We start from the raw sequence: 144,179 nt of genomic DNA on the forward strand, positions 1-144,179 counted from the left end.
AAGGCACATCCAGCGCTGCAACTCCCTGGCTGCAGCGCTGGCTGTACACCTGGTCTGCTTGGGGTGTAACGATTCCAGTGCTGGTGATGCAGCGCTGCTCATCAAGTGTGGCCAGCAAAAGTGCTTTTATTGGCCTCCAGGGTATTAGGAGGTATCCCAGAATACCTTTTCAGTCACTCTGTTCATTGTTTCGCACTCCATTGCCCTGGGCTCAGGTGACCAGCCCTTTAAATGCCCCGAGAATTTTAAAAATCCCCTTTCTGTTTGATCAGCCAGGTGTGGAGTGCAATCAATCAATCAATCAGTGACCATGCCTCCACGAGCCAAACGAGCCCCAGCATGGAGCACTGGCGAGCTGCTGGACCTCATCAGTGTTTTTGATGAGGAAGCTGCGCAGTCACAGCTGCACTTCAGCCGTAGGAATTACGATATCTATGGGCAGATATCAAAGTCCATGGTGGAAAGGGGCCATGAATGGGACGTGGTGCAGTGCAGGGTTAAAGTAAAGAAGCTGCGGAGCGCCTATTGCAAAGCCCGTGAGGGAAACCACCGCTCAGGTGCTGCCTCCACAACCTGCCGTTTTTACAAGGAGCTGGATGCGATACTTGGGAGTGACCCCACTGCCAATCCGAGGACCACGATGGACAGTTCAGAGCGGGGAGAAGAGGGGGAGAGAGAGTGGGGGGAGGAAACCGAGAGTGAGGGTACTGGGGTGGGGGGAGACACCCCGGAGTCCCAGGAGGCATGCAGCCAGGAGCTCTTCTCAAGCCAGGAGGAAGCTAGTCAGTCGCAGCAGCTGGAACTTGTTGGTGAAGAAGAAGCAGAGGAGTGGGTTCCCGGTAAGCAGCTTTTATTTTCAGGATGGAAATGTGTTGGGAGAGGGGGGGGGGTTATGCCTAGATGTGAAATAGCCCATTGATGTGGTCTATCACGTCTCGGTAATCGGCCTCTGTAATCTCTTCAAAAGTTTTAGCCAGAGCGTGGGCAATGCGCTTTCACAAGTTTATAGGGAGAGCCACTGTGGTCCTTGTCCCAGTCAGGCTAACGTGTCCGGGCCACTGTGCCATGAGGGGTGGGGGGACCATTGCTGCACACAGGCAAGCTGCATAGGGGCCAGGGCGGAATCCGCATTGCTGGAGAAGACCCTCCCGCTCTTCCCAGGTAACCCGCAGCAGTGAGATATCTGGCAGGATAAAATCCTGTGGAAAAGGTAGGGATAGTGTTCAGTGCAGGTCCCCCTCCGCAGCTCTCTGATTTCCCCAATGCACAGAAACCCCGGTGCAGCCCTGACCCAAGCAGTTGCCCTTCCGGGTGAGCCGCAGCAGCGAGATGGCTTCCAGGTGTAATGCCTGTGGCAAATGTAGGGGTAATGTTCAGTGCAGTTTCCCCCCAGCTGCTCTCTGCTTTCCCTAATGCACAGAAACCCCAGTGCAGCCCTGACTCAAGCAGTTGCCCTTCCCAGGTGAGCCGCGGCAGCAAGATGGCTTCCAGGAGTAACTTCTGTGGCAAATGTAGGGGTAGTGTTCACTGCAGTTTTCCCCCAGCTGCTCTCTGCCTTCCGCAATGCACAGAAACCCCGGTGCAGCCCTGACCCAAGCAGTTGCCCTTCCCAGGTGAGCCACAGCAGCGAGATAGCTTCATTAATCACTCATTCCCCATTACTCACCATGTCTTCGCTGCTGTGGCCTCTCTGTGCTATGTTTGCTATGTGTAAAGGATGCTACAAATGAGACTAAAAACTCCTTCACTGTGATTATAAACAATGCAGCCTCTGTAATAAATGTTTCTATTTCTGTTTTTTTTCTAAGTCTCCTTGAATAGTACCAGTAATCCACCATCCCTATCACAGACTGCTGAAAAGCTACAGAACCTGAGGAGGAAACCAAGAAAAAGCAAAGAAGATTTGGTGAAAGCAGTTATGAATCAGTCTGCCAGAGAGAGTAAGAGGCTGCAGGACTGGAGAGAAAAAAATTAGCAGTGGAGGGAAACAGAAAGCAGGAGAAAGGAATTGGCTAAGAAGAAAAGCACAAAGCAGCTGATAAGCCTCCTGGCATGCCAAACGGAGTGTATGCAGTCACCCATAGCCATGCAGGCAGAGCACTACCATGCTTCCCGCCCCCATCCCAAAGCTCTCTCCCTTGTGCCCCAATGTCAGCTCAAAACCCCCTTCTCCAGCATCTAGGTTCTTACCACCACCAGCCGCCCCCAACACCTGTACGTTCATCTACCAGCCCTGAGAACTATGACCCTTACCCTCTGCACTCAACCCCCATCACCATGCAGCATTTTCATCCTGAAGTGCAGCAGGCATTGCACAGCACTCCAGGCAGGACATATTCAAACCTCTGACTATACAGTTCACCACCCTACCCCCCCTGTCCTTTTACTTACTGTCTTTTCAATAAATGATTTCTTGGCTTTTAAAACAGTTTTTATTATTTCAGAAAGTGAAAGATACTGTACCCCAAGGAAAAAACAGGCACTGCAAATCATTGTAACCACTGCTCTTCACTCCCGTGCAAGGCACCAAACATTACTGTTGGCTTTGAGCCTCAAATTGCTCCCTTAAGGCATCCCTAATCCTTGTAGCCCTGCTCTCTGGCTGTGCAAGTTCAGCATCCAGGCGTTGAACCTCGGAGGTCTATTCCTGACTGAATGTTTCACCCTTCCCTTCACAAATATTATGGAGGGTACAGCACGCGGATATAACCGCAGGGATGCTGCTTTCCCCCAAGTCTAGCTTCCCATAAAGACATCTCCAGCATCCTTTTAAATGGCCGAAAGCACAGTCCACAGTCATTCTGCACCGGCTCAGCCTGTAGTTGAACCGGTCCTTGCTCCTGTCAAGCTTCCCTGTATACGGTTTCATGAGCCAAGGCATTAACGGGTAAGCGGGGTCTCCAAGGATCACAATGGGCATTTCGATGTCCCCTACTGTGATCTTGCGGTCTGAGAAAAAAGTCCCGGCCTGCAGCTTCCTGAACAGGCCACTGTTCCGAAAGATGCGTGCATCATGCACCTTTCTGGGCCAGCCTGTGTAAATGTCAATGAAACGCCCCCGGTGATCCACAAGCGCCTGGAGAACCATAGAGAAATACCTCTTCCGATTAACGTACTCGGATGCCAGGTGGGGTGGTGCCAGAATAGGAATATGTGTCCCATCTATCGTCCCTCCACAGTTAGGGAAACCCATTTGTGCAAAGCCATCCAGAATGTCCTGCATGTTTCCCAGAGTCACAGTTCTTCTTAGCAGGATGCGGTTAATGGCCCTGCAAACTTGCATCAATACTATTCCAACGGTCAACTTTCCCACTCCAAACTGGTTCGTCACCGCTCGCTAGCTGTCTGGAGTTGCCAGCTTCCAGATTGCAATAGCCACCCACTGCTCCACTGACAGGGCAGCTCTCAATCTCGTGTCCTAGGGCCGCAGGGTGGGGGCGAGCTCAGCACACAGTCCCATGAAAGTGGCTTTTCTCATCCTAAAGTTCTGCAGCCACTGCTCGTCATCCCAGACTTGCAGGAAGATGTGATCCCACCACTCAGTGCTTGTTTCCCGAGTCCAAAGGCGGCGTTCCACGGTGCTGAGCATGTCCGTTACTGCCACAAGCAATTTATTGTCATGCACGTCAGGCGAATCAATATCATCCTCACTGTCACTTTGGAGCTGAAGGAACAGCTCAACTGCCAAACGTGATGTGCTGGCGACATTCATCAGCAAAGTCCTCAGCAACTCGGGCTCTATTTCCCACAGAAATCGCACTGCAGACTCACAATAGCGCCAAACTGCTGGGATGTGAAGCGATGCACCACAGGGCGTTGGGACAGGAAGTGGAATGACCCGCACCCTTCCGTCCCCTTCCCACAACCCACGGAGCCAAAATGGGACGAGGTGCTCTGTGGGATAGCTGCCCACAATGCACCACTCCCAACAGCGCTGCAAATGCTGCAAATGTGGCCACACTGCGGCGCTGATAGCTGTCAGTGTGGCCACAGTGCAGCGCTGTCCCTACACAGCTGTACGAAGACAGCTGTAACTCCCAGCGCTGCACATCTCCAAGTGTAGCCATACCCTTACCCACAATCAAGCCAATAGCCCATTTAGAGGTAAGTTATCTAGAAAACTAAGGAAAAACACAGTCGAGACAGTGGGCTATATAGAAGTAAGCTATCTCCTTGAGCATAATTTATAAACTAAAACAATAATTGGCTACATGAAAATAAGTAAGCATGAATTATACAGCCAAAGCGACATCACTAAATTTGGCCTAACCTGATTGGTTGACCTGCTTCAAAACACAGCGGGCAGATGAGATTAAATGTGTAGAACCTCAGGCGTGTATGTGTGTGTGTGTCTTGGTTTAAGAAGTTATTCTCTTTGATTGGTCTGACCCGCACCCCCTGAACCAAAGAAACCTGAACTGCACCGACTATCTGCACCTGGCCAATGCAAAGATCGGTCGACTAGAAGGTAACATATTCTCAGTAGGGTAAGGTTTTAAAAGAAAAAGTCTGGTTGCATGCAAAATAAGGTAATGGAGTAAAGAAGTCTGAGTTGTTTGAGCTGTTTTGATCTCAAGTTGTACTGACACTATAGTATTAAAAAATGATAGTGTCGGGATAATTAAATCTCAGATTATATTAGTGCTGCAGTATTACAAATAGTAGTAGAAGTTTAATACTAGTGTTACATTGTTTAGAAATAGTAGAAAGTTGTTAATCAATTTATAGTATCTTTGTACTTATAATTATTAAGGGCAGGAATAAAACTAGTAAGGTTAATAGTTAATAAGTAATAATAGCTTTGCATGTACTCGTGCCTGTCATCAGTAAAAAACTGGCAATGTTAAAAACATGCTTTTATAGTGATAAGTAGCTAATGCATAACATTACCTGTACTTGTGCTTGTTTGCAATATAATTTGTCACTTATATTAATCCTTATTCAATGCTGGTCTTTAATTTTTCTTTTCCTATTCTGTCTGTGTTGCATTTATAGCCGCAAGTAATTAAAGGCCTATCTTGAGGAATAATCAGTAGTTTTAATTTCTTTATATGGACACCACTTAACCTCATTACATCTGTGTTGGGTGGTGGGAAATAGCAATCACCCAGAGCCCCATTTGGGCCTTGATGTGTGTCCCCCTCTTCCTATATCTCCGCACTAAAAAAGGCAGAAAACATAGAAATAATGTACCTGCGCAGCTAAGGAGTGGTGTGTGACTTGCAGCTTCCCTGTCAGAAAGTCATTTTTCTGCAGGGAAGCAAGTAAGTCTGTAGGGGACATGAATTCTGCACACGTGCAGAATTCCCCCAGGACTAAACACCCCAACATCTCCAAGCTCATCATCAGAAGCAAGCTCCCCCCAGAACAGGACATACTGACTCAGAATGGCACAAGCCCTGTCAGAGAAACAGATGCGAAATTGTAGATGCATCTCCACTACTACGATGATTAGGGCTAAGATTTTGTCAGATATTTTTAGTTAAAGTTGTGGACAGGTCACAGGCAATAAACAAAAATTCACAGAACCCCATGACCTATCCTTGACTTTTACTGAAAATATCCCTGACAAAATGGGGAGAGAGGAGGGACCCACCCTCGCCTGTGGCGGCGGGGCAGCTGCTGGGGTCCTCCTGCTGCCCAGTGGCTGTGAACTGTGTGGGGGCTGACAGCTCCAGTCCCACTGCCCCAGGGCTGAAGTGAAAAATGTCAGAGGTCTCTGGAAGTCATGGATTCCATGACTTCCATGACAATCATAGCCTTAATGATGATCAATACCTCCCACAATATATTTTTCAGGATCCATGGATCCTACACATGCCTGTCACAACATGAAGTGTACCTCAGTTGAGGCATTTTATGCCCCAATAATAACTATGTGAAACAAGGCAATCACTATGCTTTCAAATGTACTCACACCGAATAATGATAAGACAAAAATACCATATCACCTGTGATGAATACTTATCACAAAAGGGGCACTTCATATCTGACTTCTCAGTCCTCATCTTCAAAGAAAGCCTGAACAACACCTTAAAAAGATGAGACTGGGAGATTAAATTCATAACTTTGCTAGACATTACAAAATCATGGACTCAGTAAAGACACTGAATTTATGGGTTATTACAACAACCTGTAACCTACTAACCCTCCTTTGTCCTAGAGCTGCAGAGGTGTTAACTGCTCACTTCCCCATGAATGGTCTCTTGCAACATGAGTTAACTCCTTATGCTAAACAAGCTGTTCCACTTTGTATTTAGCTGTGACACTCTGAGTGCCTTTCCTAGATCTGAAGAGCTCTGTGTAATGGTGAAAAAGACAAGCTTTCAACAAAATAAATTGGTCCAATAAAAGATTTTACCTCACTCACCTTGTCTCTTGAACTGAAACTCATATTACAGATGTTTTGACATTTTTTAACATGAATTCTTGCTTGTGAAATGGTCAAAAATTGAAACTTGTAGTCTGATATTTTTCCTCTGCTGCATTAATTAAATACATTTAATTTAAATATTTGGGGACAGATTAATATCTGGTATAACTCCCCTGTTTTCAGTGGATTACTTCATGCATGAATTTGGCCCTTGGTGTCAAACATTTTCAGACATGTACACAATTATAATGATACAAACTTGGTTTTGAGGTACCTTTAATGATTTGCTTTTCTGATTTTTCATATACACATGAGAGATTCTTTTTACAGTGGTTCAGGAAACAAAATTTTGGGTAAAGAAAAGCAATATACATTTGCTACAGACAAGTACATAGAACAAAAAGAAAACAATGTCAAATGGCTACTTGTTTATAAATACACTTTGTTCCATCATGTCAATATTTACATATTCATTGTTCAATGTAAATATTGCTGTGCCTCACTTTGTTTACTGTGAGAAAAAGGTTTGTAGAGTTTGTCAAGACCATGATTATTTCTGGCCTGTACATATGCACACTCTTTTAGACACTGATTCATTATGAATTGATATTCTTAAGTTTTATAACCAATCCAAAAATATTTCCTTTACAAAAATGGGATGTCTTTGCTTCCTGTGCAACTCTTCCATAATGCTGGGTGGAAATGCGTATTGTCAGCAACAAAATATTGCTACTGAATTTTCAAACATTAAACTTAAATCCTCTAAACTTTTTATTACAACATTTTTATTGAGTTCTACAAACTTTTTAAATATAGGTACTATATTTAAATTACTATAATTAGTAATTACACTTTATAGTCTAATGCCTCTATTCCAACAGATCTAAGCCCTGCAAAAAGATCCAAAATTCTACAGACAGCTTGTTATGCTTATAAGAAGCACACAGGATCTTTTTCAGGGGAAGATACAACAGTTAGCATATGCATTCACACACATGCACACACCAATCTCATAGTTAACCAATCCGGAATCTGGATCAATCTAGTGGCCAGCTAGGTTGATCACAGGTATGGCGGAGCCTTGTTCTCTTGGTCGTGACATGATGCTCCAGGGAAGTCTTAGCAGGATGAACCCAAAGTTTCATGGCAAGGCACCCAGTTTATATAGTGATTTTCCTTCACTGGGATCAATGAGTTTTGCACCGTCGTGCTGTAATCAATTGTTGTTTGATGAATGCTTGTTTTCTTGAATTATTTTTCTCATCCTTTATCATCCTTTATCTTGTTCTTTCATCAAGTCTCATACTGTTTTGATCACAGCTATCTTGTCCCCATTGATAGGTGCCTGTCTCATCTTTAGAGTCGTCAATCTGTCCTCCTCTGACATTTCAATAGGGGGGTGTTGCAGCCTCCTGGTGCCTCCCCACTCCATACTTCAAGCCGGCTCTGTGTCCTGCAGCCAGTTCGCTTCTGGACCGCACCCAGGGACCAACTGTACACGCTTGCTGTCAAAAGATGGGGTACCAGCATGAATTCCTCTAAGGTTAATTACCAGCTTAGAACCTGTAGCGCTGCCACCGACCAGGAATTACAGTGTCTGGTACACTCTGGTCCCCCCAAAACCTTGCCCGGGGTCCCCCAAGACCCAGTTCCTCTGGATCTTAACAAAAGGAAAGTAAAGCCTTTCCCTCACCGTTGCCTCTCCCAGACTTCCCCTCCCTGGGTTACCCTGGAAGACCACTGTGATTCAAACTCCATGAATCTTAAAACAACGAGGAAAATTCACCTTCCCCCCTCCTTCTCTCTCCCCCTCCCAGACTCTCCCTGAGATAGAAAGTAATCCTAACACAGCGAGAAAATTAATCTCTCTCTCCCCCTTCCCTCCTTTCTCCCCACCAATCCCTGGTGGATCCAGACCCCGTCCTCTGGGGTCTCACCAGAATGAAAAAAACAATCAGGTTCTTAAACAAGACAAGCTTTTAATTAAAGAGGAAAAAACAGTAAAAATTATCTTTATAAATTTAAGATGGAATATGTTACAGGGTCTTTCAGCTATAGACACTGGGAATACCCTCCCAGCCTAAGTATACAAGTACAAATTAAAATCCTTTCAGCAAAATACAAATTTGAACTCTTTCCAGCCAAATACACATTTGAACTCCTCCCAGCCAAATACACATTTGCAAATAAAGAAAACAAACATAGGCTTAACTCGCTTTATCTACCTAGTACTCACTATTCTGAACTTATAAAAGCCTGTATCGGAGAGATTGGAGAGAAACCCGGTTGCACGTCTGGTCCCTCTGAGCCCCCAGAGTGAACAACAACCAAAAACTAACAGCACACACAAAAACTTCCCTCCCTCAAGATTTGAAAGTATCCTGTCCCCTGATTGGTTCTCTGGTCAGGTGACAGCCAGGCTCACTGAACTTAACCCTTTCCAGGCAAAAGAGACATGAAGTACTCCTGTTCTATTAACCCTTGACTATCTGTTTATGACACTTGTGCTCCACATGTTGCATTTCCTCACCCTCATGTCCTGCCCCAACACCAAATGGCGGGACTATTTACCGCCTGGTTCAGTGATGGCCTTCACACTTATCTCTTAACACCCATTCCTCATTCACACACAAAACAGAATTAATTTACACAGAACATTTTGACCAGGAACATCAAATTCCAGTGCAGAAGCCTTCATTCTAAATTATACAACATACAAACATAAAATACTACTACTACAATCTGAGGGATGGAAGGCAGGAGCCAGTCAGTAGTCACTATGAAGCATAGCATTAGGGGAAGTTAAAAATGTCACCAAGGACTCCAGCAAAACCCCTATGCTTGCAAAAAGTATCATGGAATCTTAAACATCTATATCAGTGGTTCTCAAACTTTTTTCCCCCACGGACTGCTTGAAAATTGCTGAGAGGGTCTGCAGACCACTTAATGATCTTTCCAAATGTTGTTTGTACCATTAGCTAACTACTGTAAAGCACTTTGGAGCTGGGAAAAGTTGCCTCTTTCTCTGGCTGCTGTAGCCATGTACATTCCAAATTCTCCCCACCCCCTCTTCTCACCCCACTGCCCCCTCCTACCTACCCTCTATTCCCCCCCAAGGTCACCACCTCACCTTACATGTGCATCTTCTCCAAGGTCCAGGCACCTAATTAGTGGAGCTACTCCTACGCAGCACCATTAATTAGGTGGGTGGTCCTTCATTGTCTAGTGTGCGGCCACCCAGGCGCACACCCTAGAGAGAACTATTTGCGGATCACCTGAATGGAGCTTGTGGACCACCCACAGTTTGAGAACCTCTGATGTATACAAAACATTCAGGATGTTAGTTTTTAAAGTCTTGCATATCTCATTTGCATGTGATGACTTACAAAGTGATATGGGATTATATATTCTTAATTATGTATCTGCTGTTTTCTGAAACCAGTCAGTGTGCATTGGCATGCATGATACTGATACTTATGCAGTTTTTGAAATGGAGTAGAGAGATTTATCCAACACGACCAAGTCTCCCCATTGCTGAGAAATAAGAGTGGCAGGGGAAGAGAGTGTGTAATTAGTTTTGTGGGCCAATACCATCGCTTTACTTGCAAATCAAACACTGTACAGGGGCCAGTTTCTGCAACCCTTGCTCACCTGAGCAATCTTTATTGTTTGAAAAAGGATTACTCAGGTGAGCATGGGTTGCAGGATCAGTCCCAAATAGAGGAAAAAAGGTTTTTGCTCTAATTCTATTGTTGAAGCAATATATATAATAAATTTAACATGATTTTGCTTTAAGCTTCGTGTGCATTAACATCTTGCAATGAATTTAAGATGACAGTGAATTCTTTGGGACTTAGATAACTTTACTATTCTTTTCCTTGGCACTTTCAACCAAGGAAGCAGCTCAGACAACAGGTCCTGAGCCCTTCTTTAATTTATCTGACTGCATGAGAGCTCCCTCTACTGGCTACTGTGACTGTACAACTTTACAGTCTGTACAGCAAAATGGGGGCAGAATTATTACTGGTGTTGATGTTGTAGGAACAGGATTTTATAATGTCCCATAAGAATTAATGTATGATTTGATTTCATCCTGTCAGCCACTCTTTTTAAATAGCAGAAAGGAATAACAGACCAGAACATCCTTCTGACTGATTATGGTCACCCTTTACTTTTAGGATAAGTTATAATGTCTACTATGGTTTCCTATAAGTATTACAAATTAGGCACGCTAGTTAAATATACATTTCTTTGTTTTAAGGTTTTAGTAAGTAAGAGACAGGATCCTGTACTGTATCTATGTTAAGGTTAGAAGAATGTTGAGGTCCTGAAGCCCCAATGTGAATTGTTTTAGTTATAAGATTTAGCAATGCTTGATTTACAATGTATTCTGCTGAATATACAATACTGCTATCTCTGTACCTTTGAAGGTTTCTGTAAGAGACTGTTTGTGAGAATGAGGAATGCATGCATTGGGAAAAGATAAGGTGTGAAAGCCATCACAAATGTCCAGATGGTCAAGAAAAAGTGAGACACTTGGAAAAACCAGGAGACAATCCGAAAATATCCATTGTATCCAATGCTAAACATGTTAGCAGCATTGACGACCTCAGAGGTGAGGCAGGCACCCATGAAGGCGAGACAACAAATAGAAGATAACGATGGGAAGCCTGTCAATAACCATCAAATGATAACACCATTTAAGGACTAATGATTACAGGATGACATTGCAAAATGCATGGACTCAAATGGGAATTTACAATTATAAAACTGGGGTGTTTTGCCATGGAACTGTGGGTTGAGTCCTGCAAAGCCTCAGAGCATTGGATCGCGACCTACAAGAGCCCAGCTCCATACTCGTGCTCGATCTAACTGGCCATTAGATTGACTCGGGCTACAACAGACTGGTACCTATAAACATCAACTGTCAGGAGTGTGTGTGTGTGTGTGTGTGTGTGTGTGTGTGTGTGTGTGTGTGTGTGTGTGTGTGTGTGTGTGTGTGTGTGTGTGTGTAACTAAAAAGCATATGCTAACTGTTGTATTTTCAATAAATGCTGCATATTTTCCCTTTCCTATAAAAGATCCCATGTGCTTTGTATATCATAACAATGTGGGAGAATGAATGAACCCAGTCAGAGTTTACAGGGTTGGCATTTAAAAGAAAAATAAACTTTTTGCTTGTAAATGCCTCATTTGACATGGAAACAGCCAATAAATATGGAATCCACATTTAATGAGGTTTCACAAAAGTGCAGTTAATTAGTCTTGTAACTGGAATTTAGTCAACAACTCTGTGCACACGATTGTATTATTTAATACAAATATTGCATTAGTCCCTAGAGGTCAACTAGATCATGGACCCATTTTACTAGGTGCACCACAAACACAGTAAATGAAACATCTCTTCCCTAAAGAGCTTAAGCAGCAAAGAATCATGTGGCACCTTATAGACTAACAGACATCTTGGAGCATGAGCTTTCGTGGGTGAATACCCACTTTGTCGAACCTAGTATCCAGCTCATACTTTCAGCTAGGTTGGCTCTGCAGAACAAACAAGAGCTAATTGCAGTAAAAACCTATTTTGTCATGGACATGTGATAGGGCCTTCGGTGGCCAGGCAGCCTAGCGGCTAGATCATTGGTTAGGGACTGGAGGTGTTGATTTTCAACACCTTTTCCTCATAGTTCTGGGCCACTCACACCCTTAGAGAGGGGAGATGGATCTTGCTCCCAACTGTGAGGGAGGAAGGAGGCCCGGCTCAGAATCTGTTGTCTGAACTGCTCCCTATGTAAGTCCTTTAGTTTGGGGCATGGTCCTTCTAGTCCAGTTTCCCCACAGTTGGGGCTTGGCAGGGGAAAACACTTGCTTGCTTGCTTCCAGTGACTGCATTGGCAGAAGGTTGCATCTGTGCCTTCAGATAGCCACACAGAGAGCTCCTACCTCTTCACCAGTCAGCCCCTGACTGAGCTGGGCTCTTTTCTTTTCTCCCCCTTCCAGGCCTGGCATTGGCTGCAGGTGGGGCAGGGCTAGCTGAACCCATGGGTTTTCTTTAACCTCTACTGTGCCTGTCAGCCATCTCTCTGTTCCCTCACACATAAGCAGGTACAACAGAATACAGACAAGGGACAGATCTGCAGAGTAAGAAGGTGCTAATTTTAGTCACTTTTCAGAAGAAAACTGCACTTTAAAATTCAGTTACATTAAACTTGAGTGAAACTGACTTCACCCATGCAACCTCACTTTGAGTGGGAGAAGTGTAGATTGGATGGGGAAGTGAGACTCACTCCCACATCCTGGCCAGCAGTATGATGCCACAGTGCCAGTGGACTGATGTAGCAACTATAACTCTTGGGAGCCCTTTGTGGAATACAGTGGGGCCATTAGGATTTACCTGAACACAAATCCCATGGCTCACCGCTGGCCAACACATATTGCTATACTTCCCTCTACTTGATGTCAGGTAGTGCAGAGACAGTTTTTGCAGCTGGAGGAGAAGCACAGGCTCTTAGCCCTCAGGTTCAATCCACAAAGGTAGTTAGGCACCTATGTCCTGTTTTTAAGCATCACTGCAATCCACAAAACTGCTTGGCAGCTACCTAAACCTGTAAGCACTTAAACTCACTCAGTGCCTAAGTTTTACTGCCTCCTCTGGGCATGCACACTACTGCCTCCCTCCTGCCTAAGCCCAAGAGCAATTTGAAACCAAGGAAGACAGGTGTTTGGACACCTAAGTCATGTGCAGGGGCCTGATCTGATAGGTAGCAGGTCAGGCGCCTTGGGCAAGTTCACACAAAACAGCCTGGGGCAAGGGACTCTTATTTATAACCTTTAGCCAATGGATAGGGTACTCACCAAGCATGTGGGAGACCCTCAGTTCAAGTTCTCCCTTCTTTTAAGGGGAACAAGGGATTTGAAGAGAGAATAGCTACCCCACATGTGAATGCACTAAGTCAGGGGTAAGCAACTTATGGCATGGGTGCGGAAGGTGGCACATGAGCTGATTTTCAGTGGCACTCACGCTGCCCGGGTGCTGGCCACTAGTCTGGGGGGGCTCTGCATTTTAATTTAGTTTTAAATGAAGCTTCTTAAACATTTAAAAAACCTTATTTACTTTACATACAAAAATAGTTTAGTTATATATTATAGACTTATAGAAAGAGACCTTCTAAAAATGTTTAAATGTATTACTGGCACACGAAACCTTAAATTAGAGTGAATAAATGAAGGCTTGGCATACCACTTCCAAAAGGTTGCCAACCCCTGCACTAACTACTAAGCTATAGAGTCATTCTAATTCTTTCTCTGGCCCATTTAATATTTAATTATTAAATTAAAGTGAAACAAGTTCAACAGGAGACATTGAGGGAGATTGATATCAGTCTAGTGATCAGGGCACTGCCTGAATGGTGACAAAGCTTTTGCCCTCTTAGGACAAGCAAGTACTCTATCCTTTAAGCTAGATGTTACAAAGGAGGACCTCCCTCCCTCTATATTGGGCTATTTTGTTTCAGGTCCTGCCCACAACTTAGGCAGCCAAATGCATACCTTCCCCCAGTTAATGGATTGCAAACAGAAATAAGAGCTTCCCTCCGGCCAGACTTAGGGACCTATCTCTAAGAGAGGGGCGTGGCTTAGCACCCCCCCCCCCTCAGGGCAGCATCGCCTATTGGCTAGTTTAGGCAGCCCCGTGCCTAGCATGTTGGCTTTGTGGATATTAGATAGACAAGGTAGGTGAGGTAATATCTTTTATTGGACCAACTTCTGTTGATGAGAGAGAGAGTTTCAAACTTTGTGGGTCACAATCTAAGATGCATATATTTCCCCACTCAGTGTATAGAAGCCTAGGCATCTAACTCAAGTTTTGTGGATCAGAGTGTTGTTCTTGTGATCTTCTAGGTCAGGGATGGGCAAACTTTGTGGCCTATGGGCCACATCTGTGTATGAAAATTGTTTGGTGTGCCATGAATACTTATGAAATTGGGGTTGGGGTGAGAAATTAGAAGTTCAAGGTGCAGGAGGAGGATCAGGGCTGGGGCAGGGGGTCGGGGCGCCGGGGAGAGGGGATGAGGGCTCCAGCTGTGGGTGCGGGCTGTGGGGTGGGGCCAGGAATGAGGAGTTTAGGATGCAGGAGGGTGCTCTGGGCTGGGATTGAGGGGTTCAGAGGGCAGGAGGGGGATCAGGGTTGGGGTACGAGGGGGAAGAACTCTGGCTGGGGGGTGCAGACTCTAGGGTGGGGCCAGGAATGGGGGGTTTGGAGTGCAGGAGGGGGATCAGGGCTGGAGCAGGGGGTTGGGGCCTAGGAGGGGGTCAGGGGTGCAGGGTCTGGGCGGCGCTTACTTCAAGCAGCTCCGGGTAGCAGCGACAAGTCCCTTCTTCAGCTCCTACGTGAAGGCGCAGACTAGTGGTTCTGCACACTGCCCTGACCTCAGGCTCTGCCCTACGGTTCCCATTGGCTGTGGTTTCTAGCCAATGGGAGCTTCAGGGGCAGCCCTTGGGGCAAGGGACCAGCACATGGAGCCCCCTGGCTGCCTCTATGCGTGGGAGTGGGAGGAGGGACATGCCACTGCTACTGGGAGCTGTGCAGAGCCACAGCACGTGCAGAGCAGGGCAAGCCCCCGACCCTGCATCCCAACTGAAGCGCCAGAGCGGGGCAAGTCCCAGACCCTGCTCCCGGGTGGGAGCTCAAGGGCCAGATTAAAACAGCTGATGGGTCGGACGCGGCCCACTGGTCGTAATTTGCCCACCCCTGTTCTAGGTCACTAAGAGTTAAAGACTCAGATGCTCAGTGTCACACTGCCTAAGTCCCTTTGTGGGTCAGGGCCCAAGGGGTTAAATTTAAGTGATTGTACAGCGTCTGTGCTGAGTCTCTGCTACAAGGTGAATTTTAAACATTAGGAATAAAAGTTAAAACATAAGATATTGTGTATTGCTGTAAATGCTAAATAAATAAATAAAGACCCCAAAGTTTAGTCTAACATTCAGGGCCATTCCTCCTCACTCCTCTCCCCTCTCCCTCAGCGCCTCCTGATGCCACGAAATATCTGATCTGCGGCAGGCAGTAGGTGCTGAGAGGGAATGGGAGGTGCTGATCAGTGGGGCCCTCTGGCAGGCAGGAGGCACTGAGGAGTGGGGGAGGTTCTAATAGGGGGGCGCCTCCTTGCCCCCGCACCCGCCTGCTGCTTGCCTCCCCGTTTGCCTCCTCACCCCGCTCGCCTGCCTGCCTCCCGCCTCACCACCCTGCCTGCCTCCTTACGATTTAATTGCGGCACAGGGGGCCCCCAAAGCACGGGGCCCAGGGCTGTCGCCCCGATTCGCCATGCTCAAGGGACAGCTCTGGTAACATTAATAACACAGTTAACATTTTAAGATCAGGAAAAGGTTATAATGGAAGACCATGGGATTGCTGTTTGCATGTATTTTGTTGGTTCCAAGATTTTTTTTTTATAAATTATATGTACTTCAATGTATGGTGTTTGTTTTAGGCTTTATATTGGCTGGTTTTTTAATAGTAAAATTTTTAAATAGTTAGTCAAATAGAATCATTTGAATCAACCACAATGGGCCCATATCTAAGGCTACGATTATGTCACGGAGGTCACGGAATCCGTGACTTCCATTGACCTCCATGACATTTTCTGCCCTGGGGGCTGGAGCTCCCTGCCAGCTCCCCTCCCAGCTCACAGCTCCCACCCTGGTGGAGGGACAGCAGCTGCCCAGCCAAGGGGGACAGCAGGGATACCCCCACAGCTGCCCAGCTGCAGTAGGGGGACTCCTTGCAGCTGCCCAGCCGTGGCAGGCGGAGGGGGGAACCCTGCAGCTCCCAGCCATGGCAAGTGGCGAGGCACCCCCTCAGTGCCCAGCCACCCTGGGTGTGAGGGGACCCCACAGCAACCGAGCCCTGATGGGCAGGGAGACCCCAGAGCTGCAACTTACCGCAGTGGTGGGGGACCCAGGAGCCCCAACAGCAGTGAGTGATGAATGCACCTTCACATTTTGTCAGGGATATTTTTAGTGAAAGTCAGGGAAAAGGCCATGAGCTTCCATGAATTATTGTTTATTGCCCATGACCTGTCCATGACTTTTACTAAAAATATACGTGACAAAAACTTAGCCCATACCTAATCCCTGAATCCAAGCAACTCAAATTCTGTGCTTTCTTATAATTAGGTCTAGATCCAAATTTTCTGGGCTTAAATTTCAATATGCTGTGCTGCATTTTTTTTGAAAGAAAACTCAGAAGAGGTAGGCAAAGATGTTGATGTGGAATATTTTTGGCTACAGATGTGCAAACCTGATAATTCTCAAATTAAGGACTAATTAAGATACTTGAAGCTTAAGTATATATATATACTTTATGGATGCAGCTAGAGATCCATTTTGATAGTCTGTGTGTGGATATAGCGGAGCCTTTGAAAAGTTAGGTTGTGGAAATGAAAAGCCTTGAGGATTTTCAGAAAGGCTTAGATCTGTCCAGATAGAATGTTATTGTGCATCTGACATCTAGAGTATGTAGAACAGTCTCTTCTGTGTTCCTGTGAGGTTTGGGATAAAATGTAAGAAGGTGGGTCAGTTGATTTAGATGAAAGGAAGATGATATTTTGGGTAGGAATTTTGGGTACAGTCTCAAGGTGACCTTGTCCCTAAAAAATACGGTGTATGGGGATTGAGCCTTGACAACTCCTATCTCTCTTACTTACCGGGCGGAAGTGATTGCAACTTCATTGATAGATGAAGTAGGGAACAGGGTTTGAATAGCCAGCTGGTAAGGCATTTGAGCACCAGATTTAGGTCCCATGTCGGGGAAGGATGGCATAATTCCAGATAAACATTCTATATACTGGAGAGAAAGTGTTTGGTGGTTGGATATATGAATACTGTTACTCTGTTGATCGTATGATGGAAGGCGGTAATGGCCGCGAGGTGTACTTTAATGGAACTTGTTGACAGTCCCAAGTTCTTTAACTCCAGTATGTATTCCAACACTAACGGGAGTGCTGCCAAAACTGTGGCCATTGGTTTGCTCTGACACCATAAGGAGAACCTTTTCCATTTTTGGAGGTAAATCTTACACGTGGTTGATCTCCTGCTGTTTGGTAGCATGTGTTTAACCTATTCTGAGCAAGCTAACTTGTCATGATGGAACCATGTAGGAGCCATGCCTTCAGGTGAAGTTTCTCCAGATTCAAGTGGAGAATCTGACTGTCGGCCTGTGAGAGAAGATCCGTCCAAAGCGGGAGAGTTTGTGGAGGCCATACAGCAATGTGTATCAGGTAAGGGTACCAGGTCTATCTGGGGCACGTCGGAGCTATCAGTATGAACTTGGCTTTGTCAACACATATCTTGTGTATCACCCATGAGAGCAGCAGTATCGGTTGGAATGTATAAGAGTGATGTATCTCATGTGATTAGGAAGGCATCCCCCAGTGATCAAGGTCTCAGTCCTGCTCTTGAGCAAAAAAGTAGGCATTTGTGATTTCATGATGTCGCGAATAAGTTGATGGGAGAAAAGCCCCATTGTTGGAATATGGATTGTAAGACTCTGCTGTTCAGTTCCCATTCATGGCCCTGTGAAAATTGTCTGCTCAGTGTGCCCACCATCGTGTTCTGGCAACAGGGGAGGTAAGAAGCTGAGACATTTATATTGTGGTTTATGCAGCAGTTCCACAGCCTCATGGCCTTGATGCATAAGGAGTGAGAGTGGGCTTCTCCATGTCGATGTGTACAGAACATGCAGGCGATGTTGTTGGTCATCACATGTACGGTTTCATTCTTTATCAGTGGGAGGAAGTGAAGACAGGTCTTGCGAATTGCACATAATTCTAGGAGGTTGATGTGTAATTGAGTCTCTGTAGAAGACCATCTCCCTTGGATCATATACTGATTCAGGTGGGTGCCCCAGCCACTCAACGAGGCATCTATTGTGATCATTATGGATGGTGGGTCCTGGTGAAAGCGGACTCCCAGGCATACATTCTCCCATGGGCGGTGGGTGAAGCTTTCCCTTTGCCCTGCCTCTTCTGGCTGAGGCCCCACCTCTTCCAGCCAAAGCCCTACCCCTTCATGGCCTCCAGCCATGATGGCCTGCGTATTACTATGGCTGTCGCTGTTTTTCTAGCCACCATGTCTGCCACATCAAGGCCCACTTGTAGTGCCATTTTGGCGATCAGCTGTCCTTCAGTTTATATGACTTTGCACTGTGCACTCCTCTCCTCTGAAGGTCATTAATACATTAATTCAGTTTGCCATAATTATCATAGTCATATTTGGCTAGAATCGTGCTGTAGTTTGGAACTCAGAATTATAGGCTCACGAAAGAACAGACCTTTCATCTGAAGAGGTTGAGTCTTTTACACTCTTTGTCCTGTGGAATGGATCTATACTGTGGTTGTTTGCTGCATATGTTTATAGCCTCTACTACTAGGGAGTTGGGTGGGGAGTGAGAAAAAAGGAAGACCATACCCTTGGTGGGCATGTAATAGTTCTTGTCTGCCTTCTTACATGTTGGTGGGGTAGTAGCTGGTGTTTGCCACGCAGTCTCTGCTGGATCCATGATGGCATTATTTTTGGGCAGCCCTATTTTAGAAGTTGATGATGTTTGGAGAATGTGGAGGAGTTTGTGCAGGGTTTCATGCATCTCCTTGAGTGGAATATCCTGACCCTGTGCTATCCTTTTAAACAGTTGTCCGTGGTGGGAGGTGGGGGAATTATGGCTTCATCTAGAGACGATGAAGACTTATGTGCAAGTGATGTTATGTCCTGTTTGGTGCCCTCTTCCCTCTCATTCCCTGTTTCCCCCTGGGCTTCAGAGGTCTCCAGTATGGAGGATGGTGGTAGTGATTTCATCTCTGGGTGGGGTTGAAGGTCTATTGTAATGAGCCCTTTATGCTGCCCATAGGTCCAGGATGGCCACTGCATGGGAAAGGCCATGGGTGGGCCCATCCATGGTTGCCCATACCAAAGTTGCATGTCTTGTCCATAGGAGGTCTTTGATCTTCTGGGTCCCCAGGGTAGTCTGCATTCAGTGGGTGAAGAGTGGTGTGAAGAGAAGGCACCCTCTTTCTGTTTGTCATCCTTGTTGCTAGAGAACAGTGAGGCGGTGGGTGAGGCTGGTTGAGCTGGTGTTGTATGCTCAAGGGAGCCACCAGTGCAGAAGAGTACTGAAGATACCATGAAGTCTTTTTGTTGTAGGAATTGGTGTGGTGCCATTGGTTTTGGTGCAGTCATTGTTTTAGATGGGACCGTTGATGGTGCCAATGACTTGTGGTCCGACTTGTTCAGTGCGAATGGTGCCATCTTGCCTCTGTCTGTCGGTATCATTAGTGTCGTCATCACCGGTGGTGGAGGCATAGCTACTGCTGAGGGCTTTGGTGCAGTGTCTCTCACTGATGTGGTTGGTGCCATAGAGGAGGAGGCAGTCTTAGTTATGTGCCTCGACTCCTTGACCTTCCTATGGGACTAAGCAGAGATCCTGGTGCAGACAGCGCCAGAGGTGACCAGTGCCTCAAAAGTGCTCACCCATGGACTGGACGGCACTGAGGACAGCAACCTAGCAGGAGACTGCTTCTTTTTATTTGGCTCTCTCTGCTGTGAGGTTGTAGCTCTTTTCCTCAACCTCTTAGAGGAATGAGCATTGTCTTTAGTTGAAGGCGATGTACCCAACGAGCTCCCGGTGCAAGGAGTCTGTTGCCCTGGATCAGGGGCTGGTCAGAGAGATTTTTCCATCAGAATAAGTTTTAGACAGAGGTCTTGATCATGTCTGGCCCTTGTCTTCAAATTGCTGCAGTGAGTGCACTTCTGGGGAATGTGCGACTCACTGAGGCAGCGAACACAGAGAATGACTGTCTGAGATGGGCATAGCATCGTGGCACAAGCCACGTCTTTTAAAACCTGGGGAACCAGGCATTGTTGAGTGGGGTTTAGTGGTCCCTGCTCTGAGGAAAGGTTTTTTTTATTTTTTTTATTTTTATTTATTTTTTTGTAACTGACTAAGACTAACCAAACCAACACTAATTATACTAGGAAAAAAATTAAACTATTTCTAACTATGTTTCCCTAGGTTTGTGAGAGACATTGGGACATCACCACAGAGCTCCATCTCAGGCCGAGGATGGTTGAGAAAGAACTGAGGGAGTCGGGTCATTTTCACACTTGATGAGACGTCCATGGCGCCACGAGATGACTACTGCCCATGCATGACCCAGACAGACACCGCTACTGGGATGCACTGACTCCTGAAGTGGAGCACTCACAGGGACAGCATTCATAGAAGTTACAGTTATGTTTACTGAAACCATTTTCAAAGTCTTCTATATGCACTCTAACAAATATTGCAGTCAATAATTTATTTAATATTTGCACAAATCCTTTTGTTATATAACCACAAGGAAGTTGACATGTTTATTTTGCCCTAATCAGTAAAGCTGAATTAATCTTAGGGATTTCATAAAACAGAACAAAACAGATGTCAATTTAGCCTCATCTTTTATAGTAATTATTTTCTAAGAACTAACTGCTGCTATATTCCAGAATGTAAATGGTTAGATAAGAGAACTTCAGAGAGTTTTAACATAGTCACGTTGAACAGAGGAGATTGTTTTAGAGCTAGGTTGTGAATAGGGCTTTTGTTCCTCTTTCAGAGCTGCAGTTTCTACTAAAAGAAATAGCTCATCCAATTGGCACCTCTTGGTGAAAAAAGTCATTATATACAGATGAAAGGGGTGGGAAAATCACATTTTAATAAAGGCAAGCATATCATTCTATTATTCTCAACAAAAATGTTGACGAACAATATGCAAATTATTGGAAGCAGAAGTGGGCACTTTTTAATGTACTTTTAACTGAATAATGGAAGTCTCTGTAATCCTACAGTGATAAACTTGATTTTTAAAAAAAATTAGTATGACTCATTACAGAAACATTGTTATATTCATTGCAATACTTCAGTACAACAACGAGCCTATTTTAAAATAAATTTTCATTGAAATAGAAAAATCTCTGTGTGGGAATATTTTTCATACCACTTGCCTCTCCACTTTTATGAATTTTCCAGAAAAGGTTAAATGGATATATACCCACTATATCAGTGCTCAAATTAACAACAGAAACAAAAGCACAGTAGCCAGCATGTTCTAGATCCCTCTTTGCATGCAATTAAGATCTATTTTCTGTCACTCTAGGCACTGGTAGGAAGAAATTATTCCACACTTCATTTAAAAAAAAAAAGCAGTGATATGCCAAATATTGCCTATTTGGGACTAGTCTAAAAGCTCATTCAATCCATACTCCTGATGAAGTCAAAAACTCATTTTACATGCTCTGGGTTGCTTTAAAGTGATTTAAAATGCCAGTGATGGGCCTGATCCTTGTCCACCTAAATCATGCGTTTTAGGTGGGCAAGGAATGTAGTATCAAGGGCAAAGATTACAAATTCAGAGACCAGTAGAGTGTTTTGTTTAATAAAACTAAGCATTTTTCATATTTAGGCCTTGACTGAGCCAATCTTATCCAGGTTGAAACACTTACTCTTACAAGTAGACCTATTAATGTCACTGAGACTACTTCATGTAAGTGCTCACAAAAGTGAGGAATGGTTGCACAATCAGGCCCTTATGAAATAGTGAGGAGTTTGTGTTATACTTTAGAGTACACTGAAAATTGTCAGTAGTAATTAACATAAACTGGTCTCTAGCCCCCAATACATATATCATTATTTTTCATGAACTACAAAAACTTGTGCATTTGACATAAATAAATGACATTCACATAATAGGTAACAGAGTGTTCTTTTAATCAGGGAGCCTCTTCCATTTATTGGATGCACTTGAAGTACCCATTGCTAAAAATGGAGAATCTGTATCACAGATCTCATCACAGGGCATTGTGATAAAGCAGGAGTAAGAGCTGCAGAGCTAGTCCAATCAGACTCTCTAAATTTGAGATAGGCCTGAGCTGCAAAACTGAGGTGTGATTCTAGAGTTTGAACTCTAGCCAAAATTTAGGGCTGCTCACATTTGTGGTTTTGATTTGGCCCTTTAGAGAGATAGGGACTAGGATGCAAGATCTGGGTTCAGATTCAGAAATTCACAAAAATCTATAGTATTGAGATCTGATACAGTCCTTGCTCAAGCAAGACTCCCACTGAATTTAATAGCAGCAAAGAATCCTGTGGTACCTGATAGACTAACAGACGTATTGGAGCATGAGCTTTCATGGGTGAATACCCACTTCATCGGATGCCCACGAAAGCTCATGCTCCAGTACGTCTGTTAGTCTATAAGGTGCCACAGGACTCCTTGCTTCTTTTACAGATCCAGACTAACACAGCTACCCCTCTGATACTGAATTTAATGGGAGTGTGCCGAGTAAGAGCTGCAGGGGTATGCCTCCATATAGGAATAAAGAACTTTTTTGGCAGTATTTACAAATGCACTTAAATATGCAAACAATCCTGAAGCATAACATGTTCAAAACAGTCATCTAGAGTATTCATGTATTGTTAAAAAAAAGAGATGTGTACCTCACCAGGCTACAGTAATATACAACTCTCCCAGCTTGTGATGAAAATACCCATTAATTAAACATATATAAGGGAAGGGAGCTGTGGATTGATCATCTACTTCATTTCTGCAAGCAGAGGAGGTAGACTTTGGCATTTCTGCAAGTAGAGGAGATAGATGAATCAATTAGACTTTGCCATCTAGGAAGAGTGAGTTACTGAAGACCCTCTTGGATAGTGAGGAAGCTCATCCATAGAGACTGGGCTCTGTGGGGTTTCAAGGAGCAAGAGAGCTAGGAGCCAATGCTAGTAACATTCTCTGCAATGTAGGCACATACCTTAATGTTGCTTGATGAAGTAGACTGGGTTTGTGCAGGCATGAGGTACACAATCAGAGACCACTTATTTTCAGCATCTAAATATCAGAATATTATAATTGGTTTCAGTGTTTACCAGTCCATGGTATTCTGCACTTTAGATGCCAAAAATATATATGGTCATGAACTGTCATGGGAGTGGTATTTACATACATGTATAAAAAATTAGAAAATGAACATGCAATATAAGTGAACAGCACAGGGTACAAACGTTTTCCCCAACATCTTAAAATGAACATACAATTAATTGAATGTTCTGCCACAAAGAGGCAGCCTCCACCACAGAATAATGCATACAAGCTTCCTGAGATTGGGAAACGATTGGGGACCTTTGTCTGAATGAAGACTAGCACTCACCCATCATAAAATAGGTTTCTGCAGTCTCTTGTTAACAATGTGTTGATTTCAATGGGAGTTTTGTCTGAATAAGAAGTACAGGTCTGGGTCCTATGTATGTTCAAGTGCAAATAATCCAACCATGACCTATGATGTGATTAAATAACTGTAATTTTTCTGTATCTAAAAGATTTTTCCAGCTTTAATTAAGATCAACTGCATGTCAGGGTTTTTTCCCCACTTTGAACTTCAGAGTTCAAGAAGTGGGGACCTGCATGAACACTCCTAAGCTTAATTATTAGCTTAGGTCTGGTACGCTGCCACCAGCCAGAAGTTAGTGTCTGGCACACTTTCTGTTCCCCCAAAACCTTCCCTGGGGAACCCAAGACCCAAACCCCTTGGGATAATACAAGGAGAAATTAACCATCCCCCTCCTTTTCCCCTCAGACTTTCCCCTCCCTGGGTTGCCTTGAGAAGTTTACACAGATCCAAACTCCTTGGATCTTAAAACAAAGAGGAATTAACCATCCCCCTCCTTTTCCCCCCACCAATCCCTGGTGAGTTCAGACTCAGTCCCTTGGATTTTAAAACAAGGAAAAATCAATCAGGTTCTTAAAAAGAAAGCTTTTAATTAAAGAAAGAAAAAGTAAAAATTATCTCTGTAAAATCAGGATGGAAAATGCTTTACAGGGTACTCAGATTCATATAGACTAGAGGGAACTGCCCCCCAGCCTTAGATTCAAAGCTACAGCAAACAGAGGTAAAAATCCTTCCAGCAAAAAGACACATTTACAAGTTGAGAAAACAAACATAAGACTAATCCGCCTTGCCTGGCTATTACTTACTATTTTGAAACATGAAAGACTGATTCAGAAAGATTGGGAAAGCCTGGAATGATGTCCCGTCCCTCTCAGTCCCGAGAGCGAACAACGAACCAAACAGAAAGCACAAACAAAGACTTCCCTCCACCAAGATTTGAAAGTATCTTGTCCCCCTGTTGGTCCTCTGGTTAGGTGTCAGCCAGGTTTACTGAGCTTCTTAACCCTTTACAGGTAAAAGAGACATTAACCCTTAACCATCTGTTTATGACACTGCAGTTATCCCTTTAACGCACATCCACAACAGTTTTAACTGCAGTTTAATTGCCTTCCCCATCATTAACTAGTAGTTGATTTTATTTGAATCCCCCTCCCTCCCTAAATCCTGTCAACCCCAAAACAAACAAACAAAAACTATACTATTAAATCTGACAATTTAAAGTATTCCACAGTTATTGTTTCTTTTAGGTGTTACTTGTCATTAGGGAGAAAGCCAAGGTCCTAATAAAAAGAAAGACCAATATTACATTATTAGGTAATAACACTGTACAGTTTAATCTTTTCAAACTGGGAGCTGAATTTTGCCATCACAGCATCCATAACTGGCAATGGATGCACCAAATCTACCAGCCCTACTGAGAACTAAAACAATGAAGTATAACTAAACAACTAAAACAACTAAAGCATGAAGTATATTAGTTTTAGCTTTATCCTGTAGCTAAAAAATGAAGTTCCTGGCACTTCTACCAGTTCCTCGTTTAGTTGTTGGTGGTGGGTGAGCAAGTCATTGACTCCTGAGAGCCATCACATACACTAATGGTCGATTTCTCTGCTGCTGTTTCCATAACATACTGTGTTTTTTACGGGACAGGATTGTTAGCCCTGTGCCTAACCCTCAACCTGGAGGACCACGGTGTCTGTTTTGTTTGGCCTCTCCTCCATAGACCAATTTGGCATGGATGAACCTGCCAGGAGCAAAAAGCCCCTACCAACACAGTTTCTGGAGATTGTTAGAGCATGGAAGATGTTCCGCCATGACAAGACATGGACACCAGAGGACAGAGGACTGAAAATCAACTACAATAAGACAGATATCATGACCTTTAATATTGCCCCACCATCAGCAGTATTGATAGAGGATTATATTCTCACCAATATAGAAACATCCATATACTTGGGCAGCACCAGCAGCCAGGACGGTGGATCAAGCCAAGACATCTGGAGCAGAATCAATAAAGCCAGAAACACCTTCAGAAGCATAAATACAGTGTGGAAATCATCAAAATACAACAAAATCAAACTAAAGACTTATCAGAGCTGTGTACCTTCAACACTACTTTATAGTGCAGAAGGCTGGGAAATGAGAAAGTATGACATGTCCAAACTGTCTTCATTCCATACAACCTGCCTCAGAAAAATCCTCCGTATCTTTTGGCCCAGAACAATCTCAAACCAAGATCTGTTCACACAGTGCAGCCAAGAAGATATGAGCACCATTGTTGCCAGGAGGTGTTGGAGATGTATTGGCCAGGTGTTTTGAATGGACACTGATTCCATCACCAGAATAGCAATAAGACGGACACCTGAAGGTAAGTGAAAACGAAGCCGCCCAAAAAAATATGGCGAAGAGCTGTGGAAGTCGAGCTGAAAAACCTGGGGCACTGCTGGGGAACCATTGAAAGACTTTCCAGAAATAGACAGGAGTGGAGGAGCTTCGTTGCTGCCCTGAATGCCAGAGGTGTAATGAGAACATGATGATGGTGGGGGGCGGGGAGCAAAGGAAGCACTATTTGCATAATAATGAATCATTATTTAAAAGACTTTAGGTTTTCAACAGTAAAAGCAAGACCTAGTAATAAATCTCTTCTTAAAGAGATGATCAATTTATTAAAGTTTTCAAAAACTATGAAAAGTCAATAAAATTATTATATTAATTATAAGGTTATCATAAGCTTCTGTGTCTATTTAGTCAATGCTTCTAAGGAAATTCAGAAGGAAGATGATTGTGAAGAAGTATGTTGTGACACCTCTATAACCTCCACCCTTGTAAAATTCTACTCACTTGGAGGGAGTAAGTTTATTTATTTAATTTTGTAGTAAGTTTATATATAGGTAAATCATGGTAAATGATGTGGGAGTAAAATTTTGTGCCTAGGCTGGTAAATTTTCATGACAATTTTGGAAGATTGACATGAGACTTTGCGTAATGTTAAAAGTATTTCTGTGTTGTAATCTAATCTAATCTAACCCTATACACACACATCACTTATATCAAATAAAATATATATTCATTATGGAAGAACCTGCAACATATCACTGCTTAGGAGTCACCTTGGTCAAGGTTGAAATATGCCTTCCATACAGAGCCTAGCTTTTGACACCTTTTAATTTTTTTATGGGAGTGTAGTCAAGTAGTTAGAATATGAAACTGTGCAGGCCAGATTCATTCCTGTATCAATGCAATCCGTCACAGGGAACAAAGGGAAGAAACATGTGCTCTCTTTCCACATCCCAGGGCTGCCAGAGGCCAGCTTGATCCTTGGCACAGGTTACAGCCACTCTGATGGCTGCCCTAACTTGTACCACTATTCCCATGGTCCACTGTAATACTGCACCAGCACAGAATAGCTGATGAATAAGAACAATGTGGCCATACCTCCACCTTTTCCCACTCCACCTCTTTCCTACAGAATCCTTCAGGAGTTGGGACTCAGAGCTACAGAGCCAGCTCTACATATGCCAGGAAAACCTTTCAGCTAAGGCATAGTCTTAGGGATGGGTAAGGAAGTCAAAAAGGGAGGGAACAACTTCTGGCTATAGAACACTGGAGAATGCCGCAAAAGTAGAACTCTGGGGTTCCTGACCTAACTCAGCCATTGACTGTGTGACCTCGGCAACTTCTCTGCTATTTTTAATAAGGGTGTGTTAATATATAACCGCCTTAGAGGGTTATTGTGAAGCTCAATTAACATTTGCAAAGTGCTTTGAAGTCTTTGGGAAAAGGCACTTGTAAATGCATTCAGTGACTCAGTAGATTCTATACAAACAAAAAAACAACACTCCCAACCTTCCTCCTCCAAAATGTAAACATTTAAAATATATTAAGCTCCCTTCCTCATTTCACTAAGAGGGAAATATTTACAACAAACTGGTTTTATATTATCAGAAAACTAATTCTGAACCATCACCTCAGCTTGTAACTGGTTGCAGTGTCTTCTTTACTCTACAGCATTCCCTATTTCCATCTCCTAACTAGCCACCATTATAAATTTCTGCCTTCCTGCTTTTGAACCTGATGATCATGCAGTTTCTGGCCCTGACTTATTAACCTGCACAGAGTACCTGTGAAATGGGAGGGGGAAACTGAGCTGGAATTAACTCTGTTTGCCAGTGACCAACATTTTCACTGCACCCTGTCACAGCACTATAACAGTATGAATTATTATATAATATTATGACTATTTAAAATAAACTCTTTTTGACCTAAAGTTTATCATCTGTAGTCCAAAAAAAAAAAATCCCACCTCTTACTCTTTCTGAAAGACATATCACATGCATAATCTCAAACTCCACATTCAAGAAAAATTTCTCATCTCCCACTGACTTGGTTGTCCTTCATAAGATGTCTGAAGTTAGATTTCATATGTCTCATATAAATGGTAATGCTTACAGTTGATTTACTGCATAAATTACTGGACAATAAGAACAGGAACATTTAAGTAATCAGTGTGTAAACAGTGGAGAATTAATATGATATCATCCAGACAATGAAGTAGGGAAAAATGTTTTTCAGTCACTTCCTCACTAAAAATAGATGTTTCATGAATCATAAATATACTAACATGTCAAGCAGATAACATTAGTGAGGTCAAGTGGAAAAATGACACTCATTACAAGGAACAAAACATATGATAAGAGAAAGAACTGATCCATTATAATGAGTCATGTCTATCTAACTACTATGACTCATGCCCTTTATGGACCATGAAAGGTGGAGCAAAAAGAGACTAGAAATAAGCTTTTGTGGGCTAAAACCCACTTCATCAGATGCATAGAGTGGAAAATACAGAGGCAGGTATAAATATACAGCACACAAAGCTTATGCCCAAATAAATTTGTTAGTCTCTAAGGTGCCACAAAGACTCTTTGTTGTTTTTGCTGATACAGACTAACACGGCTACCACTCTGAAACCTGATATATTATGTAAAGGCAATAGAAATTGGATGATACTCAAGGTAAAAAAGTGGGTTTAGCCTACCCTGTTCTGAATGGACAGTATGAGCATTACAAACTAACCTATAGAGGCTTTGAGCACCATTTTAATATCAGTTTTACCTACTCACCTTCAGATATCATCAACTTTCATTAGGAATATACATAGGAATGACCTTATTGAATCAAGACCGTGGTCTATTTAGAGTAGTATCTTGTCTCTGACAGTGGTTGGCAGAAGATACTTCAGAGGAAGGTGCAAGAAATTCCTCATTAGGCAGATATGGAATAATCTGCCACACATTAAAGTCCCATTCTGATCCCTAATAGCTAAAGATTAATTTAAGCCTTGAATAATGTGATTTTATAACCCTTCCAAAACTCTTTAGTTGCTACAGAAAAACAGAGTGAAAAAACAAATCTATGTCCCGTTAGCCCTGATCCGGCAAAGACTTGAACACTTGCTTATCTTTATGCAGGTGAGTAGTCTCAAGCATAAGTGCTTGCAGAATGGGGACATAGATAGTATCCAAGAATTCACTGGAAATAATATTTTAGACAATGATATATTATCCTGTGTTCTTTGATGGATCTTATTTCTTTTTGTCTAGGAGGAGAGAAATAGAGTGTTAAACTAAAGTCATGTCTACACTACAAACTACTGTGAAACTACAAACTTTGGTTCATGTAAGTTACATCAGCATAAAGTTTCTGCAATTAGTATATCACTTGTGCACATGCACACTTGGCTCCTTGCACACTCACCAGGAGTGCTTATGTCGATGCACAGCGTGGTGCATCATGGCTAGGTATCCCAGCATGCAACCCACCAGTGTCCAGCACTCTTTTGGAAAGTTTTGGCAATGAATGGTGGGGCAGAAATGAGTTGTGCAGGCGTGATTGGGAGCAAGGGGTCAACTTCCCAGCACACAACTCCCATAATGTCATCTATATCCCATCATTTCTGAGTCTTTTTTAAAAATCCCATGAAACAGCAAATCCCTCCTCGCTGTCCACCATCTCTGACAGAAGCATGGAGCCTGCACAGCTCTGCACTATTGTCATAAGCGTTGCAAGCACAAGATGCACAATCGTCTCATATTTGCAGAGCCATAAGAAAAACCGAATCAGTATGGAACATGAGTTTGTCCTGCCACAGAGGAAAAAATAAGGCTGCTACTCCTAGACACCTTTGGGAGAGGATTGCAGAGTACCTCCATGACAGTTTCATCAAGATCTCTTAGGAGGATTCCAGGGACATTGCTGTGTACATAAACAAACTGTTCTGCATGCCGCCCTCCTGCCTAACTCTACAGGGGAATGAAAAGCAGGTAACAAGCTACACCTCTTTGTACTGCTACTTCTTCAAGAACAAGTAAATTAATGAAAAGTCGACAGCTGTGTCCTGTTAAACTGGGGGTCCATTAGTACATCATTGTCACAGGAAATACAATTACATACTTAGTCGAGATTCCTTCCCCTGCATCCAGCTAACTCATGCTTCAATGCTGGGACTGAATGCACTGTGGTGGAGTCTCAAAGAGGCCCTGGTTTGCAGCATAGCTAGACCCCCTGATTGCATGTCCCCCAACCTTCTCCTCCTCACTTTTCACACCAGAGGCCTGTGATTTGGACTCCTCAGAGATATCCACGGTGGTCTGAGGGGTGATGGTGGGGTGTCTGCCAAGTATGACATGCAGCTCCTTGTAGCAGCAACAGGTCTGTGGCTCAGCATGGTTGGCTTCCCTGGTTCTGATATGCCTGATGCAGTTCATTCGCTTTCATGCAGCACTACTGCTGGTCCCCTTCTCCTGCGTCTCCCTAGCAATCTGTTAGTAGATGTCTACAATTCTGTTACTGGTCCGCACTGCCTCTTTTCCCCACAGGCCCAGGAGATCCAATATCTACTGTCTATGCCAGGCCAGAGCACGTGCAGAGTGTGTAGCCAGCATGGTCAGCTGGGCAGCTGCTAGGTGTGCTTGCCAAGCTGGACAATCAGAAAAAGGCATTTAAAAAATTCAAGGGGCTTTAAAGGGGAAGGGGGCCTTCCACTCTCTGTGACCCCTAGGCAGTGGAGTTCACAATTGTGACCAGAGTGGTCAGTATCAGGCATTGTGGGACAGCTGTTGGAGGACTGTTAGGGTTGACTGAAGTAATATAGCATCTACATTCACGCTGCATTGACCTCAGTACATTGACCATGGCTCAACACCGCTCAGAGAAGTGGTATTAGTGAGTTGCTGTAATATGGCACTTACATCAGTAAGGGACAAATTTAAGAGTAGACACATGCACAACTAGATAGATGCAAGGCAGCTTATGTTGACCTAACTTTGTAGTGCAGACCAAGCCTAAGCGCTTGATGAGTGTGACAGTTGAATAAGAATTGCTAGTTCCATATTAAAGGGAGTGCCATATTGGAGCTTTGTATGTTACTCACTGGAAGCAAAAGAAGTCTTTGTATACACAAATCATGCAGTTCCTTTAGGTTCAGGAGAGGCTTGTATCTCAGATAAGAAAATTGAAATATTTTCCTTTAAAGGTTACTCATTTAAGCAATCTCAGGACACCATGTAGCAGAGTAAAAGTTCATCTTAAAACAAAACAAAACCAGGGCAGGTCAGACTGCTGTGAGTACATGCAGTAGGTGCAGGCATAGCCTTCCAAGCTCATAAAACAATGTGCATACTAGCTTCCTTGCACTAACATTGCTAATATTAGCCAAGCCCTATTGAGATGTTTCATATGATGTTTATAGTCCAGGACCATAGAATCATAGAAATGTAGGACTGGAAGGGATCTCAATAGGTCATTTGGTCCAGCCCCGACCCCCTACACACTGAGGAAAGACCTAGTATACCTAAACCATCCCTGACAGCTGTTTGTCTAATCTATTCTTAAAAACCCCCGAAGACAGGGATTCCACAATCTCCCTTGGAAGCCTATTCCAGAGTTTAACAATCCTCGTAGTTTAGGAAGTTTTTCCTAACACCTAACCTAAATCTCCCTTGTTGCAGATTAAGCCCACTACTTCTTGTCCGATCTTCAGAAGACATGGAGAACAATTGATCATTCTCCTCTTTATATCAGCCTTTAACATATGTAAAGACTGTTATCAGGTCCCACCCCTCAGCCTTGTTTTCTCATGATTAAATATACCCAATTATTTTAACCTTTTCTGACAGATCAAGTTTTCTAAACCTTTTATCATTTTTGTAACTCTCCTCTGGAGTCTCTCTAATTTGTCCACATTTTTCCTAAAGTTTGGCATCCAGAACTGGAAACAGTACTCCAGCTGAGGCCTCACCAGTGCTGAGTGGAGCGGGACAACTAAATCCTGTGTCTTGCATATGACACTCCTGTTAATACATACCGGAATGATAGTAGCCTTTTTTGCAACTGCATCGCATGGATGAGTCATGTATGAACAATAATAAGCCAAATTCTGTCCTGATATATCTTGTGAAGTCATAAACTACAGTGAAATGTCACAGCGTGACATGGCTCATGTAGTTACTCTTTAACTTGCCCCAATTAATGGCTGTCATGGTGTTTTTCTTGCTTCCTAAAATGTGTTTAAAATGTTTGCTAAACAACAGATCAAGTCCAACCTGTTATACCTGTAGAGAAAAACAGCAAATGCTACATGCAGGGAAGCATCTATAAATGCTTATTAATTTTACTGCAAAGATTTTACATTTAAAGAATTACTTGTAATGACAACTTGCTTTCTCCTTTTCTCTTTTTTCATTGAGACAGGGGTTGCCAAATTATGAACCTAAGTTATCAATGAACATAAAGCAAATCTTGCACAGATGAGGCTATTGGTTGTTGGACCCACAAGGACTGTGCTCCAAGGATAATTGTTTGTGTGGCTTTGAAAATACCCCCTCTGTACAAGCACGCTACCTTTACCTTACAGAGTGCCTTACTAAATAGACAAACTACAGTGTCTTTCACTGTTTATCATGATTGAGTGGCAGGCAACTAGCAACAGCCAAGATGTAGATTGTGTGTTTGACCAGACAAAGATATTGGCACACTCTTGGAGACTCATGCTCCCACTGCACGACAAATGCTTCTTGGCTTGTGTACATAAACAACATGCTGATTTCAGTCAGGGCAAATGTGTGCAGTCCACAGGAAGACCAATGTTTATTACTGTGCTCTCCAAACACAAGACTGCTTCATCCAGTGAAGGGGCAGGCAATGGATATTTGGAGCTGGGGTTTACTTCAGGTAGGGTGTCAAGTATCAGAGGGTAGCCATGTTAGTCTGGATCTGTAAAAGCAGCAAAGAATCCTGTGGCACCTTATAGACTAACAGACATTTTGGAGCATGAGCTTTCGTGGGTGAATACCCACTTCCTCAGATGCATGTAATGGAAATATCCAGGGGCAGGTATATATATGTGTGCTAGCAAGCAAGCTAGAGATAACGAGGTCAGTTCAATCAGGGAGGATGAGGCCCTGTTCTAGCAGTTGAGGTGTGAAAACCAAGAGAGGAGAAACTGGTTCTGTAATTGGCAAGCCATTCACAGTCTTTGTTCAATCCTGAGCTGATGGTGTCAAATTTGCAGATGAACTGAAGCTCAGCAGTTTCTCTTTGAAGTCTGGTCCTGAAGTTTTTTTGCTGCAGGATGGCCACCTTAAGGTCTGCTATAGTGTGGCCAGGGAGGTTGAAGTGCTCTCCTACAGGTTTTTGGCAATATACAAAAACCTGTAGGAGAGCACTTCAACCTCCCTGTCCAGGACCAGACTTCAAAGAGAAACTGCTGAGCTTCAGTTCATCTGCAAATTTGACACCATCAGCTCAGGATTGAACAAAGACTGTGAATGGCTTGCCAGTTTCTCCTCTCTTGGTTTTCTTGCTTGCTAGCACACATATATATACCTGCCCCTGGATATTTCCATTACATGCATCTCAGGAAGTGGGTATTCATCCACGAAAGCTCATGCTCCAAAACGTCTGTTAGTCTATAAGGTGCCACAGGATCCTTTGCTGCTTTTTCAGGTAGGGTGACCAGCTGTCCCAATTTTTGGGTCTTTTTCTTATATAGGCTCCTATTATCCCCCATCCCCGTTCCGATTTTTCACACTTGCTGTCTGGTCACCTTAACTTCAGGCCCATCTCTATTTAAAACGCTGAAAATGAAAGAGTTCACTACCAATGGTCAGACTGCTTAGTTGCCCAAAACTCTGGTTTTCAATACAGATTCCTTAGAACTGTAGACTGAATCTCACGCAGTGTTGAGATTGATCCTTCTGAGTTCCATATAATTTAATGTGTGAAGGTCCTTTTGATGGGACCTCCTGTTTGCATCATGTACCACTTTTCAGAAGAGTCCTTAGCCAAGATTCCTCCTCCCCAACCACTGAGTGAGTAGTGTACTATGTAAGGGCTGATTGCCAGTCACTGATCCCCATATCAGATGTATTTTAGTGTGGGTGAAGTGATTCCTATATGTATACCTTGCAAATTAGTTTGGGATGAAAAGTACTGTATGTATAAATGTAAAATATTTACACTGGAACTTATTAGGAAGTCATACTGGTATATGGCAAGGGCCTGGTCTACACTTAAAATTTAGGGTGACATAGCTACAGTGCGGAAAAATCCACAACCTTGAGCATCATAGCTCGGCCAACCTAATCCCTGATGTAGACCTGGCTAGGCCAGTCGAATAACCTTGCTATTACTTGGGGAGTTTGTTTCTCTCAAGTGATGGAAAAAATGCTTCCATTATTGTAGGTTCAGTCTACACTATGGGGTTATGCCAGCAGGCAATCTATACTGCAGTTGTTATAGGTGTATAACTCCACATGTGGATGCTCTCTTTTGGAATAAAAGTGGTCTTTTTACATTAATTAACTTGGAGTTATACCTCCTGCAGTATAGATTCACACCCTGCCTTATGCTAGTATAACTTCCTGATAATTCCCCATGTAGACAAGTCCTTCACTGACTCCATTTAAGTTGGATATGTGTATCAGAGGGAAGAATGTGATCCTTCACTAGTATGGAGCAAATATCAGATCAGATCAATACAACTAATTACAAATAGGTTTATCCAAATCCTTTAAGAAACAGATTTGCATTTTATATGGATATTTTCAAAAAACTACGCTGTGTTTGACAGTATCTTCCTGAATTATTTCTAACTGAGCTGAAAGCTGTCACTGTCCTCCACCAGGTTTTTGGTTTGTAAATTTTGTATGAACATATGGAGACGTACAAACAATATATATGAAATACTGTATTAGAACAGTAAAGAGTACTTACTTTGTGGCTGTCTAAGGGTATGCAAAACAAAACAAAAAACCTGAGTTTGACACTGTTCACAACAAATCTTTTGAATGGCTTGTTCTTTTTAAGTATTTTAAAAATAAATTTGATTTTATTAGTTTACAGAGACCCAAGATTACAGCTGGCATTGTGGTTTACTGAAGAGCTACTTCTCCTGTAGCTTTGAATCCACAGTACATAGTGAATTTGAATAACAAATGCAGGCATTGTAGTAACCTAATCAGTAATACTGCCTGCCTCTGGAGGCTACTGATACCTCATAGAAAACTTTGAGCAGCATTCTGTTTAGAAACAATTCTGCTTATAGCTAATATTTTTGAACTATTTAATGTAAATATCATTATCAATGTATGGATTCTTTGACTTATGCTACACTCCATCCAAAATGCAGCAGATAAAATTATTTTCCTAACTCATCCAAGATCATCCCTGTTTTTTTAATTATTCCAGTAGCTCCATTGTATCAAATATAAACATCTTATGCTGACTTTCAAGGTGTTGTATAACTCCACCTCTTCCTCCCCACCTGATCTAGTTTTTTATTGCTTCATTCTCCAGTACACTTTGCTCCTCTTCATTTATATCTCCAACAAGCATCTCTGCACCTTTTTTTCATGTCATGTCCTATATCTGCAATGCTCTTTGTATTCCGGTCCACAGAGTCAGCAGCCTCTCCTCATTTAAATCTATCCTGAAAATTTGCTTTTTCTGTGATGCTCACAATAAACATGTCAAGAATATTTATTATCTTTTTAGTTTTGATTCATATAAAAAAGAAAAACGTATCTGAACTACCATGAGGTACTGTATATGTGCTTAACCTAAGTCACCATGTGATCATACTGCTGTGATCCCAGGCTGCAGAGCTGTTTAACTGTGGTATAGATGTTTGGGCTCAGGCTGCAGTCTGGGCTTGGGACCCTCCCTCTTTGCAGGGTTCCAGAGCTCAGTCTCCACTCCAGCCTGAGCCTGTGTGTCTGTATCACAACTTTACAGTCTCATAGCCCAAATCCGGTGAACCTGAGTCAGCTGACACGGGCCAGCAATGGATGTTTAATTGCAGTGTAGATATATCCATTGTGCTAGGTTCTATACAAACACAGGTAGACATGGTCCCTGCCTTGAAGCGCTTGCAATGTTATTGTCTTCTGTTAAGTGCCGAGCATACCTCTGAGTACTATAACACAATAATAAATATCAATTAAATATGCAGTAAAATGGATTTATAATTCCTTAGGAGCAAATCTTGTGTTCTGTGAAAATCATAAGTAAATGGGCTTTGTGCAAGAAGAGATGATAGACTCTTCCTCTGGGCTACATGTCCCTTATGCTATAAGATAGTAACTGCCTGGGGTTAGAAATAAATTGCGCTCATACACCATGAGAATTTTACACCCTCCTCTGAAACTTCTGGAGTAGATGGGGTGTTGCAATTCCTATATTCTTATGCTTCTGTAGCTTCAGACACAACCCCACACCCATCTTCCACAAACATTTTGGTCAATAGATCTTCATCGTTACAGTTCCACTAGTCACATCCCCTCCCCCTATCCACCCTGCTCCCTTCATAGACCAGTTGTATGGTAGTATAGAAGGGGGGAACAAGGTCCCTATGTAATGTATAGATGCCATTTTAGGATTGTCAGGAACAGGTTTAAAAATTCTTTCACTCTGAGTAGAAGGAAGAGAGATATGTGCTCTAAATGCAGGAACTGTCAGTATAGTAGGGCTGGGCTGGCTATCATAATTATTGAATAATGTGCAGTAGAAAACATATGCTCTCTGCTGGGAGAAAGCAAGAAAATATCAGGAAGAATCTTATGTAAAAAGCACCCTACCCTATTTTTATTTATTTTCATAGCCTTTTCGAACACTCAGTGTAGAGTCTGATTATGGGTAGTTCATTTTGGTTATTGTGACCAAGCTCCCAAAGGCTTGATGCACCCATTAATTATGGGATACTGTAATGAATCTGAATCTAGCATGGCAGACTCGTCACAGTCCCCCAATCTGTCCTGTCTGCAGCTAGGACCCCCTTGTATGGTGGAAATGTGCCAGTCCTGATGCCTTATTTGTCTTGTTACAGCTGCAGGATATGGCCCTAAGATCCTGGGTCAGATTCCCCAGTGTAAAGAGCTATCCTTGGTGCAGGACCAGAAGAGGACGGGGAAAGGTGGCTTTAAATTACCATGACATTCCACCAATCCTGGATCTGACTGCAGTTGGTCTGGTCCCTCGCATAAATTGGAGCAATCTAAAGGCAATTCTAATTTACTGGTCTCCCATGTTATCAAGGGTCCATTCCACAAATGAGGATTAGCTGAGCATGGGGATGCCACAGTCACATGGGTAGGAGTGGTGATAGTCAGTGCTATGGCATCCCTATGTTGCTAGATAATTCCCCAATGATAAGAGACTGACGCAGTGCAATCTAACAGATTTAAGTCAGCTTTTCTCAGGGGACCAGAACAAAGTAGACTTAATAGACCCAGGAATTAGGTCCCTTATCTGCAGTCCTGTTGCTTGTTTTTCATCTGTTTGTGATATCAGGACCAGTTGCTGCTGGAATGTCTGTGAAGTTACAGAGGATTATCATTTCAGGGACAGAGCAACAAGGCCAGAAAAAATAAAACTAAAACTAAATAAACATCCTGCATTAATGCGAATGTCCTTAGTCAACAGAATTAATGAAAAAGAACACAAAGCAAATACAAAAATCTCACATTTTTCCTCAATATCAGAAAATCTCACATACAGAAAAAGTATTGTAGCACATTGAAAAAAGACTGGTGAAATGAAAACAAAATCTGACTTTCAAAAAGGCCAGAACACTTGAGACCACTTTGGTCTGTGGTCTCTTTATACATAATTTATGTTGGGGGAGGAAGACAGGAGATCTGGGCACAGCTAATAATTTATCTACACTAAAATTCACTGTATCCATGGCTCTGGTATAATGCTAAAAACATGTTTAAATCCTGTTTGTGCTGCAAAAAAACAACAAACCTTTTAATTATTTTAGGGAAAGACTGTGTTGTAATCAGATCACATGATAAATTTGCATTTTATTCTAGTACATATCTTTAAAAAAAAGGAAATAAGGTCTATTGTTTAAAGCATAAGACTCTGAGTCACAAGATTTGAATTCTGTTCATAAGTGTGTGGCTTTGGGAAAGTTCTTAATCTCTCAGGGTATGTCTACCCAGCAACTTGGGTAGACATATACACACTAGTTCTGCTTGAGCTAGCGCCTAAAAATAGCAGCACAGAGTATGTATCTAGGGTCTCAGACAGGATGTACTTGAGTGGCTACACTGAGTTGCTGCCTGTACTTCCATGGTGAAGTTACTTATTTTAGTGTGCTAGCTGAAGCAGAGCTTGCATGTGGATGTCTGCCTGAGCTGGGAATTACACCTCCCAGCTGCTGTGTAGATGTACCCCCTGTGTCTTGCTTAACCATCTGTAAATTGGGAATAACACTTACAGTCTCAGAGGTGTTAGAAGGCAATTGGCAAATCATCAATGTTTGTAGAATTCTTTGAGATTCTTTGAGAAAGAATGCAGTACAGAAGTGTAAAGAAGTATTAATAAATCCATGGCAAGGGAGCAAATGATGTGTCGGTATATCGGTTTGTCTGAAGCTCTAGTGATTTATACTATCACCTAGTATAACTTATGTGGTGCTGTCCAGAGGAATTTAGGAATACTAACAACCACTGAATGGATTAGTCAAGCAATGTCCAACAAAAGGTCACTAGGGCTCGAAAGCAATGCATGATCTCATTGCTGTAGTTGTTGAAAGGGAGTGGAAGGCGAAGGGCAAAATTTATTTTTCTTCATCATGGCATATCCTAGTTTAAGTCCCAGTCCTGAAAACACTTACTACTAAGTGTAGAGAGCTATATTACCTTGAGTAGTCCCACTGATTCCAGTAAAACTACTGTCAGTAATAAAGCACATAATGAGAGTTTGCAGGACTGGGGACTTAGATAGTAAAATCTTTGAGGCAGGGACATTTGGCTTAATCTTATTCCTACTGAAGTCAGTTGCCATGCTGTTGGGAGTGGCTCATGACTGTGAATGCAATCCTCAGGGGACCCTGCCAAAAAGCAAGGCAGAAACTTCAAACTGGTTGTCTGTTCTTTCTATGATTAGACTTCACCAACCCAGTAACAGTCTTACCATGGAGTCATGGACAGTGCCCTTGGGCTTTCCAGTCTATCTTGCCAACCAGGCAAGCCGGACTGTGTGATGGACAGTCACTTTACATCACAAATCAAAACAATATTCAGGTTACTGCCAGTCCCAAAGGACCAGTCACTTTCTCCAGGTCAATTGTACTCAGATCTCAAACCAAAGACAATGCCTGGAGTCAATCCTGTAATAAACGAACTAAAAATGTATTAACAATAAGAAAATAAATAAGGAAATTATTTACAAGGTTAACACAGGAAACACACACACAAACGAGTAGTCTTAGATTTAAAAAGGTAATATAAGCTTTTATAATAAGCAGCTCTGTGTGTCCTTTAGGGCTGACCCATGCAGCATGGGGATCTCTCGCTTATGTTTAAGAATCTTTGGCCCCAGAGTCCAGACAGCATAAAGATCTCAGTTTCTCCTTGTCAGAGATTTTTATCCCCTTTAACCCAGAATCTAAGCTGATGGGATGGGTTCATGTGCAGGTCTCCCCTTCCTAGAGGGAGTAGGGAATACAATCAACAAGGTCTCTGTCCTTTAATGCTACCCAATGCCTCATTTGCCTTCTGTGGTCCACCTTGTGTGCAGAAACAGCACTTTACCTTAATTAATGTTGTTTTTCCTGTTTGGTGAGTTACACAATTATAGAGGTTTACAATGCAAAAACTCAATATAACTTTATGCCATGAGCAGGGCCGGCTCCAGGCCCCAGCGCGCCAAGTGCGTGCTTGGGGAGGTATGCTGCGGGGGGCGCTCTGCCGTTTGCCAGGAGGGCAGCAGGTGGCTCCGGTGGACCTCCCGCAGGCGTGCCTGCGGAGGGACCAGCGGACCCTCCGCAGGGACGCCTGTGGGAGGTCCACCGGAGCCGCGGGACTGGCGAGCGACAGAGCGCCCCCTGTGGCGTGCCGCAGTGCTTGGGGTGGCGAAATGGCTAGAGCCAGCCCTGACCATGAGATACAGATATTATAAGTTGGATTATTACATGCAGCACCCTACAAGCATTCCATAAAGTCTAAACTCAAAACAGATTTTTATAACACGAATATCTATTTTAACTATACTAACTAGGGCTGTCGATTAATTGCAGTTAACTCACATGATTAACTCAAAAAAATAACTGCAATAAAAAAAATCAATCATGATTAATCACATTGTTAAATAGTATACCAACTGAAATGTATTAAATATTTTTGGATGTTTTTCTACATTTTCAAATATATTGATTTCTATTACAACACATAATACAAAGTGTACAGTGCTCGCTTTATATTATTTTTTATTGTAAATATTTGCACTGTAAAAATGATAAAAGAAAGTATTTTTCAATTCACGTTATACAAGTACTGTCGTGCAATTATCGTGAAAGTGTAACTTACAAATGTATATATTTTTTTTGTTACATAACTACACTCAAAAACAAAACAATGTAAAACTTTAGAGCCTACAAATCCACTCAGTCCTACTTCTTGTTCAGCCAATCCCTAAGACAAACAAGTTTGTTTACATTTACAGGAGATACTACTGCCTGCTTCTTATTTACAATGTCACCTGAAAGTGAGAACAGGCGTTCGCATGACACTTTTGTAGCCGGCATTGCAAAGTATTTTTGTGCCAGATATGCTAAACATTCATATGGCCCTTCATGCTTCAGTCACCATTCCTGAGGATGCCTGGACCTTGGCATGAACTAGTCTGCCAGCATCACATTGATATCACAGCTCACACTAAATTCAGTAGATGCAGGATTGGGCCCATTATCTTTTTTACTTGTCTGTAAAGAAAGCATCATGCCCACTTATGGTGTTGGATAAATAAATAACAATTGCATACAAAACAAATGCTAAAATAAAGTTATTTAGGTTGTAAAGTCTAGTGATCTTAAGTTAGGAAATGCCAGATTTCTGATTGCTTGTGCATACTTAATTCTGCCTCATCATAGTCCAACCTTTGCACTGAGTCAGGCAGGAGACTTGTGAAAAAAATTGCATGTGATCATGTAGTTAAAGATTGCATAATAGTGCATATGCACAAGAAGAGCAAATTAAAGTTGCATGAGGTATTTCCTATCTTTTGAGTGCTTGACTTTGCAGCTTTAAATAACTTTCTTTTAATTTTGCATGCAATTTTATAGTTTTTATAAAAGGGGAAAATATAACAACAAATTAGGTTACATACTACTGTAACAATCTCCACCCTTCCCCTATCAGCAGCATTTGAACCATGAACCTTCAGCACAGACAGCTACTACTCAAGCTACAGGTCTGTTAGTTGGCAGCAGAAAAAGACTACCATCCCAGTGGAGGGCTGGGGGTGAACCACTGGTGTCATATACTCCATTCAGTGGGTGGTCAAGGGAAGCCCAACTCAGCCAAGTATTTCCCTTCCCTTCAACGAGATTATAGGAGACATCCTGATCCATGTGGTGTTCCCTGAATGGAGATGAGCTGGTGGGATCACATGCTAAGTCCTGGGGGTTACATGAGGGGAGCCTGGTCCAGCTGTCTCTCCTGATGGGAGCTGGAGGACATTCATGTGGTGCCTCAAGCGGAGGGGATGGAATATGATGGGATGCTGGAATCATAGGCTTGGGTTGGATTTTGAGAGCCCATTCTCCCCCCAGTTGCTGCTTCAGCAGCTTCCAGGTGTTCACAGTGTAGTGTACTGTGTAGACAGGGTAAAATATTTCTGTTATTTTAATATGCTGACAAAATGTTCTGAAACACACAAGTGACAGAAGTGAAATGACAGGTTTCAGAGCAGCATTCGTGTTAGTCTGTAGTGAACTGTAGCTCAGGAAAGCTCATGCTGAAATAAATTTGTTAGTCTCTAAGGTGCCAGAAGTGAAATGGTGATTTTCAAAAGTTTATAACTCAGCCAAACCTAAATGAAATTTCAAAGGGAAGGGAAAAGTGGGAGGGCATTTTTCTAGCTTGAGGCTTTGTTTCCCTGCTGAATTTTGCAGCCAACTGCAAACAATGGAGGTTGTTAGATTGTCTCAAAAAAAGACTGCAAGAATATTTTTAATGAAAAGTGTGAGGCAATCTAAATATAACAGTGATTACCTGCTCCTTCTATAATACAGTAAATATCAATGTAGAAAAACAAATTTTAAAGTAAAAATACCTTCAGTTTTATTTGCATTACACTAGCACTCAGTAGTCTTAGCAGACCAAGGCCCATCTAGTGAACACTCAGCTTGCAATCTTATTTAAGAAACATAAAAGTAGATGAAACAAACAACATGGAGGAGTGGGGAGGGCACGAGAACAACCGTGTAAGAATAATACCAGGGACCAGCTTTCGTTTGGCTCACAAGAAAGCTACACGGCCTGCGTCGCTCTGCTCAGCTCTGCCCGCCCTTGGTTACTGAGAACAGGTGAGCAGAAGGGAAGCAACACGGCGCAGTCACCTAGCGCGGAACTACCATTGAGGGGCGGGGTCCCCAGGGCCAGGGGGCGGGGCTATGGAGGGAGGGGGATGGATTTGAGGCGCGGGGCTGGGCCAGTGAGGAGAGAAAGTGCGCGGGGCTCTGAGAGGCAGATCGGCGATGACGTTACGGGGCGGGGCTAAGGGAACAGGGCGGAGTTAGGGAGGGGGAAGGCACCTGACTGACGTGCTGGGGTCTGAGTTTGCGCAGATCCCGGAAGTGCGGCGGGTGGGCGCGGGCAGTTCTCAGTACTCGGGCGGGCGGGCCCACCAAGCGCAGGCAGCGGGGGGGAAACATGGCGACTTTTATTTCGGTGCAGTCGAAGAAGGCCTCCGAGGTGGACTTGGCCAAGCCGCTCTGCAAGTTCATCCAGCAGACGTACCCGGCCGGGGAGGCGCAGAACGATCACTGCCGCGCGGCCGAGGAGCTCAACAAGCTGCGCAAGAGCGCGGTCGGCCGCCCACTCGACAAGCACGAGAGCTCGCTCGAGACGCTGATGAGGTGCGGGCGGGGGGCACGCGCGGGCTCCACGGTATGGGGGTCGGGGGGGAGAGCGACGCCAGGCCTGTGCCGCTGTCCCGTCCGGACGGGTCGGCGCTGTGCGCCAGCCGCTGCAGAGCAGACACCCACGGGGGCCTCTGGCGGCCGTTGGGCGCGCGGGCAGGAACTCCGAGGGACTGGGGGGCGGGGAGAGAAGCAGGAATGGGGGGGGGGGAGGGACACGCGGTAGTGTTACTTGTAGAGCGGACCCGGTGTTTCCAAGCGAGGCCCGGGCTGGGGGCTGCAGTGCCCCATGCGTCGCCTCCCCCCCCCGTGGGGTAACAGGGTTTCTGTCCCCCGGCTGTGTTCACAGAGCGGCGGTTTCTTACATGGGACGTGCTCGCTCTGCCTGGGCGTCTCCTGCGTGACGTCAGGGATCCGTTCAACTTGCCGGGACACCTGTGCCGTGAGGCGAGGCTGCGTCACGTCACGTCGCGCTGGCGGCCGGGCCCACGCGAGCCCAGTGGCCTGAGCGAGGCCGCGGGTCGGAGCAGCGAGGTGCCGCCCGGGGGGCTCTCTCCGCCCGCTGTCTCCGGCCCGTTGCCGTGGGTGGTAGTTCCGGACCTTATCGCCCCTTTCCTATGGCTTGCAGCTCCCCCCCCCCTTGTGTGCCGTGAGCTGAGCTGCCTTCACGCCGCCGCCTCCGTCTTCCTTCTCCTCGCTTCTGTCACATTTGTTGTTGCTTAACTTCTTGTTGTCGTCTTGTGTTTGAGCCCCTTCCCGGCTTCCCAAGCAGCGCATGTCTGTGATCTGCTCGGTATGAGCGAGTCTGCCCGTGGCTCTCCCGTGCCAGGCCAGACTCTTGCACTCTAGGTGATCGGCATAGGAGAAGAAAGAACCATGGGCAGCTGTGGTTAGAAAATCTGCAACGCTGTACACCTGAGCTGTGTGTGTGTCCAGCTGTTGGGGATGCTGTGCGGCCCACCTGCGCCTTTACCCATGGAAGTGCTCCATCTTTTCATCCCCACTGGATTAGGCACAGTTTGCTTGGGAAACACTGATCTTGGGGTTGATTACAGGTTTCAGCCTGCCAAGTAACTTCTTCTAATTTCCAAATGATAGGATGCATGCTGGGACTTGTAGTTTATGACACATGTATTGTTAAATTGAAGGAATGGCTGCAATCTGTTACATTGTATGTGAATGATGTGAAGCCCTTAGGCAAATTGTGGGTGCTGCCTTAATGGGGCAAAATCCTTGTTAAGATCTTGGAAATTATTCCAAATAGTAAGCTTCTTTGACAGCTAGGAGAGCAAGTTATACTGTCCAGTTACACAGGCAAAAGATACTGTAAAAGGGTCCATATGAGCAACAGACCTCTGAAAAGCAAGTTAGACCAACCTAAGGCTTACACTACAAAATAGTAAAAGAGAAATCGGTACTTCAGAGTGTTTTTGTGTACTTTGTGTTCTGAAAGTACACAGTGGAAGCTTAGAGGGAGGGAGGTAAATGAAAGAACCATAATACACAAATGATCAGAATTTGAATGAAGGCGCTAATTTTTTAGGCTTTGTATACACTTAAGAATTTTGTTGACAAAAGTTATGCTGCTTTAATTAAACCACTGTGCATGTCCACACTTTGCTCCTTGTGTCTGCGGAGTGCATCCCCACTAGCAACTCTTGCATCGACACAGAGAGCAGTGCACTGTAGGTAGCTATCCTATTGTGCAAGGGGCTGCAGGGTGCTTTGGGAGAGGTATGCCTTGCCTCCTGGGGCAGGTACAGCATCACATGATGAAGGTTTCTCAATCCCATCCTTCCAGGAGCATCCTAGTAGGTTGCCAGCTACTTTTCAACTGAAGTAACTGTGTGTGGAGAGTGTGACAGGGATTAATGTATGTGGGGAGAGACCAGAAACAGTGTTTTGACCCCCCCCCCAATCCTGCTTTGCCTGCCTATGGTTCTCTCTGAGTCCTCCCACAGTCTCCTCAGCTCCTCAAAACAATGGCCTCAGCAGCTGTGAGAAATGTCAAAGCTTCCTGAAGCTTTGAAAAGGGAGGGGCACATGTATACATAGCTAGATGGAGTGCAGCTGGGTTCATGAGTCCCCGCCTTCCTCCTTGGTTCTGCACAGCAGTTCTGTCCCATTTCCTCTCCCACCCCCACCAGGAACGTGCCTAGTGCTGTGTTCCTAGTGTGGGAGAGCAGGAGAATTCCATGATGATGATTTGCTCTTTGCTGCCTGAATGGTATGCTCAGCTGTCAGGACTTCCTGGAATTTTTGAAAGAGTTGGCGCCAGGCCTGCTGACAGCAATTTTGGGGCCCAGAGCAGAATGGTCCCCCTGATATTTGGGTGGTGCCGCTTCCTGTGCTGGCTAGTGCCTAGTGAGCTGGTGCCCCTGCCTGTGCTGACTAGTGCCCAGTGAGCTCTTCCAGCACAGTCAGGGCTTCCACATGTGCGCTCGGCTGCCAGTACCATCCTGCGTGTGTCTAGGAGTCCTGCGGGCTGCCTGGGCAATTTTAAAGGGCCTGCCACTGCTACTGTAGCAGTGTCTGGGGGCCTGTCGGCCCTTTTAAATTTCCTGGGCCCCTGGGCAATTGCCCCCTATGCACCTCTCGTACCCCCCCTCCGTCATGGGCCTGGGAGGGGCGCATGCCTGTTGGACAGCTGAGTTCAAAACAGTGAGCAGAGTGGTTACAGTGGACATTGTGGGATACTAGGGGAGACAGTGTCTACAGTGATGCTTTAACGTTGCCACAAAAAACAACCCAATAGCTTCCCAACTCATGCAGAAGAATTTTTGATAAGTTGAGATAGTGATATACTGTAGCAGTATTCCTGTGGCATCAGTTAATACAGACGTGCATATTACAGGGTAGTACATTCATTTTAATCTCCATAGAAAAGGCAGTTCTTTATATATAAATTGTCTCATCCCCTATGGCACCTTTCTTACATACCCTTTGAGCCAGAACTTTGTCCACAAAACCTAAGTGACTCCATAAAGATCACACCAAGAGAAGCTTTCTCTAAAAGGGCTATGAACAGTGTATTGTCAGCAGTTACAGCTTACCACAAGCTCTCTAAGAAAGCACATTTATTCTTCAGGTAAAAGCATTACAGAGAAAACATAACAACAACAAAAGTTCCTATTTGCATGCTAAAAGCTTTCCAGAGATTGCACATCAGTCTTATGGGGCCTTTGTAGGCCAAAGTTTTTCCAGACCCTCTACAATTCACCCTTTTTATCCTCAGTCCTTTCATTGTGTTTGTCTCTGGAAAACTGAGTTCGAACCAGTGTATGTAAGCTTCCCTAAGGGGTGACATCTCTCTGGAGTTAATTACAATCAGAATGATTCTCCTTAATCCCCTACTGTTTTTTGTTCTTGTGGCAGCTGTGATAACCTGATCCCCTGGAGTTGCATTCAGTCCTTGGCCCACGGTAATGAACACACTTGATACATTATGGTCTCCAAAGTTACTGCATGGCATTTCAATATATGTCACACGCACCATCCTGCCGCTCAGCCCTGATGGCTTTTTAACAGGCTCAGGTGTTCTATTAACTGCCTAGATAGGCTCCTTCCCCTTAAATTGGCTTTTTAAGGGTAGCCCGGCCTAGACTCAAAGGCGCCAGCAACTCTGTGGCAGGGACACAAGAAGTTGAGGTTCTCATTTGTGTGAAAATTTTGTGCCTACATTGGTAACACCTACGATTATTACAACTTAAGAATCTAGTAAGGGAGGGAAATCTTTCTTTTTCGGTTGACTTTGTGTATGTCTACAGTCATAGTGTTTTCACTGCATAGAATACACTTGCTCGAAAAGATGTTTATAAATGTCAACATGGAAGCAGAATAATTCTTTCAATAAGGCTTTTTAAAAAGGATGTGCCTATTTATATCAAACTGGAATTTCTTTGTTAATTTAAGAAAAGTTGACTATCTCTTTTTAATATAAGAATTTATTTTTGTATTGTATTTATCAACATTTTGTAGGGAAATAAAGCAGGCTATCAGGCAGAAGCTACATTAAATACATTCACATCCCACTCCACTCTGTAGTTGACTAGATTTAGGCTTTAGAAGCCCATAAAAAGGGGTATATGTGTGGAATTCCAAAGGGAATGTAAGGGTCATAAAGCAAGAGCTCTACTACAGCCATTCCCAAAGTATTTGACTCTAAGATGGTGAGAGTTGGCCAGCTGACTTTAGTTGCCAGTTTGTAGGCCATTTAGGGACTTAAGGGTATCTAAGTGATATATCTACCCTACAGTGAAACAGCTACAATGCTGCAACTGTGCCACTGTAGTGTAGCTGCTTCCTACGTTGATGGATGGAAAAACTCCTTCCATGTAGGTAATCCACCTCTCTGAGAAGTGGTAAATCGGACTAGGGAAGAATTTTTCTGACAGCGAAGTTGAGTTTGCAGTGGGCTTAGGTTGACCTAACTGCTCCACAGAAGGTGCAAACTTTTTCACAGCCCTGGGCAATGTAGCTAAGTCAATCTAATTTTTATGTGTAGACTAGGCCTGTATTTTTTAAGGATGTAAAGTAAGTTAATTATTAACGCTTTGAACTGCACCTAGATGTGAACAGGAAGTAAGTACAAATACTTCAGCAGGCTGAGAGATTTTTGGAACTTTAAAATCACTTATGTCATCACCAGCTCATCTTCCCCCTCTCTCTCCGTGCCATATATTCAGTAACTACTTTGACTTAAAGATGTTTTTAGTAGCTGCTATCTTGAAATGCTAGAAATAAACTGCTTTGTCATCTGCAATCCACTTGGAAGTCCAGTTTGCAAATGGTATACAGCATTAATCTCTAACTAGCACTTTTAGAGAGCCTGTTACATTCCTATCAGAGTGGAGGTCTTATTGAGGAAAAGGACGCCATTGTTCTGAGTGACTTGATTTTAAGTTTTGTCACCTGCCAAGAGTGAAATATAGAGAAAAATGTTAACTTCTACCCTTTCCACTTGTGTAAGGTATGTTTGTAGAATTCATGGATCATGAAATATAGTCTCTTAAATTTATTGGTCCTTCATTTTAGAATGGTCTTCCTTGGTATATTTAGTACTGAACTAAAGCAAGTCCCCACTACAAGACAGGCCCAACAAAGAAAGTAACAGACAGCCACTAGACATCACCTACAGCCCCCAACTAAAACCTCTGTAGATCAAGGATCTACAACCTATCCTGAAGGATAATCCCTCACTCTCACAAACCTGGGATACAGGCCAGTCCTCACCTACAGACAGCCCCCCAACCTGAAGCAAATACTCACCAGCAACTGCACACCATGTAACAAAAACACCAACCCAGGAACCAAACCCTGAGACAAACCTTGGTGCCAACTCTACCCACATATCTATTCAAGGGACACCATTGTAGGACCTAACCACATCAGCCACACCATCCGCAGCTCATTCACCTGCACATCTACCAATGTGATATATGCCATCATGTGCCAGCAGTGCCCCTCTGCCATGTACATTGGCCAAACTGGACAGTCTCTATGCAAAAGAATAAATGGGCACAAATCTGACATCAGGAATCATAACATTCAAAAACCAGTAGGCGAACACTTCAGTCTCTGGTCACTCAATGACACATCTAAAAGTGGCAATTCTTCAACAGCAAAACTTCAAAAACAGACTTCATCATGAAGCTGCAGAACTGGGAATAATTTGCTAACTGGATACGATCAGATTGGGCCTGAATAAAGACTGGGAGTGGTTGGGTCATTACACAACCTAAATTTAATTTCCCCATACTAGTTTCTCCCTGCTGTTACTCACACCTTGTCAACTGTCTGTAATGGGCCACTGTCTTACCACTTCAAAAGTTATTTTCCCTCCCTTGGTGTCCTGCTGTTAATTGATTTATCTCGTTAGACTGACCTCACACTTGGTAAAGAAACCCCCATCTTTTCATGTATTTATACCTGCTCCTGTATTTTTCACTTCATGCATCTGATGAAGTGGTTCTAGCCCACAAATGTTTGTGCTCAAATAAATGTGTTACTCTCTAAGGTGCCACAAAGACGCCTCATTGTTTTTGCTGATACTGGCTACCACGGCTACCACTCTGAAACAAGTCCCATATTGTGGTCCGGTATTTATTGACTAAGTGAGCCCCTACTCAAAATTGCTGACATTTCTCTTTGTTGGATGTAATGTAACTTCTGGACACTCTATCAAACTGGTTCCTTGAGGGAGTGTTCTAGGCATCAGTGGGCAGAACCCTATAGATTTTGATGAAAATTGGGTAAACCAGAAAAGAGGCTTGCACAACTGTGGGTTAGATGCTTAACTGCAGGAGTGGAGAATAAAAGCGGCTTTATTTCTTCTTTTTTTAATGCCCTGCCTCACCAAACCCTGCTTGGTTGGGTTGGGGTGGAGGGGTGAGAAGGAGAGGGCACTTACTTTCCAGTTCAAGGGAAAGATGGGTATGTTAGAGGGGAAGAAAAAGGGTGGAGGGGGAGAGAGAGAGAGAGGCCTTGGCATGAGGAATGGGCAGGTGGAGGGTTTTTCAAGGAATCCCTGAAGTAGAGGAGAATGGGAGTGTGGTGCAGAGGGAGCTTGTGGGGGTGACTGGAAGAAAACAAGGAGCCCTTGGTGTGTGCCTCGAGCTCCGCTATGGAAATGTGCAACACTCTAGTTTATTTTTGTTAGAGTAGTTCTGGGAGGCCAGCAGAGAATGGGGCCTGATTGTGCTAGGCAAAAATAGTGACCAAAGAGTTTGCAATCAAAATAGACAAATGGTTGGGGGTAGAGAGAGAACATAGAAGTTGAATCAGCATAGTGATGGTTAGCAAATGTTATGTTAGTGTCATGATTTTTTTTTAAATTTTGATTTAATTCTCTGTAACATGATCATGATGTCAAGGGCAAATTTGTTTCCTTGTCTGTCATGTGTTCGTACGGTGGACCCTTTGCATAAGAATCTATTTCCTCCTCCTACTACATGTGGGAAGTGTGATGGAAGAGACACATTGTCCGCAGTATCCCTTGCCTTCCATCCACCTTCCCTCCTAGATCCGCAGTGATTGCTGCCACAGTGGAGGCACATTGCATGTTCTAGTTATTTCTCCCAAAATGTTGCAGAATTAGTGGGGGAATTCCATGACTTACGTATGGAGGGCAACCCTCCCTCTTCCTCAATGTAAACAAGACCAATACAACTCTTAATCTGGTATTTACCTCCGCTCTTTTGTCTGTTGCTCTAGATACTACGATCAGCTGTGTTCCATAGAGCCAAAATTTCCATTTTCTGAAAATCAGGTAAGGTGTAAAAGACTTGCATTGGCTTCACATGTACTATATTGGGACAATAGTTCATGGAAACCAGGATGTCTTTTTTTTTTTTTTTTTTTTTTTTTTTTAAATTGTTTCTTCTTCTTCTACTTGGCCTATGTCTAAGACACTGCTTCTCCCAGGAAAGACACTAATCTCTCTTAGCTTCATTTCCTAATCTCTCTCTCTTTACATGTGGCTGTGGATGTGTTTAATCCTGATACTTTGAGTTTTCACCTGTGGTAACTATCATTGCTCTCATTTTACAGATGCCAAAATGCAGGCTCAGAAAAAATGTGTGTGTTTTGTTTTGTTTTGTGTTTTGTTTTGTTTTCCTGGAGGCCACTGTGATCTGGTCCATCAGTAACAGTGGCACTTCTTCAGCTGTAGGGTTCATTTGCAATCACCTCATTTGCTAGTGTACACTGTTTTAAATTTTGTGTTTAAACCTGATTTATTTTTAATAAGGGTTGCAAATTCTTTCTTTGTGAGCAAAGAGGTAATGTACATCTCTTAGCTGTTCTATATTAGTCTTTGAGGTATAAGAAGACATCAGTCATTCATTCTGAGTTGGCTGCGCCAGTGTCTATAGGGCAGAAGTCACCATTTCTGTTCTTTGAAAGGAGTACGCCTTGAGACAATGATGTCTTTGGCAGAAAGACTGACACACTTCTTACAAAGAGATTTGTATGACAGCAACTTAGTCCTTCTTTCAAACATGTTAAGTTCTGCAAGGTTTATTCAAAGAGAGCTTCTACTGAAGTCTGTAAAAGGTGCTCCAAGTTAAGATGGCTCAGTAAAGTGGAAATAATTGGAAGTGATGGTAAAGAGACCCGAGAGGTGTCTGTATTTTTGTATATAGTTGCAGAAATTGTTGCATGGGACTTCCTCCTGTGATAAATTCTCTTGTGGTGATCTTCACACTTTGCCATGCTGAAGAATTGAAGAACTTATCTGAGTTTCTCAAAACTTCTTCTCTTCAAGAAGTAAGGTCTACAAATCCCATCCATCCTGGCGATAAAATATGGCAGGCACCCTTTTCTCCTAGCAGTACTTGCTCAGAGTGGAAAATTCTCAGAGATCTTGTACTAGTAATTCTTGTCATGGTTACAAAGCTAGCTACACCTCTGACTCTTTCTCCGGTCTCCCTGAGTGCACCTCCATTAGGACTAAAGCTTCCTACTTTGCCTTTCCTGGGATGGAATACCATGGTTCTCCCTCTGTTAGACTGGGTCCTAGGATATAGGGCCTATGTACTGACTATGCTTTCTTGGCAGGTACAACTGGATTCGGTGTTGCTAACCCTCCAGGATTGGCCTGGAGTCTCCTAGAATTGGCATTGAGCTCCTAGTGGCTATTGAAAGCAATCCAGGAGATTTTAATAAGATATTTTAAGAAAATGACATTACGTCATGTTGGTAGGTGGAAAATCTCCGAGAATAGCTTGTCAGCTGGTAGCCCTCGGTACCAGTGGTGGTTCTCTGTAGAGTCTGTGACCAGCTGTGAATAGAGATTCAAACAGCCTTCCTATAACGAAGTATTTTTTGTTCTTAACAATAGGAACAAAATATTAACATAAGAAAAAAGGATTAAAGGATTAAAACAACAAAAGGTCGACATAAGTCTCTTTCATTCAGACTCCTAGACAGACCTGTTTGCCCCAGACCCCTAACCTCTGGGTGTGTGCATCTCAGTCTCCTGCCTCTCTCTCTCCCCTCCCCCCCCCCCTCCTGCTGTTGAGGGAGTGTCCTTTTAAAATTCAGATAGGCTTTTTATTCTCTTTTCCTTGAGCTTGGATCTGCTTCGCAAAACCAGTTTAAGTGCAGCAGAATTTCAGAAGTGGAAATTCAAAGTGAATGGCTTTTGTGGTGTTTCTGAAGTTTTTGCTAGGAAGTGTGTATCAGGATCCACAAACATACATTCCTTCCTGGGTGCATTTCTGAACAATCCTGCTGTTGAATTAAATCAGTATATGCATGCAGGAAGCAGCACAATCATCCAAGCAAGAGATGATATTCATAAATTATTGCAAAGCATTTTCTAATCCATCACAGTTCTTCAAAAAAAACGTGTACTTTACTTTGGAGAATGATTGGGTTTCTTTGTAGCTTTGGCACTCTCTTCAGGGGAAGGAGGTTCTGCCCTGTCATTCACAGGTATAATTCTGCTTCCAAAATGTGAGCATTGAAGACTCGTTGTGAGAATCTGAACTTCGCTTATTGAAGAAATTTTGTGTAAGCTCAGATAGAAAGTTGAGTAGGAAAATTTATATGTGAAACTAAAGACTGTCTTAAAGTTCATAGGATTTTTGTAACATTACTTACACATTGCTAAGCATTATAATGCTTTAATTAGAATAAAACAGATAAAACTGTGTACTGGATGTCATTTTAAAATAAGTCTTTCTAAAATGAAATGCAGTGCATTCTCCTTCTCTTTTTTTCAGATCTGTGTGACCTTTACATGGAAAGATGCCTTTGATAAAGGGTCGCTTTTTGGAGGATCTGTCAAACTTGGTATGTAATTTTAATGAAAATAAAATGCAAGTAATACTTCTAACAAAGAATTTTGAAAATATTTGTATTTTGATGGTGGCCTGTTTTTCAATATCACTGTTTCTCACTATGGCTGTTTCAGTGAGTCCAGGTACTAGAACTCCTCTTGGAGATTTGTCCCTTTGGAACTATGCAATCAGCAGGTGTTTGCAGTGACGCAGGACAGCCTTTTCAAAACAAGACAGCTTTTATTAGCCAATTGGAATACAGTATTTTTGGGGTCCCTTTTTTTGGAATGAAAAAGCCAAGCTTGTACATGTTACCATGTTGGCAGCACTACCTTCCTCTCTGTCCCCTGCTATCCAGGATTGTGTGTCTGCAGTGGTCAGCAGAATACTTACTACAGCTCCTGAAACATCAATTCTTTGTTTTAAGCTCTACTCATGCTGTTTTCCTGTGCTCTGCTGGCCAAGGGAGGTAGTCCGTGAAAGTTGTATGGTGGTTAGTCCTCCATTTTTTTTCTTCAAGGTAATTCAATGTGTTGAGGGTTCTTGGGGGTCCATACTTACCAACTCAGATGCCCATGACCAACACTCATCTCTTATTCCCCTGTCCTAGCAAAGAATTTAAACCCCTCAGTCCTAGAAGGTCATAATACAAAAGTGAATGGGAGGACCAAGTCTCACATTTTTTTCATAAAATACAAAAATTTCCCCCATTCCACTTGGCAGTACGTGCAATCACAGTGTTCAGCTGGATAAGTAAGACTGACTTCCTCTCTTCCTCAATACGTTGCTTTTGGTTTCTTACTGAAGCCCTGCAGATGCATTTATTACAGTACTGCTCACTGTTGAGGGGTGTCCTGGTAGGCCATACTTCACCAGTTCATGGAGAGAAAACATTAAAATCCCTGGGTCACTACTTGAAGGGAGGGGAAGAAAGGAACAGTTTACTCCCTTCTGCAGCTGCTTTGTTCTAACCTTATCACTTTGGACCTCTCTCCTTTTTCTTCTCCCTCCTGCCCCAGTTTGTTTCCTGCAAAATGCTTTACTGTGTGGGGAAGGAAAAGTCTTGTTCAGAGCAGATAAGGGTGCAGTGCAAGTGGGTGGGAGAAAGGGTAAGCTCACTGCTGCTGGACCTGCTATCTCATGTCATGGCAGCTGCGTATGACTAATAACTTCTCCAAGGCTATTAATGGGCTTGGCTGCTTGATATTCAGAGCCAAGTGTTTTCCAGTGTGTGGGCTAGGTACATCCTCTTGGGCTGTGAAGAACTGCCAGTGGTTGGACAGGTCTCTCAGTTCTCCAGAGTGAAGGCTTAATTTAAATAAGGATGTGTCTACCCTGCAGCTGGGAGGTGCAATACCCAACTCCAATGACAAACTCATGAGAGTGACCATGCTGAGTCAGACGAATGGTCTGCATCCAGTCTAGCATCTTGCCTCTGACAGAGGCCAGTGCCAGATATTTCAGAGGAAATTAAAAGAACAAGGCTTTTTGGAGTGATTGTCCTATCATCCAGTCCCAGCCACTGACGGTTGGAGATTAGGAACGCCTGGGGCATAGTGTCCCTCAGCTAGTTTTGCACAAGATAATGCACTAAAAAAAGATATTGCGGCACAGGCAGCATCTCAAGGTAGCTGCCCAAGTACAAATCCACCAACCCTCTGGGTCCGAGCTCAGGTGGCCAGCCCAAGCCTCTGCCTGTGCTGCAGTATCCACGCTGCCATTTTTATCATTCTAGCTCAAGCAAAGCTAGCCCGAGTAAGTCCGTCTGTGTGCTGAGAATCATACCTCTCAGCTGCAGTGTAGGCATACCCAAAGTCTCTAGCTGTTATGGATACAGAGAGAATCTTGACAGCATGAATCTAGCGTAACTAAAGCAGAGATCTGCCAGAATTTGCAGAGATCATGAAACAATAGCTCTCAGATCTGAGATGCTCCATTCATTTCAGTAGGTGCTAACTTAAATGTCAGTGGTGATAGTTTAAATGTTATTAATTGACTATTTCACTGATTGTGTAGCTGTGCATGATACTTCCTCTTTGATGCTTTAAACAATCTACTCTTACGTGACTGCTCACTTTGAGCAGGACTTCAACAATAATACATGCTGGAACTGAAGATTTGTGACTTCATTTTCCTAATGTGGGGCTTATCTTTCAAAAGTTTGGGAAATGCTGTGCTAGATGTAAGATTCAGCTTTCTCTAGATAAACAAGGATTTTTCTTTCTTTGTATAGTTCTCTTTAACATGCAGGATCAGAGTGATTTGGGTGTTAAAAGTTCCATACAGTTGCTTCCTTAGCTTCCTGTTTGAAACTACTGGTGGCCTCCAAATTCGGAAGGTACTTATTTTCCTGTAAGTGCTGGCCTTCTTGTCTTTAAAGGGCAAAATGCTGAAGCATTATTTTCCTCACAGAATGCTCACTCTAGCTTTTTTGGTTTCAGCTCTGGCAAGTTTGGGATATGAGAAAACCTGCGTTTTGTTCAACTGTGGAGCATTAGCTAGTCAGATTGCATCAGAGCAGAATCTGGAGAATGATGAAGGATTGAAAACTGCTGCTAAACATTATCAGGTGTGGAAGTCTTTCTGTACTGACAAACATTGAAACTATTAATTCTTAAAATTAAAAATTTCCAATTAAGAAAAAACTGTCTTAACCTCCTGTTACTGAAAAACTTGAAACTGTTGACCTCTGATTGAACACCAGAACTCTAATAGGCCACACTCAGAACACCCCAAATAAACATCTGTTTTAACCTGTAAATGTGACTCTTCCCCACCTCCCATCCCTGCCTTTCATTAAGTGGTCTGCTGAGCAGTTGTTCTTTACTGATATTTAATCTCTTTTTAAAGTATGATATAATACTATGTATGTTTGCAAGTTCCTTGAGAATCATAAATAGATGGAGAATTATCTTTGTGTTTGCTGAAGCCTTTGAACTGTATTGGTTATGTCCTTGGTAATAAGTTCTTCAGAACCTTTAAGTTGAGTTTGTCACATTTCCCCTCTCCAAAACTAGGAGTCCAAAGAAATCCTGGCATTGCAACAATGTTTAATTCCCTACCGCATCCCAAACTTTGAATCTGCTGTAGTATTTTTGAGGATTTGCTTTTACTGTTATGAAAATATACGCACCATCTCAAATGTTCTTTCAAAATACTGAGTTTTCTGGCTGTGGTGAGAGAGTTCCTTATTGGACACTCTGCCTGTTTTTGGGTCAAACAAGGAAGTTTGGGATATTGAAGGATATCTTCAGCAAAAATACAGTGTTGCTTCTAGCTAGGCTTAGCTTTGGAATGTTTTGTAACACAGTAAGGAACTGTAGGTGGTTAATTATGATAGAAAGCTGAGGTGGGGCATAAAAATCATATCTGTGGGAAGCAAGGGCTATGAAAAATGTAGTTTTGTGTTCTCCAACATCTTATTTACTGCCCATTTAAAAAAAAAATTTCTCCCAAAAGTATAATAGCTGTGAAAAACATTAGATTTTTCATAACTTGTTTCTTCAGTTATGCAGTATTCTTAGTTCAAACAGCCCCTTTTTGGGAAGTATGGAGTGATAAGAGTATGGTCCATCAGTATTTCAAAGGCGTGCAACTATGATTTTGAAGTTTATTTGTAGTACCATTGCTGAGGTCTCAGCCAGATATCGGAGCCCCATTTGTGCAGACAGTTCCTATTCCAAAGAGCTTCTTCTCTAAGAAGATAAAACAGATCTAAGGGTGGTAGAAGGAAGAGATGCAGAGAGATGAAGACATGATTTGTCCAAAGTCGCTCAAGAGGTCCCTGGCCAATTTGGGGATAGAACCCCAATATCTGGAATTCCACACTGCCTCCTCTAGAATGAGAAGTGCCTTCTCTAACGTTAACTACTCAGTACTCCTATCTTCCATAGCTGTATCGTCAATACAGAAAAAATTGTGTAATATCACTTAAATTGTATTTCTAAATTTTGTGCTTCTCAAGATCTTTATCATAATGTCGAAAGCATAGGTAACTTTTCTAAGATTCATGTAAAAGGTATAAAACTTTCTCTAGATGTGAATGTATTGTGGATTATGTACCCATTAGACAAAAGATGTACAATTGTTTTGTCAACCTATACTTAAAAGACAATGAACTTGTACTGAAATTGATATATACATGTTTAGTAGTTTGCAAATAGTTAACCTGACAATTGAATCACCTCAGCAACAACAAAAAAAACCCAAAACTACAGCAACTTCAATTTGTCTACCGTGATTATGGATAGCCTACATCTTCTTGGTCTTAAACTGCCTTATTCATAGAATCATTTTAAGAGACTATAGATTCAGAAAAGTCTGTTTAGGTTACCCGGTTTTAACTTTATTTGTATTTTGCAACTCTTCTCCCCAGACTGTTGATACTTCTAACAGAACTAATCCATTAATTTCCATGCTCCCTTCCCTGCCTCCTCAGTATTTACATGCATCTGTCTCTTATTGTACCACCTCATTTCCTTTCTGGTGGTACCCCTCTAGATATTTTTCAATCATGGTTTGTTATACCATGCTGTTGTAATGTGAACTCAATTGTGCACAACCATGAGGACCCTTCCTTTTTACTGCTTATTTCATATATCTTGAGCATTGCTGTAAGGCCACCTTAATTCCATGTCAGTAGTTTGATTTAGAAATGTTGATGTTGCAGTGTCAGAACAGACCAATAGTCCACTTACACCAGTATCTTATTTGATCATGACTAGATGCTTCAGAGGAAGTCATTAATGATCACAGAATGCCCATAACTATGGAATACAATACCATGACAACAAACTTTTATCTTTTAACCTGCACTTGGAGTTTTAATAGCCCTTGTTTTAGCCTGTATCTCAGTGCTCTTAATATAATTCATATTAATCCTAACTTTCCACTTCGTTTGCCTTAAGCCTGGTCTACACTATAGTGTTTGGTCAACATAAGGCATCTTACATTGGCCTAATTATGGAAGTGTACACACTACAGACTTGCTCCTGCTACTGTAAGTGCCCTACTACACCGACATAATAACTTAACTTCCATGAGAGGCATAGGGCTTATGTCTGTGTAGTTAAGGTGATGCACTGTTCATTTAGACATTGCATTACTTACATGTATTGGCTGTCATTCTTGTCAATTTCACGGCTGTTGCCCAGGCTCTTGGCTCCCTGGTCCGTGCTGGGAGCACCTGTGTTCCAGATGAGAAGTGTACCTGGGCTCCTGGCAGGGAGATCGGCACCTGGTGTCCAGCCAGCTGCCCCATTTCTAGTGAGGAGCCAAGAAGCCTGTTGCATCTGCTCTGTTGCTTTCAGTGAGGAGCTGCCCATGGAGCTGAGAGCCCAGTCTCTCAGCCCCCCAGACTGCCCCTCTTAAGTCAGTGGAAGCATTCCTGGTGGGGATGCACACCATTGACAGAAGAAGGGGGCAGTATGAACATGAACCACCGCAATAATTACAGCGGTGACTGTAAGTCAACCTAATATAGGTCGATTTTAAGTTTATAATGTAGACACACAATGCACTCAATTGAGGGTATCATCCATATTTATTTATATACTCTTCTACTTTATAGCTTTGGTTAATAGCTTCTCAGTCAGCCTTGTTCAGCTCTCTTAGAACAAGTGGGATATCAAGAGTTACAAAGCCCACATTCTAGATTTTGTCCTTTCTGGTCTCCGCATTGTTGTTAACTATAAAAGTAAGTTTGTTTCTCAGACATCTGTTTGTGCTGTACCTTTTTTATTAGCAAAAGTTTGTTTGAAATACAGGAAGAATAATGTATTCATTTTTGCTTTGGTTCAGTTTGCTAGTGGTGCCTTCCAACACATTAAAGACACAGTCTTGTCTGCGTTGAATAGAGAGCCTACAGTGGACATCTCTCCAGATACAGTTGGAACCCTTAGTCTTATTATGTTGGCTCAAGCTCAAGAGGTGTTTTTCTTAAAAGCAACAAGAGGTATAACTTTACATTTTACAAATGTGCTTAAGTGTTCTTCACAACTTCCACAAATGTTTTGATTTTGACTTATTAATTTGAGAAATGAAGTTTAGTATCATGTGGGCCTTTCAGAACTGCCTAATTCGTCCCTGAACTATTCTTTTCACCATAATGGAAGTACTGATTGTGTGAAAACTTAACATTTCTCCTTGTCATAGTGAATATCAGCTGTCAGGTTGTGACTTGATTTTGAGAAGTGAGATGTACCATTTCATCATCCCGTCTTTCTCTTCCCAAGTCTTACCAAGACTGAGCATGCTGCCTGAAAAGTGATCATGTTCATGTTTGCAATCTATCCCAGGTCTTGCGTGTGGCACAGAGCGCTATTTACTAGACTACTGGATCACTTGAATTCTGTTTTTCAATTTAATTTTCCTTGATAAAATGCTTCAATGTCATTCCTGTAGATTCATGGCATTGGACAACCTTTTTTTGATATTGCAGAGGGGCAGAGTTGAAGGAAAACAACTAACAACATCTTATGAGAGATTGAAAATATTTAAGTATCAGCTAGTAAATTGCACGACTGAGTTTTTTATAACCTCTGTCAGGAACGTCTAAATAAAGAATTTACAGTGTTAAAATATTTTACTAGAGCAGACCTTGCTCATGTTAGATCTGCAGCACCTCCTTGCAGTGAGGAGCAGGGTGACCAGAATGAAGCTTCCCAAAAATAAGTAGGGATGCCTCTCATTCTTGCTATATTCATGGCTGCTGACAGTATTACATAGGGGGACCACTGTCTTGGGGTGCATTGTGTAGAACGATGCTTCTCAAAGAGGTTGTCCGGTCCATGAGCCATCAACTGCCAGTCTGCGGCGAGTTTCCTCATAAGAGCATTGAATAGGATAATAACATGGCACCGGTCCCTGACACCTTGGGGAAAAACAATTGCTGGTCCCCCACATCAGATAGCTTGAGAAGCACTGATGTAGAATACACCCCAAAACTTACCAGTACATTCTTTGCTAATGGTGAACAAATAGTTTATTTTTTTCAGTGTAGGGGCTGAAATGGGGGAAAGAGAATAATTGGTTTGAACCAAAACTGATTTTTTTTGGGTTTTCCTCTTGCTGAAACAAAAACCAGGCTTCGAGTCAAACAAAACAGTTGGAAACAAAAAAATCTTTTTAGTTTTGGGTCGTCGTCAGGTGTTAAATCTTTTTTTGATGTGCTAAATTTCAAAGCAAAATGCATTTCAAAAGTTAAAGTTGAAATCAAATGCTGTTGCAGAATGGTCTCTTTACTAAATACAGCCTATGAAAACATGCATATTTTTGTGCAATTTAGTATCTCAGAAAAATTTGGCCCACTTATATTTCTGGCCCACTTTTGAACCAAAATGTTCATGTAAAATCTTCCTCCTGATCACAGGCAGCGACAAGTCACATTATGATTTGTAGGTCTTGGTGAGACTTTCCTTCTTCCTGAGATATCTGGTTTACAGGCATGGATTCCTTTCTGACCTCTGTACAAGAAAGATGTTGTCTTTCATGGTAGTTACAGCATTTATGTATGAGGTTACCAACAAAGGAGATTTTGACAAAACTGTCTGAAAAATATCCCAGATGCATCATTGTAACTTAAGCAGTCATTCTTTCAATTATGTGCTTTGGCTCAAGGTGGGTGAGGTAGCAGCTTTTTATTGGACCCTCTTCTGTTGGTGAGAGAGACAAGTTGGTCCAGTAAAAGATATTACCTCACCGGCCTTGTCTCTCTAATGTTCTGGGACTGATAAAGCTATAACTGCATTGCATACAACATTGGTTCAAATAGACATTCTAGCTAAATAATCTCATTAGAAGACCTCTGTGTGACATTTCATTCCAACACAGCACTAAATGGAATTTAAACTAGCAATATAGCAATTTTCAATTGAGATTTTAAACTTTTATTTGAATATTCTGAATTTGAAAACTTGGTCCAGAGCATGTCGTCTTAATCGTGTTCATAACAGGGTCCATTCTGTCTGCAGTGGACACTGCTATGAAGCATTTTATTGTCAGAGCTACACTGCCTCCACATCTTGTGTGTGAATGTGCAGAGTCCCTCCTGAGCTCATTACAAGTTAGTAACCTTTCTTTTCATGAAAACATTTGTATTAATGTTTCTTGTGTTGTCTTTTTGTTGTTTTTAATTCCAGATAAAATGAAAGATGCTATCATAGCTAAACTGGCTAACCAAGCTGCAGATTATTATGGTGATGCTTTCAAACAGTGTCAATATAAGGACACTTTGCCCAAGGTTAGTAATGCTAATAAAAAAAAATACAAAATATACTAATGTAACTCTAGTTGAGTATTACATTCTATAAATTTATCTCTGAGATGGTTTCTCAAGCATTTTTATGATCAGACTTTTGTAGCAATGGAGGTGGCGGGGGGGAGAAACCCTGGGAATTCTTGAGTAACTTTAAGAATCCAGAAAAATCCTCCAGTTCAAGTATTGTCAGTTGTCAGAAGCACACTTCAGTTTTCTTTGAAAGCTAATCACTTTTTAGTATTATAATAATATTTTGAAATACATGAAATACTGTTTTATTAAAACTGTTACTTTGGGTAAACTTGTGACAGTGTATTTAGGGATGGCTTATTTAACTCCTTAATTTGTTTTTCAAACTAACACATTCTAATGGGGTTTATATAATTTTTATTTTGTTGGTATGACAGTAAAACTATTTTTGTAGGTCTACTGATAATTATTTAAGTATTCTTGGTTCACTGTAAATGAAAACTTATTGCAATGGTTTCTGCTGGATAATGGTTTTATTGTCCTTTTAATGGTTATGTGGGGAAAAAAGTAGATGTAGAACTATCATGTCAGCCTCTAAAGTATGATGACTTGATTAACGAAGAGGGCTAAATATTCTTTCATACTTTTTGAAAGTACTTTGTCTTGGGATCTTTGATGTCCTTTCTACTATTCTTTCTAATGCATGTTTGAATTTCTAATCTTTGTAAAGTAAATGTTGTGACTTCATGGCTTTAATTAAATGAAGTGCAATCCCCAAATCAACATAAAACCATTGAAATAATTTTACCAGAGCAATATTTTTATTTTGACTGAATTCAATCCATGCAGTCACACATCTCTAACATTTACTTCTAATGTTTTAACCTATCTAAACCATTAATTGGGTGATTCTAACTTCCTTTTCTTCTTCCTTTTTCTTCCTGCATCCCATGTTGTCTGTGGTGGTTTATGTGGTTGGACTTTCCCCTGGTCAGTATTTTTATTTCCAGGAGGTGTTTCCTGTTCTGGCTGCGAAGCACTGTATTATGCAAGCCAATGCAGAGTATCACCAGTCTATCCTAGCAAAGCAGCAGAAGAAATTTGGTGAAGAAATCGGTAGACTACAGGTGGGTTGGGACAGAACTCTTAAGAAATGTAGGAAGACCTTTTTAATGACTACCTATGACAAATCTTATATACTTTGAGTTGCAAAACTCCGATAGTTAAGATTGACAAGTTTCCTAAAAAAATAAAATGAAATCCCGCCCCCCCCCCCCCATACACACATACTGTTGATCAGAAAAATTGAATGCCTTTTTTGGGATCTGAAACTTTATTTTCATAGTCCTCTTTCATGGACTCCTTAAACATAATCAACAGACCCCTAGCAGTCCTCGGGCTGCAGGTTGAAAGCCATTGTTTTAAAGAAAGGTTCAAAAAGACGTTTAATGATGTTTGCCGTGGTACTAAACAGACTGAGGTCTCTATGTGCCAAACCTCAAACCTTGTTTAAAACTGTTCAAAGTTGGATAGTGACTAAGTTATGTTAATGCTTTGGCACATTATATATATATATATATAAAATACACATTTTATATATAATGTATATATAAAAAAAAAAATACACCACCACCCACTGTTTCAGGCCTGCTTCAAATAGTTCAGTTTAAAAATCACAGGACATGGCTTAAGAAGCACACTTCTCATTTATAAATGGTCTATTTTATAAATTGTAAATGTGCCCTTAAGGTAAAATATTTGTTAAATGGTTGATTAATGTTATAAGTATGTTAGATATAAGCAGAAAGGGTTTTATAAATAACCTTGTTTGGTTGGACTGCTCTCTGGCCTCTGGCTGTGGGATATTTGGTTGTTCAAATAGGGAAATGATTTTCTTTGGTTGTTGAAATGAGGGGAGGTCTGTACTACTAGAGGCAGGTTCAGGTGGGAGAATGGGTCTCCTGTGGCTGGTGGTGGTGGGGTGGAAGCAGGGGAAATAGATATCCTTTTGGTTAGTAATGGGAGTGAAGGGTGTTTTCTCTGAGTGTAGGTGTCAGGTCTGGGTGGAGGAGGATTCCAGGTTCCTTAGTATCAACTTTTCAGAGTCTGAGTTGGGGCTTAGTAGGCAGACAGTGGTAGCAGGGAGATGGCTGTAGAATTCCAACCTAGGTGTGCAGCTGTATCTTAACCTTTCTTTATTGCACATTGTTCGAGAAACAGGCAAGCACTGGAGAACAGGGGTGGAAGTACATGATGTCTCCCATGAACCTTTAGCAGTACATGGGAAGGGGACACAAAAGAAAGGTAGCATCTGCCACAAGGCTCCTTGAACTAGGAACAATCAACTCAGTCCTAGTCCTTGGAGCTGAGATAGTGTTAGCTATTTTGAGTGGTCTTGTGAAATAATTTTACCCTATCTTCTACTTCCCAAATTATAACTGAATTCTGTGGATTTTTGAGACTATTGGTGAGATTACTTAGGGTGTGTCTTCACTAGCAGTGTTAAAATGCTGCCACAGCAGTGCTTTAATGTGTCTGTGTAGTTGCGGCACCAGCGCTGTGGGAGAGCTCTCCCAGTGCTCTAAAAAAAAAAAACTCCCCTCCACAAGGTGCAGCACTCACACACCCCTGAGTGAGAAAGTTGCAGCGCTGTAAAGTGGTAGTGTAGACAGGGTCTTAGTATGAACTGCAGAGGACTCGTGATCCCATTAACAACAGAACTGTATATAAAGTCAGTGTATTGCTGGAAGTAATTTTTCTAATTCTTCTCAAAATCGTTAGACATTCCCTTAGTAGGCAGGGAGCAGCTAATGCTGAATCTTATGCCTTTTCAATATTTGTAGTTGGCTAAGATGATCAGCTGTTTTACTATATATTGTTTGTGTTAAAGAGATGGAATACTGCTAGGAAGAGGACTGGATGGAGAGACTATCTGAATTGTAATTATGTGTATTTTGATTTTTAGCATGCATCAGACTTGATAAAAACAGTGGCATCTCGTTATGATGAATACGTAAATGTAAAAGATTTGTCTGACAAAATCAACCGCGCCCTTATAGCTGCCAAGAAGGACAATGACTTCATTTATCATGACCGGGTTCCTGACTTGAAAGATCTAGATCCCATTGGCAAAGCCAGTCTTGTGAAATCTACCTCAGTTGTTGTCCCTATCAGCCAGAAGTTCACTGGTAAGCAAAATATTCAGAGCAGATTTAGAGGTGAAATGTATCTTGCCTGTATATAAGATTAATATGGTCTCTAAAGTTCAACTGTAGCTCTGTGATTTAGATGTACAATATTAAAGTTAATGTTCAATCTCCAATAACGTATTCTTCAAGTGCTTGCTCATGTTGATTCCATTCTAGGTGTGTGTGCGCGCCCACGTGCACAGTTGTCAGAGATTTTTGTCTTAGCGGTAGCCATAGGGTTGGCTGTAGCGTCCTCTTGAGTGCTGCATTCGTGCGTTGGTATATTAGGCGCTGTCGCTCTGTGCCCTATCAGTTCCTTCTTACCGCCTGTGATGATTGGTCTGAGCGCCTTGTATTGCATTGCAAGAACGTTAGGGATTCTTATAGGCCATTGTTCTGTCTCCTTTGTTGTTAGTTGATAGGTACTTGGAATCCCGGCTGGGACTTCACCTCAGAGCGAGGCGTGCCCAGTTTCTCAGGCTTTAAGCCATGTTTGTCATGCAGCTGGTTGATGCCCATTAGTGACCCCCATGAGAGCTGTTTAAAGTGTTTGTGGGAATCCCACCGAAAGGATAAGTGCAGGGTCTGGAAAAACCTTTGCCCTTAAACTCAGAAGGAGCAAGATATCAGCTTGAGGGCACTCCTCGTGGAGGCTGTGCTTCGTCCCGTCTTGGAGACCTCTCTATTGGACTCCATTGGTATGTCAGCACTCCATGCAGCACACCACTGGCACCAGAACCCTCCCAGCACCATTCCACCTCCCCGGTGCCATAGAAGCCATCAAAGTCAACAGGCCTTCTGGAACTGTAGAAAAAGGGTGACTCAGGCAAAGGACCTCTGTCAGGCCGCATGCCCGTTCCAGAGCTGCTCAAGCGTACCACTGCGGTCAGACCCCCCTATTCCAGCCAGTGACCCAACTCTTGGGAGCAGCAAGGTGTACCATCCCCTTGTAGGTCATCTATGCCTAAAATGGGCCTGGCAGCCAAGCAGGCCAGCCAGCACCACAGACACAAAGCCAAGCGACAGACCCGGCCAAAACCCCAGCATCTACAGGCAAGCCGGTTATGGGACTGCCCCTAAAACATCAGAGCGTACCTGATCCCCAGACTGCAGGCGTCAGTCCCCATCACTGCAGTCTCGGTCACCAATTAGAAGAGACAGATCCCGGACACCAAGGTCTCCACCTACAAGGCATGGGACATCCGAGTTGTGACGCTGATCCCTATACCCATGGTACCGTAGGGCCTCCCACCAGAGTTCGCCATGGCACAGATTACCACCGCTTAGGTAATCTCCCAGGCATTGATTCTGCCCCGGTGCGGGATCATTCCTGGTTGCGGCACTGGTCTCTGGCTCCCTGGTACAATCTTCAGGCAGGTACCGGTCCTTTCCCTCTCCTTACTGGTTGCTGACAAGGATCAGTCAGCAGACTCGGGTATCTACGACTCGGCCCTGGTCACCAGAAAGGCAGTGGTCCAAGCATGAAGGGGATTTCAGTCCTTTGCCTATAAAAGGCAAATTGCCACTGGCCCATGAAACTGGCATGGCTTCTGTGGCAAGGGGTGTGGAGGCAGGGTCAGTGGCCCACTCAGTGGCAGCACTGGAACCAATGGGCTGTACCTGTTATGCCGGTCCCATACTCCCACCATTCCTCCCAGGCCGGATCGGGCAAGCTGCCCCCGGCACAGCTGGCACCTGAGTCAGAGCACAGTGCCAAATCCCATGCGGGGTGACACATCAGGCCCTGATGCCCAAGGAGCCGCCCCGGACAAGAAAGGGGAAGCTGCCCCTCCCGCTGCTGTAAGTATCTTGGTTGTCTCTGGACGAAGCGGTGGCAGGCCCCTCACAAACAAGCAGCTCCCCTGACGACTTCAAGGAGCGCCAGGCTCAAAAGGATGGCTGAAACCTGAACTTGGAGGTCAAGGAGCTAGCAGATAAGTCAGATGATCTCTTTAATGTTATATCTTCCTCCACCCCAGCCCGGGTTGCACAGCCCCTCCGCTCAGGGGTCCTTAAAATTGCCAAGTCTGTGGGGCAAACCCCCTTTTCCATTGCGCCTACTCCAAGAAGGCAGAAGAGAAGTACTATGGCCCCGCAAAAGGAGTTGAATACCTGTCACCCTCCAGCGGGATTGGTGGTCGTGTCCGCCGTCAGTGAAAGGGCTAGGCAAGCAGTACGTGGAAAAATAGACGCCAAGAGGCTGGACTTGTTTGGCAGGAAAATTTAATTGACGGACAGCCTGCAATTTTGGGTATCTAATGGTGCGGACACTCTCCAGATGGCCTTGGATGCTACGGACTCGGTGTCCAGGATAGTTGCCTCCATGGTGGTCATGAGGCGCAACTCCTGGTTACATCCCTCTGGGATGTCCCAGGAGGTGCAGACTACCCTTCAGGACCTTCTGTTTGAGGGAGCAGGGATCTTTTTGGAGCTGACTGATGCACAGCTCCGTGGCCTTAAAGATTCCTATACCCTCCTCCATTCCTTGGGCATTCACACACCTCTGCAGGCTAGAAACCCTTTCCATCAATGTCCATTGAGGCCCTGGGTAGTCCCCCAGTCTAGCTCCTACAGAAAGAAGACAGAGACAAAGGATTTAAACTGCGTCACCCTTTGTCTTCTCGTTCCTCTACCTAGCCTGGTTCTTCCAGAGGCCAAGGAAGCCAGAAGCAGGCATTTTGAGGATGCGCCCAAGGACGGCGCCCCAGTCACTTTCCAGGATCCACCTCCCTGTGCTTTCCTCTACCACTTGTGCCCCTTCCAGTCGGCCTGGTCGCAGCTGACCTCAAACCGTTGGGTGCTTGACATAATATCTTCAAGCTACACCCTGCAGTTAATGGCCAGCTCTCCCTCCCACTACCTGCACATCAGGGACCCCATTCTGCCATGGGACCTGAATCTTAGTGCTGTCACGGGGACACCCCCTCCCCTTTTGAGCCTCAACCTTCCAGGTCTTTCTCCTGTCCTGGAAAGTCACATTCCTAGTTGCGATAATATCTGCCTGCCTACTCTCAGAGATTAGGGCACTTACCTTGGAACCGCCCTATACAGTCTTCTACAAAGACAAGTTGATGCAATTGTTCATTGCGGTGGCTGACAGGATGAAAAGTTGTCCAGTGTCCGGTCAAAGAATTTCTTCTTGGATCACTGCCTGCATTCGCTGCTGCTACAATCAGGCAAAGATGCCACCTCTAGTGATTTGTAACTGCTCATTCAACCAGGGTGCAAGCCTCCTCAGCAGCTTTCCTAGCCCAAGTGCCTATCCAGGACGTCCGTAGGGCGACCACCTGGTCATCCATCCACACGTCCACGTCCCATTTTGCACACTTACCCAACAGGCCCGGGACGATTCTGGCTTCAGTAGAGCAGTACTGCAAGCCGGTAGACTGTGAACTCTGAGCCCACCTCCGAGGATGCTGCTTGTGAGTTTCCTAGAATGGAATCAACATGAGCAAGCACTCGAAATGGTTACTTACCTTTTTTTGTAACTGTTCAAGATTTGTTGATCATGTCCATTCCATTACCTGTCCTCCAACCCTCTGCTGGAGTTGCTGGCAAGAAGGAACTAAGAGGGTGTAGGGTCAGCAGCGCCTAATATTCCAACACATGAGCGTGGCACTCAAAGGCGCTATATTCGACCCTATGTATACTGTTAAGGCAAAAATCTCTGACTGCATACGTGGGCGAGTGCACCTAGAATAGAATGGACATGAGCAACACATCTCTAAGAACAACAGTTAAGAAAAAGTTGTATTGTGAATTAAGCCATTGGTTTTAGTGTCAGAAAGATTACTGACAGGCCCCTGCAAAGGGTAAATCTTCAATTTCAAGTTAGTTATTCAAATCTGCACTAGTTCTATCTCAAAATGTTTGGATGAAGTACATAATCTGGTCTCCTGAAGAAGGAATTTTGTTGAAGAGCTCTTATCCTAAAGATCTAACTTGAAGACAGCCCCTACTGTTAATCTTACAGCTTGCCTAATGCAATATGTTGAAATCCTATACATATCCTCTATCATGAGTCTTTTGTGATAAATCTGAAGTTGCAAGTTTTGAGTGTTGGTACTAGGCCTAAGGAGATGTTGACTTTTCCTCGGTGGTATTTCCCACTCAGTTTAGAAACTTGGATTTGTGAAATTTCTGTATCAGTAATTGTCTAGATGAATCTCTTAAGTATATTTCAAAAGGATATAAAGAAGCTCCATGTTTTTTTGGTCACCTTTATAGTTGCATTAAAATAATTTATATTGCCTCAATCACAGATCTGTTTGAGAAGATGGTTCCTCTGGCGGTGCAGCAGTCTCTGAGCCTCTACAACCAGAGAAAGGCAGACTTGGTAAATAGATCAATAGCCCAGATGAGAGAAGCTACCAATCTGGCAAATGGGTGAGTATTGGTTATTCAGACTTCTGATCTTTTTCAAAACATTTTTTCATTGTGTCTGTCTTTGTCCAGAATAATCAAAACTTTACTTTTATCCACTTCAGTGGAGATTTTTATTTAAATATCTTGTTCAGATTTTTTAAATCTCTGGTTTAGACAAAAATTGGGTGATAGAGGGGAGAATATGTGAATGCTAATTTAAAAAAAAATCCCAGTCATGCAAAGTTATTAATCACTTCTAATTTCCATTTGCTCAGCACTTCTCAATAAGGGTCTTATAGGACTGGGCCAGTAAATACTGTAATAGTTAGACTTCTTCTGTTGTAGGAGGTAAACCAGGTTGCCACTCAATAGGGTTTGGAAATTTTTACCAGATATCTAACAGAGGACTAAAATCCCATTAGCCACATATGGATGCAAAAGGTTGAGGGCTACACTGTTTAGGGGCAACATCCAGATGTAAAGCCATTTCCTTCCCCTCCTAAGCTTCTGGGAAATGGAAGGTTACTGAGTTGTCTGCCATAGTGCTGTCCTGACAGTCTGCTTGTGAGCATCATTGATTTTGCATTTGTGTTCAGTTAGTAGGTGTCTTATAAATTGAAGTCCTCACCCACCACCTGTGGCTGTTAGGAGGAACATTCTCCCTTCTCATCCCTATCACCTCAAAGGCTCCTGTCGTCTGCCCTATGGTATATGGCTTGGCGGAAGAGGGATATACGGACACGTTAGTTTTGCTTTAGCCAGAGAATCACTTTTTCTGGTTGCTGGAAGGAAGGAGTCTCCAGTACATTATCCCTTTTTCCAAATCTGTTTGGTCAACCTCCCCATTAAATAGTTTCACTGTGTGTCTGTCTGCTTCTGTTTTCCAGAGCAAAGTTGAAGTGAGATGGACCTAATTCTTTTTAGTCTCCCTACTTCCTGCAGGCATCTGAATCACAGTAGTGATTGGCAAAACTATGAGAAGCATCAGAGCCATTCGTTTCTTCTCTGCAGACATAAGAAAACAACAGTTTTACATTTAACTCATGGTTTTAAAGGCTTTCCTCATGAACAAAGCATGAGGCTAGAGGTTTCATTTTTTTAAATTAAACTTACGTTCTGTAGAGGCTGATGTTGCTTGCTCAGGAAAAGTCCCTACTATTCCCCTGCATAAATGAATATTTCAAGCCGTTGATATTGTTTCAAGGCAATGAAACAAGAATTTGACTTAAGTAAATACAAGTTAAATATAAAGCTGGGGTTCTGGATGAAAGTAGATGAAGTTTTTGTGTTCAAAACTGTCATATATTGCTTAAAATTGTATGCAAGTCTGCTGCTATGCTTTTATAAGCACTAAAATACAAAGGAAAAATGATGGACAAGTTAAGTTACCTTTAAAAAATGTTTAAACTATTTCTTTTTTGGTTAAGTATGTCCATTAATCTTTAAACTTTTCCAGTTTTTAAATTGTTATCCAAGATTACATTATGTGCCTGTTTGTTTTCTTTTTTCCCTCTGTTCTTATGGCCTGTTTAATTTGGATACCAAAATGTTTCTTTTGATGCTGTGATTTTTGTGGTGTACTAATTGTAATGCAATATATTGACTTTCTCAGAGTACTGGCTTCTCTGAACCTGCCTGCTGCCATCGAAGATGTGTCTGGTGATAGTGTTCCTCAGTCTATTCTGCAGAAGTCTAAGTCTGTTATTGAACAGGGAGGCATCCAGACCATTGATCAACTGATCAAAGATCTACCAGAACTGCTACAGAGAAACAGAGAGATTTTAGATGAAGTAAGCTTAGAAACAACTGAAATAATCTTTAAAATGTGCAACTTTAGGAATCTAACTCAACTTCCTTAAATAGTAAAGCACGCTTGTTATAATATTTTAAAAAAAATTAACTTGTGTTTGTCTAAAATAATTTTGTCACTTCAGTGACATGATAAAAGCTCTTGATTGTGTGAAGGTTTTAGCTTTTAAATGTGAAGTCCAAAGATATATGAATGGAGGTTGGTAGATACTTTATTCTGCAATTGTCCTGTGTCACATGTAGTGTTGTCTTGACAGATTTTTTTCAGTTTGAGATTATGGTGGAGGCAAACTGGTAAAAGTAAGAACATGATTCTTATTATAGTCACTACTACTTCAAGTAGTGTCTCTGAGTGCTCCATTCTAGGTGCTCTTGCACCAGTGTGCCTCAGATCAGAGATTTTAGGTAGCCGTGTCTGTTCAACAGCACACGTGTGCGCCCTGGAGCCGCGCGCCCTGCACCAAGGGTATATGGAGCTGAATGGACGAACCACCCTCATTCATTCTCGGCTGCTTCAGCCTGAGACAGAGCCTCAAGCCTGGTCCACACTACGCTGTTAAACCGATTTTAACAGCGTTAAATCGATTTAACGCTGCACCCGTCCACACTACACTGCTCTTTATATCGATTTCTGTACTCCTACAAAACGAGAGGAGTAATGCTAAAATCGATATTACTATATCGATTTAGGGTTAGTGTGGACGCAAATCGACGTTATTGGCCTCATTATTTTACAGCAGCTACCCACAGTGCACCGCTCCAGAAATCGACGCTAGCCTCGGACCATGGACGCACACCACCGAATTAATGTGCCCAATGTGGACGCGCACAATCGACTTTATAATATCTGTTTTATAAAATCGGTTTAAGCTAATTCGAATTTATCCTGTAGTGTAGATGTACCCTCAGAGTCCAAGTTGGGTATACCTCAACTGTATTTTTCCTGATTCTTAGTGTTAGCTCTTAGTTTCCTTTGTTAATTAGGTATAGTAATTCTTATAGTTTAAAAAAAAAATCTTAAAAAAAATTTTTACTTGCACTTTTAGCGTAAGAACCATTGTCCCTCCACCTATTTTTCCCCTCAGGGGAACTGAAATCTTGGGAGGTCTTCCCAGGTTTAAACATTGCCTTTTGTGCTAAGAGACTATCCTGGTCAATGATACTCCTAGTTTGTCTGCTGCCTTATGGAGTCACACTTCTCCACAAAGTGTAATTTCTACCTGAAATTAAAGTTGAGGGCAAGAAAGAACTGGGAACTTTAAATTACGTCGTCTTATGATGAAGGGTTTGCACCGATCAGCTTCTGACCCTGGCCAGCAGCCCTGCCTGTACAGTGGTCTCCGAACAGGTCAGCTGCTTTGACCTTGATGCAGCACTCCCCCTGAGCATCAAAGAGGAAGTCTCCGGAATCCTCTCAAAAAGACCCTAGAAAGCAATCTTCCAGTCCTATGGTAGAGAAGCTATCGCAAAGACAGTATCCAATTAAAACACCTGTTTTGGCACCTACCAATATCCAACTCGGTATCCATGAGTCTGCAGGTTCGTCAAGTACTATGACCATCAGCAAACCTAAGGGACTAAGGGTTCTGGCTCTTGAATTGATAGTACTGATCTTCAGAGCAGCAGAGAAGACCAGCTCTTCTAAATATGTACTGACAGAGTCTACTAGGACCTCAGCACTGCAAAAGACCAAACTGATACGTACTGGTCATTCATTCGGTGCCATAGGTGCCTTATGCCACCATTACCTCTACTCACCTTGCATCATCAGTACCGCCCACTGTTTCATTATGCAACAGTTTTCATTTCCTTGGACTTGGCAGTAACAGAAAAGCCTGACTCTCTCTCCTGATGAGTTCTCGGTACTGACCATCTCTTGTTCCCTGGAGATTTGCCTGGTTCTGACAGAGTCTCCACCTATCTCTGACTGCTCCACCTCTACCAAGTGACGGGGGACCTGTAAGAGTCAGACAAAAAGTATTACATCCCCTCCAAGGATTCTGAATTTTTATTTTTCCATCCATCCTTCAGCTCCCTTCTGTTTGACATTGCGCATGAACATGGCAGACAGCACCACGTTAAATAAATTCCATATGACAAAGATTTAAAGCTTCTTGTGGTGTTTTTTGGGGCGGGGGGGACCATAAGTCATGCTCATAGGCTACCTAACAACTTAGAATTGTCAATTATCAAGCCCTCATGGTGAAATACAGCCATACTAACTATTCAGAGTTGAATACCTTTATTGAGCATCTTCCAACAGGCAGATGGAATAATTCAGGTGATCATCGCTGCAGGCCAATTGTGCTTGCAAGAACATCTCTACATGCCTCTTTGGAACCGCTCATTCTATCTCCACAGCAGTAGTCATGAGCGCCTTCCCGCTTCAGCTCTTGGGTTTTTCAAGGAAAGTCCAAAATGCAGTTGAGGATCTTTCTTTTGATGGTTGAAAGTTGTTTGCAGAAAAAACGGATGAATGCTTGTATACTTTGACTCTAGAGCCACCTTGTGCTCTTTGGGAATTTACATCTTTGCATAAAAAATTTCAGTGAATCCCAGACTGCACAGAGATCTCATCTCATCCAATTTCCTGCCCCCCAGAGACGTTACAAACCCCAGTGTAAACGACAACGGTCCAAAAGAAGAAACCAGCTACTTGTCAAACATCGACCTCACAACCCACAACTTCGAAAGAACACCAATTTGGAAAAGTTAGGCAAGGTACTGAGTTACCATCCCCATTCTTATCTGCTGCAACAATCTGTCGCTCCCTTGCTTTCCAGAGACCTCCAGAGACCACCTTTCTCGTTTCTGTCAGAACTGGGAACATATCTCTTCGGACGAGTGGGTGTTGGAGATCATTTCAACAGGATACTCCATTCACCTTACCTCCCTTCTTTCCCATCTCTCTTCGGGGAGCCCTCTCACAAGCACCTTTTGCAACAGGCTATCAACTCTACTGAATATGAGTGCCGAAGAACCAATTCCCATCCAACACAGAGAGAGAGAGGGGATTTTACTCCAGGTACTTCCTGGTTTCAAAAAAGTGTGGTAGTTGGAGGATTATTCTAGATCTAAGGTTACTCAACAGATTTATAGAGTTTAGAGGTTCCAAATGGTAACTCCTTGTAGAAGTGTCATCATTGGACCAAGGGGGATTGGTTCTCAGCCCTTGGCCTTCAAGAGGTTTACTTCCCTATAGCAATCCACCCCTCCCACAGAAGGTTCCTACACTTTACTCTGGGTCTAGAGCACTTTAAATATACAATGTTACCATTCAGTCTCTCGTCTGCACCTGAAGTGTTCTAAGTTTGTTCTGTGGTTGTGGCTCATCTTCACAGGCAAAGAACTCTCTCTTTTTCCTGGACCTTGACAATTGCTGGCTGAAAGAATGGTCCTTCGACAAAGCTTCAGTTGCCACTCAGAGGGCAGTATATCTATTTCTCAGACTGAGACTACAATTAAACATCCGAAAGTCCACCTTAACTCTAGTACAAAGTCTGGAGTTCATAGGAGTTGACCTTGATACAGTAATGGCTGAAGCATTGCTCCCTTCATGTGGGTTTGTAACCCTACCCAATTTAGTCACTAATAGTCCAAGTTAGCTCTCAAACATTGGCCAGAAATTGTCTTCAGTTATTGGGACAAATAGCAGCTGGCACCTTGGTAATAAATCACGTGAAACTTCATATGCGCTGCCTCCAAGGGAGGCTCAGAACTGTTTTTCTCATCAAGCAAGCTGAGTTTAAACGAACTACTGTCCGTGCCTTTGGTATTGAAAAAAATCCCTCTTCTGGTGGAAGAACACAGTATTTGCACAGGGGTGCCCTTTGCTCAACCATCTTACTAATAACAGATGCATCTCTCGGAGGGGGAGGGGGTTGCTCACCTAGACACTCACTGTTCAAGGCAGGTGGTCTCCTCTTGAGTCCACCTTGCATATCAACTTGCTTGAACTTAGGGAATGGATACAGGGTTGCTCTTACACTTGTCTGGGGCAAATACATAAAGATAATGACAGACATGTCATGCATGTTTTATGTAAACTGCTAAGGAGGAGTAAGATCACCTTCCCTTGCACTGAAACAGTGAGACTTTGGAATTGGTGCTTATGAAACCAGATCAATATCAGTAGCTTACATTCTGGGCGTACAGAACACCACAGCAGATACTTCTTGTAAGTTTACAAGTGAGAGATGAATCCCACTATATTCCACTGTATATTTCAATGTTGGGGTGTCCCATAGATAGAGCTGTTCACCACAACCAAGAACAAGTAATATTCCCAGTTCTGCTTGAGAAGTGGTCTGGGTCACCATTTCCTGGGAGATGCCTTTCTTCTTCATTAGAGTACAGATCTTCCATTTGCATTTCCCATGCTGTTCAAGATAAAGAAAAACAAAGCCAAGGTTATTCTTGTAGTTTCAATGTGGCCGAGACAAAAGTGTTTTCCTTACCTCACTCAGCTTGTTGTTTGACAACTGATCGCTCTCTAGACTGTCCCCCATCTTCTCTCTCAGGTTGCTAGTCAAATCAGTATCGCAGTTCTTCAGCTCAAGGCATGGTTTATAGATGAGTTGCAGGGTTAGAAACAAACTGTTCTGAGGGTGTAAAGAGTGCTGCTACGTAGCAGCAGGAAACCATCTACACGTGACATGTATACCAAAAGTGGATTATATTGAAACACTGGTGTTTCCACTACGTTGTTACCATTATTGTTTTGTAGTAATTCACATTTTAGAGCTAAAAGTGATAGGATTATCTTTAAGCTCTGAAGAAGAGCATGTTATGACCTTCCAACATATGGTAGAGTATTTTTCAGTCTTCGCTTATCCTACGACAAGGTTTCTCAAAGGACTGGATAATCTCTTCCCACAAATCAGATGCCCTATACTGGAATGGGACCTAACTTGGTACTCTGATGTTTTATGAGGCCTTTCTTTGAACTTACGGTCACCTGCCCACTTTTACACCTCTTTATGAAAACTGAATTTCTAGTAGCCATGACTTCTGAAGAGGTGGATGAGATGGAGCTCTCATGGCATTCGCCGCCACCACCCCCGCAACAGAATAAGATCACACTGCAGTCGCATCCCAGGTTCCTGACAAAGGGATTTTTGGCCTTGCACATAAATCAACTGTTCATCTTCCAGTTTTCTTCCCTAAGCCACACCTGTATAAAGGAGATGTGACATTACATGACACCACAGCCATACGCTCTGTCAGGAAGGCATCAGTCTTCTACTTAAACAAGATTAAGCCCTTTAGGATATCTCCTCCTAGATTTCTCTCCGTTGCGGAAGGAACTAAAGGATCTCTAAAGTTCCAAGCAAAGACACTTTAGATGGATATCTGGTTGCATTACCTCTTTGCTATCAGTCTTAGGATCTTCAGCCTTCCTCTAGAGCAGGGGTTGGCAACCTATGGCACGCGTGCCAAAGCTGGCATGCAAGCCGGGTTTGTTTGTTTTTTTTAAATGGCATGCTGCTGCCTGCCGGGGTCCTGCTCAGCCTGCTGCCGAACCCTGGCAGCTCCCCAGCCTGCTCTTCTCTGCCCCCCGCCTATGGCTCTGTCTGGTGGGAACAGGGGGCAGAAGCAAGCTTGGTCCTGCCAGCTGCTGCTGTAGGGCAGGCTCCGCCGGCAGCCAAGCTTCCCCCTCCCCTGCCTCTTCCCCCAGCCTGCTGCGTCGAGCCCTGCCTCCTCTCCCTCCCTGCCACCGATGGCCCTTGCGACGGAGGGGAGAAGAGCAGCCCCAGTGCCCTTACTGCTCAGACTGGTAAGGAGGCTGGGAAGGGAGGCAGGAGCGGGGCCTTGGAAGTGGGGTAGGAGCAGGGTGTATCCCTCCAGCCCCTTGCCATGAAGCCGGTCATGGCAGGGGGCTGGGAGCACCCCCCTGACCCCTGCATTCCCCCCTACCCCACGACCCTATCATTGATTCCTGCACCCTCCACACATACCCAGCCCCCCCTCCACACACCCCATCCCTGACTCCTGTACCCCCTCACACACCCCCATCCCTCTGCCCTGACTCTTGCACCCCCGACCCTGAGCACCAAATGGGAGCTCCTGCACTCCCTCCTCCCCCACCCCTTTCCCACCTGCATCCCTTGCACCAAATGGGAGCTGCCCAAGTACGCGCTCCACATCCAAACCTCCTGCCCCAACCTTGAGCCCCCTCCCTCATTCTAGCTCCTGGCCAGACCCTGCACCCCAACCTGCTCCTTCATCCCCAGCCCTGTGCTCAGTACACTCCCACCCTCAGCTCCATGCAGATTGAGAGGGGAAGAGAATGGGCCGGAACCAGGGAGAAGGTAGGTACCCACTCTGTGGGCAGGGCCGGGACCCCAGGCTGACAATGGGTTGAGTGGGGCTGGCGGCTGGGACCCCAACTGGTAAGAGGCTGGTAGCCAGAACCCCAGACTGGCAGCGGGCTGAGTGGGGCCGGCAGCTGGTCTGGGGTCCCGGCCGCAGGGCCTGCTCAGCCCGCTGCCAGCCTAGGTGAATGGAACCCCAGGCTGGGAGTGGGCTGAGCAGGCCGGCGACTTAAGATCAGCATTTTAGTTTAATTTTTAAATGAAGCTTCTTAAACATTTTGGAAACCCTGTTTACTTTACCTACAACAGTAGTTTAGTTATATTATATATAGACTTAAAGAGAGAAACCTAAAAAACATAAAAATGTATTACTGGCACGCAAAACCTTAAATTAAAGTGAATAAATGAAAACTCGGCGCACCACTTCTGAAAGGTTGCCAACCCCTGCTCTAGAGTGTTAACTCACTCCACGAGATCCCTCTCTACTTCAATAGCCGTTCTTAAGAATGTTCCCATCAGAGAAATATGTAGAGGTGTGAGTTGTACATTCATTCATAGATTTGCTGAATACTGTGCAGTCACTCAGCCTCTGATACCATATTTGGCTCTACTATTCTATCTTCAATCCTAGACTCAACTCCAAAGCCCCACCCCCCCATGGAGGGTACTACTCCATAGTCACCTAGAGTAGAGCACCCATAGGGACACTACTCGAAGAAGAAAAGAAGGTTACTCACTCTGTGCAGTAACTGTAGTTATTCGAGATGCGTCCCCCATGGGTGCTCCACTGCCCGTCTTTTTCCCCTCTGCTTTAGAGTTCTTTAACGAGTGTCATAGTAGAGAAGGAACCATGGTCAGTTTGCCTGCGCAGCTTCATATAGCCTTGGTGCAGGGCACAAAGCTTCAGGGAATGTGTGTGCAGGCTGAATGGACGCTGCTACCTAAAATCTCTGATGTGAGATACATGGAGCGGAAGTACACCTTGAATGGAGTAGCTATAGAGGGATACATCTCGAAGAACCACAGTTACTGCATAGGGTGATTAACCTTCTCTTTGGGCTTTTATTCACTGAAATAACTGATGGACCGTTAGGTTTAGTAAGTCTTTTTTCCAGCTCTATTACTATGTTCTAAAATTTCTTTACAACTTATAGTTGTAAAGCCATTTCATAGTTAGGAAAAACTATATTGCGTGTAACACTGTTTTTTAATTCTTTAAGTCACTGAGATTATTGAGTGAAGAGGAAGCCACAGACAATGATCTAAGAGCAAAATTCAAAGAGCGTTGGCAAAGAACACCATCCAGTGAACTCTACAAACCTTTGAGGGCAGGTAAATCTCAACTTTCCACTTCTCTGAGCCTGGGACTGCTGCATGAAAGCCCATTCTTAAATTTAAATTTAATGTAAATTTAAAGTAGCTTTGAGTCATCTGGTATTAGTTTCAACAAGATCAGTTCAGTTGAAGAAAGATCTGTCTGGGCTCTCATTACGCCACTAGAACCAAGATTGAGGGTATTGCCATAGGAGTCTCTTTGCTGGGTCTGTGCCATCAGAGGATCGATTCCCCCCCCCCCCCCGACCCCCACCCCTTTGCACAACGTTAATTCATGGAGCCCTGCAAAATCTGCAGGTATCCACTTTATATCTGTGGACCATTTTTGTGGATCGGATGCAGATGCAAATTTCATGTATACACAAGGCTCTATTAATTACCTATATATACTAGTTGTACAGCCAGATCCTACTAGTGGTGTGAAAAGAGACTGATCTTATAACAGAATATCTGGTTTATTGTGCCACTTAAATAGTCTGTACTCTTGAGTATAACAGACTTCCTGTTTTCAGTTTTAAGAACTGTATGCTGCTTTTCATTGTTTTGGATGGATTAGAAAGAGTCACTTGTTGCCCTTTTTTCTGAAAGAATTTTGTTTGTAAAAATCCAATTTTTAAACCGCTGTTCCTTACACTGCACTTAATCACCCATCACCATGTTCTTTGACTTCTGATTTGTATTATTTTGAAATTTTGAACTGACATGCAAGCTTTTAAAATTTGTGCAATTCACACCACAGAATTTTTTAATGTACTTTCTCAGTAATTCCTTGAATAATCAACAGATGAGGATTTTAATTTAGACATTTTAAACCTTCATTGCATGTACAGGACTTCTGTTTGAATGTTCTTGTGTTTGAAAACTTATAACGAATTGCTGAAAGGTACAAATGTTGCTGTAGTATAAGACTTGGATTAAGTCACAGCTTTGTAGTAATCTAAATATTACCTCTGTTTTATTGCCAGAGGGAGCCAATGTCAGTAATATTTTGGATAAAGCTATACAGGCAGATGGACATGTTAAAGAGCGCTATCAGACTCATCGGGATACAATTTCACTTCTGTGTAAACCAGAACCAGAATTGAATGCAGCCATTCCTTCTGCCAATCCAGCAAAAACCATTCAGGGAAGTGAGGTAAGGCAAGGAACTAGAAGGTTGCATATTAGTGGCTACACTGAATGGCAATGCATTGGGACAACAGTTACTTAGTTTGTGTAGAGTTTCTTAAAGGGGAAAAAAGAATGGATCTATATGAAATTTAAATGAGCAATTATCTGGACAACATTTAGAATGAGTTGTGTTGCACAGGATAACACTAGCATGGTATATGAAACCGCACTATTTACAGTATTTGAGGTTTCCCTTAAGGGTTAGGAAAAGGGAGCGCTAGAACTAACCTACTTCCTTCCCAAACTGATTCCTCTCTAGAGTATAAAAGGGAGTTAAACAGATGGTACTAAAATCAAGGGAAGTTTTGCTCCCAGAAAAGACTACAGAAATTATCTTCTAGTAACCTGTGGATCTCATTTTTATTTTGCTCACTCTTATGTTCATTTACCTAAAATAAAAGGTTTCAAAATTGATCTGGTTGACAGCGTGTGGGAAGAGAGGTGATCCATAGGATGTTAAGATGACGATGGCATGGAAACATTTGAGAGCCCCTACCTAAAGTATGAAGCAATTAGATTAATTCTATTTCCAGAGTAGCCATATTTAAACTGTCAGTATGATTAGTTGCCTACTATGGAGCAGTTTGAATGCAGTATGTTTGACAGCATGTCAGACGTTTGCAGCTATTTCATGGATCCTTAAAAACCCTTCCTAGTACTTTAATACTTAAGGTTGCAGTGGTGGCATTAAGTCTTTAAAGGAGAATGTTGCTTTAAATATATAAAGAAACAAAAATGTTTAAGTATCATATCCTGGTAGCTCATGCTTTGAAAGTTAAAACCTCATTCAATACGTAATGTCCATGTAACCTGATACTACTTTCATGACTGTGGTGTCATAACTTCTTAAAGTTATTCCATAGCATATAAAATTTTAAATTAAGATTGTTAGTCAAACCCTTTGATCCATGTTGAAATTCTCACTCCTGTCAATCATGGAGAAGACTTCTGAAGGAAAGTGAAGTATTGTACAAGTGAGCTGGCTGCTCCTGTTAAGTGGATATAGTGGTGAAAGTTGTTTCAGAATGTAAACTGAATATCAGAGGTCACCAATATTGAATTATCTGTGAGGAATGCAAGATGAGTGATAGAGTACAGCTTGCCAAATTTGCTTCAAAACTAAGTTCAAATATTAACTTACTTTTTTTTTTTTGTAGGTTGTTAGTATCTTAAGATCTCTACTAGCTAGCCTGGATGAGGTGAAGAAAGAGAGAGAACAACTTGAGAATGAACTAAAATCTGTAAATTTTGACATGACAAGCAAATTTCTGACTGCACTTGCACAGGATGGTGCTATAAATGAGGAAGCTATCTCTGTCACTGAATTGGACCGGATATATGGAAGTTTAACACACAAAGTGCAAGAGACCCTGAAAAAGCAGGATGAACTTCTCAAAAACATTCAGGTATAAAACATTAACAGTAGGTTTCTCCATGTGACTTTTTTTATAAACTTAGCAATGCTGTCCCAGATCCATAGGGCCTACTCAGATAGCAGGACTGCAGATAACTTACGTAACCTTTTAGTCTTTACTTTTTCCTTCTCAGGACTCCCACTATGCTGAAATAATAGCTGATCAAGTGATCCTTGACAGATAAATAGTTCCCAATGAGGATGGCACAGTGTAAAGTGACATTCTATCTGATTAGAAAGACACGTTTGGGTGCCGAGGTACAGCTCACTCCTTCTAACCAGCAACTATAGTTGGACACTTCATCAGAGTCTTGAAGCCCCACCAGTGTATAAAGTTGCACCAGCCATATGCCAATTAGAGTTTATAACTTTCAAACTGTAATTCACTCTGACAATTCCATCCTAGTTTCATACATCAAAAAGCAGGTGATACCAGAAGCAAAACTGTAAAAGAAGCAGCTTTGCTCATAAATTTGGGCAGAAGGAAATGTCTCTCTGGAGCCCATGATGGTGGTTTTCTTGACTGCATCCCATGTAGAAACTATGTTCTTCAAGCATTTGTCCACATTGGTAGATATACCTCAGGGAGGAGGTGGGCTGGGATGTCTAGAATATTTTAGCCAGCAGTGTCCATTGATTCAGCATTCCCCCCACTTATTTCAGAAAGTAAATATTTTTGGAGTTTGACATGTTCTTCCACTGATCATCCTAATGGCTTTTATCTGCCAGAATAATTTAGAGGGTCACCTAAGCAGGAGGGCCTTACTTAACCATAAGTCTGGACAAATGGACTTGATGATTAAGTGTTTTGGGATTGGGGGGTTCCTATGATAAGCCTATTTGCCACTGAAGTGATTAAGAAGCGTCCTGTGTTTCATTCCTTATGAAGACTCAGTCTGGACTCTCCAGATGTAGTTCTGATCTGGTGGGGGTTAGGAGTTGCTATGCCTCCCGACACACACACTGAAGTCCCAAAGTCTTTAGGAAGATATGTCAAGACAAGGTCTAGGTGATACTGATAGCACCTGTGTGGGTGTAACCATTTTTGTTCTCTGACCTAATATACCTTTTTATCTGACAACCTTGTCTGCTTTCAGTCCTCCTGGACATCTGGGCTTGAATTTCACAAAACCATAACCTAGTGCTACACCTGGAGCTGAATTCTCTACAGCTCACAACAAGGAAATTATCTGGCTAATCTGAATCATCAGGAGCTTTTGGTCTAGCTATGGTACTGGCACGGGGGTAAAAGGAAGCCCATCTCACTAGGGGCTAATCAGACATACTCAGCTGATGGAGTATTCTGTCTGTCCTGGATTATTTATTGTCCCTACAATATTTGGGTCTGTCAATTGGCACTATCTCTGCTACTCTCGGGTTCTTGTCACCTCCCCACCCATTTCCAAATTTCTGAAGGGATTAATTCATTTGTTTCCACCATTTTGAAGAGCCCTTTCCTACATGGGATTTGACTGTGGTTCTGATGTCCTTAATGGACCCTCATTTTGAATCTGTCGTCATGCTCAGTGTATCATCTCTCCACAAAAACAGCGTTTGTAGGAGCTATTGCTTCAGCTTGTAGAGTGAATGATTTACAGGGTTTTATAGTTGGGGGGACCCCATTTATACCATATTCCAGAAGAACAGAGTTATTCTTAAGCCACATCTGAAATTTTTGCCATGCATTGTTTCAGGTTTCCATTAAACAAATGTATACATTTATCTTTATTTTTTCCTCAAACCTCACAATTCTCCTGCTGAGGCAAAGCTTCATATGCGTGATTTACTTAGGGCCGTAACTCTTCACCTTTTTTAGGGTAAAGCTTTTGCATACATCTCATAGGCTCTTTATAGTTTTTGGCAGTAAATCAAAAGGATTGACTGTTTCCATCCAGAGATACTTAATGTAGATTATATTAAGATTTCCTATGTGTTGAATAAACTTCCCCTTCCTTGTTCGGTTAGGGCTCAGGTGACATCTATAGCGTGTCTTCAGGGCGTTTCTATCTTGGAGATTTGAGGTACAGAAGCTTGGCGTTCTGCCCATACATTTACTAATAACTACAGAGTGGCAGTTTCTAGATCAGATGTTGCCTGCCTTGTTGCTGTCCCTCAGTAGAAGGGTCGTTGAACTTGGAGCTTTGATGGCAGACCTGCCATTCACAGTATTCCACAAGGATATGGTCTCCTTACATCTACAGCCAAATTTTTATCAGAGATAGTCTCCCAGTTTCACATTAACTAATCCATTTGTTTACCTGTTTTCTTCCCAAAACCACACACGTCTGCAGAAGAGCATTGACTCTATTCCCTCTATGTCTGATGAGCTTTGGCCTTCTACTTGCAGAGAATGAAACCAGTCAGGAAATCCCCTGGACTGTTTGTTGCAGTAGCAGAAAGACTTAAAGGCCATGTCCATCCAGAGAACTTTAAAGTGGATTTCTGGCTCTATTAAACTCAGCTGTTGAGCCTACTTGTCCCCAGAGGAGTATGGGTTCCTGCCACTAGAGCTCAAGCTACAACCATGGCATCCCTTCTATGTGCCTCTTACAGGCATATGTAGAGCAGTCATGCGGAATTCTGTACAAATCTTTGCCACGCATCCTGCCTTGGTGCAGGACTTGATGGCAAGTGCCTCCTTTGGCACAGTGATTCTCCTTATGACCCTTCTATCCTCATCCTCGCACCCTCCTCCAGCTTACGTACTGCTTGTCAATCACCCTAAGCCGAAGTCAGTAGGGACCATCACTCAAAGAGGTTACATACTGTAACTAGGCTCTTCGAGATGTGTAGTCTCTGTATTCCATATCCCATACTCCTCTGGATCTGTCAGATTCATGATGGAGAAAGAACTGGAGACATGGTCACTCTGTACCACGCTTTATCGCCTTGGGCGGAGGCATGAGATGAATCGGCGCATGCTCAGACTCAGTGGACACTGCTTTCACATTCTCTGATTCTGGGAGCATAATGTGCACGTATAACTCTCAGCGGAATACAGATAGGGACCACACATCTCAAAGAACCTTCAGTTACAGGTAGGTAACTTCATCTGGACATTGGTTCAAGCTGTTCTGTAACTTCTTTTGAAGGCTTGGGTTGTGAAAGGGTCTAAGACTTGGTTCAGCCTCTCACACAGCTGATGTTTCCTTACATCTGGAAAACCAGTTGCCTTCAAATCCTACTGTGGCATTTAGTTTTTGGGTTTTTTGTTTCTTTTCTTTCCTGTTTGAAGAACAAGGGTTTCGAGATCTCTGCTTCAAAGATAGATAGATATATATATATAAATAATACACACACACACACACACACACACACACACACACACACACACACACCCCCTTCTGTAGGCCTTTCTAGATGAATATAATTAAAAATCAGGCCACAAGAAGTGCATGGTTTGTAGATTATGCAGTTTCCAGTTTCACTGTTTAGTGTATAAATCAGTTCCCTTCTTACAGAAGAATGTAGCAGGACAGCAGAGGCAAAAAATGCTAGGGAAATGAGCATTCAAACTCTTTCCATTCTGATTGGTGGAGCTTAAGGCCTGTCAGTGACCAATATCACAGTTCATTACTACAGACTGGAAAAGCTCATTGTAGAGCTACAGTTTTTAGGAAGGATACTAATGTTCTTTTTCTCTAAGCCAGGTGGTGGGAGTCTTAGAACAAGAGTCCACAGTCTCCGCCTAACAGTTTACAGTTGCCTGTCTGCTCTCTTCAGTTCCTTTGATTCCTTCTGGTATTAGAGCAATGCTACAGCCCCTGCCTTTAACAAGGAAGTGGGTGCTTGGTGACTGGGAGATGGTAAATCATGGGGGAAGAGCGAGCAGGGGAGGGAAGTTGTTGAAGTTCTTTTTGCTCTTTTGTCTGAAACCTGTACTTGGAGATGGGAACTGCCCTTTAAAGAAAAAAAGGGAAACTCTAGATAATTGAGGTGTAAAGCTGGGAAACTCTCATTTCAGTACCTAATGCAAGTCCTGCCAAGCATCCTTGTAATTACTTCCTTTTACGTGCCCTCTTATACTTTGCATGTAGAAGATGTGTGGGATGTTTGATCTTCAAAATTCTACAACATTTCACTTGGTCACAAGCTTAATTATTTCATGCTTGTTGAAATCTCTCTTCTGGTGTGCAACTAGTAAATATTCATTAGAGTGGTTAGAACATTCTAATGACAGTTTTTTAGTTATTTCCCAAGAAAGAGAAGCTTGAATTAAAAAAGGTAAAATCATATTGTTGGTCTTTATTTACTACGTCGTCAATGTTTCTGTATGACTACAAAATAATGATGCAATAGATGTTGAGTAAGTGTCCAGAAGTTTCTGAATAACTATTTAAACGTGAAATTGTTTGTAACCTATGTAACAGACCCAGGCCAGTGGGATGCAGGAGTCTGGTAGAGGGCAAATATACTGGTCGTCACTGGCTGAGTAGTTATCTGTTCCCTGAGTGACCAGAGCAGGGTCTGCACTAGAGTAGTCAGGAACTTGCTAGAACCAATTAAGGCAGGCAGGCTGATTAGAACACCTGCAGCCAATCAAGGCAGGCTAAGCAGTGCACCTGGGTTTTAAAAGGAGCTCTCTCCAGTCAGATGGGGAGGAGCCAGAGGAGAGGAAGTGTGTGTGAGGAGCTGGGAGCAAGAGACACAAGGAGCTGAGACTGAGAGGGTATGCTGCTGGAGTACTAAGGAGTACAAGTGTTATCAGACACCAGGAGGAAGGTCCTGTGGTGAGGATAAAGGAGGTGTTTGGAGGAGGCCATGGGGAAGTAGCCCAGGGAGTTGTAACTGTCATGCAGCTGTTACAAGAGGCACTATAGACAGCTGCAAATCCATAGGGCCCTGGGCTGGAACCCGGAGCAGAGGGCTGGCCCGGGTTCCCCCCCCACCCCCAAACCTCCCAACTCCTGATCAGACACAGGAGGAGTTGATCTAGACTTTGGGGGAGATCACTGAGGTGAGCAAATCTGCCAATAAGCGCAGGACCCACCAAGGTAGAGGAGGAACTTTTGTCACAACTGGTGTCAGGGGTGTGATCTTGGTGTGCACAGCGTGGCAGAAGGAGAGTGATTAAAAAAAAAAAAAAAAGTAGAGGGTTTATTTTTTTTCACCACAGTGGAAGACTTAATGCAGGCATTGATACAAGCTACGGCGGCCTAGCAGGAGGCTACCCATGTCCAGGCAGCTGCCCAACAGGAGGCAGTGTGGTTGCAGCAAAAGACTAATCGCCTGCTGATGGAGCAGGCTTCTCAAGACCGAGCTATGTTGCGAGAACTGATGAACCAGGTAAAGACCTTTACAGAGCTGAACCATGGCCATGATAGGACGCAGTTCATTCGGGCCAGCCATTGGCTGTAGAAAATGACCTGGGAGGATGATACAGAGGCATACCTTCTGGCCTTTGAGAGGACAGCCCCGCGGGAGGCCTGGCCTCGAGATCAGTGGTCTGGCATCCTTGCCTCATTCCTGTGTGGAGAGGCCGCAGAAGGCTTACTATGATCTGCCTGAAGAGGCTGCAGCAGACTACCCCCAGCTGAAAGCAGAGATCCTGGCCAGATCCGGGGTAACTACTGCAGTGCGGGCCCAGCGATATCACAAGTGGAGGTACCAGGAAAATAAAACCCCACGGTCCCAATTGTATGACCTCATCCATCTCGCACAAAAGTGGTTGCGAATGGAGTCCCAGAGTCCAGAAGAGATACTGGTGGCTCTGGTCATCGACCGATACATGAGGGGACTACCGCCAGACCTTCGTGCCTGGGTAAGCCAGAACGAACCCTCCACCTATGATGAGGTTGTTGCACTGGTAGAAAGGCGAAGGACAGCGAGGGAGCTGACCCGACCAGTTAAGGAAGAGGCACCCCGGGTTAAATTAGCAGCACTAAGCCCTAGAGCTCGAGTGACGGGGCCATCAGGAGAGCCCAGGTGGAAAAAGAGAGGAGCTGAAGGCTCACCAGAAGCCACAAAGAGTCAGAGCACTGAGAGAGAAGAGGATCGAGATGTTAGACTGCCCAAACCAAGAGACCGGGGAATGCCTGAGGCCCCATACATATGTTATGCCTGCGGGGAGTGGAGACATATAGCTGCACAGTGTCCCAATGCTGAGGAGCCTATGCAGTGTAACCTGGGGAACTGGGCAGACCCATGCTCCCTAATCCACCTTGTGGCGGTCTCAGTAACCCCATATATGTACACCAGACCAGTAAAGCTAAATGGGGGTAGAGACCACAGCACTGGTTGATACAGGGAGTGCTGTCACGCTTGTCTCAGGGAAGCTTGTGAAGTGTAGTCAGCTGCTGCGGGCTAAGCGTACGGGGATAACATGCGTCCATGGGACAGTTGGTTGCTACCGCACCATCCCAGTAAAAATTGAGATTCAGGGGAACACTACTGAGGTAGCAGCAGGTGTAGTCTCTAAACTCTCATACCCGGTGCTCATAGGGAGGGACTTCCCATGGTTTGGAGACTTACTCCCAGTAGGAGGATTGGAGAAAGAGGGGAATCCTGAAGTTAGTGAGGCATCCACAGTAGACTGTCAACCCCCAGTCTTCGCTGAAATATCCCCAGATTTATTTTCCATTCCCAGACATGGTAGAAAGTCGAAAAGGGAAAGGAGGGCAGCTAAGGCCTTGGGAACCCAAATACTGGCCCAAAGCCAGAGCGTCGCTCTTGTAGGTAGGCGGACCCGAGCAGCTGAAAAGGAGGACACCCAGGAGGGAGAAGCTCCTGAGTCCGGCCCCCACCCTAACGCTTATGAAACAGTAGAGGCAACAGAGACTGGGCCTCTAGATCTTGGGCAGATTAGCCCTGGAAGAGGAAATTTTGGACGGGACCAGGCTGAAGACCCAAGGTGCAACAACATTAGAAAGGAGGTGACTGAAATAGATGGGGTCCCCGTGGAAGGGAGAACACAGGGACCAGGACCCTACTTCATAATGAAGAAGAATCTCTTATACCGAGTTACATCAGTACAGGGGCAGAAGGTAAAGCAGATCTTAGTACCTCAAAAACACCAGAACACCGTATTAAGTCTTGCGCATAGTCGTCATTTGGGGGGAGCACTTGGGGGTAGAGAAGACCCTGGCACGAGTCCTACCACAGTTCTTCTGGTCCGGAGTACATGAAGTGTGAAGGTACTGTGCGTCCTGCCTGGAGTGTCAGCTGCACAGTCCCCGTCCCCACCTGAGGGCACCTTTAGTACCCCTTCCCATCATAGAGGTCCCCTTTGAGCGAATAGCCATGGACCTAGTGGGACCCCTGGAGAAGACGGCTCAGGGCCACCAATATATACTTGTTGTTTTGGACTATGCTACTCACTACCCGGAAGCTGTCCCCCTGCGGAACACAGCCTCTAAAACGATAGCCAAAGAGCTGGTGGGGATCTTTGCCTGAGTGGGGCTACCAAAGGAGATATTAACAGACCAAGGAACCCCATTTATGTCAAAGCTAATGAAGGACCTCTGTACGCTGCTCCATATACATACCCTGAGAACTTCAATTTACCATCCGCAGACTGATGGGTTGGTAGAAAGCTGTAATCGAATCCTCAAGGCTATGATAAGGAAGGTGGTAAGTCGGGACGGGAAGGATTGGGACACCCTACTGCCCTACCTTATGTTCGCTATCCGGGAGGTACCTCAGACCTCAACTGAGTTTTCCCCATTCGAGGAGTTATATGGACGTCACCCCGTGGCATACTAGATATCGCCAAAGAGATTTGGGAAGAGGAACCCAATAAGGGGAGAAATATAATAGAACATGTAATACAGATGCGAGACCAGATAGCCCGTGTCACCCCTATTATACGAGAACATTTGGAAAAGGGACAGGCGGCCCAGGGAACCTATTACAATTGCCAGGCAAAAGTCTGACCGTTCCAACCAGGGGATCGAGTGATGGTGTTGGTACCCACGGCAGAAAGCAAGCTTCTGGCCCAATGGTAGGGGCCCTATGAGGTGGTTCCCGTGGGGGAAGTAACCTACAAGGTGCGGAAGCCAGGACGCCGAAAACAAGAACAGATTTATCACATCAACCTTCTGAAACCCTGGCATGCACAAGAGGCATGAATAACTATCTGAAAAGACCTAACCCAGGAAAGCAAGCCTTCCAAACAGGTGAGAGTGTCTCCCAATTTAACACCAGACCAGAAGAATGAGGTGTCTGAGATGATCTTCCGGAACCAAGATGTGTTCTCGACAAAACCAGGTCAAACAACCGAGACATATCACCACATCATCACGAACCCTGGGGCCAGAATAACAATGAGGCCCTATCGGGTGCCAGCGGCCAAAAGAGAGGAAATAAAAGCAGAAGTGAGAAAAATGCTGGAGTTGGGGATCATCGAAGAATCCCACAGTCAGTGGTCCAGCCCAATCGTGCTGGTGCCCAAACCTGATCGTACCACAAGGTTTTGCAATGACTTCCGGTGACTAAATGAAATATCCCAGTTCGATGCGTACCCCATACCTTGCATAGATGAGCTAGTGGACCATCTGGGGAATGCTCGGTACTTGACTACCCTAGACTTGACAAAGGGGTACTGGCAGATTCCCCTTGCGGAAGATGCAAAGGAAAAGACTGCGTTCTCTACACCAGAGGGTCTTTTCAATATACTGTCCTCCCTTTTGAACTACATGGGGCCCCAGCTGCTTTCCAGCGCCTCATGGATAAGCTATTACTCCCGCATAACAGTTATGCTGCTGCCTACTTGGACGATGTGGTCATTCATACCCCAGACTGGGAAACCCACCTAGAGAAGGTGGAGGCAGTTCTTGATACCTTCAGGCGAGCTGGCCTTACAGCAAACCCTGCCAAGTGCTCTGTAGGGTTTACAGAGGCCAAATATCTTGGCTGCATTGTGGGAAAAGGTCTGGTAAAACCCAAGTGAACAAGTTGGAGGCCATCCAAAATTGGCCACGACCACGTCGCAAGAAACAAGTCCGGGCATTCCTAGGTGTAGTGGTGTATTACCGATGATTTATCCCCCACTTTGCCACAAGGGCAAGCCCCCTGACTGACCTAGTAGAAACCTGTGGACCTGATCTGGTGAGGTGGTCTGATGCAGGAGAGGAAGCATTCACAGACCTAAGGACTGCCCTCTGCAGTAACCCTGTCCTAATAGCCCCTGATTTCACCAAGGAATTTATCCTGCAGACGGATGTGTGAAGGAAGTAGGGTTACGGGCCGTTCTATCACAGATGGTCGGGGAGGAGGAACACCCAATTCTCTACCTCAGTAGGAAACTCCTTCCGAGGGAACAAAAATATGCAGTGGTGGAGAGGGAGTGCTTTGCCGTAAAATGGGCCATGGAAGCGTTGCGCTACTACTTGCTTGGGCGCAGATTTGTTCTCGTGACCTACCATGCCCCTCTTCAATGGATGCAGCGGAACAAGGAGAACAACACAAGGGTGACCAGATGGTTCTTATCCCTCCAACCTTTCCAGCTCTGTGTGCAACACAGAGCAGGGAGCCGTCATGGCAGTGCCGATGGCTTGTCACGTGTGCACTGTCTGGCTTCCCAAGCTGCCCAACCCTTTGGTGTTGAGCAGGGGGGTGGGATACGTGACAGACCCAGGCCAGGGGGGTGCAGGAGTCTGGTAGAGGGCAAATATACTGGTCACTGGCTGAGTAGTTTTCTGTTCCCTGAGTGACCAGAGCAGGGTCTGCACTAGAGTAGTCAGGAACTTGCTAGAACCAATTAAGGCAGACAGGCTGATTAGAACACCTGCAGCCAATCAAGACAGGCTAAGCAGGGCACCTGGGTTTAAAAGGAGCTCTCTCCAGTCAGATGGGGAGGAGCCAGAGGAGAGGAAGTGTGTGTGAGGAGCTGGGAGCAAGAGACACAAGGAGCTGAGACTGAGAGGGTGTGCTGCTGGAGTACTAAGGAGTACAAGTGTTATCAGACACCAGGAGGAAGGTCCTGTGGTGAGGATAAAGAAGGTGTTTGGAGGAGGCCTTGGGGAAGTAGCCCAGGGAGGTGTAGCTTTCACACAGCTGTTACAAAAGGCACTATAGACAGCTGCAAATCCATAGGGCCCTGGGCTGGAACCCGGAGTAGAGGACGGGCCCAGGTTCCCCCCCTACCCCACCCCCAAACCTCCCAACTTCTGATCAGACACAGGAGGAGTTGATTCAGACTGTGGAGGAGATCACTGAGGTGAGCAAATCTGCCAATAAGTGCAGGACCCACCAAGGCAGAGGAGGAACTTTTGTCACACCTAATAAACTTTTCTACAATTTCTGTCTCTGCAGAGGTTGAGATGTTCCTTACTTCCAGGAGGAAGAAACTGTTTCTTAATGACAGTACGTCATTCATGTTTACACCAAATATTTTAAATGCAAAAGTCTCTTAAATACACTACACATAATTGCCTTTAATCCTCGGAGATATTTCTGTGTTGATGTTTGAATGCCTTGGATTTTAAATTTCAGGAATTTTAGACATCTCTTGGGGCCAAAACTCTTCATTCTATTCTATTTTTTTTGCAGAATGCACACCAGGAATTTTCAAAGATGAAACAATCAAACAATGAATCTAATTTAAGAGAAGAAGTTCTGAAGAATTTAGCTGTAGCAAATGACAACTTCGTGGAACTTGTAGCCAATTTAAAAGAAGGCACAAAGGTACAGTAACCTTAGGGAGACAGAGTACATTGCTGTGTACATGCAAAACTATATGTAAGCAACAGCAAAATTTCCAGTTGTGTCAGATGCACTCTTTTCTTTGGCTTACTGTTTTTACTCTTTTTTTCTCTAAAATATGTATCTGTATAACTCTGAATTGCTGCAGTTTTAAAACTTTTGTCATGTTTGTATAAAGACTTAGGGCTCTCCCTTACAAACACTCACTCACTCTTGTGCCAGAATAACAAAAGATGTGAATTACACCTTTTTAGTTAGATTTAGTTAATTCAGTGCAAGACTCTGTAGACCAGCCCTAGTATTTGAGGCATTTTTTCCCTCCATCTACAGTGATATCAGGTCACTTCATAGAACTTGTATTTGTATGCATTACTGTTTGTGTGGTCTGGAGAGAGATCAGGAAGGCCATACTCAATTTGTCTTTATTTTTGTTGACTTTTGATACTGGAAAGTTGTCTATGGACAATTTGTTTTGCTTGTTTATCAGTAAGAGATTAACATTAACCCTATAGTAGAGACTACTAGTGTTTATGTAATAGTCTCATTTTAAATTTTATTAAACTAGTATCTCCTGTTTAAATATTCTGATCTCCGTTTGATCTGAAACAAATTTGTCTTCCATTTATAATATATTTGCAGTTGCCCAGACTAGTTGATTGATCTAGTGCAGTGGTTCTCAATGTGTGGCCCAATTAGCATACAGCTGTGACCCAGCTGTGTGCTAAAGGCTGCAGGGCCTGTGTGGCTGGGGTCCAGGCTGCCCTGCTGGCACAGCGGGGTCTGGAACCCCTAGCTGCCATGCTCTACCTGGCACAGCTGGGTCCGCTTTTGGCCCCACTCTGTGGAGGGGTCTCGGGGTGGGCACTGAGTGTAGGGGTCTTGAGGCTGGGGGATGCAGTGGTTCTCAAGTAGTTTTGAGAACCACTGATCTACTGCTTTTCCAACAAAGAGCAAATGTATCTCTGTGGTGTTGTTTTACTAGAATCAGAAGTTTTGGGCCATGAAGTGTCTCTTCATAACTGAGTCAATTTATAAAAACATGTATAATGTAAAGAGTTAAACATTAAGTTGTTTTTTAAATGGAGCGTGAATTATGCTTATGTGGATCTTAAGACTATATTCATTGCAATATGTTCACTTTCTTTTTGATAGTTTTACAATGAATTGACAGAAATCTTGCTGAAATTCCAAAACAAATGCAGTGACATCGTTTTTGCCCGTAAGACTGAAAGAGATGAACTTCTAAAGTAAGAATCTAGTATTTTGTTTAAGCGCTAACGAAAGTAATATATTTTAGTCATAAGTACAATGGTTGTGCTTACTGTGGTACTAAACTGAGAGGAGGAAGGATGGTTCTCTGGATAAAGTACAGCTCTCATAAGAATATGTTGTTCCTTTCTAACACATTAAAATTATTTGAAAGGATTATCAAAACAGTGGTAAAGGGAGCAGTTGAACAAATTATTAAACTTCCAGGAATCTCTTCACAAGATGCCTTTATCATTTTTATCCTAGCTAGTGTCTGCATAATTTAGCCTTATTCATGCTAGTATCTACCCCTTTAAAATTTTTTCAGATAAATACCATTTAAAGCTGAAGATCATTGCCTCAGAATTCATTATTTGTCAGAAATTACAGTTGTCCTAATGCTTTGGATGTCCTCTGACAGATATTTGGAGTTCACTTGTACTAAACAATTTTCCTCAATGTATCCTGTAGTAGGGAATTCTCAAGTGGTACTTGGTAAAATGAAGAAGTATTTCCTATAATCTATTTCATACTCTACTTTTGTATAGATTTTTTTTTTTTTACCATCCTCATTATCAGTGTCTGTGCACATTCCAGTAGCACATTAAGCATGGACTACCTTTCTGTCATATCTTTGTGCTCTCATCCTCTCCCCAGGGTGAGAAGCATGTGCAATGGAATGTCTTGTTTAGGCAAATGTTTTTTAATATGCATGTTGCTATGTATTTATGTCAGAAAAGGCAAAGTCAAAGAAATGCCCCTTCTGCTTGGGGTAAAAGGTGATGAGGGAGCTCCTGTCACGGTCTTGGACCAGCCCCTGAGAACTTTCTCTTGTTGCCTTTTTAACTTTGTGGCCTTTGTTCTATGATAACTTAGTTGTACTTCTCTGTACTAGTCACTTGATGCACTGCTTTTCCATATACTCTAAAACTAAGTCTGTTCATTTTCAGAATGCTGCTGCTTCCACAACTCCTCTGTTGCCTTGAGTGTTTTTTCCTCACCTTTCTCTGGATCTTTTTATTTCTGCTATACTTCTGAAGGGAAGTATTCAAGTTGAATGCTTCAGGTCATAAGGTCATCGTCATCTGGCATCAGGAAATCATCCTGCCCCTGTGTGCCCAGTAACATAAACCTAATGCTGCCCATTCAGTCTACTTCATTGTGGTGATCTAACATAAGGCTAAGATTTTGTCATGGATATTTTTTATTGAAAGTCATGGGCAGGATGCAGGCCGTAAACAAATGTACACACAGTAATGCAGTTTTTACTACACCAATACAGAAGCTTTTTAATTGCCCATTAAACCTTATATAACTTTGACTACTGACAAGATTAATTGTTAGTGTAAAATGATCATTTACTAACAGTTAGAGCGTTCCACATTTCTGAAACAGCTTGTTGTATTGTGCCAGGTTTGTCATCTCGCAAGATATCTTTGTAAGACAAAAATGATCTTTAGCAGTCCACACTGTTATCGGGCACTAGCAAACTAATCAGAGCTATTATGATCAGACTGGAAAGCGATCTTAAGTTGCACCAAAATTTTACAATGTCAGGGCACTTCATTTCAGAAACTGCACTGCTGTAGCTGCAAAACTCTGCTTTTGCCAACTCTTCTTCAAACATGGGAATAGACCTTGCATCACTAAATGTATGTGTATCAAGAAGTGTGGGATGATGGGGATCAAACGCTCAGCAGGCAAAAAAAAGGCTGGCAGCTGGTTGACAAAACTCTTCAGAACCAGCCATGTAGGCTTCCTTAGCTAACAGATTGTCAATTGTGTCACTGAAGGACTTTGCCAACTGACAAGATCGGCCAAGTCATTTGCTGCCTTACAGGATCTGATTTCTGTTTTTTCATAAGCAGTGAGAGTTGCCATTATTCTTGGTGCAAACAGTTCTAATGCTGCGGTATCTGCTTTTATTTCCATTGATTTACTGAGTGGCCACATCTTCAGCAGATGAATTACAGCTTCACTCCCACTCCTCAAAAAAAATCCACATGATCCTGCAGGTGGCTGATACGAAAATGAACAGCTTCAAACCAACTGTTCCACCATATGGTTACTGGTGAAGGTGGAATTGCAGGCACTTTCCTTTTGCTGGAACGATTGACTGAACTATGTTTTGTGGGCAGGGCAAGCAGTAAATGCACTTTTTACAGCAATGACAATTTCATTTACTTTTCAAAATGTTTTTCTCCAAGTTTTGCCCATTAAGTTGAGAAGAAGTGCCGTGTATGTTACGTGCACTGCATTTAGAAAAAGTGCTTTGAGACTCTGCTCCCAGGTTTTCTTCATATATGCAGCATTGTCAGTGACAAAAGCAGTGACTTTTAAAAAAAAATTCCGTATTTCTGAAGTGTTTCCACCACTGCGTGACTCCGTTTTGAAGTTAACAGTCTTCAAACGTACACACGCTGTTTACAAAGACTTCAATTCCAAACTATCTTCCCCTTGTTGGCTTGAAGTTTCTTCAAAAGACAATCAGGGATATTCACTATGTAGCACCCTGCAGCATCAGTAGTTTCACCTGCTACGAGACCAATTCCAAAACACTGATTCAGCAGTTCTTTCAGCTCATTTACATGTCTTTCAAAAAGCTTTGGCAAGTATGTTTTTTGGAGATGATCCAAGGTAGGTATAATGCCGATGTTATTTATGAAGCTTTCCAGATAGCTTTTCTTAGCAGAGTAGTCTAAGACATGTAGTAGAACGTTAGCAGTGCAGAAAACCTCTGTAAACATCTGTCCTATGATGCATCTGTTCTTCGGTCTTTACAGTAAACAGGTCATTCACCATTTTGTGTAGTTTAGCTTCTTGCCCAGACCCGATTCAAGGCCTTGTGCCCTACCTTTATGCAAAGTACTTTCTGTATGTTTGTCACAGCTTGCGTTTCGTGTGTAATCTACAGGAGCGTTACATGCTGTACAAAACATCAGTCCGCCACTTTCATGATTTTCCATTTGAGTATTTTACTATTTCTCTGCTTAGCAGTTGTTTGCCATTTTGCTCCTCAGTGTACTTTGGGATTGCCATTTTTTCTCTCACGCAACTAAAGCTCCCACATATGCTCTTCATGATTGACTGCTCAGTTACAAAAACCTTATTGGCTAAGCAACAACCAGGGCCAGCATTAGGCTGGCTGGGATCCAGGGCAGAAACTAAGGTGTGTCCCCTGGTTCTGAATGAATGGAATTTTGAGGCAGTTGTAGAGGTCTCATAAAAATCACGGAATCCATGGCTGATTATTAGCCTTATTCTTATGCCTTTCAGTGACTAAGCCAGCATTGTCAAATGCTTGAGACTTGAGTACCAGAGTGAACTGTGGTTTGATCTTGTGTGACAGTTATGTTGTCATTTAGATTAGTCAACACTGTACAAACAGTTGGCAATAGCACAGCTTTTCAGCCTTCACATGTAGGGTGACAGTATCATGCTGCAACAGTAATATGTACATGGATAAGATTAGTACAGTAATATGCTTCTTGAGGGTCAACCACTTGGCCCTTTTCTTGCTTAAAAGAAAGCTTATCAAAGCTACATATGTTCTGTCTTTCTAACCAGATCATCTTATTCCCCAAAGCATTGGTGAAGGCTGCTTGTTACTGAAATTAGTTGGAGAATGTCGCTTTAATCAGTACACATGCCCTATTGACGCTTAATCCCCAAATCCTATCCTATCCTTTTTTTTAGAAGTGCTTTATATGGAAATTGTGCTTGTAAAGTAAATCTTAACATTTAATAGAGTTGTTCGCCTGCCTGCCACATCAGGCCAGCAAAGAGGAACCTAAAGTTTCTCCACTGTGGTATATTTGAGGTGAAGATTCCCAAATTCACTTTTAAGCCTGACAGTCTCACTTTCTCAGTGTATGGGGTTAAAGCTATAAAATTAGTGCAAACAAAATATTACCATCATTCTGTCAGTAGTTGGTTAATGTGACTAGCTCTGTTACTGCTTGTACTAAGAATTGATCACCACCAGAAAGTTGTTGTAGCACAGGGTAAGATGACCAGACTCTTCAGGATATTTGTAGTACATCTCTACTAAAAACTCTTCTGCATTATGCAAAATCTAAAATCCTAGTAAAATATTAGTCAGTATAACACCCCCCATCCCCCAGGTAGTTTCTTGTTTGGCACTGGAACCTTTGGAGCCGTAATTTGACAGGTTTTTTTTCATTTTCATGTTAATTAAGGTATAGGAGGAACATTAAAATGGACTTGACTTCTAGCATTGTTGTAAGAGCTTTGTAGTTTGAAAGGCTAGTTTTTATTCTTTAAATGGTTTTTAAGCTGGCTAAAATACCATAAGTGTGGTGTGGGTAGGATTTTTTTTTTTTAAGTTAAGCCCTGAGCTTTATGCTTAAGAGTAGATATCCTAGTTAGTTGTTGGATCTCGCCCCTAAAAATCCCTTCACCTAAGATGTTGCAGTCTGTTTGACACTTTTGGGATGTGGTATTTAATAAATAGTAGTTCCACTGTCTGCAGCAAATTGAGTTTGGCTGTTCATATAACCTTTCTTATAAAAACCCACCAAGACAATATTGATCTCTTGTTCATAAGAGATCTCTCATTCCCTTAACTGCAATGACAATTTTCTTTCTCGCTTAACCAGCCAGACCAATAGTTGTCCAGTTTTGTCTCCCTCTTCTGAGTTGACCTTCATATTTGTCATAGTATGAAACTCAAGTTTATTATTAGTGAGATTGGAGAGAATGATACATTTTTATCTTTGTCAGTTTTCTATTTCAAAATGCTATGTATAAATTTCTAGCTGTGACACTTTTTGATTTTATCTAATTTATCATACTTTTATGTGAAATAGACTTCCTTTAAATGTTAAATGGTTCCCAAAGAGTCTCAGTAGAATTGGCCAAATCTCAAATATTTAATTTTATCCCAACATCTTTGAATATGCTACATCTCAGAATGTCTGACTTAAATCTCCAAACTTCTGGCTTGGAATTCCTATGGAACTCTAATATAAGAAAAGGGTGGTAGTTTGGTGTTACTTTTAGTATCTTATATTATCTGAACTCTCTGTGTATCTTGTAAGATGCTTGCTTAATAAAGTTTAATTAAAGAAATAGAGATCGCATGCTGAAGAATGTGAGAACAAGTGTTCTGAGAGCTTCAGGTTTCTGGCAGTTTGCATATTCAAATATTTTCCCCTGCTCTCCCAGTGCTCTAAAAAAACCACCTCCAGGAGGGGTGTACCTACCAGTGCTGGTGCACTGTCTACACTGGCGCTTTACAGCGCTGAAACTTGCTGTGCTCAGGGGGCTGTTTTTTCACACCGCTGAGCGAGAAAGTTGCAGTGCTGTAAATTGCCAGTGTAGACAAGCCCTTAGACTGTTCATTTTAGTCCAGAAGATCATATCGACTGGAGTATCTGAGACTGACTTTTCCATCCTACTCCGAAACATGGTCAGTCTTGCTCTAAAGTAAATAAAAATGTATGTAATGTGAAATGATTTGTGCTCTGTATGTGAAACACAGTCACTTTGCAGAGTAAAGATTTTTGTATCGGTATGTCCTAGTCTAGCGGTACGTTTTGTAACCTAAGAGTAGTCTACACTAATAGAGAGATTCTCACTAGCTTGGCTTGAACTAGTGTGTTTAAAAATAGCAGTTTGGACTTTGTGGACTAGCTGCCCAAGCTTGGACAGAGGATGGTGGGGAGTGGTGGTGTCTGAGCTTGAGTGGTTAGCCAGAGCCTTAGCCGCTGCTGTAACATCCACACTGCTGTTTTTAATGTGATAGCTCGAGCCTGTCTGCCTGGACTAGGAGATATGCTGTAGACACACCTTTCAGAGACGCTCAAAGTTACTGAAATGTTCCTGATTTTTCTGGAAGTATGTTTGTTTTTTCCTAAAGCTTGGCTCACTTAGTAAGCTATATTCTGGGTGGATTTGGAGCCCAAATAGGAAATAGCTGTGCAAATTGTTAAAGGGATTGGCTGGAGGAAGGACTGAACAAGATGAGATCATTCTCCAGTCAAAAGTAGGTCCAATATTAAGTGTTACACTTTAAAATAAGATGGGCACTGCCAGATCCTGACTCGTCTTGCTTCAGGTTGTTAGTGAACAGAAATATAAAATTAGTCTAAAATCTAAACCATACTTTCACTCTTTTTATAGAGACTTACAACAAAGCATTGCTAGAGAACCCAGTGCTCCCTCTATTCCTTCACAGCCTGCATACCAAACTGCAGCAGCTGGGGGAAGTAAACCTGCTGCATCAACTACTCCAACTCCCGCACCCAGAACCATGGTGGTAAGTAAAGGCTTGTGTTATATACAAGTTGATAACAGATGAGTCATGCTTTGTAACATTATTTGATTATAATAACTTTTAGCAGTCTCTTTAATGTATTGGAGTACAGTAGAACCTTAAAGATACAAACACCAGCGTTACAGACTGCCCAGTCAACTGGAGGGATGGGGACATGCTGTTTTTACACACACCCCTCTGCAGGCCGGGAGCAGATCAAGCTGGCAAACTCATTCCAGGCCTGAGTAGGGAGCTCAGCTGCTGTTGAAACCTGGCCTGGAGCATCAGCTGCTGGATCTGGAGCCTGAACTGCACAAATTATGAACATTTCAGAGTTACTGACAACCTCCATTCTTGAGGTGTCTGTAACTCCAGAGGTTCTACTGTATTATATTTTAACATCTATTGCCAAATCAAGGGGGGGCGGGAAAGCATTCAGGAAATGTCACAGTGGTTGCAATTAATAAGGTTTATAGTTAACTTTGTTTCCATTTTATCATCTTGCATTTGTCTCAAACTTTCTGGAAAGTTTGAATTAAGCAATTATACAGCAACATAAATGTATAACATTGTGTAAAGCCAAAAAATCCTTCTAGAATTGAACCTGGTGCTTGCCTTGAAAAACTTGGTCTAATTGACTCTTTTTTTTTTCCTTTTTAGTCTAGTAAACCACAACCACCAGCACGCCCTCCACCACCAGTGATTTCTACAGCAAGTGCTCCTGTATCGACAGCCACTGGAGCTACTGCTTCTCCAGCTCCTCTACCTGGTTCATCTGCGGCTAGCACTGCACCATCACAGGCACAGGGACCACCTTACCCAACCTATCCAGGATACCCAGGGTAAACTATAAGAATGCTTAAGTAGTTCATAGATAATCATTTTTTGCTGCTGTAATTAGATTATTTTGTTAAATATGAATTGAATTTAAATAAGCTGCTTTTAGTGGACACTGGGCTTTTGTCTTCTGTTAAGATCTGACGTTTCTTTGATTTGTCATGTCTGCAGTTCAGATACATGTTAATTCTTAAACTGTGGTCTGTGGACTGCTATGGGGGTCCTTGCTTAACTGACTAGTCACAAAGTGCTGGCTTTCCTTGCTTCTAGTTCTTGCATCATATTAAAGTCAGCTAAAACGTATAATGATTGCTAGAGCAATATCATATAGTTGCAAATGTGAGGACCTATGATGGTCCACGATACTGATTCAGACATGATTAGTGCACTTTTTCAGGGAAGGATGGGTAGGCAGGAGGGGAAGAGTTTGAGATGCTCTTGTAAAAGGGCTTTGTCTTTAGTTGGTTTATATGAAGAAGCATTATAAATAGAATTTTACAGACCTCCCTTCTGTTTGCAATATTGGCTTCTTGTTTTATAAGTAGTATTGGGTATTCACTTTTATATCTTATGTCCCTTCCCTCTTTGAGACTAGTAGCTAGACTGTGGGAACCTCCCAAAATACCCGTACTTGGTTTGAGTAGCTTATAAAAGTAGCTTATAGCCTTCAATTCTGTCTTGCTGATGTAAGAGCTATGTACGTATGTACCTACCATTGTAGTGAGTTTTATATTGCGACATGCTGAGGGAAGATTCATGAAGTAGAAATCAGCTCTTCATTTAGCTCTTGCACGTAGTGCATTTTGTCTAAGAACTAAAGAATTGGTATTGCCACTCTTTTAGTGACAGCAACAACCTACGCTCTGAAAATCCCAAATTTTAATTTTAAAGAGCCTATTTTAATTTTGCAATTGTATTTAGCTTTTTCAGATTCTATCTTGGCTTCTTGGTTGACATGGGGTCTGCCTATAGGGTGCAGCACTAGCAGTTCTGGGTGAACTGATGAAGTATCTTTGTGATCCTGCTTATTAAAGACGGCTTGTGGCATCTCTAAGGGTGGGGACTGAGTCTTGTTGGGGAGAACTGTGAAGACTCTAGCAAGGGCGGGAGGGAGCTTTCGATAGCTTGCTCTGGCACTCTGCAAAGCTGCCAGGAAAGCAAAGGGAAGGAGTCGTCATCATCTGAGAACCCCTAACTCTTCCTGTGGTCACCGCCAGCAGTACATATATGTCCTCTTGTCTCCCTTTCCTCTGGTACCTGCTGCTGTGTATGTCCTGTATATCCTCTAACTGCCTCAGACACAAATGTGAAAGGAAGAATAGAGAATTAAGTAGCAACTAGAATCGACACTGAGAGGAAGAGGCTAGTAAGGGAATCCTATAGAAACATCTGGATGACCTCACGAGATGAGACTTCATTCCCTGCTGCCTAGGAGCATACCCAGAATTGGGAGTCAGCTGCAGCTCCTGCTAATGCCTGCTTATCTCCCTGTGGACTTTTCCCACTCCTGCCTCTCTTCCACCTTGTAGCCTAGAGCGAATGGGATATCTCCCTTTCTGAAGCAGTCACTTTTCCTAGTAGTCCCCTTTTGTTGTTGCAGTGAGTACTGCCCCTGATTGAACACTGTGTTATCCAGGCAAACCTTGTCTTAACCAGTGAGTTGGAATGGTCTGAAAATACTAAATAAATACAATTATATTCAATATTGTTTTTAAGAAGGGGGGAAAATAGGTGAAGAACGGGGTCATGGTCTTTCTAGTTATGAAAAGCTGCTGGTTTTTTCCTTCAGCTGAATTTCACTTCAGGGTATTGTGTTGCATTTAATAGCTGCTTCCTAAAAGTTATGTGCAGTAGTAAATGCTGTAACGGGGGAAACAAGTTGAAACTGTCTCCTGTGGGTTTCTTGCCTTTTTAGCTTTCTCTCTAATGCTGCATCCTATTGCTGCCTCAGTATTTAACTTGCAATTTTTGCAATTAATGGATACTGTTTTCCACAGGTATTGCCAGATGCCAATGCCAATGGGCTACAATCCTTACACCTATGGCCAGTATAATCTGCCATATGCACCACAAATGTATCAAAATCCTGGACAAGCACCATACCCAGGACCTCAACAACCTGGATACCCTTACCCTCAACAGCCTTATTACCCACAGCAATAACATGTCTGCAAAGAAGATCTGCTTGTTAAAAATGAGAAAAACTTGCAATAAGCATACTAAAACTTTAGCTCCAATTAATGTATGATACTCTACTGAATGCAGTCTATAGCTCCTGTCTGTTAAATACTCAAAGCTGTATTCCAGTTTCTGACTGCACTAAACTTCTTGAGAGATTTGCTGCTGCTGCAGTCCAAACACTAGGCATGATGTGATCAGAATTAAATTACAGCATAATTCAACTGTATGAAAACTGTAACTGCACTTAAACTAAACCAAAATGTTTCTTTACAAAAATCTTCATTTCAGTAGTAATGGGGATATTTGAACAGTGCGTGCACTGGGTGTGATATATTTTACAGAACTACATAGGGTTTCCTTCTATATTCTGTTGGTTTGTATCTCTTTTTGTTTTTGAGTTTAGTTACTATTTTGTCTAATCAAGGCCTTGTAAATCATATAAGTAAATAAAAAATAAATGATGTAAGAATAGTTTAAATTTTTTTAAACATTTGCTATTCTCATTACCATAAAAAAAAATTTTGTGTGACTTATTGTGGATTTGTCCTTTGACTTCTGCTGGTTTACGAAGCAGAAGCAGCTGTTCCATAGTTAAGATTGCAACTGAGTTTCCATTTATTCCACCTGCAAATCTGCAAACCAAGGAACAACCAGCTCAGCATTGATTGGACTAAGTCTGTTAGAATTTATCTACCAAATTTGAAGTGAAATTGGCTAGGGATTTGAATTAGGACACACTAAAAGTAGTTGTTCAGTTCAAAAAGTGTTTAAAAGTTTTTGCCACTTCATGGCCGCTTACACTTTTCTCCTGCCACCGTTTCCCCCTCCCCCAAACCTCCAGAAAGTTGGGAGAACTGGCTGCTCACTGAATTCACCAATTCAAGGTTAGGGGCATGGGCATAGCACCAAAAATGGGCTATTCAAACTCAACTTCTCAAAACAAGATTGTCAATGTTTTCTGGCCCATGTACTCCAGGCTTAAAATAGGGATCTGATGACTACTGTAGACCTCCTCTTCCATATTTTAAGAAAGAGACTATAGCATTTACGTTTTGAGGTCTCTCAGCAAAGAAAAAGGCTAAACAGTTCCCTATGGGAGCTTGTCATCAGTGCAATTTTGTAAATTAAACCATGTTAAAAATGGCAATAGTTACCACAGCTAGATGACTTTTTGTAACACTTCCTCTCTTTTCTCACCCTAGAAGAAACTTTTAAAAAAAAGTGAGCTTGCTGGACAATCATCTTAACTCCCTGCTGAGCTGCCTTTCCTCTTCAGTCCCTTGCTACCCCTAGAGGTTCTCTAGCTATCTGCATCTGGAATGATCTTTCCAAGGGCCAAGCGTAAATCTGCAGTAATGTGCTGTTCTTGGCTCATGGTTTTGGGTTGGGAATGTTTCTGTAGCGGTTGACCTACTTGCAGTGTTCTCACCTACCCATCTATAGCCACATAACTGAGACCTGAGAGGCTTCTGTAGGCTTTGAAGCAAGGAGGGGAACACACAGGGGAAGCAGCGTGCACCATTTCCTTCCTTAGCAATGATGTGTAGGCTTGCATTTCATTTTATGTGAGGAAGCTGGTTATGGTTCAGGGTTTTTGTGAAACATCTGTTAACCATGTCCTTGGGATAGCCTGCATTTCTAGAGGTGTATATTTGATAAGGGATTGGATAATCTGTATTGCTGGTTGGTCTACAGTATGACAAAATCCTGCCATAATGCCATGGGTCAGTTTATTTTAGATTTTCTGATCTGCTGCATGCAATGTATCCTTTCTAACACAAATCTTTCTTTTGCCACTTTTCATAACTTTTACCACTTTTTCAAATTAAATATCTGATGTAAACAAATATAATTAAAACATGCCTTAATGTTTTAATCACAACTTTATTGCCTTTGAGGGCGCCAGTCACTATGACATCTGAGTGTAAACCTCTTCTTAAATAAATTTTCCCAAGCCTTTTTTTTTTTTTTAAAGGAAATTATATGCCGGGGGAGACCAAGCCCTGAGCTGCATGTGGCTCTTCTAGAGGTACTGTGGCTTGGGGCACCTCTGTCTTCCCCATTCTCTGCATACCATACTGGTAGGGGGAGGAGTTCAGGGCTTCTGCCAGAGATGACTGATGCCTGCTGAGAGTAGGAGGAAACAATTTAAATGTTCATCCCCCTGCCTCCCCCCCTCACCCCCCAATAGCATGAATCGCATCTCCATCTTACCCTCTGTGGCCCCTCCCTGCAGTTCCTAAGTGTTTGCCACTGCTTCTCTACCCAGAGCTAACAGCTGGAAGTTGCAGGGAGGGGCTACTGCTTTAGCTCCAGTGGGAGAGGCAGTGGCTCTTCCTCCAGCTCTCACTGTTTGCAGTTGCCTATTGCCAGCTCCAGCAGCGGCCATGCAGGGAGGGGGCCTGGCAGCACCATGTGACCAAGCAGGACTAGCAAACCCTGGCAAAAATCTGGTGGGGAGGGGCATATGAGCCACATGTCCCCCTACGTATCACCTCTGGCTTCTGCCCAATGGGAAGGGGAGTCTTGGGCACAGGTGCTTACTCAGTGGGTGCTTGGGGGCTCAAGCACTCACTGAAAAAAATAGAGGGTGCTCAGCACCCACAAACAACCGCTAGCTGGCAGGAGCATGTACATGGTGCACAGTGAAACCAGAAGGTGGAAAGCACCCACTGGCAAAAAAAAGTCAGTGCCTGTGGTCTTTGGACTTCAACAGGAACAGGGCTGAAGCCCTGGCAGGCACACCCCAGCTGTTGAACTTCTGAAGATTGTCATATTTGGCTCAGAGGGTTACTAAGTTTAGACACCCCTGTTATATGCATATATACTCTTCCCTCCACCCCGCCTCCAACGTTCTCATTTTGCATGCAATCACTCCCTTTACGCTGCATCAAGGAATCTGCAAAGCCAATCAGAAACCACTAAGATGTCTGCACACCAATGCAAGGAGCCTGCATAACAAAAAAAGTGAATTAAAATTAGTGGTGCAAGAAGTGAAATCACATATTACAGGGATAACAGAAACATGGTGGAATAGTAGTCATGACTAGAGTACAGGTAGTGAAGAGTATGTGCTGTTCAGGAAAGAAGTAAAGGTTGGGGAATAGCGTATATTAATGACTAGGTAGAGCGTAAAAAAATTAGAAGTGACAGAATGGATAAAACAGAATCGGTTTTACTGGGGTTGCCTAGAGAACCTCAGGATCTAATTTACAGAAAGTATTTATTTAATTAAAGTGGTCTATGGGGAATTGTGTGATTGTGGGAGAATTTAATTTTCCACATATAGATTGGAGAACAAGTGCTACTAATAATGGTAGGGCCCAGATATTCCTGGATGTAATAGCTGACATTTCCTCATCAAATAGTCACTGAACCAACAAAAGGTGATGCCATTTTAGGTTTAGTATTGGTAAGTAGTGAGGATTTCATAGAGGAACTGGCTGTAGAGGACAACCTTAGTTTGAGTGATCATGAGTTAATTACGTTTAAACTAAACGGAAGGATAGAAAATATAGGTTTGCAACTAGGGTCCTTGATTTTAAAAGGGCAAACTTTATAAAGCTAAGGCGATTAGGAAAGCGGCCTGGACTAAAGAACTCTCGGATCTGAATTTGCAAGAGGATTGGAATTACTTTTAAGTCAAAGTTGCAGAAACTGTTTGAAACCTGCATCCCAAGCAAGAGGAGAAAATTCATAGGGAAGGGCTACAGATCAAACTGAATGAACAAGTATCTCAAATAGATTATAAAGAGAGTAGCTTTTCTTGCTGATCCATCCCTTCTATTTCTTTGAGGTCAGAAATTGTAAGTGAGAACTGCCAAAAGCCAACCACAGTTGGACCTTGCAAAAGAAATTAAAACAAGTAGTAAAAGGTTCTTTAGTCTTATAAAGAAAAAGAAGAAAGAAGTAGTAGGAGGAGTGTGAAGTACTAAGGATGGCCTGGAGATAAGATAATCTAGGCATGGCCTACCACCTAAATGAATACTTTACCTCACTCAGTTTTTAATAAGAGTAATTAGGAGCTTGGGGATATGGCAGAGCAGCCAGTAGGAATGAGGATATGAAAGTAGAAATGATCACATAAGAAGTGAAAGGGAAACTCTAACACTTTAATAGTACCAAATTAGGGGGGAAGGCATTGGATAATCTCCATCCTAGGATCTTAAAGGCACTGGCATGTGAAATGGCAAACCCAATAGCAAGAATTTTTAATGAATCCCTAAACTCAGGGATCACACCTTAAGACAGGAAAATTGCAAATGGAGTACCTATATTTATATTTAAGAATCGTCTGGGAAACTACAGTCCCATTAGTTTCACCTCAATTGTATGCAAGATCTTAGAACAAATTTTGAAAGAGAAAGTAATTAAGGACATATTAAACAGTAATTGGGATAAAATACAACATGGTTTTACAAAATAATCTTGCCAGACCACCCAGCTTTATATCTGGATTTCAGTAAGACATCGGATACTGTTGCACATGGGAAGTTATTAGTTAAATTGGACAAGAGGGGGATAATAGATCATGCCGAAAGGTGAGCTCACAGTCTGTAGGGAGGTTACTGGTAGAGTTCTTCAGGCATCGGTCTTGGGACCAGTGTTTTTCATTTTTATTTGTGACCTTGGTACAAAAAGTGGAAGTGTGCTAATACAATTTGCAGATGACAAAATTTGCCAACACAGAGGAAGACATGAATATCATACAAGAAGATTTGAATGACCTTGAAAATTAGAGTAATGGTAATAGAAATTGGAAGAAATGTAATAGTTAAGGTCATACATTTAGGGACTCACAACAAGAATTTTTCCTATAAATGGGGGATGTATCATTTGGAAGTGACAGGGGAAAGAGCTGGGTGTATTGGTTGATCATGGGATGACTATGAGCTGCCAATGTGATGCCACTGTGAAAAACGCTAATACAATCCTAGGATGTATCAGGTGAAGTATTTCCATTAGAGAGAGGACACAAGAACAAGTGGATATAAAAGGGCCATCAACAAGTTTAGGCTGGAAATTAGACACAGGTTTCTAACCATCAGAGGAGTGACATTCTGGAACAGCTTTCCAAGGGATGTAGTGGGGGTAAAAAACCTAACTTGTTTCAATGCGGAACTTGATAAGTTTATGGAGGGAATGGTATGTTGCTATTGCCTGCAATGGCATATTGTCTGTTACATGACTGCTATTAGCAAATATCTCTAGCTGCTGGAAATGGGACGCTAGATAGGGAGGACTTTAAGGACTTTCCCAGGTTTCGGGCTGGTGGGTTTGACCTGGCTCAGGGTCTAACTGATCACCATATTTGGAGTTGGGAAGGAATTTTCCCCGAGGTCAGATTGGCTGGGACCCCCTGGGTTTTTTTTGCCTTCCTCTGTAGCATGGGGAATGGGCAACTTGTTGGTTTGAACTAGAGTAAACGGTAGGCTCTTTGTAACTTGAAGTCTTTAAATTAAGATTTGAGGACTTTAGTAACTCAGTCAGAGGTTATGAGCCTATTGCAAGAGTGCATGGGCGAGGTTCTGTGGCCTCTGATGTGCAGGAGGTCAGACTAGATGATCATGATGATCACTTCTGGCCTTAAAGTCTACGAGACTATCTAGAAAACCTGAATCTGTGTGTCCTTTTTGCCTAGCTATTATCAAGGGAAAATGTAAAAGTTAAATGTGAATCAGGTTCCAACTACTGGAAGCAATTTCCACACAGCTGAGTTTAAGATGGCCGCTTTGTGTTTTTTCCCTGCAAACACATCTGAATGAAGAAAAACATGATTTCCGAATTTAGTTTTTCTAATCAATATACAGTATAAGGTGCAAGGGAGGGCAATGTCTCATGTGTGGTTGGTATGGGCTCTTTATAGACCAGAAAAAAGTAGAGTAAATACATTTTTAAACCAACAATTAGGGCCTAATTCTGGTTCCACTAGAAAATAGTAGAAAACTTCCATTGACTTCAGCAGACTTCAGTGGTAAATGGGCCTGATGCAATATTTTTCAAATTAAATTCTAAAGTTGTGTATTACAACTGGTCCTAGTGCTCAAATTATTAAATTACATATATATAAACTAATGTATAGATAAATGGTTTTCGTGCCTCAATTTATAAAATTAAACTTCTGAATAAATGTTCCCTAGAATTTAAATTTCCGATACTAAGAAATTTCCCTTTCTAGCTTATTCTTGCATTTGTATGTAATTAGAAAGTTTGGGTTCTACATTCAGCTTTCACTTCAATGTCCTTGAAATTTTTCTGGGAAAAAAATAGAAAAATCCATTCATTCTTTTCATGTATGTATCTGCTTTTAAGCACAAAGTTGTGTGTTACAACTGTTGGTTAAATGTTACTTTGTTCCGGTGTAGTTTATTTAAAAAACAAAACAAAACAATACTTTTATCATCTGTACTTGTGCTTCAGCCTAGAGCTACTTTACTACAGTTCAAAGTAGTTGATTTGGAATATCTTCCCTCAGCTATTTTGTGAAGTATTCCTCTCTTGTAAATCCGGTAAGGCCCTTCTATTGCCAGTAGAAGTGTCCTATCAAAATGAAGTTGTTTCATTAGCCGTTGGTGGGCAGGTGTTGATGTAAATAGTAGAAATGTTGTTAAACTGGGCAAAAGGGCAAAGACTTGAATTGACAGGGAGACTGGAATTTTCTTATCACAACAGATACTAAGCTTCAGAACACGCATTGAACCATGCTGATGTGGCAGTGGTAAGGGAGATGGAGGAGAGGAATGCTAATGTAATTCCTCTGGATATCAGTTCCTTTGAAGCTGCCTCCCCCCAACTCGTGGTGAGGTCTGCATATACTAGCTCAGACTGGATTCTTCAGGTACCCATAGACAAAGAAAGGATTTTAAATAAATAGCCTGGTTTTAAACTGGCTCAGGACCTTTTTCCTCATCCAGCAATGGGACAGGACCTGCGGTCCACAGAGGGCCCCAATCCTTAGTGAAGGATTCAAAGTACAGGGCCTACTGAGACCCCATAAAACTGGTGTGCTTGTTCTGAGCTGAAGCTGTGATGAACTTGAAGCTACAAGGAAAACCCTTGGGTCGAGTGTTGAAGACCTGCTCCTGCCAGAGCCCATGTTAGGATTGGGGTGATATCTGGGAAGTTTATTAGTGTGCACACAGGTTTTTATTTTTATTTTTTTTTTGTTTTCTCTGTAGTGCTTTTACCTTACAAATAAAATAGGCTTGTATAAAAAGAGCTGTGGTAATTATAACTGTGGGCAATCACACTGTTAACCATCCCTCTGAAGAAAAAGCAAGCAGGCCTGTCTCTGCTGGGGATAACAATGAAGACAGGGAACTGTGCAACCTGATCAGAAGGGAGAGAGAGACGCGTGTCTCCACCCAAGAGAGGTGATGACTGGGGAGCCAGAGACCTGACTGTCCCCTTGTTATACCATAGATGGGGAATACAGGTGCCGTTGCCTTGAACTGTGCTAGTGGTTTCTTATGTTTTTAAGCAGACTCTTTCATGTGTTAAATGGTTCATTTTGTGCCTTGGTGTAGTTTATTTATGGCAAAATAATCACCATAAACTTTATAATTTGGGCCAAATTATACTGTTTGATACAAGTTTGTGCCTACTATTGGCATCGATGGTTGCATGCAGGCTTCCCAGGATAGGTCTTGGCTCCTAAAGTTTACCTTGTTCTTACAATCAGTGGATATAATACTATTACAGTAGAATTGGAACAAACTGATTATGACCCCACTGCTACACCTAATAGTTTTTCATTGTTAGCCAGTGGTATGACAGTGTAGAAAAGTGATTTAAAAGGGAATTGTGTTTTTAAGTCCTTGTAAGAAGATTAGAGGGAGAACATTTCCTAACAATCTCATGGAAGTGAACTTAGGATGTCAGAAAAATGTCCGTAATAGTTAGTTACTTTCATTGGCAGTTTCAAAGGTAAAAGGAAACAGATGAGACTTTACTGCCAATAGCAGAGTCAATACAAGGTTGGCTAAGACTAAACGCTTGCAGTATTTATTCTGTGATCTTTTAGTTTGTTCTGGAGGTACAAATTTAATCAACACAGCTATCATTTACAGTTATCTCAAGATATCATGGGGAAAACAATTAATATCTTGGTCTCATTCATTTCAATTTTCCTGCTGAGAAGCCTGACAGCACAGTTTGTCATGAGAAGGAAATTATTTTTTTACTAAGAGTAATAGATGCTCAAATTCAGCATTTGTCTCAATTCTTACATTCTGATATTAACTTTATACTTACATACTTAACATTTGTTACTGGTAAATATTTTGAAAGGCAGCATCACATAATAGTCTTAATTCATAAACTCAGTGAAATTAACTTAATTCTGGGTAATAAACTGTTCAGTTTGTTATAGTGGTAGTGCCAGGGGCCCCAGTCAGCTATGGAGCCTTTTGTACAAATGCATAGGATAACATGGTCCTTGTCCTAAGATCTTACAGTCTGTCACTCATAAAACCAGGAGAAAGGTATGTCTACCTGCAAACACTATATATGCTTATGCAAGTTACTTTCTATATAATTAACATTGGTTGTTTGCTTTACTGTCACTTAAAATACTTCTTTACACACTTATTTTCCATAGATTTCTCCCTCACCTGCCAAAATGGTGTGGAATCAAACAAGAGTACAGCTAGAAAAGGCTTCTGAAACAAAGCTGTTATATATTGGTCACCGCTGTCTACTATGACTGCAATTGATTTTTTTCATAGTCTTAATAAGAACTCCACCAGTAATGTTGTTCATTTATTGCTAATGTTTCTGTGTAGTATTTCTGTTTAGTCACTGCTGTTTATTGAGTGAAGTATTATTGCTAAATTAAGGGAAATTAGTATTTCTGTTAGTAAAGAATTTCTCTGAACATAAAAATACAAAGATTTGATACTGCTGCTACTGTAATGTGACACGCGCATACATTTTTCCAAATAAACAGTCTTACAATAATCATTACATTAGATTGAATGTTAAGGCCTTTTCCCCAAGTTAAGTTCTTATGGAATTCTGGTGCTGTGAGATCACACATTGACTGCTTACAAACTTCTGTTCCTGTGGATATGAAATAACTGATTTGGGGACCTTTCTTAAAAACTATTTAAATCAGCAATATGAGCAGAGCAAGATAGTTATACCCATTGTAAAAGTTGCTTAACAATTTTCATTATAAGCCCCTGTTTTCAATGGCTTATAACTTTGCCAGACTTTAGCTGTTTTCCATGCCTCTTCATCAACAAAAATCGTTAAGCTGATTCCAAGAATGAGGTTAAGAAAAAATAGATTTTTTTCCAAAGTTAAATTTTTTTTCCTTGTGGTTTCATGGAGAGTTCTAGCACCCCCATACTTTGAAGCAAGAACATGAAATTTGGTAGAGGGATAGAGCTGAGTGAACAGGATAGTATGTTTGCTTGTCCCAGTGAAAATCTGCTCAGATTTTGTTGATTCATAAGCCTCTGAAAATTGTCATTTGTACATGCACAATGGTTGGTTAGAGGCTTGCTGTTAAAATATCCGAACATTCCATCCGCACTGAGTATTCTTTAGCCTCCAAGTGCTTCTTATGAGTCATCAGCAGTGCATACTCTTTCAAACCCCCACTGAATCTCATGCCTGGCAAGCCTGAAACTAGAACTCTAGACTGGAAGTACATAGCAGTAGTCATCTCTACCCTCCTTTGATTTAGAAAAATGTGTGTTGGATTGGAAGCAATGAAGTCTAATCTCAGCTCTTCTACTGACTAGTGTTAATTCTGTGCATTTCATAGCCCTTACTTAGTAAGGTGTTACAATGCTATCCTAGGAAGCAAGCACCATTCACCTATTTAAAAAAAATGATTTTAACAGAGGTTGCACAAGATCATCCCTAGTGGAACTAGTACTTGAAACCAGATCTCTTATATAGCACACCCAATTCTTATCCACAGTGCCTTTTGAAATGAATGTGCTGAATCTACACACTAATGTGATCATTATACTCTCATGGTTAGCTTAATGGCAGGGAACTATGTAAGTAAATTTGAGTTTTGATGTGACCTTGGGAAGATCAATCAACCGCTGTCTGCCTCAGTTTCTCCACCTGTAAAATGGGGATAAGGCATACACACCTTTGAAAAGTACTTTGAAATGAATGGAAGAAAAGTGCTAATTATTTTTTATTTTATTCTAATAAGATGCTATTTTCTGCTAAGTGCTTGCATTCCGATGATAGATAAAGTGATTTGCTGTGTGCGAAACTTAGTTGTTTTTTTGATTTGTAATCAATTAGTTCATTTTATCATCCATTTATCATTGTGTGATTTGGTGTTATGGTCAATTCATATGCTATTTCATATATAATTAATGTAAGATCAATAGATTTAAATTGTAGGATTATAGCAGTATAAGACTGAGAAGTATTTAGGAGTGATGAGTATGTTTTAGGTATATAAGTAAAGCATGGCTAGAATGCAATCTACAGGCTGTGGCCTGTAAGATTTTAACTTAGCCATATTAAGCCATAGGCTTAAGAATACTTGATCTGAGTGAGTGATCTGGGAATAATCCTATGCCAGTAAGGGCACATTTTAGGTGATGTTTAGAGACACCAGATTGCAATAGATGGCAATGTATTGTCAAGATCACAAGATATCGAATTGTAACATCATGGAATGTTGTCCTGTCCTGATCGCAGGTTACATGTTGTGCATAGATGCTAAGGAGAATAAGAGGAACTAAGAAACAAGCTATAAAAATGAGGCACCTCAATATTAATGGGGTATGGAAGTACAGATAAGGAAAAGAGGGTTGAAAACCTCATGCATGTGAATAAGGTGTTAGGTGTGGTTGGAACAACAGTATAAAAGGGGTTTGCTGATTGAATAAATGTGGGAAGACCCCAAGAAATGATCCCACTGGAAACCCCAGCAGGAACCATCCCTCTATTGATCATCTGTTGAGAGAGCCATCAAACCCTAGAATATCTTTGAGGATGTGAGTATGACTACAGTCTTAGTCATAGCGTGGATTTTTGTAGGATTTATATATGCATGGGTAATTGTAACTTATTGCTTTAATAAGACTTTGCACTTGTGATTGTGTCTGGGGTGGCTAACCTTGCTCTTCATGTATTCCTGGAGTCTCCAAATTTGAAAAAAGCACCAGAGGTGATTTTCATTCTGTTAAGCTTAAAACTGTAGCAACAGGAGCTGAGCCCATAGTAGTTTAATACACAATGGTCCCTTCTGACCTTAAAGTCTGTGAGTCTATAAGTGTGTGAGGCAGCATAGGAGAAAGAATGATGGTGCTTATTTGAAAATTTTAAAAGCGGGCAGTGGAGGCTGGCATGGTGGCCTGATTGGAGGTGAGCAGCATTAGTGAATGAGAGATGATAAGGTGGGGATAGATTGTAAAGGGCCTTGAAAGCTAATACAAGCTGTATGGATGGAAAGTACTACATGTCTGTCACATCTTAGGTGCATTTAACATGCGCAATTTTAGCTTTATGTGGTCAGCAAAAACAAGAAAAAAAACAACAAAAAGAGAAAAATAACAATTTAAATACTGTTTCTGTAGTGTGGGTGATTCCGCTGCCATTACACTCGATGTAATTTTGACTATACGCAATTTTCGCTTTACGTGCTGACTGTGGAACGTAACCCTAGATGAGACAGACCTGTATATAAATGGAAGATGCTATTATAACCTGGCAGCTAATGGCTGTATTATCAGTCTATGGATTTGGCTACAGGTCATTACAGCTCCCATTTGTTGTTCTGTTATGTGTTCCCAAAGGATTTCTAAGTCTCAGTGTTGTCAGGTTGTGCAGAACCTTTTTTATCTGTGTAAATTAACCTATTTTGGAGATTTTCTTAATCTGCAACCAGATCATCTCACTAACAGAAATGTATTGCTGTATTATATCTTCCAATTATACTGACCACAAATGTTTCTGCCTGGAAATCTGTGAAGAAGGGTCATATTTATACATGTTAGATGAGAGCTCGTCTTGATAGTTACTAGAAATTTTCAAGTGCTTGTTGTTAACAGATAATGAACCACAACAGAACTTTTTCAAACTTTGGAAAGATGCTAAGTGCTGTATCTACAGTAGAGGGCAGTCTGGTATCATTGAACAATGAAAACTGCTGCACATTATTAACTGGTCTTTTTGGCTTGATGTATACATAAAAGAGGCAGCTATGATTTAAAGAGATGGGTTTAAAGGAAGGACTATCACCTTCAATTAAGCAATGCCAAGTTTTATTTAAATGAATGTGTTGTGTTCAGGGAAGCTGCCAGATTGATGGCCTGGGAGAATTGCCTATTTATCCGCAGAACAGGTACAGCACAGGAAACAATGTAAACTTCCCAAATTCACTGTGCCAGTGCACTGGAAGCCTGACTTGGAGCATCATCCTGTGTAGACAAGAGGAATGATCAGTCTTCGTGCTCGTCTTTAACCTTTTGAAAAGCTCTATATTCCATTACCAAGAGGCTTTTGCAAAACACTTGATGGATTTGAAGTGCTCGAAAAGCTGGAGACTGCTAAAATGGGAAATGCAGTAGTGGTAATGTTGACAGTGGCAGGGAGGGGAAAGGAGAGTGTGTCAGAGGAAAGATATGGAGGTCAGTTTTGGCCACCTTTGGGCTGTTAGTGAGCCATCCAGGAGGAGATGGCACACCAGCAGAGATGTGGGACTGTCAGAAGTAAGGAGTGTATCAGTGTAGAGATGGCAGTTCAAACCATATGAGCAGATGATACAATACAGGGAAAGGGTGAAGAGAGAGAGAGAAGGAGGGGACTAAGGACAGAGACCGGGTAGAGGAAGACCCAGTGAAGGAGTGAATGGTTAGAGAGATAGGAGGAGAACCAGGAGAGGTCGATGGCATGAAAGCCGAGGGAGGAAAGGATGTTAAGGGTGTGATCAACAGTGTAGAAGTAGCAAAGAGGTGGAGAAGGATGAGGATGGAGTAGGCATCCTGAGATCTGGCCAAGGAGAATAATAGAATCATAGAAATGTAGAGTTAGAAGAGACTTTTGAGAGGTCATGAAGTTCAGCTCTCTGAGATGAGGCACAGAGGTAAACCTAGACCATCCCTGAGAGGTGTTTGTCCAACCTGTTTTTAAAAACCTACAATGATGGGGATTCTACAACCTCCTTGGAAGCCTATTCCAGAGCTTAGCTATCCTTATAACGTTTCCCCCCCTAATATTTAACCTAAATCTTCCTTGCTGCAGATGAAGCCCATTACTTCTTGTCCTACCTGCAGTGAACATGGAGAACAATTGATTACAGTCCTCTTTATAACAGACCTTATTAACATATTTGAAGACTGTTATCAAGTCCACCCTCTTCTGCCCCTGGTCTTCTTTTCTCAAGACTAAACATGACAAGTTTTTTTTAACCTTTCCTCCTAGGTCAGATTTTCTAAACATTTTATCATGTATGTAGCTCTCCTCTAGGACTCTTTCCAGTTTGTCCACATCTTTCTAGAAGTGTGGCACCTAGAATTGGACACAGTACTCCAGCTGAGGCCTCACCAGTGCTGAGTAAAGCAGGACAATTATTTCCCATGTCTTACATATGACACTTCAGTTGATAACCCCAGAATGATATCACCCTTTTTGCAACTGCATCATATTTTTGACTCTCATTTAATTTGTGATCCAGTATAACCCCCCAGATCCTTTTCAGCAGTACTATCCCCTAGCCTGTTATTCCCCTTTTTGTAGATGTGCATTTGATTTTTCCTTCCTAAGTGAAATACTTTGCACCTGTCTTTCTTTATTGAATTTCATGTTGCTGATTTCAGACCCATTCTGTAATAGTAATACATAAAAAGAAACCATGTTGGGAAAGTTTCCAGTGGTGTGAGGAGGGTAGAATCGAGGTTCTAACAGTTTAAGGGTGGACTTGGAGGAGAGGAATTTGAGGCGATGATTGTAAATGGCTCTTTCAGTGAAGTTAGAGGTGCAGGAAAGCAGGGAAATGGGGCAGTAGCTGGAGAGGTAGGGCTCACAGGTAGCTTTTTGAGGGTGAGGGAAAATGGGTACATGGTTTTATTTTGATGTGAAAGAGTCAGAAGAGAGTGAGGGTTCTGGGGGGGGTGTGAAAGTGAGGAAGTTTAAAAGAAGTGAGCAGCTGAAGGGGTAGGATCAAATGGGTAGGTAAGAAACCTTGGAGCTAGTGACAGGCATAGGAGGAATGGTCTTGGAAGGAAAGATGATCACAACAGATCACATCAGTTTCTATTTGAAACAAATGCCATGGAGGTGGGTTTTAGGAGGAACCAGAGTTTGAAAATAAGGAATGGGAATGTCCAAGGAGTAAGCCACCATGGTGAGTGGGGAAACTGACCCAGTCTTGAAAGTCAACAGTAAGTAAAGTTGGGGGCAAGGAGGCCAGGGACTAAGAGCAATATGAAATTTGAAGTCTGTGAGGAGAAGGAAAGAGGTGTATGTGTCCAGATATCAAAATCTGAAAGCCAGGTGATAAAGGGGGAGCATAGGGGCTGGTGGTAGATGACAACAACATGAGGAAGAGTCTGATGGAGATTTTTCTTCACATTTTTTTTTCATTATGCACATTGTTACTAATTGTATTTTTGATAATGCACAGAACGCTGCTTCAGCATCATCTGTCAATTAATTCTCCATTAGGCTGCAGATGCCTGCAATTGTTTAGTTCCCTAAGCAGAAAGGGAAATGGATCTATTCGAAGTTTTCTTTAGTAGATGAGAACACAGTGACTGAGCTGCCAGACTGCTGTGCTGATTTCCAGTGTGTGCATATCACCAACTTTAATCAATTTTTTTCAGTACAGTAAAATAAAAACAACTTTTTTCAGTGTCCGAGCCCCTGTTTTTATATCCATAGGAAAGAGCCTTTTCATTCCTATGAGCAATTGGTAATTTGCTAACACTAGGTGGCATTATATGGAAAGAAATGGGCTGATTATTATACTGAGTTGTCCACTGCACTGCTGTTAAACCTCTATCTGAGTAGCATCATCGATTGTGTGGAAAAATTTGAACAGTGTTGTTAAGGGTCAAAATAAAATGATATAGGCTTAAGGAAGAAAAATAAAGGCTATAAAAGGAGATTGTTGGGAACATATTAGCAAAACCTGGACACCACCTGTAAATCTATAGAAGCTAGTTTTGCAGAATGAGATATTTGGGCTTTGGCAATTGCTTTACTTTTTGCCTCTGGCTATTTTAAATACATGGTACCGCATCACAGGACAGTTAGCACCTACGTGCGGGAAAGTCTGTGGGAATTTATATATATAAAAATCTAACGGAGAAAAACACCAACCCAATAGCTCACCAACTCACACAGAAGAGCAGAAGAATTATATATAGATTGAAATACTGGTATACTATAGCACTATTCCTGTGACATCAGTTAATACAAATCTGCATATTAGAGGGCAGGACATTCATCTTAGAAAAGGCAGTTCTTCATATATAAATTGTCCCATCCCCTATGCCACCTCTCTTACATACCCTGTGAGCCAGATCTTTGGGCACCATGCCACGCCACTAATGAACTTTGTCCACAAAACCTAAGTAAGTGGCCCCACAAAGATCACCCCAATGGAAGCTGATTGATTGCTGCAGCAGTGTTCAGCTGGTATTGGGACTTTTATACTACATCTTTTTTGGTGATGTAGCAGGAAAGTGGGTGTAGTTACTGAAAAGGGCATGTGGTTAGGATGAATTTACACTAGGATTTGGCCTCTTGTTGCCAATATAGGTTGGTATAACTTGAAGCTTTTCTAATACAACATAGAGCAGGGCATGTACAGAGCAGCCATCGGATCAAAGCAATGTAAGTGAAAGGTTATGTCAGTTTTGCATACCACCACTTGTGTTCTGTATATCATGGGATTAACTGAGGGATCTACTCTCTGTGGATGGGCAGGCGATGGGAGGGAGGACAGTGTCTGTGTATTATAATAGCTGTAATGTAGCAAAAATTTGCTGACATTTAGTATAACCTCAGGAGTTCTTAGCTTCTAATTGAGTGTTGCTTGTGCATGGATTGTAAGAAATGGCTGAGCGTGTAGCAGAAGGTACAAAGTCCTTATCTCATAGAGGAGAGTTTTAAAGTATTGCTAAACACAGTGACAATCACTTAAATAAAGTTACTGTTTACTTCCCTAAAATACTGACTAGTTCACCTTGTAGTGGTTTTATATGGCTAAACTAGATGATAGAGGCAGCGAGGTGTTTGGCTTTTTGAAGTATGTATACAGCAAGTATTACTGTCTTGGTGGCAAATATCCCAGCTCATAAAGTAGTTACTAAAGATTTTGATTAACTACTTGTGCTCCAAATTCATACCAGGTGTGTCATTCAACAAGACCTTTTCTGCCTCCATACATGTTCTTAGTAATAATAATTATGGTGGTGTTACTGTGCATGCTGTGTTGTCATGTTTTTCCACACACAAAATGCAAACAGATATTTTCAGTCAGAGTGGCCTTAATTTTCAAATGAGAACCACAAAATGAAAAAGAACAAAAATCAAGTCTCCAGGGGAAAGCACTCAATGTGTCTCTTCTCTGATGGCCTGTAGGGCAGCGAACTCAAAAGTGGTTGCCACTCCCTGCAGACAGCAGAGTCGTTGCAGATTTAAAGAAGTAAAAAGAATACAAAGGCATAAATTATGCAGTAATGAGCCATTATAGACTATTGAGGTACAGTGTAACAAAGTTTCGTTCTTGTAATTTGATTAATGAGTAATGGACTAGAGAAGCAATTTGTGAGTGCAAAGAAATGCTACTGGACTAGGAAGTATGAAATACAGCAACAGACAGACATTCAGGATTCATGTAAAACATCCCTAATCTTGATCAGTAATCATTACTTGTTCATTACTTAATGCCCATAAATTCTAAGACATAGAGTATGTAACAAGCAGCCAATTATGGAAGAGCAAAGAGACAAACTTTGCCGGCCAGTCTCACTGGTTTGGTACTAACAACATTCCTGATTAGGTGTATGAATGGCAGATATAAATGTCAGGGTAGGACACCAAAAAGGACTGACAGCCAATGAGGACAGAGCAATCAATTATTCTGTTAGCATCTCTAATTTGCAGGCATGGAGACTTGCAATTTTCAGTTATTAACTAGAAATCTCAGTAAATGGGCATACAATTTTTGATGTCAGATGTTGTCTTCTAATAAAAAAGTGTAGAATCATAGAAGTTAGAGGTGGAATATACTTTTTTCAGACTATCCTTTCCTGGCCCCTACCAGTGCCGGATTGTCCCCTTACAGTATGTTTTGTATATACATTTACATTGTTTTGTGAAGATGGCTGTAGCTTTCATTTTTAAAGCACTCATGGTGTGCTTTGATACCTGAAGAACCAACTTTGGCAGTAGGCCCTGTCTTTCCTATTTCTCCTAAAGAAAAATGTTATGAGAGACCTCTTGCCAAACTTCAGCCTTGCGAACATCATTTTGTGCTGCTAGGGCAGCACAGAAGCCTTAAACCTGCCCTAAGTGGGCAGTTAAGGATTCCTTCAATATGGGAGAATCCTCAATTAGTGTAAAGCTGGTGCAACCAGCTCTGCAGTAGCACCTCATGCCCCAACCAGCCCTCAGAGGGGGTGTTTTGGAACCAAAGGAGGTGGGCCAGAGTGCAGTGTGCTCTGGCAATCCTTGCTGGCATAATGGTCTTTAAGGGGCCAGTCCATAGACCTCTAGCTAGCCCCAGGATTGGGGGAGGAAGAAAAATAATTTAGAGCCACCTTTACCTCTCCCACCCATCAGCTCCATCGATCAGTTGCTCACAGCAATTGAGTATTGAACCCATAATCTATCATAAACAACAGATGCATATAGCCAGGGTCATGCAAAGCGCTTAAAACTTGCTAAAGTGCATTTGCAATTTGCATATAAGCAAGATTCTGCACTGCAGAAAATCTTACATTTTATTTCATAAACACAGGCATCTGCTACTAATTAAAGTAGCAGCATATAATTATACCCTTTCTTATTAGTAGATATGGAGTCTGACAGTTGCTTAGATACAAAATAAGCAACTACAGATTGTCTTTTGCACTTTAACAAGCATAGGGAGCTGGAACAACAGAACTGGAAACGTCTGTATTATCTTCAGTAAATGTGCCTAGGAAAGAGATGTTTAATCTCATTGGTAGCTTGTAATTTCAGCTGTAACTTTGTTCCATTACCTCTTTTCTCTCTCTCTCTCTCTCTCTCTCTCTCTCATAAAATACTACAAACTTAAAAACTCCTATGGAGACAGAACATTGCCTGTGAGAAAACGTTAAAAAGAAGGACGAACAATGCAGTTAATAGCCACCACTTTGCTCAGATCCCATTTTCCAGATTTTTTATTTGCATAAACATATATTATTCTTTCTGTTATTGATGTTTTGGAAACATCAAAGAGTAAGCCATGTACAGTTGTTACTGCTATTTGCAGATACATTTTAATTTAACAAACTATGTTCTAGCAAATACTATAATATTTAAAAAGACAGATACTGCAAATTTTTGTTGCCAGACTTATGGTTTTAAGCTCTCAGCCAAAACACTGTCATAATAAGATTAAATAAATCCAGGGCCACCCCAACAGAGTCACTGTTAGTGTCATGAATCTTCTGAGAACTGTGTTAGGAAAGCATGTTACTTTTTCCCCCACAGAACTTAGTACTACTGCATCCTGAGATGTGCAATTCAACAAGTGACCTTTTCTTTTCTCACATTCTGTTAATAATCTCCAATTTTTCTTGCTCCACGACTCTACAGTTCTGCCAATACAAGTGCAATCATCGTTCCCATGTTATTAAACTGTAGGGAATGCAATCAGAGTAGTTAATGCCATGATAATCCTCTTGGGCCATTCACTTATTTTTCAAGATCTTGGGAGGGATGCTGCCTGTACATGCGGTGCTGTCTGTAATGGATATTTGGTACCATAAATCTCTGGAGAAATTTACAGTGCGCACCCTCAAGACACTGCATACTGCAGCACAATGCAGCTTCAAATTACTGTAGTATCAACTGTTGTAATATTGTTATCACTTGAAAGAATCAAGTACTTTATTTTTAAATAAGCTGTCCATGGAAAGATTTGATTTTTCTCTGCACAACCTTTCCTGTAGAGTAAGAGCCATGAACAAAGGGAACACGATTAAAGTGAAATAGTGTATAGTTTGTGAATTGTGAACTGACCAGCAGGGGGTGCTGTATAAGCACATCAGTGAGCATTCTTCTCTGAAGACAGAATTATCTCTGCAGTTTAATTTTTGCCAGTTTGGAGAAGTAGAGAGAGGGTGGGAAATCTCAATTTTCCTCTTAATTTTGATATATCAGCTTTATCAGAATTTAGGACAATGTTTCATGGAAATCTGAAGATAAAGATAATAAACAGGAAACTTGTTAAATCTGTCTTCTCAATGCAGGTATTTTAGTCATTTCTTTATGTGCTGCTAGCTATATAACCATGCACCAGTACAGCATATCGCTTGCTATGCACAAGGTGATTCAATACAATTATTTTTCAATCAGCTGGATGTTTTCCAAGAGCTGTTAAGTTCTCGATGAGGCTCTTTATGATCATGAATCATTGCTAGAAATGAGTCTGAGGTGCAAAATTCAAATTCTAATTCCTGTGACCTTTCCCAAATTGAGGATATTTGGATCTTAGGGTTTTAGTGTGGGTCTATCTTTTATTACTGTGCTAACTTATAGTAACAAGCAATCTGCACTAACTAGCATGATATATTTCAGTTGTATGGAACAAATTAGGTCGGAGTCTAGATACCTACTAGTTAAACCATTGGTTTTCAAACTGTGGGGCACGTCCCCCTGCCTTGGAGGGGTTAAACTTTGTACAGCATAACTTAATTTAACAGATCCACAGTATTTTTTTAACAAGTTTATTTCCATGTTGACACCAAGTGTTTATTAACTAGGGGTTCCTCCTAAAACTATTTAAACCTGGCCCTTGCTCATGGCAGAAGGGTTACAAAAGTTACATCTTATTTTTGATCAGTACAATGGCACCAAAATGCCCTCTTCTCCATCTGTGGCTTACTAGTTCACTGTAATATACAAATGATCTGTCACAGGTGAAGCATAACAATAGAGCACCAGGTGGTGGAAGTCTTTGTCTCCATCTGACCAGCTGCAACATTGTTTTTGAAAGATTATGCCAGGGCTGTGCAAAAAACAAAGGCAGGTTTCCTCACTTCCATCACAGCACCAGCAAAGCCTTGGTTAGCAGGAATTACTCCAGTAGTTTTTATCTGATGAGAGCTGGATATTTATTGCTGTGAGGAATTTGCAGGTAGAGACTCTGCTAGCAGAATTGTGCCTAGAAGAGTCAGAGTCTTTTTTGCTGGGGTGGTGTCGCTCACTGAGGCTCTGTAAATGTGGAGAGCTGTGTGGGCTGCAACATGTGAGTTTGATAGATGCCACTCTTATCAACACCTCCATGTGGAGGAAGAGATGCCAGCTTCTATTAAAGAAACAGTTGTGTTACCCTCATTGATGAAATCATTTCTTAGTCCCAGTAACTAATCTGGTTTTCCCCCTAGCTCAGATCCTTCTTGTTTGGAGGAAATTTACTGAGGTGGGTGTAATGAGTTAATTCCCGAAATATTTAGGGTCAGTGAGGGTATGTCTACACTACAGTGTAAGTCTGGGCTCAGACTTAGGCTTTAGCCCAACCCCTCCCCCCTTCCATCTACCCACAAATCTCTGACTAGGATCTAGAGTCCTAGGACCCTGAGGGGGTGGAAGATTCGAGCCTCAGTTAAGCTGGAACCCAGAGTTTGAGCCCTATTGCTTTAAAGTGTAGACACAGCCTCCTGGGAGTCTGCCAGAAGTACCCCACAGTCCCATGGGCCAGCTTTGTCCTCTCTGTGCCAAGAACCATCAACCAACTGCAGCGAAACAGAAGCAACCTCCCTTGGTGTTGTGCAGCAGCTCGGTGGGTCAGCATTTAACCCTTCCATTGTCTTCTAACCGCTGAGCTGCAAACACATAATCAGAGAGCCTCCTGTGTTTGCAATGGAGACTGAACAGAAGAAGTCTTTTGCCCAGAGTGTGGCTTCACGGTCACAGGAGCACAGCCAGATGTTGGTAAATGTCTGCTACAAGGCCAGTAAACCAGTAGACCTTAGTAAGAGTAGCAGGAGTGATCGTGCATAACAGCAAATGGTGAAGAAACTAGAATCATTGCAAATTTGCTGGACCAGTGACCAGTGCAGGGAGTGGTTTAAGCAATTCAAGACTTAATACAGGAGAACCAGGGATGAGAACTGCACCTTGAGTAACTTGCTGACATCAAGACTGTTTTATGAGGAGGTTGACCAGGGTGCTGGATACTATGCTGAGCATGGAGCTGACAGTGATGCATGATGACCCAGTGACCTGGGATGGTGCCATGCTGGCCCCAGAATCCAGCAAGGGGACTGATGGGAACCAGCAGCAGGCTCTGAATGAGTCCCGCAAAGTGACTCTGCTGCTGAAACTGGTCCCTGAGGAGGTTTTGCCACAGGAGCAACAGCAGAAGCACATCTTGCAGTCATACTTGAAGGAGCTTTTTGATGTCCCCCTTGAGGAACAGCCTGCTGCAGAGCCTGCAGGAGACACAGAAGGGAAAGAAGCTGCCCCAGAGCCTGGTAAGTTTCTGACTCTATTTTAATGTTTATTATAGGAACAAGAGGGATTTTCATTCCATGAACTAAGGCAAAAGTTATCAGAAACCCTAGCTAGCAGCATGTATCCGGTAATGGTGGATTGTTTTCCAATCGCTTGGCTCCTGTGTGCAGTTCAAAATGGTGACCAGGAAATAGAAAAAGTAAAAAAGTCTTGAAAGTGAATTTTGGTTGGAAAGGCACAGATTTTTGCTAGAGCATTTCTGTTTGTTAAAAATAATAACCTTACATTGCCACTCTATAGTCACTGAATGATGTAATGAATCACATAGAAACTGTGACGGTCGGGAGGGGGTTAATTTCAGTTAAACATAGTCCATGCAGTCCATAGGTGACACATTCATTTGTCCCAAATTAGACTGTTCAGCAATGTGCTGGGGGAGAAGAAAGTTGAGGAGGATGGCTAAGCCATGTGTGGAAACTAATGCAGCATCCTGTTGATTTCCTCATGACTTCTGATCCAATCCTATGCGCTGATAGCTGCAAACTTTTCCTGAAGCAGAAACTCCAGATAGGTAGTCACTTTTCAGGGAAGCGCATATGCTCCAGGGCCATCTCAATAGATGACCAGCCCACTCATAGATGTGCTGTTTAATCACTGTATGTTTGAATACTTTGCTTATATGCTGCAGGTTTCCCACCAGCTGCTTGGAATAACATCTCCCTTTGCCAATCTGGCACCATAAGAACAGTTATGTCCTTCAAAATGTGGAAGGCCTGAAATGATAGAAAAAGCTTTTGTAGCACAGCCACTGACCACCCTCCTCTCACCCCCAACCGAAGTAGTTTTTTGCAGTTTTTTTGGAGGGAAAGCAACTTTGAGTTGTTAAACTTACTATTGTCTCTGCACTTCTTTCACAGCGATTATCCAGGCTGTGTCCAGGGATCTTCTGTGATCTTAAGCATCTGTCTCACAATACATTGAAGTTCAGTTTGGAAAAGTAACATTTTATGTCCTTGAAATTCCACAAGGATATTTTCTGTGCTCCTTTACTGAGCTATTTAAGACAATAACCTTCTGTGTCTTGTCCTAGTCCAGGCTCCTCAATTTCTACAGCCTGCAGTACCCCCAGAACTTACCCAGAGTGCAGCAGAAGACTCGGCCAATATACTTTCATGGGCTGTTCCATGATGTGTTTCCATGATGAACTTATGGTGAAGTTCTGGACAGGGCCAACAAGCAGGCTGAGTACCAAAGACGGGGACTTACAGCTAGAGGAAAGTCATGGCAAGAGGAAAGACTCAGGCTGGCTGCACAGCTTGAGGACAAGGTTCAACATGGGAAGAGGCATTTGCTTCACAGTTCCTGGAACAGGAATGACAGCTGTGGGAGGAGGACAGAGCTCAGCAGAAAGAACTGTTTGAGCAGCTGGTGACGCTAATGGCTGCAAGAGTACCGGCTCCTGCTGCATCGCTCACACCAAAACCTGCATCCCTTGTTGCAAAGTCAAGAAACAGTTTGGAAAAGTAAATGGCTAGGTGGCCCATGCAATCAGGCAACATGAGTGATGAGAGAGGGCAACTTTGCCCCAGGCAGTCCTCCATATTGATCCCTTCCCCTGTGGATTTCTCCATTCTTCCTTGCATTGTATGTAAGACAGGAGTGTGACTGCTCAGAGCTCGAGTATGAAACTGCAGAAAAACCTGAGTGTCTCTGGATTAAGTTTAGAAGTGATGTCGTGGTGAGAGTCTGCCACCAGCCCAGGGGGATGAGGTGGACGAGGCTTTCTTCCAGCAACTAGCAGAAGTTACTGGGTTGCAGGTCCTGGTTCTCATGGGAGACTTTAATCACCCTGATATCTGCTGGGCGAGCAATACAGCAGTGCACTCACAATCCAGGAAGTTTTTGGAAAGCGTAGGGGACAATTTCCTGGTCCAAGTGCTGGAGGAACCAACTAGGGGCAGAGCTCTTCTAGACCTGCTGCTCACAAACCGGGAAGAATGCAGAAGTGGATGGGAACCTGAGAGGCAGTGACCATGAGATGATCGAGTTCAGGATCCTGACACAAGGAAGAAAGGAGAGCAGCAAAATACGGACCCTGAACTTCAGAAAAGCAGACTTTGACTCCCTCAGGGAACTGATGGGCAGGATCCCCTGGGAGAAGATAATGATGGAGAAAGAAGTCCAGGAGAGCTGGCTGTATTTTAAAGAATCCTTATTGAGGTTGCAGGAACAAACCATCTTGATGTGTAGAAAGAATAGTAAATATGGCAGGTGACCAGCTTGGCTTAACAGTGAAATCCCTGCTGATCTTAAGCATAAAAAAGAAGCTTACAAGAAGTGGAAGATTGGATAAATGACCAGGGAGGAGTATAAAAATATTGCTCAGGCATGCAGGAGTGAAATCAGGAAGGCCAAATCACAGTTGGAGTTGCAGCTAGCAAGAGATGTTAAGAGTAACAAGAAGGGTTTCTTCAGGTATGTTAGCAACAAGAAGAAAGTCAAGGAAAGTGTGGGCCCCTTACTGAATGAGGGAGGTAACCTAGTGACAGAGGATGTGGGAAAAGCTAATGTACTCAATGCTATTTTTGCCTCTGTCTTCACAAACAAGGTCAGCTCCCAGGCTGCTGCACTGGGCAGCACAGCATGGGGAGGAGGTGACCAGCCCTCTGTGGAGAAAGAAGTGGTTTGGGACTATTTAGAAAAACTGGAAGAGCACAAGTCCATGAGGCTGGATGTGCTGCATCCACGGGTGCTAAAGGAGTGGGCGGATGTGATTGCAGAGCCATTGGCCATTATCTTTGAAAATTCATGGTGATCGGGGGAGGTCCTGGATGACTGGAAAAAGGCTAATGTAGAGCCCATCTTTAAAAAAGGGAAGAAGGAGGATCTGGGGAACTACAGGTCAGTCAGCCTCACCTCAGTCCCTGGAAAAATCATGGAGCAGGTCCTCAAGGAATCAATTCTGAAGCACTTTGAGGAGAGGAAAGTGATCAGGAACAGTCAGCATGGATTCACCAAGGACAAGTCATGCCTGACTAACCTTATTGCCTTCTATGAGGAGACAACTGGGTCTGTGGATGAGAGGAAAGCAGGATGTGTTATTCCTTGACTTTAGCAAAGTTTTGATACGGTGTCCCACAGTATTGTTGCTGGCGAGTTAAAGAATTATCGGCTGGATGAATGGACTATAAAGTGGATAGAAAGCTGGCTAGGTCGTCAGGATCAACGGGTAGTGATCAATGGCTCCATGTCTAGTTGGCAGCCAGTTTCAAGCAGAGTGCCCCAAGGGTCAATCCTGGGGCCTGTTTTGTTCAAGCTCCTTCCTTAGAGGTTTTTAAGGTCAGGTTGACAAAGCCCTGGCTGGGATGATTTAGTTGGGAATTGGTCCTGCTTTGAGCAGGGGGTTGGACTAGATAACCTCCTGAGGTCCCTTCCAACCTTGACATTCTATGATTCTATGATCCCGGTCCCCTGGTTCCAAGAGCACAGAAAACAGGGAAAGAAGGGAAAGGAAAACGGGGGGGCCAGGAAACATGCAGCTGTAGTGGGGTTCTGTCTTGTACATGGTTTTACTGTTTGCCCTTGTTTATGCACTTTGATTTTTATTTTGTTTTTATTTTTATTTTTCTTTAAGGTTCTGTTGTTACTGGTGTTTTGATGTGGTAATGGCAGATGGACTGGGTGGCAATGGGTGAATGATGTACTTTTTCAATACATGTTTATAAATAAACCTTTTATTTTTTTCAAGAAAGTTTATTGCTGTCACTGCATCACCTCATACAAAATGTGTGTTTAAAATAATAAAGGTGAACTAAGACATGATATGGGGAAATTAGGAATTCGTATACAGATTATATTTCTGAATATAGTTAGCTACATCAATCCATACTTCAGTCACTTCTGTACATCAATACCTACTTTGACTCAATCCTGCCACTAGTGGATAAGTGGTCAAGTCTTTCATAAGTCATTGCATCCCCAAGCACTGACCCCCATCCCCATAATTAATCAGCCCCCTTCCCTCTTCCCCCACAAGCACATTTGTAAAGGTATTATTCTCCCTTTTCCATTGGGCCATGCAAGTCCATAAGGCAGGAGCACAAAGCTGACGTCTGTTGTCTGAGTGCATCCAGCTCCAGCAGCAGTAGCTGAACTTTCTGGCTGAGGGTACTCATTCAGCAACTTCTTGCTGTCATAGGTCCATTCCAGGGGAAATGGATCACCTCAGGCTTCACAAAGATTGTGAAGAGCACAGCAAGCCTTCAATTGCTCCTAAATGTTCAGGTTGTCATGCTGTCTGGAGTGGCTCATAACTGTGAGTGCCTACCTCAGGGCAGACTGTCAGAACAAGGAAGACACCCCAAATTGGTGGTGTGTTCTGTGATTAGATTTCATCAAGTCAGTAACAAATGTGAACTCCTGGATTACTATAACAGTCTTAGCATAGAGTCACAGACATTCCCCTTAGGCTCTCCAATCTGTCTTGCCACCAGACAAACTGCATTTAGTGATAAACGATTACTTATGCCCCCCCCCCCCAAATCACACAATATTCGGGTAGCTTCCAGTCCAAAGAGACTAGTCACTTACCCCCAGATCAATTGGTACCCCAGATCTTACACCAAAGACAATGCTTATAGCCAATCCTGTAATGGGGGGCATGGATCAGCATTCATGTCATACTCCCCATCAATACCTGGCCCAATCTGGGGAAGCTAATTATCCAATCAGTGGACCAAATTTGATGAGGAATCCTGTTCACATGCCACCTGAGACATGTTGCGTATATGCGAAGAAGAATCTTATAATAAACTATCAACAGGTTTATTAACTAGGAAAAAGAAACAGAGTTATTCACAAGTGAAAGCAAGCAAACATATACACACAAATGAGTTATCATCTAAATCCTAAGAGTGACAGAGTTGCAGTGATCTGTCAATTCAAAGCATCTTTCAAGGTGGACCCAGGGTTAACCCCTGGGGATCTTTGCCTCAGTTTAGAATCTCTGGCTCTGTCAGAGTTCAAACAGCAAAGAGAGAGAGATGGAAAATTTTTATGTGGCTTTGTTTTATTTGCTTCATTCAGCTTCCAAGTTCACAGGACGAGCTTCCTTGCATGTCACATTTCCCAGGTGTGATATGGCCATTAACCAATCCTTTGTATTCCAATTTTCCTTATTGGCTCATTTTATTTTGATCGTCTTTTGGGATGTGTATGTGGGGGTGAGGGGTAGGGGTGATACCTGTGTCTGGGTTCAAAAGTTCAGAGAAAACATTTTCAAAGTTATGAAGCAAAACTTACGCATTTTCTTATACCATGACATACCAACATTACAAGTGAAATTAATGCATGCAGCAACTTACAAGTGTTTCATAGAGTCTAAACACTAAATACATTCTTATCAGACTAATCCCTATTCTGAGCTAAACTAACATATATGTGAACTGGTCTGGTCTCAAGCTAGGAGTTTGTTAGTTCTTAGCTAATGCCTGCAGTCTTGGCAAGCGATGGCATCTGGCTTGCCAGCGTCATACAGGTAACAGCAGATGCCAGGAGTGCATTTACCATTGGCACTTGTTAACAAGGGTGCAACATTTTTTTTTGCCCCTTCAGATGGATTTGAATGTTGCCATGGTCATCCATGCCTTTGCCATCCTCCCACTGCACTGATTCTATGTATTCTATGTACATTGGGCGACACTAAGCTCAGAGAAATGCAAAGAAGTAAATAAAAAGCAAAAATAATTAAAAGTAAATAATTAAAAGTAACATTCATTCAGTTTGAACAATATAATTTGTTACGCAGTAAGGGATTTTTTAAAAGTATGCTCTTATTTTGTGGGTGAAATAATATTTGTTTTTGAACCAATTTCTGTTGGTGAAAGAGACAAGCTTTTGAACTATACAGAGCTCTACTTCAGGTCAGACAATCAGAGGTAAATACAAGGTGGAACAGATTGTTTAGCATAAATAGTTAAGACATATTCTAAGAGACCAGTCCCAGGATGAAGTGTCTTGTTAACAAATCTGCAATCTTAAGACAAAAAAGATTGTTAGTGGGTGTGGAGCACTGACTGTGCTCTGGGCGAGCATTACCATCAAATGGTGATACTTTGGAGTGTAACGCTAGTCCAAAGGCCACTTCACCTAATGGTTACAGTTCTGGATGTGTCGGGGGGAGATGTAGGCGAACCCAGGTCAACACTACTCCACCAGGTTCCGACCCAGGGCCCTTCAAAACAGAGTAGCCCCTATGCTGGGCATAGGGTCTGGTACCATTACGAGTGTTTCCTAGGTTGCTTCCTACCCTTGCTCCGGTCCCTCTGGCATTGTCATGGGTTATACTGAGGGATCCTTCCTGTGTTCTCTCTGGTCTGTCTCTGGAGGAGTCTCTTCCGCTGGCAACATTGAGTCATCACCCTCGGTTCCTGTGGTTGAAGGGCCTCCCGTGGCTTGGCTGCGAGACTTGGTCCTGTTGGCATGGAACCCTGGTGGCTTTCTGGTAGGATGCTACTGCACCCCACTGCTTTTCTCCTAGGTCAGCCCAGACTGATCTGAGCTGCTCTCTTTTGAATGCTCCTGTCACAGGAAGCATGCCCAGCAGTGGTGAGGTGGTGTGGTTTCGTGCATCCAGAGTAGTTCCTTAACCCTTATCTCACCAGTGTGGGGTTGATGCACCTTGTCTCAGTGGGTTACAGATTGTTGTACTACACCATAAATCCAGGGTCTTTACTAAGCCCATGATTTTTAGTGTCTAGCAAAGTTATGAATTTAAGCTTCCAGGCTTTTGAAGGTGTTGTGCAGATTTTCTTTGAGGACAAGGATTGAGAGATCAGATATGGAGTGATTATTTTGTGCAAAGTGTTTGCTCATGAGTGATATGGTGTTTTTGTCTTTTATCATTTTCCTGTGTGAGTTCATTTAACAGTGTAGTGATTATCTGGTTTCACCCACATAGTTATTGTTGGGGCATATAGTACACTGAATGAGGTGTGCCACATGTTGTGATGGGCACGTGTAAGACCACTGGATCTATAAAGGTGTGTTGTGGTGGGGGAGGGGTATTGATCATCACAGCAGTGGAGATATGTCTGCAGTTTTGCTTCTGTTGCTCTGGCAGGGTCTGGTACTGCTTTGAGTTCGTATGTCCCGGTCTGTGAGCAGTTTGCTTCTGAAAATGAACTGGTAGCAAGGCTGGGGGGTTGTTTGAAGGCCAGAAGAAGAGGTTTGGGAAATATATTTTTCAGGATGTGGTGCCCATCAAATATGGATTTTAATTGTTTGATGATACCTTGTATGAGTTCCAGTGTGGAGTGGTAGGTAAGAACTAGAGGTGTGTGATTGAAGGGGGTTTTATTTCTGTATTGAAGCAGGTTCTTCCAGGGTATTTGCATGGCCTGTTCCATGATGAAATCTACTTCTCTGTGGAGTATCCTTGTTCAATGACAGTGCTTTTAAGTGTGTTATAGTGTGTATCCTGGACTTTCTCCTGAGAACATATTCTGAATGCCTACTGTAGATAACAGATTTCTTGATATATTTGGGGTGGTTACTGGATCTGAGAAGGTAAATGTGGTGATCTGTGAGTTTCTTGTATATAGTTGTAAAGTTCCATTGTTGGAAGTAGATCATGATGTCGAGGAAGTTGATGCTGAGGTGTGAGTATTATAGAGAGACTTTGATGGATGGGTGGTCAATGTTGAAATTGTAGTGCAAATCTATGAGGGAGTTTAGGTCATCTGTCCAAAGGATGAAAATAGCATTGACATATCTCAGGTATATCATTGGTTCTGTGGTGCATTTGTTCAGAGATTTTTCCTCAAGTTGGCCCATGAGGAGGTTGACACTGGGGAGCCATCCTACTACCCATGACTGTTCCCATGGTTTGGACAAAGAGATTGTTGAATGTAAAATTGGTTTGGGTGAGGATGAAATGGATGAGACTGGTGGTGTGTTTGGGGTGGAGATCTGAGTGTTGTCCATTGTCTTGTAGATAATTGAGGCAGGCAGAGATGCCACTATTATGAAGGATGTTGTATAGGGAGGTGACATCCATGATGCAAGGTTCTGTTCTGAGGGTGGTTGTTAATACTAAGGAGTTTCTGGAAGAAGTTGGTTGCATCCTGGAGGAAGCTGGCCCTTCGTGTGGTGAGTGGTTTGCGAATGGTCCAGTAAGAGATATTGCCTCACCCAGCTTGTCTCTTTCACCAACAGAAGTTAGTCCAATAACAGATATTATCTCACCCACCTTGACTCTCACATACCCTGGGACCAACATGGCTAAAACAACACTGCACAAAATGTATTTTGTGTCATTTGAATTTTTAAAAAAATCTATGGAAAATTAACTTTTAACAATTAATACAGCTTACTGCTGTGTTATGTGTTCCATATTTTTAATAGGTAAGCTCTATGGAACAGTGATAGCATGAGTGGGCACAACTTCAATCACCTAAAACCTTAAAAGCAGGGAAATAATGTAAGGGGAAAGATTTGTGCTTTTCTTCCCACCTTCATATTGCCTAAAATACTGTCGATAACATACTCCGGTGCTCCCTAATGCTTTTACTTCCATTTCCAACAAATCATAAAAGCAATGCCTACACTAGCTTCATCAAACTTGCCCTCTAATGCAAAACCTTAACAGTTACCTCAGCAGTGCTTATACAGAAAAACTTTCCAAGGTACGGAATGTGTGACAATCAGATATGCCTGATCTGTTGATATACTTAATATAAAAGCATATGAGCACTCCTGATTTTCAATCCTCTCCTCTTACAACTAGACATACTCCCTGTATTACTATACAGCAGTTAAATGTCTTCCATGGATACCTGGAGACATATATATTTTACACCATAGTTAAATGTTTAAGACATCCTGGAGGTACTATAATTTCACCCATGTCTGTCTAAATGAAATCCAGCAAACTAAATGTTCATTTTATGCTGAATGTTTGGAAACGGTTCACCTTACGTATGACTAAAATAACACAGTATATTTATTTACATTTCTTCCAACAAATTGTTTAAATGTGAATGACTCACATCCACATTGTCACCTCCAGACATGCAAAAATCATGAGCTGGGCTGCAAAAAAATTATGAAATTTAAAAAAATAAATAAATTTGGGGTTTTTATTTGTCTTCTGGGTGTGAGTCTTTAAGGTGCACTTGAGCCTCATTTTCAAGCTTTTATCTGCAACTGTAAGGGCTAGAATCTTGCTAATTTTTTAAAAAATGAGATTCTCACACAGCCACCAGAAGCTCTATGAAAAAAACCAAATCCCACAAGACACTCAGTAATGCAAAGCGAGTTTTCAGCCCATGAAATGAATAAAAAACCACACTTTTTAAAATAAAAGTTATAAAAGCTGCAAATAAGTCAATATATTAGATCAGAGGTCAGCAACCTCTGGCACGCGGCTCGCCAGGGTAAGCACCCTGGCGGGCTGGGCAAATTTGTTTATCTGCCTCATTGGCAGGTTCGGTGGACCGCGGCTCCCACTGGCCACAGTTTGCTGTCCCGGCCAATTCAGGAAGCAGGAAGCCATGGACAGCACATCCTGAGGCGCTTCCCGCTGCCCCCATTGGCCTGGGACAGCCAACTGTGGCCAGTGGAAGCTGTGGTCCACAGAACCTGCAGACATGGCAGGTGAACAAACTGGTCCGGCTTGCCAGGGTGCTTACCCTGGCGAGCCGCGTGCCAGAGGTTGCTGACCCCTGTATTAGTTGTAAATAATTCAGCTTCAACTAAAATAAAAGATGAATGCATTGTTACTGAGCAAAATACTAGTGAATCACCTTAAGATTATAGCTATCTATGTATGTATGTATATGTGTTTTCTTGATCTCATGTGGGTGTGTATTCAAATAGCATGAAATTTACTCCTGTGTAGAAGCCCAATATGTAGGCACCACTTAGTAATAGGGCTTAAGCAGTGACTTATCCTTTTGCTGGTCCTCTGCACAAGGATGAATTTCTGTACAGAAAAACAAACTACATCATAGTGTACAGATGATAAGAAATATTTTTGTGTAGTAGGGATATCTTTATGTGGTAAAGTCCTCATGTATAGAAGTACTTCACAAATAGATACCATGGTGATTGGGCACTTTAGATAGATAGGATTTCAGTGCACAAAATCTTCAGAAGACTTCACAGTTCTAGTGGCCTTTAAAACCTATTCTTAATTTAGCAATCCTGAACTGCTCTTGCAAGTCCTTTGATATGGAGCTATTCAGTCTACAGAAATTACAAGCTACACTCAAGTGAAATACATTCCTTGAGGTGGAAATATTCAGTTTGTAAAGCTTACAGACTCCATCAGCAGTATCTGTACAGGAGAGTGCACTGAATGGGAACATTTTTAACATCATTAGGATGCATTTAAAAATTGAAATACAGATAGAAAAGCTCTAGTGAACATGCAAAAATTGCCATCTTTATGCATTAGTAGCTTAAAAATACTGCCCCACTTTTCAGTTTGATTTTTAAGTCTCAAAGGAGGCAAGTTTGAAGTTTCTAGCTTCAGCCATTTAAGTAAACCATTTCTGATCAGAGCATGTAGGGAACTTAGGCCCTGATCCTATAGTCAGATCAATATGGACAGGTTAGATTAGATTAGATTAGATTAGATTGCAGGATCAGGGCTTGAGTTTTTCCCCATGCTTATGTACCTGAAAAGTGGTTGAACTAACTTAAAAAAAAAAGTTAGAACAAAATCTCTTATGGTTTGAGACCAAGTATAATAAATTTAATCCCACACAATTTGAGAAACTTATGAGCAACTGAGTAGAGGGGTTAGAATGGCAGCTGGAGTTCAGCTTTTACTAATATCACCAACAGCCAATGGGAGTTGAGTGCCTAAACAGTCATTTGTGCCTTTGAAATCTCCCTCCACACTAATATAGTGGCAGTGAGCCTTTTAGAGTTAACATAACTTGGAAGGACCTGCCAGGTGGAGGAGAGCTTTCTATTTTTGGTGCTTTATGTAGTCCCTAATTTGCTCCTTCTTTGCTTTGAGCTCTTCAAGAAGTTACCTGAAGCTGTCTGAATCAGCCATCAGCTGAAGCCCCTTAGGAAGGACTCCAGTAGTAAAGAGAGAGCTAATAAGATTCCTTCCCTTGGAAGGTACGAATACATAGAGCATGGAGACTGTATCTGAACAGTGGCGTGAGACCAAACATGAGAGGGAAAGCAGTGAGGAAGAGAGATGAAATTCTCGGAGTTGTTGGCCTGCCATGCTACCATATGGAACTGCAGTAGCTGGATAATATATAGCCTGGGAGGTTCTAAAGGATAAGACCTGTGCATCCATGTCTTACTCCAAGTTCAGTCTCCTCAGAGTCAACTTCACAAACAGAAGTCTTCATGTGCTACTTTTTCACCTTGCAAGCTGCATGGTATTAGACTTGGCTATGTGAGTTATGACTCATAATTTTGTTTCTCTCTCTGGACCAGTATCAGAGGGGTAGCTGTGTTAGTCTGGATCTGTAAAAGCAGCAAAGAATCCTGCGGCACCTTATAGACTAACAGACGTTTTGGAGCATGAGCTTTCGTGGGTGAATACCCACTTCTTCAGATGCATGTGGTGGAAATTTTCACCACAAAATTTCCACCACATGCACCTGAAGAAGTGGGTATTCACCCACGAAAGCTCATGCTCCAAAACGTCTGTTAGTCTATAAGGTGCCGCAGGATTCTTTGCTGCTTTCTCTGGACCAGGTTTTTCTTCCAATCTTTTTGTTCTTCAAATCTGGGAGTGCAAAGGCTCATGGGAATTAAAAACAAAACTTTAGGAGCTTTCTAGAATGCTGGTTTTAGGGGTCTGATTTGGGTTTTGGGTATTCAAAGGGTGGTGGGGCTGGTAGAAGTGGTATTGCCTTTTACGATCACAAGACTTTCTCCTTTTCAGGATAAAGTGGTAGACAGAGTTAACATGGAGTTGTGATCATTTAACCAGGCAGGGGCATCATTAACAGTGGGAACCCCTTTCCAGACTTGTCTTTGTCATCCATCTCTCCAGTGTAAAGCTTAAAGGAGCAAAAGTAATCTACATCCTACTGTTTAGCTGTATTTATTTTCCACGGACTACAGCACCACTAATCTCCCAGAGTATCTGAAGCTATTTATTTTCTGTTCTGAGCCTGAGACCGTGATAGTGCTCAAAGCCTTCTGGGGTGTTTTGTGGGTGTTCCAGGCATGCAAGGAAAATAAACAGGGAACTCTGACTGTTAAATCCAGAGTTGGTGTTTTGGCCTCCTACTTCTATGCATATGTTTTCAATTTTATTAAGCATGCACAGATGCATCATGAACTATCTGGTGGGCAAACATACTCTACATAGTGGTGCACTTGCTGATTGTATGGTCCTTCTAGAGCTGTTTGAATGACATCAGCTCTTTTATAAACACAACGACCAGTGTTAATGATGAGAGTAATTAACCAATGGAACAATTTTTCCACGTTTTGCAGTGGATTCACCATCACTGACAATTTTTAGATCAAGATTGGATTTTTTTTCTAACAAATATGCTCTATGAATTATTGTGGGGAAGTTCTAGGTCCTGTGTTATGCAGGAGGTCAGACAAGATGACCACAATGGTCCCTTCTGGCTGTAGAATCTATGAATCTATAAAACAACACGCCCCTTTCTTTAAAAAAATAGTAATTGAGACTTCTAATATTTTCTAATAAATTAGGAAAATACTTAATGCGTTTATCCAGCTTTATCAACTTTTCAAACATGAGGTAAACTTGGAAGAAAGCATTACACGCAAGAAGAACACATTTTACATATACTACTACAATTGTAATATATTATTCATGATATGTGTGTATGAACATAACAACTTTGTCAGAGTGGCTGACACAGACACACTTCTGGTTGTGGCCATAGGTGAGTCAGGTGTTTGGGGAAAGTTCAGCTCAGAACTGAGCTAACCAATTGCTTTTGATGAAAGATGAGTTCTGGGTGATTATATGGTTACCAGTCTCAGCTGTGAGAAGACTTCCTTTCTTCTCCATGAATTCAACATGGTCATTTATTTAATTGATGGGCTGCTTTACAAGTACTGGGTCACCTTTCTTGAGCTTAGGTAGTGTAGCTTTGTGTTTTCATCAGCTTCAGATAATCTTTTGTAGTTGTAGCTGTACTACAACTACATTTTTCTTTAGATTTCCTTCTGTTGCACTACCACCAGGTGGTTGCAATGGTGGGGATAATAGTGTATATTGGCCACCAGCATTTCAACTCCTACGCCAGCTAATCCTATTCTGAGTTGGTCTATTCTGACCAACCTATTCTGAGGTGGTTAAAATACCAAGTGTCTGTCTACAGTAGCTGTCCTGCTGTGGCTACCAATGGTGGAGCTGTAAAGTTGGGAATTTGAAGAAAAATGTTAATGTAAACAAGGTCTAATTTCTTGTCCTGTGGTAGATGAAATGGACAAACTTCAGGCAGTGTGATTTTTTTCAACATCTCTCTGAAAAATCAGAAAGAAGGATTTGACATTTGTCATATGTGATACTTGTTTGACAATCATGTAGACTACATACCCTTCTGTGTCAGCTACAGCAAATACTCACATGGAAACATATTAGGAAACTAGTGTATTTTAAAGCTTCTTTTAGTTCAACATAGCAGATGAAAAGAAGGAGCCAACAACAGGCCATCAGCTGGCTCTCCACAAATCACCAGCAAGTTCTCCATGGAATAATGTTTGAGGACCTCTGTAATAATGGTTACTGCTGTGGCTTAGCTTTGACTTCTTGTGTAACTTTTTCTTCTAGGCACTTTGGTCCAGATCCTTCATGGTATTGTGGAGCCTAACTCACATTAGTTTCAATGGAAGTTAGGAATCTAAATACTTTTGTGGATCTGGTCCTCTAGGCCCAAAGAAGCAACGTTCCCTGGAGCAACTGAGATGACCGAAGCAGTTTGATCAATTTATTCACCTTAAAACTAGAGAAGAAAGTGGAATTTCCTCAGATGTTTATATCTCCTAGGATGTACTCTCTCCATCCTGTAAGTCAAGCTTCTCTATAGGTTTGTCTTCTTTGGCATTGGGAGAGAAAGATTTCACTTTAAATACTTTATAGCTACTAATTAGGGAAAAATTGGTTAGAAAATTGGTAAACTTTTGTCTAAAATTAAAAAATGTAAAGTTCTATGGAACTGATGCATTGAAGTCAATCAGCTATTGTTAAGGAACAAGTTCAAATTAAATTGGACCTAAATAAATGTGTCATATTATTTTGTAGGTTAGAGGTGCTGTAGGATAAATCCAGAGTCTCCAACCTAGCTTTAATAAGTTTACACAAGTTCTTAAACAGAGATTGCCCTGTTTATTTCTTTGCCAAAGTTATTTGAAGACTTCCAGTTGAAAAATTGGTTAATTCTTATACTTAGTTGTTTCCTATTGTTGGTTTATAATTATCACACACCTTTTTGGCCTGTTGGTTGGAATTCACTCATCCCTGGGTAGTGGGTGAGTGCAAGAATAATGCACCATTTTAATCCATAACTTGGGGGCTCAGGTAAGACTTAGGTGTTGTACAGGCTCTGTGGTGGCCCTCTATCCCAAGGTGTATTCCACCCTTTTGTATATACCGCTGTCTTTTAAAATGATAAATACAAAGTTAATATTAAAAAAGTCTGTTATATTTCGTCAACATGTGTTGGCAGTTTCCCTATTTGTAATGGTTCAGGTTTGTTTATATGTGATAGCAGTTGGTATTTTGGTAGGTTTAAATGAGATTGTCCACATACTGGCAAACCTGAAGAAATGATTATGTTTTTAGTACAGCTTGTCAAGAGACAAGGCACAGCACTTCTATGCAGTCAGCTCAGTCTGAGTCTGCTGTGGCTTTTGGAAACATCTAGTTTGTACTGGGCATTCTCAGATGTATAACTCAGGTATTAGCATGGGGATAAATTCTGCTACTTGTACTCATGTCAAGTAGGGCTTTACTCCTTCAGTAGTAATCCAACTGATGTGTGAGAAAAAATGAAAGTTTGATTTTTCAGCTAAATCAATGAGATTACTTGAGGAGTAAGGTACTACTCGACATGAGTACAGAGAGCAGAATCTGGCCCAAAGTCACTACCATACTAATGTTACATGATTTCATTAGGATAGTCACTATGGGTCCGATTTTGCAAGCCACACATTGGTGAGCATTCACACACAGGAGCAATCCCACTGAAATCAATAGGACTACAGGGGTATGTGGTCATCATCATGAGTAAGTGTTGCACAAATGAGCCCTCTGAGACTAGTAACTCAATACCTACACTTATGCCCCAATGCTCAATTTAGCTACTTTAAGTCTGTAACTTTGAAATAGCAGAGGGTTTCAATGGGAATACTCATAGAGTAAGGCAGTGTTTTAGAAATTTACTAAGACCCACCAGTTTGAGCACATTATCTTCTATCTAATGAGCACTCATCACCATAGTAACTAATTGAAATCAGTGGGACCATTCCCAGAGTAAGGTACCAGGCAGTGTGAGTAATGGTGGTGTAATCTGGCCCTTACTTAGTTAATTTATAGTGTATTTCAATGTGTAGATCTGGCTGGTATTCTCAGGACACAGGCACTAACATGACTCATTCCAGGTTGATTAGTTCGTGGCTTCACCTACTTGGACCTGGTGACTATGGAGTTACTGGAGCCTGCAGGTGCTCATTCTGATCCTCTTTTATCCTCAGCTGTTCTTCATCTGAGAAAGCAAGCTTTTTCTCCTGCATCAAAAGATATCTGGGAAGTCTCAGGTATTTCAAGTAAATCTTGATGATTTCTCTAGTACCTCAGGCTGTCTGTTTCCACAATAGATGACTGCAGCATTGCTATAGGATGAAAAGTCTTGCTGTCTTCCAGCAGTTATCTTCTGTCCTTGGATGGACTGGTGTCCAGCTGCAAGCCTGGCAAGGGGTTTTGAATGTCTGCAGTAATACAATAGTTAGTCCGAAGAGTTGTGAGGCCTTGGCAAGCTTGTTGACAATGTGCTGAAGTTCATTTTCAGTGTGAGCCATGAGGGCACAGTTGTTGGCAAAGAGAGCCTCAAGAAGGAGTTTCTGCACTGTCTTAGTCTTTGCATTCAGGTGACGGAGGTCAACAAGTGAACCATCGTGCAGGTATTTCAAATATATACTTCGATCCAGATCTTTCATTGCATGGTTGAGGATGCATGCAAAGAACAGGTTAAATAAGACAGGAGCGAGAACACATCCTTGTTTCATGCCGTTGGTGATGCTGAAGGGGGCAGATGTGGCTCCATCAGACAATAGATGGACACTATATAGGTGTCACATCAAGCAGCTCGAAGCATTCCACATGCGTTGCCTCTGCAACATCATGAAGATTTGCTGGCAAGACAAAGTGCCCAATCTTGAGGTCCTCGAGAAAGCCCAGATGACAAGCATCGAAGTGATGATCATGAAGTCACAGCTACGTTGGACTGGTCATGTCAGCCATATGGATGCCAACAGAATCCCCCGCCAGCTTCTCTATGGTGAGCTCTCTCAGGGCATCCGGCATATATGTTGTCCACGAAAACATTACAAGGACACCATCAAAGCCAATCTGCAGTATATCAGTATCAAACCCAGGGACCTTGAGGACACTGCCAGCGACAGAACTCAGTGGCGTGCAACAGTCAGAAATACTTGCATCGCCTTTGAGGAAGACCGCTGCCGGCATCTACAAGAGGCACGTGAACGACGTCACAGAGCACCAGCAGCACACAACCCACTGACTGCAAACTTCCCATGCACCATCTGCAGCCAAATGTGCACCTCTAGAATTGGCTTGTATAGCCATCAGAGGGCACACCCTGAGACCAACAGTAGATGATTTGCTCAGATTTGTCATCATCGGATCGATGGACTACCGGGAGTAATACAATATTTTTATTTCCCATTTCTTAAACTATTTGAGTAAGTGGGGTATTTGATTATCTTTGAGAAACTGAAGTCTAGTGGGAATTAAAATCCCAGCTTGTCTGTCTATTAACATTTGTGCTAGGGAAGACAGTCCTTTGCTTGGTGTATTTAAGATTCAACAGGGCTAGATACAGATCTTTACTGCTATGTTTAGCTTTCTTACCACTATTTTTCACTGCCTAAGTAGCTCTTTTGGCCATCCTGTTACTCTGCAGGTATTTTGGTGACAAGCTTAGTTACTATAGTGATAGGTGCTATGGAAAAAAACCAGATAGATAGAATTAATGTGCTCAAACTGATAGGTCTTAGCAAATTACTAAAATTCTGCCCTTGAAGACTGCCATTCATAGTCAGTGATCAGAACCTCTGGAATACTGTACATGCATATTGCAATTTGATAGGGATTATCACTGTTCAGCTACTTCTGTTTGTTAGGTAGGAACAAGGGTATTAGTAAATGGGTTTCTCTTTCAAATTCAAACAAGTCCCCTGCAGAGGTGTAGCGAGCGCCCTCCGTACCCTCCGACCGGAGGGGGCCCCTCAAGGAAGGGGGCCCCTAAAAGTGGCAAAAAAAATGTAAGGTATAACTAGGTAAGTGACATTTATTGACGCTATTGCACAATCCATGTCGGTTTTACTGACAAAACCGTGAAGTCATTATGATACATCATAATGCTATTGGCTACATCAGTTGTCTGTCAGTCAGTTTCGAATTTTAGTTGGACCCATTCAAAGAATGTGTATTTGCATTCATAATGGCGGTCGGCGGATAAATGTTATTAATTTAGTTGTATAGTTTTTTATCGTTTCCAATGCAGAAGCGTGCTTTGTGATGTCTAAGAGAATGTATAAGAGCGGAGCTAGTAAATGAAAGGCAGTAAAAGATGCCGAGAAGGAACTTGAGAAAATTCCAAAGTTGTCAACGTATTTTGCGCTGCAATCCAACGTACAGGTACAGGCACATGAAACGGACAGTGCTAGCAGCGACGAATCGTATCCAGAAGTGCTTCAAGTGAGGTCGAAGGTGAAGCCAGTTGTTCTACCAAACAAACTGTGACAGATATTCCAGCTGCTGCCGGGAAAGAAGTATCTGAATCTGAACCACTGACTGATGATCCAGGAGATTGGCCGTCTATAATATCGGACAGGCAAGTGTGTGACATTGTTGCACGTGGCCCACCGCAGCAGAATGAAAGTTATGAATTTCCATTTAACGAGGAAAGACGGAGGTTCACAAGTACTCATTTCTATCGAACCATGGCAAATGGTGAGAAAATAAGACGTTCATGGTTAATGTACTCAGTTCAGAAAGATGCCATTTTTTGTTTTTGTTGTAAATTATTTGGCACTGGCGACATACCGCTACATCGTGGAACATCTGCTTGGAAAGCACTGTCAAAAAGACTTCAGCCGCATGAAACAGGCAAAGGTCATCAAGACTGTATGGTGAAATGGTTTGACCTTCGGTCAGGCATAGTAAACCGTACATCTATTGACCAACTCGAATTGCAGGCTTTTCTGAAAGAAAGATTTCTGGCGAAATGTTCTCAAACGCATGGTTGATGTCGTTATTTTCTTGTCTGAAAGAAACTTGGCATTTCGAGGAAGTAATGAAAAGCTCGGCGATCCTTCAAATGGCAACTTTTTGGGACTGTTTGAATTGCTTGCAAAGTATGATACTGTCCTCAGCGAACTTTTACAGAGGATTAAGAAGGCAGAGACACATGTTCAGTACCTCAGTCCACAGATCCAAAACGAGCTGATTCAACTTGTTGCCAGTAACATTCAAGAGGCCAACATAGTGCAGCTTAAGAAAGCAAAATATTATTCAGTTATTTTGGACTGTACTCCTGACTTGTCACATGAAGAACAGAAGTCTGTGGTGTTACGCTTTGTTGAATGCAACGGTGAAGATGGTGTCAATATTCGTGAAGCGTTTGTTGGTTTTCTTAATGTTCATGATACAACTGGTGAGGGCTTATTGGAAGCATTTCTTGAAAAGGCAAACAACTTAGGAATAGACATTGCTGACATGAGAGGCCAAGCTTATGATAACGGTGCAAATATGAGAGGAAAGAATAAAGGAGTTCAAGCCCGCATGCTAGAAATAAATGACTGTGCCTTGTATGTACCATGTGGAGCTCACACTTGGAATCTTGTGATCTCAGACGCGGCAAAGTCATCGAAATATGCCGTTGACTTTTTCAGTCTGATTAACAGAATATACGTTATCTTTTCTTCTTCACCTTCACGTTGGGATATACTTCAAGAACATATGCCAATATCTGTTAAAGGGTTATCGGACACTCGTTGGGAGTCGAGAATTGATGCTGTGAAGCCATTGCGTTATCACCTTGAAGAATTGTGCAATGCTTTGTCATCTTTGCGAGAATATGCGCTCGAAAAGAAAGATGGCAATACAGCAACAGAAGCCGGTGCGCTTTTAGACCATGTTACTACGTGGCCTTTTGTTCTGACTGTGTACACGTGGTACGATATACTATTTCATGTCAATAAAACCAGCAAATTAATTCAGTCACCAGATGTGTCAATTGACATACTGCAGGCAGAAGTCGGTGCTACAATGAAGTTTTTGGAAGACTATCGAAATACAGGATATAACTCTGTGGTCACAAATGCACGTGAAATAGCAGAGCATATGGGTATTGAGCAGGTGTTTCCAGAAACCAGGATGCGACGTAAGAAGAGAATGTTTGATTACGAATGTGCTGATGATTCGAGTCATCTTTCTGCCGAAGAAAAATTCAAATCGCAGTTCTTTCTTGTTCTCACTGATCAGGCCATATCTTCTGTTTCGTCGCGATTTGACCAACTCGTGGAGTGGTATAAGTTGTTTGGATTTCTGTACAATGCTAACAGCCTGAAGCAGTGTCACAGAGAAAATGAACTGGAGAATCACAGCAAAAATTTTGAAAGAAAAATGGGAGACATTGATGCCAACGAACTCATAATGGAATTGAATCATTTTATTTATGTCATAGAGAAAGAGAGAGGACTTGTCACGGCAAACAATTTTTTAATGTACATATACAAGAACAGCCTTCAGGAGATATATCCGAATCTTTGCATTTGCATCAGAATTCTTCTGACCACACCAGTTACTGTCGCTGGTGCTGAAAGGAGCTTCAGCAGAATGAAACTGATCAAGAATATCCTGCGCTCAACCATGACAGATGACAGGCTTTCTGCGCTTGCAGTTATCTCAATCGAAAACAAGATTGCCAGATCTCTGGACTATGATGCATTGATTAACCAATTTGCAGAGAACAAGGCTTGAAAGAAGCGCTTTGCATAAATACAGAATACATGTACACTGTAGGCCTATGTATACATAATATGAACCCTGTATATTGTATAAAATAAATACCGCATTCCAGTTTCTGCATTGTAAGGGGCCCCGGACATATGTTCGGAGGGGGCCACGTTCTTTGTTGCTACGGCCCTGGTCCCCTGCTTAGGTTATGTTATGGTCTGTTTGGGACTTCATGACCTCGCATCAGCAGTTTTGTTTGTACTTTTCATAAGAGATTATATCTATACTGTGAGCACATCAAGTAGCTGACCATTTAGCCCAGGCCAGAAAAAATACTTCCTTTGCTTGTGCTTTCCGTTACATAGGTGGCTACTATGTATTTCAGACTTGTCTACTCCAGGAAATGGGTCTTTTGATGAAAATGGGTCCTGCTGAACCAGTATTGAAAATTGGTTTAAGTCTGAAATAGTGTAGACTGGACT

General features: G+C 42.5%; 1 protein-coding gene across 2 annotated transcripts; it reads left to right on the forward strand.

Annotated features, from left to right (window-relative positions):
• The first annotated feature begins 42,737 nt into the window (after window positions 1-42,737).
• On the forward strand, window positions 42,738-102,315 carry PDCD6IP (programmed cell death 6 interacting protein). Of its 2 annotated transcripts, none has more exons than XM_050937938.1 (18): window positions 42,738-43,046; window positions 50,262-50,316; window positions 52,775-52,844; window positions 55,273-55,400; window positions 58,631-58,784; window positions 60,970-61,070; window positions 62,054-62,185; window positions 64,024-64,246; window positions 68,509-68,632; window positions 70,224-70,401; window positions 77,955-78,066; window positions 79,035-79,204; window positions 80,397-80,645; window positions 91,142-91,276; window positions 92,447-92,541; window positions 98,687-98,822; window positions 99,480-99,661; window positions 101,654-102,315. In XM_050937938.1, exons 1-18 carry the CDS (start codon window positions 42,841-42,843, stop codon window positions 101,817-101,819), a joined length of 2,616 nt encoding a protein of 871 aa, XP_050793895.1. In that variant the 5' UTR covers window positions 42,738-42,840; the 3' UTR covers window positions 101,820-102,315. The 2 variants fall into 2 exon arrangements, with proteins under 2 accessions (XP_050793895.1, XP_050793896.1); XM_050937939.1 differs by having other exon boundaries at window positions 62,069-62,185.
• The last annotated feature ends 41,864 nt before the right edge of the window (window positions 102,316-144,179 follow it).

Source organism: Gopherus flavomarginatus, chromosome 2 (genome assembly GCF_025201925.1).
Source record: "Gopherus flavomarginatus isolate rGopFla2 chromosome 2, rGopFla2.mat.asm, whole genome shotgun sequence".
NCBI lineage: Eukaryota > Metazoa > Chordata > Testudines > Testudinidae > Gopherus > Gopherus flavomarginatus.

Excerpts from the sequence above, each read along its gene's own strand:
- PDCD6IP (XM_050937938.1), top strand. The coding sequence starts at position 42,841 with ATGGCGACTTTTATTTCGGTGCAGTCGAAGAAGGCCTCCGAGGTGGAC. Across the intron at positions 70,402-77,954 it reads ACAGAGAGATTTTAGATGAA|TCACTGAGATTATTGAGTGA; the intron begins GTAAGCTTAGAA and ends TAATTCTTTAAG. Across the intron at positions 91,277-92,446 it reads ATTTAAAAGAAGGCACAAAG|TTTTACAATGAATTGACAGA; the intron begins GTACAGTAACCT and ends TCTTTTTGATAG.